Consider the following 144,179-nt stretch of genomic DNA (forward strand, 5'->3'; position numbering starts at 1 on the left):
GTTAGGTACAGCTGGGAATGGAGGGACGATGGCCTCATTGATAATCCTGAGATCGTGTACTAACCTCCACTGTCCATTGGGTTTCTGTACTCCTAAAATTGGAGTATTGCAAGGGCTACTGCATGGTTTTACTAGGCCTTGGGCTTTTAGGTCCTTAACAATCTTTTGGAGTCCTTGTTGGGCCTCGGCTCTAAGGGGGTACTGCCTTTGGTAGGGAAAGGAGGCAGAATCCTTTAGTTTAACTTGAACAGGATGGGCATTCTTTGCTCATCCATATTGTCCTTCTGTTGTCCAGACTTCAGGATTAATTCCTTCCTCAAGCAGGGGACAACAAACAGTTGTTGCTTCTCCTATGTTCAGGTGTATAATGGCCCCTGCTTTTGCTAGAATGTGTCTCCCTAACAAGGGATTGGGGCTTTCAGGCATAATTAGAAAAGCATGTGAAAAGAGTAAAGTTCTGCAGTCACAACTTAGTGGCTGGGAGAAGTATCTAGTGACTGGCTGTCCTAGGATCCCTTGGATAGTGACAGATTGGGAGGACAGTTGTCCGGGACAGGAGAGTAAGACTGAGAAGGCTGAGCCAGTGTCTAGGAGACAGTTAACCTCCTGGTCCTCAATGGTCAAGCATACCTGGGTCTCTGTGAGGGTGATGGCATGGGCTGGCACTTGCACTGGGCACCCTCAGTCCTACTGCTGGATCATCTGGTTAGTGGCTTCTGACTCAGAGGAACTTCATCCCCTGGGGAAGTGGGCCTCCAACTGATTCCCTTGACATAAGGGGCATGGACGAGACGGTGGCTTATTGCTATTCGAACAATCTTTTTTAAAGTGTCCTTGTAGACTGTACTAGAAGCAAGCCCTTAAGCATTCGATTTGCTCAGGCTTTCCATGTTCCAGAGCCTCCAAAGTCTGCTTGCCTGAGGGCCATGACTAAAGCAGTGGCCTTTTTCTTATCTCGTTTGTCCTGTTCCACCTGCTCCTCCTGATCTCTATTATAAAAAACTGAGGTTGCCAAGTTCAATAGGGTTTTTAAGTTTTGCTCCAGGCCTAAGGCGGACTTTTGAAGTTTTTTTAAATGTCTGCAGCTGACTGAGTGATAAACTTATCCTTTAAAATTAGTTGGCCTTCAATAGAGTCAGGTGACAGAGAGGTATGCTTCCTTAATGCCTCCCTTAGCCTGTCCAGAAAGGCAGTGGGATTTTCTTCCTTTCCCTGTGTTATAGTGGACATCATTGAATAACTCAGAGGCTTCTTCCTAGTTTTTGTTAGTCCTTCTAGCACGCAAGTTAGCAAATGTCTGCAGCACCAATCTCCATGTTCTGATTCTGCATTCCAATGAGGGTTTACACTGGGAACTGCCTGCTGGCCTGTGGGGAATTGTTCTCTTTCCTCTGTTGTCATCCTATCATTGACCTGACTGAGATACCAGAGATTGCCAAACTCTCGGGCTGCAGTTATGGTGGCACTTCTCTCATTTGGGGTTAGTGTCTGATCTAGCAGTAACATTATATCTCTCCATGTCAGATTCAAGGATTGTCCTAACTCTTGTAAAACATCAATATAGCCATCAGGGTTGTTTGAGAATTTACCTAGGTCTATTTTAATTTGCTTTAAGTCTGACAGGGAAAAAGGTACATGCACTCTGACTGGGCTGAATTCTCCAGAATACATCTTAGGGGCATTTTTGCCACAGGGAGAATGTTTCCCATCTGAGAAAAAAAAAACATAGGGATGCCAGCACCCCTAGTCATTTTCCAATGAGCATTAGTCCTAGAGCATCCTCTATGGTCCTAATGCTTATTTCTTTCCAGGGTGCATAACCACCCATGGACCTTTGCTTATTGGATTACTTACACTCACTGATGTAGCAGTCCCGCACATGTTTTCCCGCCTTTCTGAACCACAAAGAAAGGGGTCTAGGCTGCTGGATTCTAGTGGTCCTTTACCAGCTTGCCCAACATTGCCTTTGCACTCAGGGGTGAGTTCTAGAGCTGGGCTGTGTTCCTGAGTATTTCATAACAACCCAGCTGCCCTATCAATATGCATTCCCATAAACAACAGTTCTTATGCAAATTTGTTTCAGAGAGGGTGTAGTAAGGATTTTGAGTAAGGATTGAGTAAGGATTGAGATAGAGTTTTTTGATTCTGTAAGTACTTTAAGGCTTGGCTGAGTGCAAACAGCTTGCACATTTGAGCAGACCAATTATTAGGCAATTTTCCTAACTCTGTTTCCACAAGAGTCTCCCTATCAATTACTGAATACTCATTGTGGTTTTTTTTCTCAATCACTGGGAGGAGCCATGTATCTTCCTGTCCTGAAGGGAGTTCCTCTTAGGTCTGGTGGTACCTTTGTATGGTAATTAAGATTTAAATCCCCTGTTAGGAAATCTGCTAGGTTAAGGGATTTTTCAGTGGTTAATGTAAAATCACCTTTTTCTAACAGAATAGCCCCATACTTTAAGATTTTTGAGTTAGTAAGCTACCTTTTTGCTTTTTTGACTTAGAATAATTTTGAACTGGTGAGGTGTGCTCACAATGAGGTTTCCTCTAAAAGTTACTTTTCTACTTTCTTCCTTTAGCAAAGCAGTTGCCACTACAGATTGAATGCATTTGGGCCATCTGCAGGTTCCTGGGTTAAGGATTTTTGATAGGAAGGCTACTGGTTGTCAGTGGTTTCAGTGTTTTCAGGCTATGCCATTGTTTACATGACAAGGTAGTATTGGAGTGTTACAGGGTCATGGAGATGACCTTCAATTATCAATTATAGGTTTTAAATTTACCCTGGCTTTTAAAGGAATAGGGCACACTGTTTTTTCTTTACTACTCTATCTCTTTTTCTCTCTCTCCTTCTCTTTTCTCTCTATGTCTCTCTCTCTCTCTCTCTATCTCTTCTCTCCTTGACTTACTCAATTCACTTTCATCCTGATCTATTATGTTGTCATAGACCCATTTCCAGTTGTTAAAGTACTGGGCCATCAGTTCTAAGGCCCTGGCCAAGGAGCCAAGGCTTGGAGATTGTATTGCTGAGGGGTAAGCTGGGTAGAAATCAGGGGAGGAGAGCATCTTACACAATGGGAGAGCAATCCTCCTAGCCATTTACAAACTTGGGGCCCTGGCAAGGGTGGTGGGGAACAGGTCTCATATAACTGCCCATGTCGAGAGCTGCATGCCTAAATTGGGAGAGACACCAGGGACAAGATTCCCTGGGTTCATAGCCTAGATGCCTAGGGACAGAGCATAGAGCTTCTTTAGATCCCTTTGGAGATACAACTTGCTCTAATACTTAGGAGAGGAAATGAAAGTCTGAACCATTAGTACCTAGGAGGCAGGGATCAGAGGAAGTAGATTCAGAGGTAAGGAGAATTTTGGGGCTACACTTTCAAAAAAGTCATGGTTGGGGCCCAGGAGGTATGGGTCAGAAGGAAAGGGGTGCATGCATGGGCGACTGTTGAGTAGAGACTTCTGGCTGCGCCATGATCTCAACCAGCTAATGGGAGGAGTTCGGGATGACAGCTTTCTGCCTCTAGTCGGCCCTCAGCTTCCCCAGGAAAATTGAAAGTGGAAGCTGGTTCCAGGCAGACCAACGCTCCCAACCCAGAAGGGTTGGGGGTTGTTAGAAAGCCCTTTCCCAGAGAGCCTCACACCTGGGTCTTAAGTCTGGTGGCCACACTAATTGTTTTTAACTAGCTGACAGGTGCCTGTATTTTCCTCCAATTCTGAGGAAGGATAGGACAGAATAGCAAATGAAAGTGGTCCCGTATTACCCATCACTTTGGAAGTCCCTTCGTGGTCATCAAAATGTTACCAGGGGGGTGGTCCTTGTTCTTAGAGCTCCCAAGATGGTGGTGGGCCACTTCCAAGATGGCGGCAAGCCTCTTGTTCTCTGACCTGGAGTTCTTGGCCTCATGGATTCCAAGGAATGGAATTTTGGGCCATGCGGTGAGTGTTATAGCTCTATTAGAAGCCGTGGGTCACAGAAGAGATCCATGGAACATAGTGACTAGTATTCAGCTCGATTAGGATGAACTGATTAGGATGAACCAGGGCACTTAGCCATGCAGGAACAATGATGAACCTTTAGCCTGAATGGGAGTGGCAATGGGTGCCTCACTGGATCAGGAGCACAGCGGACACCCTGCCACATCTGGAGGGTGGAAGTCAGTGGTGGGTCTGCAACAGCGGCAAACAGCAGTGGTGGATGGTGAGCAAAAGCTTGAGCTGTAACAAACACAGGCCAGAAGAGTGTGCAGTTGCAAGGTTTAATAGAGTGAAAACAGAGCTCCCATAAAATGGGAGGGGACCCAAAGTGGGTTGCCTGACATTTCTAAAAGTTCTTGTTCCAACACAATAGGTGGCAAACTGCAGCTGCCTGTTTCTGTAAATTTGTTTTATTGGAACAGAGCCACACCCATATGTTGATATTGTCAGTAGTGACTTTCATGCTACCCTGGCAATTTAGTAGTTGTGACTATACTGTCTGGAAAGCCAAAGATAGTTACTGTCTGGACCTTTAAGAAAAATTTTTCTGATCCCTATTGGAAGTACTCAGACTTCACCTATGTTTACTTACCTGGACTCTTCTAAAAATAAGTAATCTCACACTTGAATTTTTCAGAGCTAATGTTACTTTAATAACTTTCCTTGTAATCATATATTAAAATAGTTTAAAGTATTTTGAATAAGGAAACTAGGAATAAAATACACACAGTTTATTGATTTCCTCTTCCCACAAATTTGCTACTATATGCCTCCAAATAATAATTGTCTTTCACATAAGCTCATCTGGTCCCAATTTTAAACATAAAATTTTCGAAGAGGGTATAGTGTACAAAAATGTGATACCTGGCAACATGGAATGAGATGAAATTTAGTCTGTGGGTTTCAATTAATATTCTATAAATCCTTCATATCCTTTGCCTCTTTGTCCCAGTATACAGTTTTTTTTGTTTGTTTGTTTTGTTTATTTTTTTGAGGCAGGATCTCAGTCTGTCACCCAAGCTGAAGTGCAGTGATGCCATCACAGCTCACTGCAGCTTTGACTTCCCTGGGCTCAGGTGATCCTCCTGCCTCAGTCTCCTGAGTAGCTGGGACTACTGGCATGCACCATCATGTCCCACTAATTTTTGTAGTTTTTTTTTTGTTTCACCATGTTGCTCAGTCTTGTCTCGTACTTCTGGGCTCAAGCAATCCATCTGCCTCAGCCTCCAAAAGTGATGGGATTACAGGCGTTAGCCATCATGTCCAACTATATAGAGTCTTAAGATGTTAAATATTCTCTGTATTTACCCCATTATATTTCGGTTTTACCAATTTTCTGAATTTAACACTCCTATCACTATTATTTGCAAATGGTGACAAAGGAAAATCCTGCTGTGGAAACGATTGAGGATTTTAATAAGCTCAAGTTTTGACTCCTTGATGCTTGAGTAACAGACAATTCCTAGAGTAATGTGAAAGACAATGAACTCCATCAAGTCTTTTAGATTTCTTGGTAGTAGAAGTCAGTGGAAATCAACATATTTGGTACATATAAACAAAGGAAACTTAGGGTTGTTTTCTAACAGAAACCATATTTAAACATTTAAAATTATGTTTTAAATTCCTCATGTCTACCTTTATTTTTTTAAGCCACAGAATGATATGATTGCTAAAAGGGCACTTTACAAAGCTGGAGAAATTTCTTGTCTAGTAATATCAGTATTAATATAATAAGAACATCATAGAGCGGTTCAGAAATCTGTTTTAAGATGAAACCTCATATGGCAGAAGGAAAGAAACCACAATCTGGAGAATTTAATTGGAACAAGTATCTAGTTTTAATTACAGTTTTGCAAATGTGCAGCTATAATAACTACATTTCCTTGATGTATATTTTCATAAGGAATCCATAAAATAAATTCAAAGGCAAGCAGATTGCTATCACTAATAACATCATTTCTCCTTAGAAACAGAATACAATTTCTAAATATTGTTTTGTGAAAAACAGATTAATGGCCCCATCTGAAGGCACCATACAACATTTAAGTATTTTCTACATTTCTTGTTTGAAATGTCTTTCCTTATGGCTTTTATCAAAGGGTTAGAAAAAAGTAATCCCATAAAGATACTTGATTAGCTTGGTTAATTTCAGTATCTCTAGTCTTCTCTAGATGGCAGTCATGCTACAGGGATTTAAAAACTGTTCTTGTTGAAATCCACATTAAGAATGCTCCAGAATTTCTGTATCTGGGTTTTTTTTTTGTTTGTTTGTCACAGTCCTCAAATAATGCTGATGAGAATGTTAAGCCTAGGAAAATGACAGAACTGTGATAAAATAGAATGGATATAGTGAATGATGCACATCTTAGGGCTTTACATTGGGACATGAAAACAAGGGGCATAAAGAGTACGTAGAGAATGAGGGAAAATAAAATCCACAGACTAAAATTTGATCCTATTCTATGTTGCCAGCTATCACATATTTTGTACATTGTTTCCTCTTTGAAGACTTCAAACTTAAAAAATGAAGCCAGTTGTTATTATGTGAAGGAGAATGACTATTTGGAAGTGCATGAATTTGAATTTGGGGCAAGAGAAAATCCAATCACATTTTATATATCTTCTGCATTCCATTCTTAGTCTTCTATATCCAGAGGACTTCCAGTCACTAAAAAACACAATTAAAAGCAAAGTGTCATTAATGCAACGTTAGTTTTTGAGAAGCTCTAGTGCAATGTGAGGATTGAGTCCAGGTAAACTTAGATGAAATTGGTGCTCCTTAAGATTAAAAGTTATTGTTTTTAAAAGCTGGAGGTATCATGCTACCTGACTCCAAACTATACTGCAGGGCTCCAGTAACCAAAACAGCATGGTACTGGTACAAGAACAGACACATAGACCAAAGGAACAGGATAGAGGACTCAGAAATAAGACTGCACACATGCAACTATCCGATCTTTGACAAACATGACAAAAAAAAAAAAAAAGCAATGGGGAAAGGATTCCCTATTCAATAAATGGTGCTGGGATAACTGGCTAGTGATACGCAGATTGAGACTGAATCCCTTGTTTATGCCATATACAAAAATTAACACAGGATGGATTAAAGACCCAAATGTAAAGCCCCAAATTATAAAAACCCTGGAAGACAACCTAGGCAATACCATTCAGGACATAGGCATGGCAAAGATTTCATGACAAAGATGCCAAAAGCAATTGCAACAAAAACAAAAATTGACAAATGGGATTGAATAAACTTAAGAACTTCTATAAAGAGCAATTATCAACAGAGTAAACAGACAACCTATAGAATAGGAGAATATTTTTGCAAACCATGCATCCAACAAAGGTCTAATATCCAGCATCTATAAGAAGCTTAAACAAATTTACAAGAAAAAAAAAACAAACAATTTTATACAAGAGTGAGCAAGGGACGTGAACATTTTTCAAAAGAAGATATGCATACAGCCAACAATCATATGAACAAAAGTTCAACATCACTGATTATTAGAGAAATGCAAATCAAAACCACAATGAGATACCATCTAACACCAGTCAGAATGGCTACTATTAAAAAGTCAAAAAATAACAGATGCTGGTGAGGTTTTGGAGAAAAAGGAATGTTTATACACTCTTAATGAGATTGTAAATTAGTTCAGCCATTTTAGTAGACAGTGTGGTGATTCCTCAAAGACCTAAACCCAGAAATACCATTTGACCCAACAATCCCATTACTGGGTATGTACCCAAAGAAATAGAAATCATTCTATTACAAAGACACATGCCGTGTATGTTCATTGCAGTACTATTCAAAGTAGCAAAGACATGGAATCAACATAAATGTCCATCAATGATAGACTGGATAAAGAAAATGTGGTACATAGACACCATGGAATACTATGCAACCCTAAAGAAGAGTGAGATCATGTCCTTTGTGGGGACATGAATGGAGCTGGAGGCCATTATTCTTAGTAAACTAACACAAGAAGAGAAAGCCAAATACCACATGTTTTCATTTGTAAGTCAGAGCTAAATGATGAGAAGACAAGACATGGACACATAGAGGAGAACAACACACACTGGGTTTTTTTTCGGAGGGCTGAGGGTGTGAGGAGGGAGAGAATCAGGAAAAACAATAATGGGTACTAGCCTGGCTTAATATCTATGTGATGAAATAATCTATACAAAAAACCCCATGACACAAGTTTATCTATGTAACAAACCTTCACTTGTATCCCTGAACTTAAAAGTTAAAAAAAGTTATTGTTTTATGATAATAATCTTTAACTTGCCGATTTTAAGTGACTTTTTGAATGTGAACCTTGAGGAAAATTTATCACGTAGCATACATTCAACATATAACAAGTATTTTTTGACTGCTTATTATGTAGCAAACGCTGTGCCTAGAAACTTAGCCCAATAGCCTGATGAATGTATGCTCTGCCAGAACAGATAAACTCGAAGTCAAATAGGACTCTTTTTTTGTTGTTTTGTGGTTACAGTAATAAATGGAGAGGAATTGAGTAGATCTAATTAGATTTTTCCACCATGGTGTCTATCTAGGACTGGGATTTAATAAAATAATGATAATATCAACAAAACCACATTAAATAATTTATTGTATATGTAAATGGGCTACATGATTCAAATATATTATCTATGCTTATTATATGAATTCAGAAAGGTGAATACTAATATCATTATAGATAATGAAACTTACAGTAAAATGGCTTTCCCAGGAACACAAAACAGAAAACCAGTTTCAGTTGGAATTTTTATAACTATAAGGCTTATGTTCTCACCACACCATGTTGCTTCCTATTCAGAGCTACCTTATTGTGTGCATTAAAAAAATCTGAGAACATCAGATTGATTCTTTCATGCAGAGGTGTTGGGATAATACGTATGTCCTTTCGCAGGTTGATTTGTATTTAAGAAGATTGGGAAGATCAATGATTAACTTAATAGGCTTTCTTTCTGATGATGAACTGTTTCAGAATAGTAAGAGAGATGTATTGCCATGAAAAATATTTTCCTTATTACTTATGTGAAGTATGCCAGTGACTCTTACCTCACTGGTTCTGATGTAACTTAAAATGTAGCACAAAGGAAAAATAAAAAATTACCCATTGCTGAAGAAGTAAATTCCAGTGCCATGCCAGCCCCTGCAGTCCCAGGAACCAGGCTTGCACCTGTGAACTGTGATTCCAGGCCAGAGCTTGTGGAACAAGAACCCATGCCCACCCTTGCAGACTCACGCTTCAAGATAGCCCAGTGTTAGGCCAGTCCCTACAGTCTTAAGCTTCAGGTTGGCCCACACAGCCCCAAGCACTAACTTGGCACCTGTGAACCCAGAACCCAGGTCCACATCCATGAACTGAGACTCTAAAGTCCACCCACATGGATCCAAGCACCAGCCCAGCCTGCCCAAGGACTCTAGCAGCAAGCTAGCCAGTGGACCTCAATGGCCAGCCCACCTAGAATGCTTGGATACACTGATTGGTAAATAGCTTTTCCTGCCAAAGCTAATGGATAAAGACTGAAAGAAGGGTCTACTTTCTCAAATGTATAGACACCAATGCAAGGCCTCAAAGATTATGAATAAGCAAGGAAACCATGACACCACCAAAAGAACAAAACAAAGAATCACAAACTGACCCTATAGAAATGGAGAGCTATTAACTGTGAGGTAAAGAATTCAAAACAGGTATTATTAAAAACTCAATGAGCTATAACAGAATGCAGATAGACAAGAAAATGAAGTCAAGGAAACAATATGTGAATAAAATGAGAAGTTTTATAAAGTGAGAAACCATAAAAAAGAACCAAATAGAAATTTGGAGCTAAAAAACACAAGGATTCAGTTGAAACATTTCATGAACAGCTTCAACAGTGACTTGATCAAGTAGAAGAAACAATCACCAAAGCTCAGAGACAGGTCATTTGATATTATCCAGTGATATGGTTTGGCTCTGTGTCCCCACCCAAATCTCATGTTCAATTGTAATCCCCAGTGTTGGGGGAGGAACCTGGTGGGAGGTGATTGATTGCATCATGGGAGTGGATTTCCTCCTTGCTGTTTTCATGATAGTGAGTGAATTTGCACAAGATCTGGTTGTTTAAAAGTGTATGGCACTTCCCTTTTCTCTCTCTTTCTTCTGCTTTGGCCGTGTGATCATATGCCTTGCTTCCTCTTTGCCCTCCGCCATTATTGTAAATTTTCTGAGGCCTCCCCGGCCATGTGGAACTGTGAGTCAATTAAAGCTTTCTTCTTCTTATGTTACCCAGTCTCATGTACTTCTTTATAGTGTGTGAAAGTGGAATAATACACCCAGCTGGAGAGAAAGAAAAAGGAATAAAGAAGAGTCAAGAAAAGCTATGGGACTTACTGAGACAACATCAAGTGAACTGATGTGCACATCAGGAAATCCCGGATGGAGCAAAGAAAGAGAAGAGGCAGAAAGCTTATTCAAAATAATGACAGAAAACTTACCTAAAGCTTATTCAAAGTAATAAAGACAGAAAACTTCCCCAAAGTGTAGATGGAAATGAACATTGAGATCCTTGAGAACTTCAAGTGCACTAAACATAAAGAGATCTTCACCAAGATACATTATAATCAAACACTCAAAAATGAAAAAGATAACTTTGAAAGTAGCCAGAGAAAAATGCCTCATTATATACAAGGGAACATGATACACTACATTAACAGAATAAAGAACAGCAGTCATATAATTATCTCAATAGATGCAGAAAAAGCATCTGCCAAAATTCGAGACTATTTTATGATAAAAATTCTCAAAAAATTTAGTATAGAAGAAATGTAAATTAGTACAATGAAGGCCATATATGAGAAATTCACAGCTAACACCATTCTTTTTTCCCCTTTTTTTTACTTTAAGTTCTGGGATACATGTGCAGAATGTGCAGGTTTGTTGCATAGGTACACATGTGTCATGGTGGTTTGCTGCACCTATCAACCCATCATCTAGGTTTTAAGCCCCGCATGCATGAAGTATTTGTCCTAATGCTCTCCTTCCCCTTTCCCACCACTGCCTGACAGGTCCTAGTGTGTCAATATCCTATTGCCTGTGTCCATGTCTTATCATTGTTCAACTCTCACTTATGAGTGAGAACAGGTGGTGTTTGGTTTTCTGTTCCTGTGTTAGTTTGCTGGGAATGATGGCTTCCAGTTTCATCCATGTCTCTGCAAAGGACATGAACTCATTATTTTTTATGGCTGCATAGTATTCCATGGTGTATATGTGTCACATTTTCTTTATCCAGCCTGTCACTGATGGGCATTTGGGTTGGTTCCAAGTCTTTGCTGTAGATAACATTCTTAATGGTTTAAAGTTGAAAGTTTTTCTTCTAAGATCAGGAGCAAGATCAAAATTCCTGTTGTCACCACTTATATTTAATGTAAGACTGGAAGTCTTAGCCAGATCAATTAATAAGAAAATGAAATAAAAGGCATCCAAATAAAAAAAGTTAACTTCTCTGTTTCCAGATGACATGATCTTAAACATAGTAAACCCTGAAGACTTCACCAAAAACTGTTAGAACTAATAAACAAATCTAGCACAGTTGTAGGATACAAAATCAACATACAAAAATCAGTTATGTTTCTAGAAACTAACCACAAATTATCTGAAAAGGAAACTAAGGAACAATATTATTTACAACAGCATGAAAAATACTTAGGAATAAGACTGAGTGCAGTGGCTTATGCCTGTACTCCTGGTACTTTGAGATGCTGAGGTTGGAGAATTGTTTGAGCCCAGGAGTTTGAGACCAGCCTGAGCAACATGGCAAGACCCAATCACTACAAAAAATAAAAAAAATTAGCCAAGTGTGGTGGAGTGCACCTGTGGTTTCAGTTACTTGGGAGTGCTGAGGTGGGAGGATCACTTGAGATCAGGAGATTGAGGCTGAAGTGAGCTGTGTTTGTGCCACTGTACTCCAGCCTGGGTGACAGAGTGAGACCCTGTCTCAAAACAAACAAGCAAATCAAAACTTAGAAATGAACTTTACTAAGGATGTTAAAGATCTGTACACTGAAAACCACCAAACAATGATGGAAAAAATTGAAGAAGAAACCAGCAAATGGAAAAATTTCCTGAGTTTGTGGATTGAAAGAATTAATACTGTTAAATGTCCATACTATGCAAAGTTATCTATAGATTCATGCACACCTCATCAAAATATCAACGACACTTTTTATAGAAACAGAAAAAGAATCCTACATATATATGGAACCAAAAAGACCTCAAATAGCGAAAGCAATCTTGAGCAAAAAGAGCAAAGTTGGAGGCGTCACACTGCCTAAATTCAAAGTAGACTAGAAAGCTATAGCATACAAACAATATGGCTCTGGCATAAAAACAGACACACAGATCAGTGGAACTGCAGAAAAATTTCACGAATAAATCCACACATTTATGGTCAATTGACTTGTGACAAAGGTGCCAAGAACACACTGTGGGGGAAAGGAGAGTCTCTTCCATTAATGTTGTTGAGAAAACTGGATATTTGCATGTGGAAGAATGAAATTGCACCATTATATCACATTGTATAAAAAAATCAACTTGAGGCCAGAAGTGATGGCTCATGCCTGTAATCCCAGCACTTTGGGAAGCCAACATGGGTGGATCACTGGAGGTCAGGAGTTTGAGACCAGCCTGGCCAACATGGTGAAAACCCATCTTTACTAAAAATACAATAATTAGCTGGGCATAGTGGCAGATGCCTGTAATCCCAGCTACTTGCGAGGCTGAGGCAGGAGAATCACTTGGACACAGGAGGCGGAGGTTGCAGGAGCCAAGATCACACCATTGCACTCCAGCCTGGGTGACAATAATGAAACTCCATAAAAAAATCAACTCCAAAGAAATTAAAGACTTAAATGTAAGACCTGACATTGTGAAACTATTAGAAGAAAACAGGAAAAAGTCTTCTTGACATAGGTCTAGGCAATGATGTTTTGAGTATGACTTCCAAAGCACAGGCAACAAAAGTAAACAAGTGGGACTACATCAAATTAAACAGCTTCTTCCCAGCAAGGAAACAATCAACTCAGCGAAGAGTCAACCTATGGAATAGAAGAAAGCATTTGCAAATCACTTATTTAATAAAAAGTTGATATTTAAAATGTAAAAAGAACTCAACTCAATAGCCAGAAAACAATCTGAGTTTAAAAAAAGGGGAAATGATATAGATACATATTTCTTAGAAGAAGAAATAGACTGTCCAAAAGGTATATGAGAAGTATTTGAACATGAATAATCACTGGGAAAATACAAGTTAGAAACCAACCATATATTTGGCATGGATTATATCCAAAATATATAAGAAACTCATTCAGCTTTATCAAAGGAAAATAAATAACTCCAATTTAAAAATGAGAAAAGGACCTGAATAGAACTTTCTGCAAAGAAGACACACAAATTGCCAACACATATATGAAAATGTGTTCAATATCACTAATCATCAAGAAAATGCAAACCAAAATCACAATGAGATATCATCTCACACTTGTTAGAATGGCTAGTATGTAAATGACAACGTATAACAAATGTTGGCAAGGACATGGAGAAAAGAGAACCCTAATACACTGTTGGTAGAAAGGTAAATTGGTGCAGTCATTATGGAAAATAGTATGAGGGTTCCTCAAAAATTAAAAACAGAAATACCACATTATCCAGCAATCCCACTTCTGGGTATACATACAAAAAAAATCAGTATGTTGAACGGATATCTACACTCCCATGTTCATTGCAGCATTTTTCACAATAGGCAAGATATGGAAACAGCCAAAGTGTTCACTGATAGATGAAAGGAAAAAGAAAATGTGGTATACATATAAGGCAGGATCAGAAAAACAAATACTGCATCATCTCACTATGGAATCCAAAAAGTTGAACTAATAGAAGCAGAGAGTAGAGAGGGGAGTTCCAGGTTTTGTATGGGGTGTGGGAGAATGGGGAGGTTTGGTCAAAGGATAGACAGTTTCAGTTAGACAGGATGAATAAGTTCTGGAAATCCATTGTGCAGCATGGTGACTACAGTTAATGGTATTGTATTGTATACTTGAAAATTGCTAAGAGAGTAGATCTTAAATGTTTTCACCACACACACACACACACACACACACACACAACTATGTGAGATGATAGATGCATTAATTAGCTTCATAGTGGTAGTCATTTCTCTCTCTATATATATATATCAAAATATCACATTGTACATTTTAATATATATAATTTTTATTTGTCAGTTATATGTCAGTGAAACTGGGAAAACAAAGAAACAAAAATTTTCCTTTGTACTTCTAGGTTTGTGAAATTTGGTGAATGAGCGTGCAGTTATGGAGACAATATTGAAGACATTAAGTAGTATTTCTGCAACTTCTCTTGCTATAAAACATCACAGGAGGAGGTTCCAAGATGGCCGAATAGGAATAGCTCCGGTCTACAGCTCCCAGCATGAGCGACGCAGAAGATGGGTGATTTCTGTCTTTCCAACTGAGGTACAAGGTTCATCTCACTGGGGCTTGTTGGACAGTGGATGCAGCCCATGAAGGGTGAGGCAAAGTAGGGCGGGTCATCGCCTCACCTGGGAAGCACAAGGAGTCAGGGAATTCCCTTTCCTAGCCAATGGAAGCCATGACAGACGGTACCTGGAAAATCGGGACACTCCCACCCTAATACTGCGCTTTTCCAGTGGTCTTAGCAAATGGCACACCAGGAGACTATATCCCACGTCTGGTTCAGAGGGTCCCACACCCATGGAGCCTCACTTACTGCTAGCAGAGCAGTCTGAGATCGAACTGCAAGGTGGCAGTGAGGCTGGGGGAATGGGTCTGCCATTGCTGAGGCTTGAGTAGGTAAACAAAGCGGCAAGGAAGCTTGAACTGGGTGGAGCCCACTGCAGCTCAAGGAGGCCTGCCTGCCTCTGTAGACTCCACCTCTGGGAGCAGGGTATAGCCAAATAAAAGGCAGCAGAATCTTCTGGAGATTTAAACGTCCCTGTCCGACAGCTTTGAAGAGAGCAGTGGTTCTCCCAGAATGGAGTTTGAGATTGGAGAACAGACAGACTGCCTCCTCAAGTGGGTCCCTGACCCCTGAGTAGCTTAACTGGGAGACATCTCCCAGTAGGGGCTGACTGACACCTCATACAGCCAGGTGCCCCTCTGAAACGAAGTTTCCAGAGGAAGAATCAGGCAGCAACATTTGCTGTTCTGCAATATTTGCTGCTCTGCAGCCTCCGCTGGTGATACCCAGGCAAGCAGGATCTGGAGTGGCCCTCCAGCAAACTCCAACAGATTTGCAGCTGAGGTTCCTGACTGTTAGAAGGAAAACTAACAAAAAAGGAAGGACATCCACACCAAAACCCCATCTGTACATCACTATCATCAAAGACCAAAAGTAGATAAAGCACAAAGATGGGGAGAAACCAGAGCAGAAAAGTTGAAAATTCCAAAAATCAGAGCTCCTCTTCTCCTCCAAAGGAATGCAGCTCCTCACCAGCAATGGAACAAAGCTGGATGGAGAATGACTTTGATGAGTTGAGAGAAGAAGGCTTCATATGATTGGTAATAACAAACTCCTCCAACCTAAAGGAGGATTTTGAACCTATCACAAAGAAGCTAAAAACCTTGAAAAAAGATTAGACAAATGGCTAACTAGAATAAATAGTGTAAAGAAGACCTTAAATGACCTTAAATGGAGCTGAAAACCATGGCATGAGAGCTAGGTGACACATGCACAAGCTTCAGTAGCCAATTTGATCAAGTGGAAGAAAGGGTATCAGTGATTGAAGATCAAATGAATGAAATGAAGTGAGAAGAGAAGTTTAGAGAAAAAAAAAGAGTAAAAGGAAATGAACAAAGCCTCCAAAATATATGGGACTATGTGAAAAGACCAAATCTATGTCTGATCGGTGTACCTGAAAGTGATGGGGAGAGTGGAACCAAGTTGGAAAACACGGTTCAGGATGTTATCCAGGAGAACTTCCTCAACCTATCAAAGCAGGCCAACATTCAAATTCAGGAAATACAGAGAACACCACAAAGATACTCCTTGAGAAGAGCAACTCCAAGACACATAATTGTCAGATTCACCAAAGTTGAAATGAAGGAAAAAATGTTAAGGGCAGCCAGAGAGAAAGGTCAGGTTACCCACAAAGGGAAGCCCATCATACGAACAGTGGATCTCTCAGCAGAAACTCTACAAGCCAGAAGAGAGTGGGGGCCAATATTCAACATTCTTAAAGAAAAGAATTTTCAAACCAGAATTTCATATCCAGCCAAACTAAGCTTCATAAGTGAAGGAGAAATAAAATCCTTTACAGACAAACAAATGCTGAGAGATTTTGTCACCACCAGGCCAACCTTACAAGAGCTCCTGAAGGAAGCACTAAACATGGAAAGGAACAACCGGTACCAGCCACTGCAAAAACATGCCAAATTGTAAAGACCATCAAGGCTAGGAAGAAACTGCATCAACTAATGAGCAAAATAACCAGCTAACATCATAATGAAGGGATCACATTCACACATAACAATATTAACCTTAAATGTAAATGGGCTAAATGCTCCAATTAAAAGACACAGACTGGCAAATTGGATAAAGAGTCAAGACCCATCAGTGTGCTGTGTGCTGTATTCAGGAGACCCATCTCACGCAGAGACAGACAGAGGCTCAGAATAAAGGGTTGGAGGAAGACAAAAACAAAACAAAACAAAACAAAAAACCAAAAAAAAAAACAAAACAAAACAAAGCAGGGGTTGCAATCCTAGTCTCTGATAAAACAGACTTTAAAGCAACAAAGATCAAAAGAGACAAAGAAGGATATTACATAATGGTAAAAGGATAAATTCAATAAGAAGAGCTAACTATCCTAAATATATATGCTCCCAATATAGGAGCACCCAAATTCAGAAAGCAAGTCCTTAGAGACCTACAAAGAGACTTAGACTCCCACACAATAATAATGGGAGACTTTAACACCCCACTGTCAATATTAGACAGATCAACGAGATAGAATATTAACAAGGATATACAGGACTTGAACTCAGCTCTGCAACAAGCAGACCTAATAGACATCTGCAGAACTCTCCACCCCAAATCAACAGAATATACATTCTTCTCAGCAACACATCGCACTTATTCCAAAATTGACCACATGGTTGGAAGTAAAGCACTCCTCAGCAAATGTAAAAGAATAGAAATTATAACAAACTGTCTCTCAGACCACAGTGCAATCAAACTAGAACTCAGGATTAAGAAACTCACTCAAAACCACTCAACTACATGGAAACTGAACAACCTGCTCCTGAATGAGTACTGGGTACATAATGAAATGAAGGCAGAAATAAAGATGTTCTTTGAAACCAATGAGAACAAAGACACAACATACCAGAATCTCTGGGACATATTTAAAGCAGTGTGTAGAGGGACATTTACAGCACTAAATGCCCACAAGAGAAAGCAGGAAAGATCTAAAATTGACACCCTAACATCACAATTAAAAGAACTAGAGAAGCAAGAGAAAACACATTCAAAAGATAGCAGAAGGTGAGAAATAACTAAGATCAGAGCAGAACTGAAGGAGATAGAGGCACAAAAAACCCTTCAAAAGATCAATGAATCCAGGAGCTTGTTTTTTGAAATGATCAACAAAATTGATAGACCGCTAGCAAGACTAATAAAGAAGAAAAGAGAGAAGAATCAAATAGATGCAATAAAAATGATAAAGGGGATATCACCACCGATCCCACAGAAATGCAAACTACCATCAGAGAATACTATAAACACCTCTACACAAATAAACTAGAAAATCTAGAAGAAATGGATAAATTCCTGGACACATACACCCTCCCAAGACTAAACCAGGAAGAAGTTGAATCCCTGAATAGACCAATAAGAGGCTCTGAAATTGAGGCAATAATTAATAGCCTACTAACCAAAAAAAGTCCAGGACCAGATAGATTCACAGCTGAATTCTACCAGAGGTACAAGGAGAAGCTGGTACCATTCCTTCTGAAACTATTCCAATCAATAGAAAAAGAAGGAATCCTCCATAACTCATTTCATGTGGCCAGCATCATCCTGATACCAAAGGCTGGCAGAAGCACAACATAAAAAGAGAATTTTAGACCAATATCCCTGATGAGCATCGATGCAAAAATCCTCAATAAAATACTGGCAAACCGAATCCAGCAGCACATCAAAAAGCTTATCCACCACAATCAAGTTGGCTTCATCCCTGGGATGCAAGCCTGGTTCAACATAAACAAATCAATAAATGTAATCCATCATATAAACAGAACCAAAGACAAAAACCACATGATTATCTCAATAGATGCAGAAAAGGCCTTTGACAAAATTCAACAGCCCTTCATGCTAAAAACTCTCAATAAACTAGGTATTGAGGGGACATATCTCAAAATAATAAGAGCTATTTACGACAAACCCACAGCTAATGTTATACTGAATGGGCAAAAACTGGGAGCATTTGCTTTGAAAACTGGCACAAAACAGGGATGCCCTCTCTCACCACTCCTATTCAACATAGTGTTGGAAGTTCTGGCCAGGGCAATCAGGCAGGAGAAAGAAATAAAGTGTATTCGATTAGGAAAAGAGGAAGTCAAATTGTCCCTGTTTGCAGATGACATGATTGTATTTTTAGAAGACCCCATTGTCTCAGCCCAAAATCTCCTTAAGCTGATAAGCAACTTCAGCAAAGTCTCAGGATACAAAATCAATGTGCAAAAATCACAAGCATTCCTATACATCAATAACAAACAGAGAGCCAAATCATGAGTGAACTCCCATTCACAATTGATTCAAAGAGAGTCAAATACCTATGCATCCAACTTTTAAGGGATGTGAAGGACCTCTTCAGGGAGAACTAAAAACCACTGCTCAATGAAATAAAAGAGGACACAAACAAATGGAAGAACCTTCCATGCTCATGGATAGGAAGAATCAGTATCGTGAAAATGGCCATACTGCCCAAGGTAATTTATAGATTCAATGCCATCCCCATCAAGCTACCAATGACTTTCTTCCCAGAATTGGAAAAATACTACTTTAAAGTTCATATGGAACCAAAAAAGAGCCTGCATTGCTGAGACAATCCTAAGCCAAAAGAACAAAGCTGGAGGCATCATGCTACCTGACTTCAAACTATACTACAAGGCTACAGTAACCAAAACAGCATGGTTCTGGTACCAAAACAGAGATATAGACCAATGGAACAGAACAGAGCCCTCAGAAATAATACCACACATCTAAACCATCTGATCTTTGACAAACAAACCTGACAAAAACAAGAAATGGGGAAAGGATTCCCTATTTAATAAATGGTGCTGGGAAAACTAGCTAGCCATATGTAGAAAGCTGAAACTGGATCCCTTCCTTACACCTTATACAAAAATTAATTCAAGATGGATTAAAGACTTAAATGTTAGACCTAAAACCATAAAAACCCTAGAAAAAACCTGGGGAATACCATTCAGGACATAGGCATGGACAAGTACTTCATGTCTAAAACACCAAAAGCAATGGCAACAAAAGCCAAAATTGACAAATGGGATCTAATTAAACTAAAGAGCTTCTGCACAGCAAAAGAAACTACCATCAGAGTGAACAGGCAACCTACAGAATGGGAGAAAATTTTTAAAATCTACCCATTTGACAAAGGGCTAATATCCAGAATCTAGAAAGAACTTAAACAAATTTACAAGAATAAAACAACCCCATCAAAAAGTGGGCAAAGGATATGAACAGACACTTCTCAAAAGAAGACATTTATGCAGCCAACAGACACAGGAAAAAATGCTCATCATCACTGGCCATCAGAGAAATGCAAATCAAAACCACAATGAGATACCATCTCACACAAGCTAGAATGGCAATTATTAAAAAGTCAGGAAACAACAGGTGCTGGAGAGAATGTGGAGAAATAGGAACACTTTTACACTTTTGGTGGGACTGTAAACTAGTGCAACCATTGTGGAAGACAGTGTCGCCATTCCTCAAGGATCTAGAACTAGAAATGCCATTTGACCCAGCCATCCCGTTACTGGGTATGTACCCAAAGGATTATAAATCATGCTGCTATAAAGATACATGCACACAGGTGTTTATTGTGGCACTATTCACAATAGCAAAGACTTGGAACCAACCCAAATGTCCATCAATGATAGACTGGATTAAGAAAATGTGGCACATATACACCATAGAATATTATGCAGCCATAAAAAAGGATGAGTTTATGTCCTTTGTCGGGACATGAATGAAGATGGAAACCATCATTCTGAGTAAACTATTGCAAGGACAGAAAACCAAACACCACATCTTCTCACTCATAGGTGGGAATTGAACAATGAGAACACTTGGACACAGGGTGGGGAATATCACACACTGGGGCCTGTCATGGGGTGGGGGAAAGGGGGAGGGATAGCATTAGGAGATATACCTAATGTAAATGTTGAGTTAATGGGTGCAGCACACCAACATGGCACATGTATACATATGTAACAAACCTGCTGATTGTGCCCATGTACCCTAGAACTTTAAGTAGAATTTTAAAAATATTTAGAAACAAACAAACAAACAGAAATCATAGTATTCTACTCAGAAGCAGTTCCTTAGTAGGTTTTGTGATTTTGTCCCCCAGAACTCAGTATGGATGATGTGGTAAGAATTGATATTTTCTGAGGGTGTTTTTATTAGTTTCTTAGGGCTACCATAACAAAGTGCCACAAACTGAGTGGCTTAAAACAACAGAAATTTTAGTATCTCACACTTCTGGGGGCTACAAGTCTGGAATTAAGTGATTGGTAGATTCAATCTCCCTCTGGAACCTGTAGGGTAGACCTTCTTTCTTCTTCCTAGCTTCTGCTGTTTTGCTTCAATCTTTAGTGTATTTTGGTTTACAGGTGATTAACTCCAATTTGTGCCTCCATCTTCACATGGTGTTCTCCCTTTATATCTTCATGCCTTTACATTGCTGTCTTCTTATAAAGATAACAGCCATAGTGGATTAGGGGCCCAACCTACTCCAGTATGACCTCATCTTAATGAATTGCATCTGCAATGATCCTCTTGCCAAATAAGTTCGCCTTCTTAGGTACTGGAGAGCTGGGACTTCAACGTATCTTTTCAGTGCAAACTTTCATTTATAACTGTGAGTCATTAAGCAAAGAACAGATTCTAGTACCAACTCATCATTAGCTGTGTAATTAGCATTAACACCAGATACGGTTTGGCCCTGTTTCCCCACCCAAATCTCTTCTTGTAGCTCTCATAATTCCCATGTGTGGTGCGAGGGACCTGGTGGGAGATGATTGAATCATGGGGGTGGGTCTTTCCCATGCTGTTCTTGTCATAGTGAATGGGTCTCATGAAATCTGATGGTTTTCAAAAATGGGAGTTTCCATATAAAAGCTCTCTTTGCTGGCTGCCATCCATGTAAGATGTGACTTGCTCCTCCTTGCCTTCTGCCATGATTGTGAGGCCTCTCCAGCCATGTGGAACTGTAAGTCCAGTGAAACCTCTTTTTTTTTTTTTTTTCTGTAAATTGACCAGTCTCTGGTATGTCTTTATCAGCAGCCTGAAAACGGACTAATACAGTAAATTGGTACCAGGAGTGAGGTGCTGCTGGAAAGATACCTGAAAATGTGGAAGAGACTTTGCAACTGGGTAACAGGCAGAGGCTGAAACAGTTTGGAGGACTCAGAAGAAGGCAGGAAAATGTGGGTACGTTTGAAACTTCCTAGAGACTTGTTTAATGGCCTTGCTCAAAATGTTGATGGTGATATGGACAATAAAGTCCAGGCTGATGTGGTCTCAGATGGAAATGAGGAACTTATTGGGAACTGGAGCAAAAGTGACTCTTGTTATGTTTTAGTAAAGAGACTGGTGGCATTTTGCCCCTGCCTTAGATATTTGTGGAACTTTGAACTGGAAAGAGATGATTTAGGGCATCTGGCAGAAGAAATTTCTAAGCAGCAAAGCATTTAAGATGTGACTTGGGTGCTGTTAAAGGCATTCAGTTTTATAAGGGAAGCAGAACATAAAAGTTTGAAAAATTTGCAGCCTGACAATGTGATAGAAAAGAAAATCCCATTTTCTGAGCACAAATTCAAGCTGGCTGTGGAAATTTGCATAAGTAAGACAAGACAATGCAGAAATACCCAAGGCAATGCAGAAATATAATATAAATATAGGTATAAATAATATAATATATATTTAAATAGTATAAATATATAAAAATAAATAAATATGTATGTATAAAATATATAAATAATATAAATCCCCAAGACAACAGAGAAAATGTCTCCAGGGCATGTCAGAGGTCTTCATGGCAGCCCCTTCCATCATAGGCCTGGAGGGCTAGGAGAAAAATTTGGTTTTGTGGGCCAGACTCAGGGTCCCTGTGCTGTGTGCAGCCTTGGGACTTGGTGCCCTGCGTCCCAGCCACTCCAGCCATGGCTGGAAGGGGCCAATGTAGAACTTATACTGTGGCTTCAGAGGGTGAAAGCCTCAAGTCTTGGTAGCTTCAACATGATGTTGAGCCTGCAAGTGCACAGAAGTCAAGAATTGAAGTTTGGAAACCTTGGCCTAGATTTCAGAGAATGTACGGAAATGCCTGGATCTCCAGGCAGAAGTTTGCTGCAAGGGCAGGGCTCTCATAGAGAACTTATGCTAGGGCAGTGCAGAAGGGAAATGTGGGGTCAGAGCCCCCACAGAGTCCCTACTGGGGCACTGCCTAGTGGAGCTGTGAGAAGAGGGCCACCATCCTCCAGAGACAGAATGGTAGATCCACTGATAGCTTGCGCTATGCACCTGGAGAAGCCACAGATATTCAGTGCCAGCCCATGAAAGCAGCTGGGAGGGAGGTTGTATCCTGCAAAGGCACAGAGGCAGAGCTGTCCAAGACCATGGGAACCCATCTGTTGCATCAGTGTGACCTGGATGTGAGACATGGAGTCAAAGGAGATCATTTTGGAACGTTAAAGTTGAACTGACCCACTGGATTTTGGACTTGCATGGGGCCTGTAGCCCCTTTGTTTTGGCCAATTTCTCCCATTTGGAATGGCTGTATTTACCCAATGCCTGTAATCCCATGGTATTTATAGGAAGTAACTAACTTGCTTTTGATTTTACAGGCTCATAGGTGAAAGGGACTTGCCTTGCCTTGGATGAGACTTTGGACTGTGGACTTTTGAGTTAATGCTGAAATGAGTTGGGACTTTCAGGGACTGTTGGGAAAGCATGATTGGTTTTGAATTATGAAGATACAAGATTTGGGAGGGGCCAGGTTGGAATGATATGGTTTGGTTCTGTGTCCCCACACAAATCTCATCTTTTAGCTGCCATAATTCCCACATGTTGTGGGAGAGACGTGGTGGGGATGATTGAATCATGGGGGCAGGTCTTTTCTGTGCTGTTCTCATGATAATGAATGGGTCTCATGAGATCTGATGGTTTTTAAAAATGGGAATTTTCATACACAAGCTCTCTTTGCCTGCTGCCATCCATGTAAAACCTGACTTGCTCCTCCTTGCCTCTTGCCATGATTTTGAGACATCCCCAGTCATGTGGAACTATAAGTCTAATTAAATCTCTTTCTTTTGTAAGTTGCCCAGTCTTGGATGTATCTTTATCAGCAGCATTAAAATGGACTAATATACACCTCTCCTGACTTTAGTTTCCTCATCTATAAAATGTGGGGGTTGGAAAATTTACTTCTAAGGGCCTCTTCTCATAACTTGAGAATGATAACCATGACCTCTTGTCACATACCTGGGGCCCATGAACATTTCTGTTAGGACAGGGTATGGCTCATGAGGATAGAAATGATGAAACACCTTTCTTTCTCCCAAGTCCCAATCTCCTTCTTTAGTTAGTTGCTAGGTTTTGAGAATCCTCAGGATCTGCAATTTTATTTATTGCAGAGTGCCATGATGCAACAAAGAAAAAGGCATAAGAATGGAAGATCTGATACATAAACAAGACACAACAGATGTAAAGAAAAAAACCAACAAAAGTGACTGAAGCTCCAATAGGTTAACAGTGATTGACTTTACTACTGGAAGAAAAACTTCCTGGGCTGGCAAGAATTGAGACAAGCCGCAAGCACTGAGAGAAACTGTCATTTTAGACTACCACCCTCTCCCCTAAGCCAGCATAATGTCATTCACAAAGAATTTCCCTAGACATACAGTTTCTGAGGTGAGAAGAGGGAATTGGAGGTTAACGTTCAGTCTCCATACCAGTCTTAGAATCTTGTGAGAAATCCCATTCTGGTCCTATCTCACAGGAACCCTGGAAGGTGCCAGGAGAGACTAAAAACTTGGGGTGAATTGAGGATAAAGAGCAGAGTGCTGATCACAGCTATTGGCACAGGAATTTTAATAGCTACTCAGTACTTTGATCAGTGAGGATGCCATATAGAAGAGACTAGCTGGTGTCATAGCACTTCAGGTAGCACAATTCATGGGAAAGTCCAAATCCCTGGCCATATTTTTCAGAAAGCTTTTCCACAAAGCACTCCCAGGTGCTTGTGTGGAGCCTTCTTTTGACTTGGAAAGAACTAAATGGTCAGGCTGTGCACAGTGGCTCACGCCTGTAACCCCAACACTTTGGGAGGCTGAGGTAAACTGATAATTTGAGGTCAGGAGTTCAAGATCACCCTGGCCAACATGGTGAAACACCATCTCTACTGAAAATACAAAAATTAGCTAGAGATCCTGCACACCTGTAATCTCAGTCACTTGGGAGGCTGAGGCAGGAGTATCGCTTGAACCCAGGAGACAGAAGTTTCAGTGAGCCAAGATTGTGCCTCTGTACTCCAGTTTGGGTGAAAGAGTGAGACTCTGTCTGAAAAAGAAAAAAAAAGGAACTAAAGGGTCAGGATTAAGTTTTGGTGCTCACTTAAGTTTTTCCAAACCAGAGAACAATGCAGGGTAGCTATATAGGTCTGAGGCAATGGGTGAGATTTCAGGGCTCACTATAAGTCTTTCCCAGACCAGAAAGCAATGGCAGGGCAGAGATTTAGTTCCAGAGTAGTGTTTAAGTTCAGGTGTTTACTACAAGTTATCCCCAGAATAGGAAGCACTAACAAGCTGGTGTTTAAGTTTTGATACTGAGGAGTAAAGGTCTAACACTACCAAAGAACATCTGCAAATAATGGAAGAGGTGGCCCAAATGTGTGAGCGTCAATGTAAAGATAAAAATAATTGTAAAAACTCAGAGAAATATGATACCGCCAAAAGAAATCAACAAAGCTCCAGCAATAGATCAAGAATAATTGAAGATCTAGAAAATATTTCAAAAAGAATGAATAACAATTCCCTTAAAGAAGTTCAGGGAATCACAAGAAAATAGAAATAGGAAATTAATACAATTTGGAAAATAACCCAGGAACAAAGTGATACATATATATTTTTTGAGATGGAGTCTCGCTCTGTGCCCAGGCTGGAGTGCAGTGGTGCAATCTCAGCTCACTGCAAGCTCCGCCTCCTGGGTTCACACCATTTTCCTGTCTCAGCCTCCTGCGTAGCTGGGACTACAGCACCCGCCACCACACCTGGCTAATTTTTTGTATTATTAGTAGAGACGAGGTTTCACCATGTTAGCTAGTATGGTCTTGATCTCCTGACATTGTAATCCACCCACCTTGGCCTCCCAAAGTGCTGGGATTACAGGTGTGAGCCACTGCGCCTGGCTACAAAGTGAGAAATTTTAAAAATCAAAACAAAACAATTAAAAAAATAGAAATCCTAGAAGTAAAGAGCACAATAACTGAACTGAAAAACTAATTGGAAAGCTTCAACAGGAGAACTGAATAAACAGAGGGAAGACTTAGAAATCTTGAAGGCAGAACATATGAAATTACACAGAGGAGTAAAATAAAAAAGTAATAAAAAGTGATGAAGGCCTATGAAAATTATGGGACACCAACAAGCAATCAAATCTTCATATAATATAATTTCCTGAAAGAGATGAGAAGGAAAAGTCCATGAAAGCATGTTAAACTATTGTCTGAAACTTTCCTAAATCTGGAGAAAGATGACAGTTTTCAGGTACTGGAAGCTCAAAGGTCATCAATAAAATTCAACCCAAAGAGGAATTCCCCAATGCCTATTATAATCAAATTAGAAAAAAATCAAGGACAAAGAAAAAAATACTTAAAGCAGCAAGAGAAAAAAATATTACACTCAATGGAGCCCCAATATATGTATTAGTAATTTTTTCAGCAGGAGCCTTCCTGGGCAGGAGAGAGTGAGATGCTATATTCAAAGTGCTGAAAGAAAAAATCTGCCAAGTAAGAATACTGTACACAGCAAAACAACTCTTCAAACATAAAGGAGAAATAAAGACTTTCCAAGACAAACAAATGCTGAGGGAATTCATCAGAATTTCAGATCAGATTTATCTTGTAAGAAATGCTAAAAGGATGTCTTCAACTGGAAAGAACTAGATGCTAATGTGTAACCAGAAAAATGTCCACAAGTAGAAAACTCACTGATTGAAGAAAACAGACAAATCAGTAAAATCAATAAAATACTGTCATTGGGGTAAGTAAACCACTTATATCTTCATTGTGAAGACTACAAGATGAAACTATTAAAAACAATAACTATGACAATTGATTAATAGACCCACAATATAAAAAGTTTTAAATGAAAACATTAAAAAGTCAAAATGTGGGAGGAGAATGGTGTTACAGTGTTGTTTGTTTTTGTTACTTTTCTTTTTTTTGTGATCAAAGTGAAGTTGTTATCAGTTTATAATAACCTGCTATAACTATAAAACTGTAAGATGGGCCAGGTACAGTGGCTCACACCTGTAATCTCAGCACTTTGGGAGGCCAAGGCAGTTGGATCACCTGAGGTCGGGAATTTGAGACCAGCCTGACCAACATGGAGAAACCCCATTTCTACTAAAAATGCAAAATTAGCTGGGCATGTTGGTGCCTCCCTGTAATATCAGCTACTCGGGAGGCTGAAGCAGGAGAATCGCTTGAACCCAGGAAGTGGAGGTTGTGGTGAGCTGAGATCCTGCCATTGCACTCTAGCCTGAGCAATAAGAGCAAAACTCCATCTCAAAAACAAACAAACAAACAAAAAAACCCACAAAAAACTGTAAGATGTATTCTGTAACCACAAAACAAAAATTTATAATTGACAAACTAACAATAAATGGCATGGAATCAAAACATATTACTAACGGAAATCACTTAATCACAAAGGAAGATAGTAAGAGAGGAAAAAAGAAGAAAGAATCTACAAAACAACCAGAAAACAGGTAACACAATGGGAATAATATTCTCTTATCTATCAGTAAGAATCCTGAATGTAAATGAATTTAATTCCCCAATTAAAAAGCAGAGTGACTAAATGTATAAAAAAGGCAATGACACAAATATATATAGTGTCTAAAATAAACTCACTTCACCTATAAAGACTCTTACAGACTGAAAGGGAAGGGATGGAAAAAGATATTCCATGCAAATGGAAACCAAAAAAGAGAAGGAGTAGCTATACTGTATAAGATAGAGTACACTTTAAGTCAGAATGGTAAATAAAAGACAAAGAAGGTCATTATATCATGATAAAGGAGTCAAAACAGCAAGAGAATATAAAAATTGTGAATATATATGTACCCAACACTGGAGCACCCAAATATATAACAAATATTAAGACTGCAATACAATAATAGCAGGAGGCTTCAACACCTTATTTTTGCAATGGACAGCCCATCCAGATAGAAAATTAAGAAAGGAACATCAGAGTTAAACTGCACTCTAGACCAAGTGGACCTAACAGACATTTACAGAATATTCCATTCAATTCTTAATAGCACATGGAGCTTTCTCCAGAATAGTCTATATGTTAGGTCAAAAACAAGTCTTAATAAACTGACAAAAAGTAGAAATCATATCAAGTATTTCTGACCATAATAGAATGAAACTAAAAATCAGTAACAGAAAGAATATTGGAAAGTATTCAAATATATGTAAATAAAACAACAGACTTCTGAATAACAAATTGGCCAATGAAGAAATTGAAAAGGAAGTTAAAAAATTTCTTGGGACAAATGAAAATGGAAACACAACATAGCAGAATCTATGAGATACAACAAAAGCAATGCTAAGAGGGAAGTTTATAGCATTAAACACCTATGTCAAAAAAGTTGAAAGACTTCAAATAAACGATGTAATGACTCACATCAAGGAACTAGAAGCACAAGAAATAGTCCAACCCAAAATTAGTGGAAAGAAAGAAATAATAAAGATAAGAGAAGAAATAAAGAAAATGGAGATTTAAAAAAGTACAAAAGATCAACCAAACAAAAAATTGTTTTCTTGAAAAGATAAACAAAATCGACAAACTTTTAGGTAGACTAACAAGAAAAGAGAAAATCCAAATAAATAAAATCAGAGATAAAAAAAGAGTCATTACAACTGATATCACAGGAATTCAAAGAATCATTAGAGACTATTGTGAATACCAACAAATTGGAAAACCTAGAAGAAATAGATATATTCATGAACCCATGAAACCTATCAAGATTGAACCATGAAGAAACAGAAGAGGTGAAAAACAAGTAACAAGACTGAGTCTGTAATAAGTCTCCAATTAAAAAAAAAAAGACCCAGTCTTGATGGCTTAACTGCTGAATTCTACCAAACACTTAAAGAAGAACAAGTACCAAGTCTTCTTAAATTATTCCAGAAAAATTGAAGAGAAGGTAATACTTATGCTATAGTATGGGTATTTGTGCCTTCAAACTCATGTTGAAATTTGATCCCCAACGTTAAAGATGGGGCCTAAGGGAAAGTAGTTGGGTCTTGGAGTTAGATCCCTTATGAATTGCTTGGTGCTGTCCTTGGGGTAATGAGTGAATTCTTGGTTTATTAGTTCCCATGAGAGTTCCTCCAACAGTTGATCCTTAAAAGGGGCCTGTAACCTTCCTTCCCTTCTTGCTTTCTCTCTCTTGCCATTGATCTCTGCACATGCTCCCTGTGCTTGCCTTCCACCATGTGTGGAGGCAGCCTGAAGCCCTCACCAGAAGTAGATGCTGGTACCACGCTCCTTGTACGGTCTGCAGAACCATCAGCCAAATGAACTTCTTTTTCTGTATAAATTACCTAGCCTCAGGTTTTCCTTTATAACAGCACAAAAATGAACTAAGATGACTTCCAAACTTATTCTAAGAGGGCAGCATTACCCTAATACCCAAACCAGGACAGAACACAACAACAAAACCCTACAGACTAATATCTCTGAAGAACATATTATTGTTAAAATGTCCATACTACCCAAAGCTACCTACAGATTCAATGCAATCTCTATCAAAACACCAATGACATTCTTTATGGAAATGGAAAAAAAAGTCTCAACATTTGTATTGAATCACAGAAGACCCTGAATAGCCATAGCAGTCCTGAGCAAAGAGAACAAAGCTGGAGGAATCACAGTACCTCACTTCGAATATACTACAGAACTACAGTAATCAAAACAGCATGCTACTGGTATAAAAACTGACATATGGACCAATGAAATCAAAATAAATTCACACATCTACAGTGAACTTATTTTTAACAAAGGTTACAATAACCCACACTGGGGAAAGGATAGTCTTTTCAATAAATTGTGACGAGAAAACTGGATATCCACATGCGGAAGAATGAAACTAGATCTCTACCATTCACCATATACAGAAATTAAATAAAACGGATTAAAGACTAAAATATAAGACCTAAAACTATGAATCTGCTAGAAAAAACCTGGGGAAATACTTCGGGATATTGGTCTGGGCAAAGATTTTTTTTTTGTTTTAAAAACAAGACCTAAAAAGCACAGGCAACAAAAGGAAAATTTGACAAATGGGATGTCATCAATCTGAAAAGCTTCAGCACAGCAAAGTGAGAAGTTAACAGAATGTAGACAACCTACAAAATGGGAGAAAATATTTGCAAACTATTCATCTGACAAAGGACTAATAATCAGAATACATAAGGAACACAAATGACTCAATAGGAAAAATAAACAAATAATCCAATTAAAAAATAGGCAAATGATCTGAACAGACATTTCCCAAAAGAAGATATACAAATGACTAACAGGTGTGTGTGTGTGTGTGTGTGTGTGTGTGTGTGTGTGTGTGTGTGTGTGTGTATTTGAGTCAGAGTTTCACTCTGTCACCCAGGCTGGAGTAGTGCCATCCTGGATCACTGCAGTCTCAAGCTCCCGGGCCCAAGTGATTCTCCCACCTCAACCTTCTAAGTAGCTGGCACCATGGGTGCATACCACCATGCTTGGCTAATTTTTAAATATTCTGTAGAGACTGGGACTCACTATGTTGCCTAGGCTGGTCTCAAACTGCTGGGCTCAAGTGATCTTCCCATTTTGGCTTCCCAAAGTGCTGGAATTACAGGAGTGAGCCGATGTGGCCAACCCCAAAAGGTGTATGGAAAAATACTCAACATCACTAATCATCAGTTAGATGCAAGTTAAAACCACAATGAGATATCATCTCACCCCAACGAAAATGGCTTGTGTCAAAAAGAAAGGCAATAACAGATGCTGGTGAGGATATAGAGAAAGGAGAACTCTTGTACACTGTTGGTCTGAATGTAAATTAGTACAGCCACTATGGAAAATGGTGTACTGGCTCCTTAGAAAACTAAAAACAGATCTACAAATATGATCCCGTAATCCCACTGTTGGGTATATATACCCAAAACAAAGGAAATCAGTATATCAAAGAGCTATCTGCACTCTCATGTTTATTGCAGCACTGTTTACGATAGTCAAAATATGGAATCAACGTATGTGAACATCAATGGATGAATGAATAAAGATAATGTGGTATATATGCACAATTAAATATTATTCAGCCATAAAAAATAATAAAATGCTGTCATTTGTAGCAACATGAATGAAACTGGAGGACATTATGTCAAGTGAAATAAGCCAAGTTCAGGAAGATAAATATTGAATGTTCTCATTCATATGTGGAAGCTAAAAACATTGATTCCATGGAGGTAGAGAGTAGAATGAGGGTTACCAGAATGGTAAGGTGGGGAGGAGATGGTGAGAGGTTGGTTAATGCATACAAAAATACAATTATATAAAAGGAATAAGTTTTGGTGTCTGATAGCACTGCAGGTGACTACAGTTAATAATAAGTCATTGTAAATTTAAAAATAGAAGAAAAGATTTGAATGTTGCTAACACAGAAAATGATAAATGTTTGAGGTGATAGGAATCCCTGTTACCCTGATTTGAGTATTATGCACTGTATGAGTGTACCAAAATATTATGTGCACCCCATAAACATGTACAATTATTATGTATCAATAAAAGTCAGTAGAATTTTATCATATTAATAATGAGTATACTTTTATTTTCCCCAAGTAATTATGCATATTAAAACATGATTCTACAAACAAATTTTAAAAGAACATTTAAAAAAGCAACCACCTATCATCTTTTTAAAGTGGCTTTATTGAGATATATTTCACAAACCATAAAATTCACCCATTTAAAGTGTACAGTTCAATAGGTTTAGTATATTCACAATAGATCACATTCATAGTTACAGTAGATAACAGTGTATTCACATTATTTAACAATCACTATAATCTAATTTTAGAAAATTTTATCAACTACAAAAGAAACTATGTAGCCACTAGCAGTAGTTTCTATTTCTTCTAATTCCTATAGCCCTTGGCAATCATGAATCTACTTTCTAACTCTATATTTTTGCATATTCTAGACATTACATATAAATGAAATCATGTACATACATGAATTATTGAGGTTGAGAAGTCCCATGATTTGTCACCTGCAAACTGGAGATCCAAGACAGCTGGTGGTGTAATTTTGGCCTGAGTCTGAAGGCCTTAGAACTGATGGTATAACTCCAAGTCCAAAGGCATGAGAAGACCAATGTCACAGCACAACCTGGTAGGTAGTAAGGGAAAGAATTCTTAATTTCCCTGCATTTTGTTCTATTCAGGCTCTCAATAGACTGAAAAATGACCACCCACATTGTGGAGTTAACTTTACTTTACTGAGTTAATCAGTTCAAATACTAATCTTATCTGAAAACACTGTTATAGACCAAAACAGAAAAATGTGTAATCTGGGCACCCAATAGCCCAGTCAAATTCACACTCAGAAGGAACAATTACATGAGTGATCACCACCTTTTGACTTGTATGCATGGGGCATGATAATCAAAGAAGTAGTTTCTATATTTTCAGAATTTAGTGGTGAAAAGATGTCAAATTAAATTAAGAAATGAGATATAAAGAGACTCAAATCCTGGCATTTGAAAAAGAGCTATTTCTTATTTAAAATTTTCTTGTAAATTTCTTTATAAAGAAGAGTAATAACAAGTTCAAAGAAGAAATTAAATGATAATGTGTTTTCCATTGAGGATTGTTATAGCTTGGGTTAGAAAAATCTGTGAGGAACAAAAAAGGAAAACAAGAAATTCCACACTGCTAATATAGGTTTGATGTTTCAGGTACTAAAAATAAATCACCTTTTCTGATACTGAGAAGAGAAATACCAAATGACTGCAAATGATCATAATATTTACTTTTATTTCTATAATTTAAAAAACAAAGATTGAGTAAGAAAGATAGAACATAGTTTTGATACTCGTGTCCCTCAGGTGCTATCACTAGGAACTAACAAGACAGATGATTTTTTCCAGAATTTTCTCTCTAGAGCTGGTAGTAGGATCTGTGTGTAAGGCACTGGTTCCAGGAAAGGTGAGATTAGCAGATATCTTTCATTATAACTATACCTTTATGTCAAAGCCAGCTAAAAAAAACTATACACTAAAGTTAAAAGTTTAAAAATACTATGATTATGATTGAAGGACCATTTATAACCACCTTTAAAGAATAGTTTTGTGGCTGGGTACAGTGGCTCATGCCTGTCATCCTAGCACTTTGAGAGGCTGAGGCAAGAGGATTGCTTGAACCCAGGAGTATGGACAATGTAGTGAGACCCTGCCTCTATGAAAAAAAATGTAAATAAATAAAGAATAATTTTGAGTTGATATTAACTCTGGGGACTCACAACACTGCTTAATACAGATTAGAAAATATTATTAGGCAACATTTTATAACAGTAAGTATTATTGCAGAGAAAACATTTTGGGAAATGTGAACACCAGTGAGAAAGAAAAAGGTAGTTGGGTTATATGAGCACAAGTCTATAGATTCTGGAACAGAATTATGCTGTATTATTATCTAATTACGTATCCAAATCATCGTGGTCAAGTAAAAGAAGAAATTCAGCTATAGGGAGAGGAGGTGGCAATATGGGGTTTTAAACAAAATCTCTATCTCTACTCTTATCTATCTTATGCTAATGAGAGGTGCAGGGTCGAGTTATCCTAGATCTTAACTTAATGAGAGTCCTGGAGGGGAAATGGGAACCCAGTGGAAGGAGCTAGAGGTGAAATCTTGGATTTTAGGGCCCTGCAGACACACAAACCAGAAGAGAGTGAATGATCCTTATTAAGGGGTCTGCAGAAATGAAGGAATTTCTTAAGAACCCCTACATGTACCAGGTGCCAGAAATAATAAGTTCCTCTTCTAAGCTTCCTTGGTTTTTCTTCCTCTGTGCACAGCCCTTCCTGCTTAATCTGTAATGAGCACTTGTTTCTCTGCTTAATCTGTAACTAGCAAACCTCTTACTCTGTAAACAAGCCTTCCCACCTAGTTGGTAAGGGACAGCCTCTGCCTTCTCCCCTAATTGGCCTTACTCAATTTCAAACACTAGCCAATCGGGTCAGCTTAGACTGTGTGGTCTGACTCCAGCCAATGGGGAAAAGACACAGAACAGGAACTGTGTTAGGGATAAAAACCCCTGCCCTACCTGGCTAGGTGTGCTCTTGTGATTGTGACTGACACAGGCAGCACCCTTTTGCAGAAGTAGATGTGCGTTGCTGAGAAGTTTTCTCCCTAAGTTCTGGTTTTCTTTGCAGCACCCAGCGTTTGTTTCTAACACAGGGAAAGAGTGAGCTGTAAAAACCTCTCAAATTCAAGAAAGCGTAAAGCAAATTGAACAATACGGGTGAGGTAAGAACTTGACTTCCCTAAGTTTTTCCCCTCTACCACCCTCTTCCTAAAATAATTACAGGATGTAGAAGCTAAGATGAGTAGGCTAAGGAAAAAATTGGTAGGAAAGAAAGAAGATGCCAGAAGATGTCAAAGGTTTTTACTTCCAGCAGACTCTTAACTAAATAAATGTTAAATTAATGTAAAAATAAATATGGGCTTTTGATTATTATATGGAACAAGATCATTTAATTTTTTAACTGTTTGGAGTTTAAAATTGCAGTTACTTAAGATTGACCCCTAAGTTTTGAGACTTCCCAAGTCTTTATTCCAGGTAAGTGGGAAGATAGAACATTTTAGAGAATATCTTCACTTTAATCAGGTTGAACCTTATATAGCTAACATTTTCTTTTGTCTCAAAATTATGAGAAAGGAAAATGTCATATGAACTCAGAAAAGTAATAGGATCTAAACTTGAACAAGTAAAAAAATCATGATTTTTCAATTCTCTTGTGTATATAAATTACTTAGACCAATCTTTAGCAAAAATAAAATGAAAACTGTTTTATAAACAGTAAAGCGTCTACAGATTATTCAAGAAAGAAACCTTATCTGTGAGTCCTTTGAGAACAAAAGCATTTTATGACAGCTGTGAACTAATTAATGTCATTAGGTATTAAAAGACAAGAACAACAAAAAACAGTGAGCAGAACATATAAAGAAGTTAGAGGACTGGAAAGAAATTAGGCATGATGTAAAGTTTAAGAACAGTAAAAACTAAATATCATTTGCATTGAAGAAAAGGTGTTTGAAAATGATGAGTTCTGTTTTTTGTTTGCTTGTTTATATTTTTCTTTTGGTAACTTTTCTTCCCCCTCCCCAAAAACTGTTAAGTGCTTCATTAGTAAACAACATGATGGACAGAAAGGAGGAACACATTATGAATAGTTTTGGCTTAGAATTATGTGTTAATTTATAATAGCATGTCTAAAAGTTTTGAGTTGTATGTAAAATGCTTAAGAATTTTTAATACAAAATCCCAGTGTGTTGTGATATCTCTTGATCTAAAATAGCTAACACCTGAATTTTATGATTTCATGCAACAATTTTATTTCATTCATGATTTTGTGGGTCAGGAATTCTGGAAGGGCCAGGCTGGGTGATTCATCTTTGCTCAGGTTGGCAGCAGTAGAAGCTGTGGGATACACTCAAGATGGCTTCTCCACCCCCATATCTGGTGCCATGGTGCTCCCTGGCCTCTCTTTCTTTCCATACAGCATTTCCAGGGCTTCTCCAATGTGGCCTGGGCTTCTCACATACAATGGTTTCAGGATAAGTAGCTCAGGGCTCTGGAAGATCAAGAAAGAGACACTAGTTCTCCTACAGGCTGAGTCTGGAACTGGAGTGGAATAATCTCTGATGCTCTCTATTGTCAAAGCATAGTCCCCCAGTTTAGATTCAAGAGAGAGAAATAGATTCCACCTCTGCATGGAAGGAGGGTCAGAAGTTTTTCAGCTTTCTTAACCCTCCACACTATAGTTTATCAACCTTTAAGTTTATAGAGCCTTCTGAGAATCTGATGAAAAATATGGGAAAATGCACTTTCATCACATTTGTATGCAATTTTGGTGGAAACACTTACCCTGAAGATTTAATGTCTAAAATAAGTTGCTTGATGAATGGAATTATAGAAACAGTATATAATCCTTACCTTGATGTCAGATCCATTGGTCTGTTCACTAAATCCCTATCTTCTTTGTCCTCTTCATTCTTCTTTAAGCACTCTTGATTTTCGTCTCCTCCAACCTTAACCTTCTCTTCCTTTCCTCTTGAGGTCTGTCTTTGAAAGGATCTTGGTTGTAGTTCAGCAGTTATAATTTCACAAGGTTCGTTTCTCTCAGGGTAGTAATAAACTTTTAAAGTATGACTAGGTCAATATTTCTCTAAATGAGCTCCTTTGTCCATAATTTATACCCAGTAGCAAACACTCTGTGACTAGAAAGACAGAAAGGAAATAATACCTTGGGACAATATTTTAATAGCCAGATGTCATTGCCACTAACCAACGTTTAGGCTGTATACAAGTATAACCTTGCTGACTGATTTCCAACTCTTACCCAAACTGTCTACCTGGATTTTGTTTCTTGTCAGCCACCACAAATACAAAGGTTGTTTCTCAATTTTGTTCTGTAAACATATGATTGCTGCATCCTCCAGGAATTGAAATTAAGCATCCCAGCTTTGGGAATATTTTTCAGAAGCAATAAAAGGCTTCTTTGGCTTTGTCTTTTTATGAGGATGCTTTGCATCCTGCTCACATGCCTTGTAATGTAATCTCAAGACACAGCTGTTGTTTCAGAGAGTTCATTCATGTCAGCAGCAATTAAAAAGTCCTTTGTTTTCCAAGCATGCTTCCCAGCTTGTCTTGAGGAGCTTTGCAAACAATGACTCCTACAGCTTGAGGAAAGGAATCCTTATTGTGTGTGGCAGAAAGGGTGTGTCATGCTCATTTTCAGTCTCGTTCCATGATTTACCACAGGTACACCTGTGCATCTTCTTGACAGTGACGTTTTAAATATAGAAAATTCTCAGTCATCACTTTGCCACCTTGAGATATGACCCCTTGTAGCAATGTGTTAGAGCATACTTATAAGATGGGATGAAAATCAAACCACTCCTTTGATATCACTGTGTTACCCTGCTTATATTTTCATTTTATATATCGAAATGGATGTATCCTGGAGACTTGAGCTTCAGTAGCTTGATATTGCTTTGCTTTTAGGTGAGATGTGTACTATAGGACAGTATCTCAAGGGCTCTCTGTGCATACTTGGTGTTTCAGGTTATGGGCACCTGGAGAATGACGAATTGAAAGAGAGACATGTGCTATGATTTCAGAGCCTCAAAAAGGCAGGTTCTTTCCCTATTGGTCCTGTTTTCCTTTCTCAAAAGTGAATGAGTACATTCCTTGTAGAAGATTAGAGAAAGTATACATGGCCTTGTCTTATCTAGCCTTTTCACCTGTAGAGTCGGGTCTCATGTGTATTAAGATAAATCACTGCTATGAGCATTTACAAATATTAGTATCATGAATACATTTGTATACCTTTCAGATTGCTACACATAGACTATGTCTTATTGTAATGATTTGTGTGTGTTTGTGCGTGGTGGTGGTAGGAGTAGGGGTAACTAAACCGGTACTCAAATAACACATCCTTTCTGTTTTTGGTCAGTTTCTAGACTTCTTTTTGCTTTGGAACAAGAGGATGGGATGAAGGTGGGAGCAGGGAACTAAGGAAACTGCTAACTTATAATGAGCTGAAACACACGGCCGGGGTACATGTTTTGCCTTCACCTTTTAAATAATCAGAATGAGCATGTGACATCTCAAATGAAATATTCATTTATCTAATTGACAATGGGTTTTATATTTTAGCAAATATACAAAAAAGTATAGAATCTGCACTCTAGGGAATACATAAAGATATTATAGAACAGGACAAATATTTCAAACTCAAGTTCCATAAGTCTATAGACTCTTTAAAGTCTGCTGACATTAAGATAAGGAGTAATCAGGTATATATTAAAGTAGATTTTAAAAACGTGAAGCTTTTGAGTATTTTGCAAGCTTGTTGGTGAACACACATGTGGACTCTGAGCCATGTGATTAACGTGAGCTCAAGCTTTTCTCAGCTGGAAAGCTGCCCTTAGCAATAGCATATCCTTCACTCACAATGTCTGAAAATTCGAGTAAAAGGCAGGCAAAGTAATATGTAATTAAAAAGTGTTTTTCTTATTCTGCCTTTATGAAAGTGTTGTAACCAAGCGAGTTACAGAGAAACGCCACACTGTGAGACGAATTCAGGATTCCTTTATTAGCCGGCGACCAAGAGATGGCTAGCGCTCAAAATTCTCTTGGCCCCAAAGAAAAGGGCTAGATTTTCTTTTATACTTCGGTTTAGAAACAGGAGTGGGGGAGTCTAGTTAAAACAATCTTACAGAAGTAAAGCAGGCAAAAAGTTAAAAGGATAAATGGTTATAGGAAAGCAAACAGTTCCAGGTGCAGGGGCTTTAGATCTATCACAAGGTGATAGACGTGGGGCTTTGGGTATTATCAACCAGATACAAACATGGGGGCTCTGGGTGCTATTAACTGGGTGAATTCCTGGGAACTGTGGATATAGCTTGCCACAGTAACTTATCAGTTTAATTGCATCCTTGGATGTGCTGGGAGTCAGCTTGCACAAGTTAAGTCCTTGAGGAAGGAGGGTGGGTAAGGGGCTGCAAGTGAAGGAGCCAAGATGGAGTTTGTCTGGCTCTTTTAGCTAAGGGAGAGTCAATTCAGGTTAAAACAAGGTAGGGTATCACAAAAGAAGAGATCCAAATAATCCTAGTTCATAGAGTTAGAACTGATCTTAAATCAGCTAGTGGAAACCTTGCTTTGTGTAAAAGGAGGAAGCAGTTACAGTAACAGCAGAGAGATAAGTGATTGCCTACACACTGCTCAGTCAGCCAGGATCTGAATTTAGGTCTTTTGACTAAGCCAATCCTGAATATCAAATTAGAAAGCCTGAGAGAAGTGTACTAGGTACTTTGTTTTTACATCTTTATTGAGATAATTCACCCATTTAGTATGTACAGAACTGGGCTGTTTTTTAGTGTTGCTGTTGTTTGGATTTGTATCCCCACCCAAATCTCATGTCAAATTGTAGTCCTCAGTGTTGGAGGAGGGGCCTGGTGGGAGGTGATTGGATCATGGGGGCTGATTCCCCCTTGCTGCTCTCCTGATAGCGAGTGAGTTCTCACGAAATCTGGTTGTTTAAAAGTGTGTAACACTTCCCCCTTTGGTCTGTTCCTCCTGCTCCAGTCATGTAGGATGTGCTTGCTTCCCCTTTGCCTTCCACCATGATTGTAAGTTTCTTGAGGCCTCCTCAGCCATGCTTCCTGCACAGCCTGTGGAACTGTGAGACAATTAAACCTATTTTCTTTATAAATTACCCAGTCTCAGGTACTTCATTATAGCAATGCGAGAACGAACTAGTACAAACCTATTCACAGAGTTTTGGAGTTATCACCACATTTTAGAATGTGTCAAAACTCCCAAAAGAAAACCTTTCTCCTCTAGCAGTCACTTCCTATTCACACCTAAAGGCCCGCCTCCACCCTCGTCCTAGGCAAGCACTGGTCTACTGTCTGTCCTGATGGATTTTCCTATTCTGGACATTTCATACAAATGGAATCATTTGATATGTGGTCTTTTGTGAGTAGCTTCTTTCACTTGGCATAATGTTGTAATACTTCCATGTTAAAATGATAATCCGTATTTCATTTTTTTATTGCCAAATAGTATTTTATTGTACAAACACTCCACATTTTGTTAATCTGTTAATGAGTTGAAAAATCATATAGGCTGTTTTCATTTTTTGGCTATTATGAATAGTGCTGTTATAAATATTGTGTGAAAGTTTTTGTGTGCACTGCACATATATTTTAATTTCTCATGGGTATATATTTGGAAGTGAAATTGTTGGGTCATACGGTAAACCTATGTTCAATATTTTGAAGAACTGCCAAACTATTTTTTCCTAGTTTGTTTTTAAAACAATGTCACAATATTATACTAACAACTACCATGAATCAGGGCGATGTTCAGCGATTTTCAAAGTATATAACCATCCATATGGAAAAGTTGGTGTATATTAATACATAGTTAAAAATCATGAAGAGGCACAAGAAAGTCCTCATCATTAAAATAAGACTATGAAAAGCAATAATCATGCTTTCTACATTGTGAATAATTTGCATAGTCTACATTTAAACCAGCCAGTATATAACAGGCTTTTCGTTGGCAGCAATAAGGATTTGGCCAAGTTAATGCTAATATACTCTTTCACTTTGCCTTTCTAGATATAGAAAATGGCAACAGGTTTTTGATAAAGATGTTAAGATATTGAAAAAATAAAACTAAAAATATCAGCAGGAGGGAAGAACAGCACCATTAAAGGAAGGGACTGGTCTTAGTACTAAAGTTCTCTGAATACCAACTGCATCGGGGGTTTGGCAGCAGTATCCTGCACACACTGAAGAAAGCTTTTTTGCTGTCTTTTGAAGCTGCCTTTTGTAGGTCTTACGTATAAACAAACCAGATTGAGGCTATTCAATTTTTTATCTGTATTTCTCTTAAGACATTTTGACAGCAATTTTTTTTAACCGTATACCCAGTAAAATAGCTGGAATGTCTAAATTTACATCCAAGACCCATTTTTTCTCTGAGCTCCCCCACAATCCATGGGACATTACTTTGTATCCTGGAACCCCACCTTCACCTGTGGAACAGGAATAATTATCCACCTGTGCACCTAAGGAGATGGGGATATGTGATAAAAAATGAGCTGTGTAGCACACAGTACTCTGTGAACTATTTATTTGTTTATGTATTTTGAGACAGAGTCTTGCTCTGTTACCCAGGCTGGAGTGCAGTGGCACAGTCTCGGCTCACTGCAATCTCTGCCGCCCGGGTTCAAGAGATTCTCCTGCCTCAGCCTCCTGAGTAGCTGGGATTACAGGTGCGTGCCACCACACCCGGCTAATTTTTGTATTTGTAGTAGAGACAGGGTTTCAGCATCTTGGCCAGGCTGGTCTTGAACTCCTGACCTTGTGATCCACCCAGCTCGGCTTCCCGAAGTGCTAGGATTACAGGTGTGAGCCACCACACCTGGCCCTGTACTCTAAACTATCAAGCCCTAAAAGGTAAGGCATTTCTATGGGCCAAGTATAACTGTGCTTCTTATAAATGTTTGAAGGGATATTTTAAATGTTCAGAGCACTTATACTTATTTTTTTCACACCTACCTATAATTAATGATCAGCACTATTTAAAGCATTTAAAGGCACATTTCTAAACTAATAGGCACAAATAAAAATATAAAATTCGGAAGAATTGAAACATTTGCATAGCTACCACATCCAACATGAAACATTCACTCCAAAAGGCTTTCTTGGAAGATATTGGAAGGAGCATGGAGCACATACATTACAGAGAAACTGAATTTGTATTTTGCGTAATTTCAGGTTGCAGATTGCTCAGTTCTTTCCTTATTTCCCACAAACACTTGAAGCTCACCCCATTCTTAACTCCATCTCTTGGAGCTGATTTTATATTTTTGCAGGCAAAAATAAGAGGTAAAGGGATAGGTGAACTGTGGCTATTTAAAGTAAAATATATATAACACATTTCCTTTGCTCTCTTCTTGTGATACCAATCCAAAAAACACCATTTTCTTATTATACTTTAAGTTTTAGGGTACATGTGCACAACATGCAGGTTTGTTACGTATAAAGAGTTTTTCAAGTTCCATTTAAAAAAGAAGGAAAAACAAAATAAAGAGCTATTACTAAAATTCACATCAATTGGCAAGTTAAAAGCAATGCTGGGAATATGACCCTGAAGAGCCATTTCTTTTTTGCTTCTACTCACTTATCAATATAATTATAGTTTCATTAAATGCATTTGGGATTGAAAGTGTTTGTAAAGTAAACATTTACTTTAAAACAATGTATTAAAAGCTTAGAAAGATGGGAGTATATATATCTGTACACATAAAAGTACATCTCTATATATATACTTATATATTTTATTATATATAATTTATATGTAATTATATATACTTGTATATATATTATTAGTATATATATTTATATATGCAAACAGTATATACATGCTATAAAGTATACATATATAAAGTTTATATATAAAAAAGTATATATATACTTTATGTATAAAAAGTACATATACTTTATAAAAAGTATATATTAAAAAGTATATATATATGTTTTCATGATGAAAGATTGCAAATATAAAATAAGACAAAGAATAGGAAATTTTAGTAAGAATATATCAACAGAAAATATAATTAGCAGCATGTCGAGAACATTAAATTTTGCTACTGTCGAATTTTATGAGAGTAGCAGCTGCTCTGCCACTTACTACCTAAGCATCAATATCTTAAGACAACACAGAGCCTTATTTTTTATTATTTTTTTTCTACCTGAAAAAAAACCAGACAGGGAATTCAGCAGGTGCTATTTCTGGAGAAAAATGACTAGCATTATGAACATCTTCAGTTATTTGCCTCGCTTCATGTAACTTCCTCTTTCGTCCCTCCAAGTTCTCATTATTCAAAAATCATTTACTACTAAATTATAGAAACAATAGTTTCTCCTAAAGCAGAAGTGAAGTGAAGCTGGGTATGAGTCAATAAAAAATTACGAGGCTCTCAAATCATCAAAAAGATGCCACCTATGACATGTGACCTATGCTGGTCTTGGCACCCGTTTATGAAGAGACTAGAAGGGGTAATATTTTTTCTTCTGTGGAACTGATGGTCCCTGTCATCTCAACTTGAGGGAAGGTTTGTCTTTGAACCAAAACATATTCGTTTTTGGAGGATATACACATGAGCATCTTTTCCTAAGAAAATATGTCCGAAACGCTCATCATTATCTCGGCAAACAGAGCCTGAGATCAGTGGCTTGCAAGCCTCAGTAGCCTGGCTCATTGTTTTCTTCTAGGTATGGTAGAATCAGTGAGTGCATGGCTCAGAGGGAGGCTGCAGAGCTAGGCAAGCCTCAGTTCGGACTTGGCTGCTCAGGAACAGTGTGACCTTGGCAAATTATGGGGTTTCTTAAAGCCTGTTTCTTCATTTATAAGTTTAAGTATATGCGTCATTTTTTAAAAAAAGGTTTAAAAGTATGTATATAATACTTTGCACATGTTATGCACAGCAGAAGCTGCTGGGTTTCCTTACTCTTTCCTTGCCCATAGAATCCTGAGGATATTTGAGTCACAGAGTACCCAGGGCCAGGGGATTAGTCCTGACTGTTTTTGTACTATGTGGCAATCTCATTTTCCATTGCCATGACTGATTTTCAAATATGACATTCAGTTATGGCCAATGATATGTAGCGGGGAGACCTCTGGGGCTTCTAGGAGAGGTTTTTCACCTTGAAAAGACAGAGGGGTTGGAGGAAAAGTTCTGTTTGGTGTTGGACTTTTGTTATGTGAGAACTTAAGGCCTGGTGCTGCAGTAGCCAACTGACTGAGACAAAACTGAGTATGAAAAGCTGAGCTTGAGTTTGAATGTGGGTCCCCAGGTCATTATGGAGCAACCATGAGACAGCCTCTTCCAGCCTTTTGTTAAACACAATAAATATCCTGTGTTTAAAGCACTCTGGGTAGTATTTCCCATTATTTGTAACCAAAAGCATCCAACGCAAAAAGTAGACTGTTAATAATATGTGTTAATCTGTATATTTTGAAAGGGCAAATTGGTATTTATTAAAATCTACATCCTTGAATTAATAGAAAATAATCCCCAATGAATTCCAGCTGCAATTCTATAATACTTTTTCTTTTTAGAATTTTGGAATTTAAAAATCTTAAAAAAGCATTTTTTTTCTATTTCAAGGAAGATCTAATAAAATTTACTTGAATTCAATCACTTATGTTTATTTTAAAGGCAAAGCAGAATGCCATAGACTTATACTTTGGAAGGGAATTTAATAATAATTATTTATATCTAAAATTTAAATTAACTTCCTGCCTCTAATTAAAGAGCACTTAAAAACCATCTCAAGAGACAGAACTGGGGTTTTTAAATGAATTTTTAAAAATCAACCTATTAAACAGCAGCATTTCAGGTTAGGTTTATGTAGTACACAGGTTCATGTTAGAATCCATAATTATGGATCACATCCAGTTTGGGTGATCCATGAAAAATAGCTGTTCCTTCATGCCCATAATTTACATAAAAGAAGGTATTTCTTGTTCCTTCTTTTAATTACATGGGTAATACTCACTGCAGAGGAGAATCCTAATTTCTGTTGTATTTTTATTCCTCTATTGGAGATCTTTCTCTTCCCTTTCTTCTGCTTATCTCTGACAGCCTGCAAAGCTAAAGGAAATTAAGAATGTATAAACATACCAATCCCGGAAATTTGAAATCTTTTTGGATTTTATTAGACCCTGTGATACCAACCAGAAATTTGAAACTTCTTTTGTCTTGGAAGCTGCAGACAGGCTGTCATATTCTTTGAAAAAAATGAATGAGAAATGGTACATACAGATCAGGTAAGGACCTAGATCTAGATCTGATTTTTTTTAAAGTACCAGCAATTGGCCAGGCTCAGTGGCTCACGCCTGTAATCCCAGCACTTTGGGAGGCTGAGGCGGGCAGATCACGAGGTCAGGAGATTGAGACCATCCTGACTAACACGGTGAAATCCTGTCTCTACTAAAAATACAAAAAATTAGCCGGGTGGTGGCACGTGCCTGTAGTCCCAGCTAATTGGGAGGCTGAGGCAGGAGAATTGCTTGAACCTGGGAGGCGGAGGTTGCAGTGAGCCGAGATAGAGCCACTGCACTCCAGACTCCAACTCAGAAAAAAAACAAAGAAGTACCAGTAACCCAGTAACTATAACAGTAGGTTGTTTGAGCCAGTTCAATAGAGAGTACAGGTTGTTGTATATTAAAGTAAAATGTGTAAATGTCTTCTTTGATGTAAAAGGTTACACATTCATCATTTGTCATTAAAAAATAATTATTGCATCTCTACTATGTTCCAGGCCATTCTACATTCAAACTTATAAAACCCCTGGAGGCCCTGGGCCCTGCTGCGTAGTAAAAATGCCTCAGAAGCTCCTGTAATTCCCTTGGCCATACTATTGATATTCCAAATTATATTACTATGTGAGCATAAGTGTGTGGCTAGAAAAAAGCAGTCAAGAATGATGGACTGCATGCAGGCAGGAGTGTGCCTTGTACTCACCTCAGGGTCGGTGAGCTGGACTTGTGGATTATGAACTTGTTGCAGGTGGTCGACAGGAACTGTCTGTGGTTTGGGTTGTCAGGGGGCATCAAACAATGTAACTGGGCCATGTGGGTGTGCACGTTGTGCACATGTACCCTAAAACTTAATGTATAATAATAATAAAATTAAAAAAAACAAAAACAAACAACAACAAAAAAAATGTAACTGCCCCCTCATCAGCATGTCAAATTGTATTAATTCTCATCTCATGTAAATTCTCTGATGAACATTCTTATTTCCTGCAAGATTATTTGAGATAAAACTGAGAGTTAAAATATAAGTAATTTGAAATGGATTTCCATGATTATGAACAAGAAATCCTTGGGAGCCCATTTCTTTGTCCATGGACCACCAAGGGGAGTGCGGAGAGAACTGCAGTTCCGTGCAATCAATTTCCTCTGTAATTATGCATTTTACACTAATAAATTTTAAAACATGATTTTTGAGGACTCAGACTTCCACAAACTGCCTGAAAGGTCTATGAGCCATTGTGGAAGTCAGTATGGCAATTCCTCAGGGATCTAGAACTAGAAATACCATTTGACCCAGCCATCCCATTACTGGGTATATACCCAAAGGACTATAAATCATGCTGCTATAAAGACACTTGCACACGTATGTTTATTGCGGCGCTATTCACAATAGCAAAGACTTGGAACCAACCCAAATGTCCAACAATGATAGACTAGATTAAGAAAATGAGGCACATATACACCATGGAATACTATGCAGCCATAAAAAATGATGAGTTCATGTCCTTTGTAGGGACATGGATGAAATTGGAAATCATCATTCTCAGTAAACTATCGCAAGAACAAAAAACCAAACACCGCATATTCTCACTCATAGGTGGGAATTGAACAATGAGAACACATGGACACAGGAAGGGGAACATCACACTCTGGGGACTGTTGTAGGGTGGGGGAGGGGGGAGGGATAGCATTGGGAGATATACCTAACGCTAGATGACGAGTTAGTGGGTGCAGCGCACCAGCATGGCACATGTATACATATGTAACTAACCTGCACATTGTGCACATGTACCCTAAAACTTAAAGTATAATAATGAAAAAAAAAAGAATTAAAAAAACTAGAAGGGGGGGAAAAAAGAAAGTTTAAGAGTAACGTGGAAAGTAAATATAAGCATTTGTGCAACAGTGGTGAAAGGAATATGGAAATTAGATAATAGAAACAAGATCACTAATAAAGTTTATCACTAATAAAGTTTAGGTCAGTTTTATCTTCCTCTAGCACATGAAATTGGGGCTGGAGCTGGCATCACAACATCACTGAAGTCTCTGCATGGTTGGGAACCTTCACACCTCCTCATGAGGAAGGGAATAAGCACAGCAGTGTGTGATTCTGTGGACAATCATCTTGGAGCTGTTGGATTTAGCAGTGGCTAAAATGGCCATATGTTTTGAAAAGGAAGTAAGTCCTAGAGTTTGTTAGGTTGAAACTGGCAAGCAATCACAACTTTTTTGTCTGACTACATTTTACTTTCATTGCTTAGTAAAAATATACCCCAAACATCGGTAATGTCTAAGTACTTTCATTAAATGGTTTTATTTAAAAAGTGAGTAAGACATTTCCTCATATCACCATATCCTGTGATATGTTTTTAAGTTTGCAAATTGGAAAGCAGGCCCAGAGACTGGTATGTCTTGGGTGGCCTTTCATGGCCCAAACTAGTTGTAATTGCCTATTTCCAATTTTCTCGTCTCTTTCTTTCTCCATTGCAGGATTAATGAAGACTCAGGTATATGGTCATATTTTCAGAACCATGTTAACCATAGTCAAAGGAACTTGTAAATGTATACAGACTGTTTTTTTAAAGTTATGTCACACATTTGCTTTTTATTATTTATTTACTTTTTGTAATTTCAGCCTGTATTTTAGATTCAGGGGGTACATGTGCAGGTTTGTTACTTGGGTATATTGCATGAGGCTGAGGTTTGGTGTACGATTGATCCTGTCACCCAGGTAGTAAGCAGAGTATGCAACAGTTAGTTTCTCAACACCTGCCCTCCCTCTCCTTCCCACCTCTAGTAGTCCCCAGTGTCTATTATTCTTACTTTTATGTCTATAAGTACTCAATGTTTAGCTCTTACTTATGAGCGAGAACATGTGATATTTGGTTTTCTATTCCTCTATTAATTTGCTTAGGATGATGGCTTCCAGCTGCATCTATGTTGCTGCAAAGGATATGATTCATTCTTTTATATGACTGCATAGTATTCCATATACCAGACTATTTTAAAATAAAGGCAGTTTTTCTCTTAATGAGAGAAGTGCAAATAATGAAAATGTATTCAAAAGTTATTTAAAATCAAAACAAGCTAAGGGTCTTTGTCCATTTTGTGCTGCTATAACTGAATATCCAAGACTGAGATATTTATAAAGAAGAGAGACTTATTTCTTAGAGCTGGGAAGTCCAAAGTTGAGGGAGTGGCATCTGGTGAGGGCTTTCTTGCTGCATCATCCCATGGTGGAAGGTGGAAGGGCAACAGAGCATGCACAACAGAGAGGGCTGAACTCATCCTTTTATCAGGAACCTACTCCTTCAATAACAGCATGAATCCAGTCATAAGGGCTCTACCCTCATGAGTTAATTACCTCTAAAGCGCCCAACTTCCCAACACTGTTGCACTGGGGATTAAGTCTCCAACACATAAACTTTGGTGAACACACTTAAACCATAGCACTAAGTTAGTTATACTGAATGAGAACGTGCTCGAAGTGTTACTATTTGCAGTTCAAATTCTATTAAAAACTGTTGAGGCATAACTTTTAGCAGGCTCAAAATGCCTTTCTTTTTATGTTTCAGGTTAAGAATGGAGAAGGAAACAGGCTTAATGTGGCCAAAAACCTTGCATATTCTAATGTGGCCACTCAAACATTTTTTCTGTCTCTCTCTGGAGTTTAAAGGCAGGGTAAAAATATCTCTGATTTGGAAATCAGAATTGATTTCCATTTTTACAGATGTGCAGCTGAAAACCTTGGAATATTCCTTGGACCTTCTTTTTCTCTTGCACCTCACATACGGTTTGTCAGCAAATGTTGTCACCTTTACCTTCAGAATATATTCATACTCCATCACTTCTCACTACCTTCTCTGTGAGCATCCATGTCATGGCCACCATCTCTCTCCTGGATGACTCTACTGGTCTTCAAACTGGTCTTCCTGTTTCCCTCCTTGCTCCTGTTAGATTCTTTTTTTAACACCTTAGACAGAGGTCTGTTAAAATGTTAAGTCAGATCATGTTACCCCTCCACTCGAAACCCTGTGATCATTTTCCATCTTACTCAGGGTTCCAGTCATGGCCCTTCCAGTGGCCAACCAGGCCTTACATTCTGTTCATGTTAGCTCTCTTGTCTCATTTCCTCATTTTCCCTGCTCACTCTACTTCAGCCACACTGACCCATTGCTTTCCCTTATCTTCAAACCCTGGAATAGTGGCTGTCACATAGTAGGTACTCAATAAATTTTGGATAGATGAATGGAAACCCAAGTATCTTCTGTGCTTATACTGTGATCAGAAATTCAAAGAAAAATGGACTAAGTCCCCCATTTTGTATTTAGCTCCTAATGTCCCTTGTAAGTTCCTGGGGGACCTTAAATATCTTTTTATTTTTCTTTCTCTATTATTATTATTTTTTTGAGATGGAATCTCACCCTGTCGCCAGGCTGGAGTGCAGTGGTGTAATCTCGGCTCACTGCAACCTCCGCCTCCCGGGTTCAAGCGATTCTTCTGCCTCAGCCTCCTGAGTAGCTGGGACTACAGGCGCCCGCTGCCACTCCCAGCTAATTTTTGTATTTTTGGTAGAGACGGGGTTTCACCATGTTGGACAGGATGGTCTCCATCTCTCGACCTTGTGATCCACCAGCCTTTATCTCCCAAAGTGTTGGGATTATAGGCGTGAACCACCATGCATGGCCTTCTTTTTAGTTTTCAAAAGCCCTAAATCCTGATTTCCTCTGAAGTTTTTGTTTGCATTCTGCATTCTGCCTTCCGTGTGTGCTGTCCTTTTTCTGCATCATGTTGCTCTGTTGTGCATGCTTGAATCCTTCACTCCCCACAGCTCTGTGTATAGCAGGCTTGGTTAAGATTTGGAATAATTAATGTTTAGGTCCTTGCTTTCTTAAAAGCCATTACTTTCTGCACTGAGAACTTTTGATGGATTCATCTACTCAAACTCCAGCCTCCTTCTATTTCCTTGGTTTTGCTTTTTCTCTTTCCCAAAGTACTGCATTCCTTCTTAGGACATCTGATTATCAGAGCATTCTTTCATTTCTGAGCCAGACTATCTCATATGGTTTCTACGCATTAGCAGATAAAATTCATTTTCCTAATTCTGTAACGCTCATTTAGAACAAATAACATCCCTTTTTCAGTGCTTCTCAGTCTTCTGGGGCTCTACGAAAGTATTATAAGCCTGGATAATTTGACTAAACATAGTTTTCTTAAAACGAAAACCATTCCTCCATCTGGAAAGTTCTATTTATTTTGGAAAAAAATATGCTTTATAGTGATTAGGCCTCAGATATAAGCTCATTAGCCACATTACAGCCTGCATTTATTAATACATATTGGCCTTTTCAAAAAACTTTCTTAATGGATCTCTTGATATAGTAAAAACTGTGAATGGTTTTAATTGTCTAATGTATATTTTATGACAGATAAAAATATTATATCTGAATTCATGCTCTATTGCTAAAACTTAAGAATGTTATAAATAAACTACTTGAAATGTCCCATTTTTTTGGGGAAAAAAAAACTTTTTATGAAGCTTAATGTGCAGTTAATTCAGAGCCTACACAAGAATGGCCTCCTCTTAAAAGACTAACTATTCATTATGTGGCATTTTGTAGAGAAATTTAACTAAAGCAATGTAGGCAGCTTCACTCCAGTTCTTGGCAATAAGCAACACTGATGATTAATGACCTACACTGGTAATTGGCTCTTGGTTACAGATGCCATGGACATTTAAGAAATGAGACTATAATGAATGGAAATATCTCAGTAGTTCAACTAGTGCTTACTCACTGAGGGATTAAGGTGACCTGACATGCTAGTGCAAGCCTGGTTATGTAAAACTGCATATGCTGTTTTTAGGTTTTCCTTGCATGGCAGTAATTTTTTTTTCACTTAAAAAGATCTTAGAGTTAGGAAAGCCTGCCAAACAGAGAACATTATGAAACAAATGCTACCAAAAACATTTGAAACCAACCTGCTAGTCAACCTAAGAGAAGTAGTTTCTTATTTTCTAAGCAAGTGACATTTCCTAATGATCACCTGCTATGAATGGGTTGTATTGTTACATTCTGTCAGACTTTAGCTTTATAAAGGTCTGTGCCTACAGGCGAACCCATGGGAACTGGGTCCTGGATTCTGCAAAGAAGAACCAAATCAAGAATCACTGTCCATGACCATTTTAAAGACCTGGTATAGGAAGCAAGCCTTTCTTCTTGTTTAAATTTGCCAGCTTTGCACTTGGATTTGCCCTTTGAGATTTTGGTGTGTCTGCACACTGAGATTTGTCAGTTAGTGATAAACTTTGCCAATAACTGACCATACCATGTCTACCCACATTTTTTTTTTTTTAAACTGGTTTTCTACAAGTCTTTACTTTTTTGGCTTCCAATTGGAGATTTTAGACTTGGGCAGTTTGGGGAATGGCTGTAACTAAGAAAGCAATTCTCAGCATGAGAGCCAGTGAAAGGCTTGGAAATATGAACATCTAGGTTGTTTCTGGAAGAACAGGCTGTATTTCAGCATGGCATGGGGCCTGTGGATGCATACGGTGCAGTAGACTCTAATGTTAAGCTCCACCTGATCGTAAGGGGCTCAAATGCCACTCATAACAGCTTGGCAATATCTTGTAGACTTGAAGTTTTCAAACAGGATAATGAGACATGACCATCTTTTCTTATGTTTTTGGAAGATAGCTGTCTTAGGGTGAAGGACTTATGGAGCAAGAGGAAAACTGGAACAAGAACTGAATATTTTTGTTAGCTCATCACCAAGATAATGAGGACTTAAATTAGGGAAGGGGCTGTAAGAGGGATAAGAAGAGCAACTTCTGTAGTAGGTAAGGCAAGACTTGGCATGTCACAGAGGTAAGAGAGAAAACAGGAAGAGCTGAAGCTAACTCAGAGTTTTCTAGCCTGTGGGGGCAGAAATGATGGCTTTGTTATGCGAGGTATGCAGCACATGAGGAAATAGGTTTTGTTGAGAAAATGTTGAGGTTTGAATATGTGGAGGTTGAAGGACTGATGAGACATTTTTCTGTTAATTAAGTTCCAGCTAGTCGGCAGAATTTAGGATTGAGGTCAGGGATGAAAGACATAGAATTGTCAGTCATCTACTTGTAGGAAATGTTTTCTCAGTGTAAGCACAGTCAGTCCTTGGAGGGCAGGTCTAGGTTTTGTTCACTTCTGTGTTTCCAACCTTTAGTGGCTGGCACAGACATTACACTGAATACTGAATGAAATAATGTGTCATTTACTCCCCACCCCATTTCTTCTTTCCATTTTTCTACCAATTACTCCAAAGAAAAGAAATGTTAACCTTAAATAGTTGTAATATTATGATTTTCTTTCTAATTTAGAAGATAAATTTGCAGACTGAGAGGAGATTGGATTTTCAACACAATGGCTATGTGTTCCTGATCTCTTATTTTCAATCTCCCTAATGCTAGCTTTTTAAAAATACTGTGATTAACAACTTCTGCAAGACGTTCAGACTTTATCACAGGTCTTGAACAAAGTTAATTTTACTGTTTTGTTGAATGCTATAGCAATATATTAAAATTAAAAAGAAATATTCAGTTATGCAATATTAGGAATAAGGTTGGTTTCAACAAAACAGGTAGCCTTTCTAAAACAGAGAATGTGATGAAAATAACAATGTTAAATTACAAATTAAACCAGTTCTTTGTCAGTGAGTAAAAACATGTTCTTGGAATTATGATTTTTTTTTTTAATAAAGCTATTTGGGAGAAAGGTTCGGCTTTATCATGGTTTTCAGTCTAATCACATTGTAGCCCAAATTCACTAGTCTGAAGGTTTTCAGTGGTGGTAATGAGACAGGTATAGCAAAGGTTTAATAACTTGTGCTGTGTTTTGGCTACCTTATGTTATTTGTATATTATCTCTTTGTGTTTTAGAAATTGCCAATGTTCCTTTTTTCTGAAAAAGAATTTTTATGTCTAAAATGAGCTTTTAAGGGATTTGACTGAAAAATAACTTTGGAAATGATAACCGATTTTATATGACTCTGATTAATCGTCAGCCACTTGTAAGCTCCTTGAAGAAAGGAACTGGATCTTTGTGTGTGTGTTCATGTGTATGTATGTGTTAGGAAGTTTACGTCCAACAGAGGAAATTTATGTAATTTATACATGCTGAATATGGATGAGGAAATGAGTGGTCATTGAATAGTGATCATCTACAAGATATTTTCAGAGACAAAAACTACATTAAACTGGTTTCAGGAAACATCATAATTCCTTAGTATAGCTTTTGAACCAATGACTTTCAGAGCTGTTCAGAAGGACGCCATTGTTAAACTGATGTGCTATCTTTTCAGTCTGTGAACAGCACGTGGCATATCCAAACTGGCAGACAAAAGGTACGAACACCTATTGATTGCCCTTTGTTGTGTCTGGTGGGTGAATCAAACATTGAGAAGACTCTCAGTGACTTCTCCTTTTGCATTTTCTTTTCTATTCCAAGTCAAATATCACGTAACATAGTAGGGAAGCCTGAAAACTGACAGTCTCTCTCATTGAGTATAAACCCTGTTCAGTATTTTTCTTTCCGGAATATTAGCCAGGGCTGTCACATTCTCTTCTATCTATGACCACCTCAGAATACACCTCTGCATGAGTAGGGAAGGTGCCGTGCTTGTGGGAGCCATATTCAGTGAAGCCCAGTTTGCATTCTAAACATTTCAGCGCCCTGGGATGGCAGATGCCAGCAGAACGCTGTCCCTTGTCGGTCTTTGTCATTTCTCTTCATCCCCATGGCTGCCTCTAAGAAAAGTATAAAACCTCCTAGACTATGTCTAATTATGTAATCCCAGGTGGGCAAAAACTGCTCCCTCTCTTCAACTAATGATAAGTTTATGATCTAGGGAGGAAGAATTGATAGTCCTGGTTATTTTTATGCTAACTGGTGCCAAGACAGATGCTGTTTTGTTCTTGGAGGTATCTAGAGAGGTCTCTCCCTAAGGCGCATCATGGAAACAGAGTTGGACTGTTTTCTGAGTACCAATATGGGAATTTTTTCTTTCTTCTCCAGGCCTTAGGGTATAGCAGCAAGATTATCTGTTGGGTCTTTTAAAAGGGAAGTATCCACTCCCTTCCCCTGTCTCCTTTTATTTAGAGACAGTGTGTCGCTCTCTTGCCCAGGCTGGAATGCAGTGGCCTGATCATGGCTCACTCCGGGGTTCAAGCAATCCTCCTGCCTTGACCTCCCACAGCACTGGGATTACAGGCATGAGCCACCATGCCCGGCTGGAAATATCCTCTTTTGAAGAGCATAAACTCTGCTTCTGCATACTTCAGTTTAGTACTCCTCCTGTACCGTCTGTGACTGCTGTGTCTCTGGGCTGCTGCTGAGCTTGTGGCTGTGTCCCTGCCCCTGTCCACACCCCCTGCCTGGCTCAGGCCTCAGAATGCTACTCTGATCTCCAGCATGGACTCGATGTATTTCTCATGAAAACTAATTGAATTTCGATTCTGAATGCCTGAATTCTCCATCAGTCATTTGATTATAGCTCAGCTTCCCCATAGGCCCATAAAGGAGAAGAAGTGCTGAGAGGATACTCTGGCTAAGGACTCTTCCTCATGACAAGGCAGAGTTTTGGAGAAATACCTCTCGTGCCCTGGCAAGTGAACCTTGCATGACTGGGAGGGCCCCTCTTGCCTTCTCATTGAAGTCTCAACTACTGATGGGGACAGGGCCTCTAAACGTGAGGCTGCATGGTCATATCACTCTGCAGATGAAAAAGGGCATGGAAAGATAAACTCATGAAAAGTCCTGTTAGGTATTGCCAGCCACGGGCTCCTTCCCCACAAAAAACAGCCCTGGCTTCTGTCCCTGCACCGGCCACACACAGGCCATTCAAAGCTATATGGAGGGGCCAAAGAGGCCACAAGACTACTCACTCAGAGCTTCCTATTTGCTTTTTATTGTGAGGTTATCCATCACCTTTTATAATGCCCTAATTGTGTCTTTAAAGTCCCTCTGTTTTTGTTCACTTTGACTACTAGTGAGCCTTCTCTTCTTCCTTGGAGGTAAAGGAGGTGAGCAGCAGGGGGAGAAAAAGGCACTGACTTCCTTCTGGAAGTCAGTCATTTCAGCCAGTACCATGTATTTCAATGCTTTCCCATTTTGTTGCCAACAATAGCTTTTGACATAGGCCTGTCTTCTCCTGGGCATCTCCTTCTGCTGGAGTTTCATGACTTTGGTGGATAAGACCTCCAGCCTTTCCCTAGGCTCTTGGCTCAGGGTGGGTTCTGTGTCTCAGAGCTCCCTGAGAGTGGCTGAGGGCTCAGGGAGGGACATGCCTGCCTTCTGCTCCTACATGGGGGTTGAAAGCCCTGGATCTCCAGGGGCCGGAAGTGGCTACCACTTTCTTTCCTTTCTCACAGCCTAGTTTCTGCGTGGCAATCCACAGCACATCTAGCTTGTTCTTGCCTTTGAACCCTCACTCGCGCAGTTCCTGTTTTCTGGAGTCCTTTTCCTTATGACATTTCAAATTTGACTTGTCCTTCAAGGCTTTTGTCATCTTAACTCTTAAGCACTTAGGGTCTCTTCTGCAAATGTAGAGATTTATTCCATACTGTCTTATACTTGTGTTCAGTGAGACAATTCCATTTCTCTATTTTTTTCTCTTGGCTCACACTTGCCAAAATTATTCTGAGTTATTCGCAGACTTCTACCTAGAATCTAAGTGTCTTTTGGGGCCTAGCTACTTCCTAGGGATCTGATTAAACTTGATCAAACCTTGCTTCCCCAGCTAGTGACAGGCCAGAATTCTCCCTCCAGTTGCTGAATGTCTGGGGTCACTTTCTCATCACTGAGATAAACGCTGCTTTGTTTGTTCTGTCTTTCACTCTGCTCTAGAGCAGGGGTTGGCAAATTATGATCATTTCCTGCTGGCCAAATCTGGCCTATTGCCTGTCTTTGTATGACCTGTGAACTAAGAATGAGTTTCACAGAAGCTTTACTGATAACACAGTCAATTAACTCATATTTTGTATGTGATATGTATTATATACTGTAATCTTACAATCAGATAAGTTAGACAAAAGAAAATGTTATTAAGAAAACGTAAGGAAGAGAAAATATATTAACTATTCATTAAGTGGAAGTGGATAATTGGAAAGGTCTTCATCTTTATTGTTTTTATATTGAGTACGGAGGAGAAGGGGCTGGCCTTGCTTTCTCAGGGATAGTAGAGGCAGAAGAGGTGGAAGACATGGAAGGGGAGGCAGGAGAGGCAGGCACACTCGGTGTAACTTTTTTTTGAAAAAAATCCATGCATAAGTTGACTCATGCAGTTCAAAGCTGTGCTGTTCATGGGTCAGCTACACACGACTTGCAGAGTGCTCACACTGGAGTTATTGCTCTTTGGTTCTTTTCTGACTCTACACATCATTCTTTTTTTACCACTTTCTACCCAATCCTCTCCCTCCCTGCAATGTCTGGCAAATTTATTTTCTTATCTACTACAGCTTAGTTTCACCTAAAACAATGTCTCCTGGCACGTTTACCTCCAATGAGGAAATCTGGGGCCAGCTGTTAATATAATTGCACTTCCCATCTTTCTCTACATTTTTAATGCACCTTAAACAAAAGCATTGTCTCCTTGATAATCTCTCAGCTTCTTTACTCTGACTTTTACGATTTATTAAAATATTTGAGAAACAATATGCCTGATAATTAGAATCAACAATAAAATATATATATGTCGTGGTTTCCAAGAACCCTGGAGCATGGTGTGGGGTGGGAGGTGGGGGATGGCAGGGACCTAGAAAGGTCATTGAGGCAGTGAGGTAGTGATTCACTTAAGTCCCACAACTGGTTAGTATCGTTAGTCATTCACTCAAGACCAGGACTCAGGTTTCCTGACTCAAATCAAACCACACTAGCTCCTCGAATGTCCTTTAAATTTTCTCCTAGTAAGGAATGATACAAGCAAACAAATCAACAAACTTATATAATTTCACATATTTAACTGGTGGAGCAAGATGATCCAAAGTAATAATCATGATATGATGTCAACTGTGGAAAGCTATCAGGAGGGAATTACCAATGAAGTGCCTGAGATGGTGATAGCATGCATGTGCACACAGGCAGGTAGATGAAGTGCCCTTCCAAGCTTCCTTCTTAAATAGCACAGCACCAAAGACAATTATCTCTACTGAATTGCAAAAGCAATAATTATTGTATCTCCTAGAATACTCCACTTTTTCCTATTTTCTCACCTCACCGCTAATTTAAGATAACTCGATGGCATTTCAGTAGGAGAAAAGAATTTGTATGTAAATGAGGGAACAGACAAAAACAGGTTATTAAAGTCCATTGGATTCTAGAAAGCTTCACATTTGATTAAAAAACTATGATTCTACAAAAGTGTTTAAGAACATCTGGAGATTTTTTTTCCACTAAATTATTTTGAGAATAGTAATGTGATTTTTATTCTAGAGTAAAATGAATTCTGCAGCAGCTTTGTAATAAAAGTGCAGCAAAGTGAAAATTATCTGAAAACTTTGCCTGCCTCAACCATAGCATTATCACCACATATATTGGGAAGCAGAGGCATTTCTGCCAGTTCATTCTCTCCTTTTAGATGTGACTTTTTGATAGGACATGTATATATCTGTGTCTATATACGTATAGGTACATACATACATAGCAGTAAGTTTTTTATTATAATTATTAAAATGCAAAATTATAAACAACTTCACATAAATAGAATATTTTACGATTTAAAAATTATGTCAACAGATTACATGGTTAACATTATTTATGTTAATGTTAAGTATTTGAAAGTAGTCACCACTAATCTTCAATAGGATGTGAGGCTTCTTACAGTTTTAAACACATTGTAGAATCAGGCAACAGAGACCATCAGTTCAATGTTAAAGAAACAGAAAGCATTGTTTGATGCCATCAACTCAGGCAGGATTTCAGAGGATCAATGACATCCTATTTTTTTTTCCTTAGGTAGGTAGAAGAGACTAGGTGTGTGGTAAGAAACTGAGAAATAGCTTAAATTGATCAGATAGTTATAAGCCCTTGATACTGTAGTTGCACATTTTGTTTTAGGTTCCTAAACATCTAAGAATATAAAATAAATTTATCAATATTTATTTGGCAAAGGAGAGAGAGAGTGGGAGAATCTGTATGTGAGATGACCATCACATAAATCTTCCAACATGGCATGGCAAATGGAGAGAAATGGGAATAAAACGTAACTTCTAGAACTACTTTTTATCAATCAGCTTTGACCTCTATTTCAGGACAGATTGTTTAAGTATTTTCTTATTGGTGGAAAAAAAAGACTTCTCGATTTGTTCACGGAAGCTCTTAGACTGATTCCTCTAAGGGATATAAGAGGGACGCTTTCCTTGAAATCATTTTGCTTTATTCAATACATTGTACCAACTTAGTACACATTTTGGATTTCTCAACTTCTTAGACTTGTGTATATGATAGTTTTCTATTGAGTTTTTGACTTCCTATGTTACAGATTTTGTGATTACAATGTTACCCTATTCTCTAGAGATTCATGGTTGTGAATCTCAAGAGTAGTTATTAGCTAAATAAGATTTATAACAAAATTAAAGAGTTATGGAAGATGCTATTGATAATTTTGTAATATCAGAAAAGTGGTAGCAAATTGAACAGAAGTTCTGTGTGTGTGTGTGCGCGCGCGTGCGAGCTGTGGACACTGTGACAGGCAACATAATAGCTTCCGAAAGATGTCCATGTGCTGATTTCTGGAATTTGTAAATCTGCTACCTTACATGCAAAGGGAATTTTGTAGACATGATTAAGAGCATCTTGATTATCCAGATGGGCCTAGTTTAATTACACGTTTCCTTCAAAGTGAAAGAGGGAAGCTGGAGGGTGAGAGAGGGAGATATGATGATGGAAATGGGGATCAGAGTGATGTGACTGCTGACTGGTAGATATGAACCAAGAAATGTGGTCATCCTCTAGAAGCTGGAAGAGACAAGGAAACAGTTTCTCCCCCACAGCCTCCAGAAGGTGTGCAGCCTGCCTATACCTTGATTTTAGCCTTGTGATACCCACTTTGGGCTTCTGACGCCTCCAGATCTGTAAGATAAATTTGTGTGGTTTTAAACCACTATGTTTATGGTAAATTTTTACAGCAGCAATAGGAACCTGATATGGATAGATACCGTCTGAAAGTCTGGTGAGACCTATGAGTCTCTTTGCAGGATAATATTTTAAAATGCAGAAAATAAAATAGAGATAACACATATCTCTATGTATAAAATAAAATACAGAGATACTGAAAAGGAAATCAAGTAGATTAAAAACTTTTACCATAACATTAAACAAATTTGTGATATAGTAATATATGTACTTTGTGTTAATATCTTAAATGACAAGGTAAATCATTTAAAATATAGACAAGTTAAATGTGATCTTGTAAATATTTGTCGGTGTGAAGGCTAACCATTTGTTGACTCTGCCCAATTCATGTTTAACAAGTTGTACAGTCCTATAGAGGATTAAGAATTGAAATTTGAACAGTAGAGATTTGTAAAACTTTAACATTTGAGTTTTCATCTTTTTCCAAGTTTGGTCAAGGAACAATTGTACGTGGGGAACACTGGAAAACAAAGTCATTGTCTGGGTCACCAATAAGAAAGTCCATGATGTCACTGTTAACTGAATAACTGAGAGGGAGAACTACCCAGTAGTTGGCCAGCTATCTTGCATAAGCATTGTTAGAAAAATTCCACGCAGTCTCCAAAGGGGTTTAATAACTACCATGATTTCAAATTAGAGATGAGTATAAATATTATTTTGATATACCTGTGAAAACCATATTGTGGTATGAAAATATCTATGCTATTTGTGACAAAATGACAGATACCACTAGTACTTTTTTCCTATATTTATAATTTAATGAAATGCTAAATTTTCACTAGAGATTAAAAACAAAAGATGGATTCTTTTTCAATTCACTTTCATGGGCCCTGTAAATTCTATCCATAGGTCCCAGGTTGAAAACAACTAGAATGGAAGCAGGACAACGAGTGGTTTTGTAAAATGGAGCTATTCTTCTTCCTCTTTTTCATTCTAATTTTGAGAAGAAGGGTTGTCTTGCTTATGAACATAAATCACATTAAAATACACAAAACACACAGAGACATGATGGATCTGTCTTGCCAGCCCCTGATGGTGGAGCTTTGATTGGTTGTGGCTAAGGGATCAATTTCCTTTCTCTCGATGTGTCTTCTTTTTCTTCCTTAATCAAAGTGTTTCTTTTCATAGGGAGGCAAGTAATTTTAAAAAATTATTTGATAATGAGAAAATTATATTCTATGCCATAAGAAAATAATTAAGTGGGAGGTCAAGAATGGAGGTTAAGCAGATATTTAGATCAGATCATTTGTGAGATTATTTGTAAATATGCTGTATGTACTGAATGTTTGTGTTCTAAGTTCATTGGTTGAAATCCTAACCCCCAATGTGATGGTATTAGGAGGTGGGGCTGCTGGGAGGTGATTAGGTCATGAGGGCAAACCCTTATGATGAGATTAGTGCCCTTATCAAAGAGATCCCAAAGGGCTCCCTTGCTCTTTCCATCCTGTGAGATCACAGTGAGAAGATGGTCATCTGTGATTCAGGAAGTGGTCCCACCCCAGGTACCAAATCTGCTGGCACCTTAATTTTGGACTTTTAAGCCTTCAGAACTGTGATAAATAAATGCCTATTGTTTAAGCTTCCCAGTCAATATCATTTTGTTATAAAACCGGAATGGACTTTATAATATGTGTCATATGAAAATTAAGGGAAATGATATTATGATGTCTGTATTGTCATTTTTCAAGGAAAGTTACAGAATTGATTTGAGCATGAATATCCTGATAGTGCAAACCAATCAGACATGTTACTTAAAGAAATCTTGTCCTGTGAGGGAGTAGATCTACAACTTCAATTGTACAACCCAACTTGGAGAGTAGCGTGGGTGTTCTTCAAACACTTAGGTATTCCCTGATATCAAGAGTGAAGTGCCCATTGTTTATAATTCACAGAAACAATGGACCTGTTTCCCTCAATCCTTTTAAAATTTAACATTACTCATTTTTTATTGAAAAAACCTTTTTTTCTATATAAAATACGGCTCTTATTTAACTTGCTGTCATGAAGACAAATTGAGCTAGTCAACTCAGTAGTAAAATAGACCTCTGTTCAAATGTAGTCAGTAAAAAGTCCAGCTAAGTTGGCATTTTGCAGGGTTTGCATTAAAGCATAAGAAATGACAACTTGCTGAAGAGCAAACCAGGCAAAACAGACATCCAAGTTCAAGAGAAAGTTGAAATCTGGAAGGAATACCTGAGCTTTTTGAAAATGACAAGGAAAGCTGCACCTGGATTCTACTGTGACCACCATCGATTCCATTCTATTACTTAGCCATATGGGACAAAGGTAGATCTCATGAGGTTTTTAGAAAGAACCTAAGGTATATTACGACAAGTGAGAATACATAATAAATCAATAGCCAGATGCTGCTGGCTATAATGGAACTTGTTGATCCGTAGCAGAGGCTTTGGATTAATTTTCAGTGTAAAAAATGCATCAGAAACAGCTGACTGAAACTTGTAGAAAACTGAAGTGAAGGATTTCTTATCTGGTTAAAGACTGAGAGGCAGAAGCAATCTTCACTAGAGTGTGAACACTGTATTCACAGTTACTGATTTTTTGCTAGTAATCTTAGATTTCATATATTTTGATATTTCTTCCTTCCCTCCCTGACCAACCACACTCATTTGTAGTTGTGTGTATGCACTGATGTATGTGGGCCATAGAATGTGTGCAAAGAGGTAGATTTGTGCATATGAATTGTAAATTAACCAGAGCTACAGAGTAGACAGATCGGTAAGTTTATCAGGCTTTTATAGTCACCTACTAGAGTCCTTGATGAAGGTTATGGAGCTAAACATGGAGTTAAGAGACATATCTCAGGCAGAATCCTTATTTAAACATGTAAAACTACAAGTCCAAATATCCCTTGATATTTGAAAACACTATTAATGTCTATTATTATAGTGACCCCAATGGTTACAAGGACTTGTGAATTCACCAGTTATGTACAAGCACCCTGGCTATTGCACACTTCACACTGCAAACTACCCTGTTAGGTGTGGGATTTAGACATGATGCCAGTAGATGGAGGCATCATGTAGGACCAGGGGTTGCGAGGTAAAGTATGTGCGATCAGGCACCAGAGAAAGGAGGAGAAAGAGGCTGGGATTTCTGTGGCACACTAATTTGGTGACATGGTTTGGATATTTGTCCCCTCCAAATCTCCTGTTGAAATTTCATTCTCAATGTTGGAGGTGGGGCTTGGTGGGAAGTGTTTGGGTTATGGGGGTGGATCTCTCATAAATGGCTTGCTTCCCTGTAGTGATGAGTGAGTTTTCACTCCGTTAGTTCACCCAAGAGCTGGTTGTTAGAAAGAGTCTGGCACCTTCTGTCCTCCTTACTCCCTCCCTCACCTTTTGACATGCCAGCTCCCGTTGCCTTCTGCTATGAGCAAAAGCTTCCTGAGGCCCCACCAGAAGCAGATGCTGGCTCCATGCTTCTTGTAAGCCTACAGAACCAAGAGCTTTATTTATTTATTTATTTTTTGCAGATGAAGAGAAATATAACTTTTTATTTTTCTCATACAACTACATTTTTTAAAACATATTAAAAGTCTTCTAGAACTTCCACAGTGCACAAATAGGGCATTGAGGGGTTTTGTTGTTGTTGTTTTCTTGAGACGGAGTCTTGCTCTATCTCCTAGGCCTTGAGGTATTTTATTTTTATTTATTTTTAATTTAATTTAATTTTATTTTTATTATACTTTAAGTTTTAGGGTACATGTGCACATTGTGCAGGTTAGTTACATATGTATACATGTGCCATGCTGGTGCGCTGCACCCACTAACTCGTCATCTAGCATTAGGTATATCTTCCAGTGCTATCCCTCCCCCCTCCCCCCACCCCACAACAGTCCCCAGAGTGTGATATTCCCCTTCCTGTGTCCATGTGATCTCATTGTTCAATTCCCACCTATGAGTGAGAATATGCGGTGTTTGGTTTTTTGTTTTTGCGATAGTTTACTGAGAATGATGATTTCCAATTGCATCCATGTCCCTACAAAGGACATGAACTCATCACTTTTTATGGCTGCATAGTATTCCATGGTGTATATGTGCCACATTTTCTTAATCCAATCTATCATTGTTGGACATTTGGGTTGGTTCCAAGTCTTTGCTATTGTGAATAATGCCGCAATAAACATACGTGTGCATGTGTCTTTATAGCAGCATGATTTATAGTTCTTTGGGTATATACCCAGTAATGGGATGGCTGTGTCAAATGGTATTTCCAGTTCTAGATCCCTGAGGAATCGCCACACTGACTTCCACAATGGTTGAACTAGTTTACAGTCCCACCAACAGTGTAAAAGTGTTCCTATTTCTCCACATCCTCTCCAGCACCTGTTGTTTCCTGACTTTTTAATGATTGCCATTCTAACTGGTGTGAGATGGTATCTCATTGTGGTTTTGATTTGCATTTCTCTGATGGCCAGTGATGATGAGCATTTTTTCATGTGTTTTTTGGCTGCATAAATGTCTTCTTTTGAGAAGTGTCTGTTCGTATCCTTCGCCCACTTTTTGATGGGGTTTGTTTTTTTCTTGTAAATTTGTTTGAGTTCATTGTAGATTCTGGATATTAGCCCTTTGTCAGATGAGTAGGTTGCGAAAATGTTCTCCCATTTTGTAGGTTGCCTGTTCACTCTGATGGTAGTTTCTTTTGCTGTGCAGAAGCTCTTTAGTTTAATTAGATCCTGTTTGTCAATTTTGTCTTTTGTTGCCATTGCTTTTGGTGTTTTAGACATGAAGTCCTTGCCCATGCCTATGTCCTGAATGGTAATGCCTAGGTTTTCTTCTAGGGTTTTTATGGTTTTAGGTCTAACGTTTAAGTCTTTAATCCATCTTGAATTGATTTTTGTATAAGGTGTAAAGAAGGGATCCAGTTTCAGCTTTCTACATATGGCTAGCCAGTTTTCCCAGCACCATTTATTAAATAGGGAATCCTTTCCCCATTGCTTGTTTTTCTCAGGTTTGTCAAAGATCAGATAGTTGTAGATATGCGGCGTTATTTCTGAGGGCTCTGTTCTGTTCCATTGATCTATATCTCTGTTTTGGTACCAGTACCATGCTATTTTGGTTACTGTAGCTTTGTAGTATAGTTTGAAGTCAGGTAGTGTGATGCCTCCAGCTTTGTTCTTTTGGCTTAGGATTGACTTGGTGATGCGGGCTCTTTTTTGGTTCCATATGAACTTTAAAGTAGTTTTTTCCAATTCTGTGAAGAAAGTCATTGGTAGCTTGATGGGGATGGCATTGAATCTGTAAATTACCTTGGGCAGTATGGCCATTTTCACGATATTGATTCTTCCTACCCATGAGCATGGAATGTTCTTCCATTTGTTTGTATCCTCTTTTATTTCCTTGAGCAGTGGTTTGTAGTTCTCCTTGAAGAGGTCCTTCACATCCCTTGTAAGTTGGATTCCTAGGTATTTTATTCTCTTTCAAGCAATTGTGAATGGGAGTTCACTCATGATTTGGCTCTCTGTCTGTTGTTGGTGAGGGCAATTAGGCAGGAGAAGGAAATAGAGGGTATTCAATTAGGAAAAGAGGAAGTCAAATTGTCCCTGTTTGCAGACGACATGATTGTATATCTAGAAAACCCCATTGTCTCAGCCCAAAATCTCCTTAAGCTGATAAGCAACTTCAGCAAAGTCTCAGGATACAAAATCAATGTACAAAAATGACAAGCATTCTTATACACCAAGAGCTTTAAATAAGCCTCTTTTCTTTGTAAATTACTCAGCCTCCGGTATTCCTTTGTAGTAAAGCAAACAATCTAATACACTTAGTTAAAGAAAGAGGAAAGCAGTGATTTTCATTTTGATGCAGCACTTTGGCCAGGCAGTGTTAGCATGAGTACATCAGCTGGTTATGTCAAGATGTGTAGCTGGGTTGCTTTTGCTGTTTTCTAGACTTTCCAGTCTTTTTTTCTTTCCTTTTGAATGAGGAACTGAATCTTTAATTCTGTTTTTTTTTTTCAGTCTTGTTGCTTAACCATTTAATACACAGCAGGTCATCTGGCACATGTACTATTCTAAGCTTTATGGATACCATGATGGATACATCAGCATCCTCAAGGAGTCTGAAGTTGAAGTTGGAGATGTAAATAGATCATTCCTTCTTGCTTAATACGAGACTGGCTGGAGGCCTTCATTTTAAAGAAAGAAACTAACATTTGCTGAATTTTGACTGTGTCCAAGCACTATGCTAGGGGCCTTAACATTCATTATATACCACATAATCCTTGAAAAAATTCAGTGGTGTGGAAGAGTCCCACAGCATATCTACCAGTAGCCACCAACTCTCAATAGATTTTTAGGCAACTTAAGGCTGAATTCACTGCTTTCTAAATGGATCTTGGTCAAGCTACTTAACTTTCCTGAAAATCAGTGTCCCCAAAAGATTAAATTGGTTGTAATTAATAATATCTACTTCCAGGATGAGAATCAAATGAAATAAAATAATTTAAAATACTAAAATACTGAGCATACTATCATAATTCAATGAATGTTTCCTCTTCTACATTCTTTCCATTTTACATTAAAATGAAAGGAATTGTCATTCTTTCACACATGGCTTCTCAGGGATAGAGCTCCTATAACATATGTATCATTGGCAACACTGGAAAGAATCCAGTGGAAATAAAAGCTGATGATCAATGGCCGGGTCTTGTCTTCAACCCTATCAGTGCTAGCTCCAGGGACATACAACTCCTGCTATATTGGGCATGAAATGTTTAACTGTTATGTTCTGGGCTGCTGTTAGCAGAGGGATGTTGAATGGTCTTACATGGGTAGTGTCATGGCTTTGTGGAAACAGAGAGTTCCTTTTCAGCTACTTTCTTTAAAAAATTTAATTTTCCTCATCCCTTCCATTTTTGACAGCAGAAGAATGCTGCAGCCATGTCAAAGCATTCTAGACCTAAAGGGAAAATAATCTCCCAGAATGTTCAGAGGAGGTTTCTGATTGGCTCAGAACCAACCCCTTAGACCTTCAAGGAGGAAGAATCACTATCAGGCCACATGAAGTATTAGAATTTATTGCCTATCAGTATGGGTAGTAAAATTTATTTTGAAAAGGATATATAAACACTTTTAGAAAATAGTACATATCTATGGTTAAAAAATTGTGCTACAGATTTAACTTGCTTAAGACTGTTGCTGCCCTTGCCAAATGCACTTTTATTTGTTACTTTTGATCTTTAAAATGACCTTGGTAGCTGTAAATGATATGCTTTATATTGTTTCAACACAAATTGATTTCAACTTTCAAGTTGAAATGGCATCCTTTAATGCTCATGTTGTAAGCGGGAATATTATCTCTCTCATCCTTCTTTGTACCTCTTTTCTATCTCCTCTGTCTCATGGTTCTGTCATCAGTACCTTTGCTTTTCATTGTTAAGTTCAGCCTTGAATGTAAAAAGGGAGAATGTGAGGCCATCTGGCAAATAAGTCAGGAACAAAGGTTTAAAGAAAAGTGAGGTTAAACAGTGTAATTCCTCTGGTGTTTACTTCTCTGATTATCTACCTCAGGATTCTGAAATTTGGTTGTGCAAGAGGATTACCTGGAGTGTTTCTTCAATAGGTAGTTTCTTGCATCCAAGCCCTAGAAAGTCTCATTCTGTCTGTTTGAGGTGGGCATAGAGTGCTTAATATCGACTAAGCACTGCAGACGGTGGTGATGCAGATGGTCCTCAGAGCATGCTGCAGGAAATATTTAATCTCGTTTCCCTTGGTGATGGAGAATAACACTCCTTTTGGCCCCAAATGGCAGAAGATGCCATTTCAAATGTGAGCTGTGTGCCTCCTAAGTCTAGTGAAATGGCCAGCTTATCCTGAGAACTCTGGAGTTGGTGGAAAGAATTGGAATCCAATAGCTGGTATCTAGAAGATAAATTTGTAGTATTGGATACATTTACCCATCATGCACAAGTTTATATCTTGGATTAATAGGATGCACCGAGTCATCAGGCACCCTGGAGGAGATCTTTCAGTGAAAACCAGCCGCTTTTGGAAGGGTTTCAGTTAGTCTTTGTAGAGGTAACTGGAGCTACTTCCCAGGAAGACCCCTATCCTGATAGATTTACTGAACTCTGCAAAATACATCAAGGATATTTTCCCTTGACCAGAAGAGATAATGGAGCTAGCACATGGCATTCCAATTATGTACTTCAAATACGTCAGAAGAGATGCCACTGGAACTGTCCCTTACTATTGATGCCATGGCTGAAAGCTTAGATGCCCATCGATCTTTATTTTTGTATAGTTAAGGGACACATTATAGGGAACCTCACTTAAAAAATTATTTCAGGTTTAGGGGTACATGTGAAGGTTTGTTACAAGGTTAAACTTGTGTCACGGGGGTTTGTTGTGCAGATTATTACATCACCCAGATATTAAGCTCAGTACCTAATGCTATCTTTTCTGTTCCTCTCCCTCCCCCAACCCTCACCCCTCAAGTAGGTCTGTTGTTTCCTTCTTTGTGGAACCTAAGTTCTTTTCCAGTTAGCCTCAGGGACAAGTTACAGGATCTAACAGATTTATTCCTGCAGCGCCACCTACAGGAGAATGTATCAGTGAGGGTTCGATCAGGAAAACAGAGTCGCTATGAATGCTGTGAATGAAGGCGTCTTACCTGATTGCGAAGATGTTGGGTAAGTGAAGGCCCAGTAGAGGGCGCTGGAGGATCAGAGAACGAGCACCAAGAAGCCTTCCTGAAGCACTGAGATGGGGGATAAGTCAGCTTTCAGGGAAATCAGAGAAGCTAGGTATACATCTGAGGACTCCAAAGGCAGGAGGCCCTGGCTCTGATGCTTCTAAGGCAGATGAATTGGGTGCCAGTGGTGGGGGCGAGCATGCATTGGAGTGTTCCTTGTGGGCCATAGGTGAGCCCCAAAGGAGAGAGCTGTTCTGGGGCCATTCAAATTCTGTCCAAGAGGTCTCTGCAAGAGAGCTGGAAGGACCACACATGAGCAGCCTGTCTGAGAAAAATCTGTTGCTGCTGTCTAGATAAGCCTCCTTGGTTGTTCTCTGGCGAGACTGAAGCACCCACACAAGCCATCCAAGGAAAGGAGTCGGTTTTGGTCATCCCTCCCAGCGAGAGGTGGCTGGAGACATCTGCAAATGCCAGGAAAAACCCGCTCCAGATTGTACTGGGTCTGACCTTGACTTTTTTTCCTTTATCTTCTCCACGCCTGGAGGGACCCATGGCAGAGCTAGAAAATCATCTGGGAGAAGAGGCAGTGAGGTGGGGAAACAGAAGAGAAGCTGAAATATACCCTATTACAACCTTCTGAGCTTGTCTAACCTAGGAGAGGCGAGGTGCTTTCACGTTAGGTAAAATTCACGCTTTGAAAAACATTGGACTAAGTTGTATGTATTTGTTACTATTCTTACGATTGAAGGTAAACAGAGGTTTTTGAGTATTGAGTAGTGATTGAAGAAGTTATGGACTTTATCAGAGAATTCATGCAGTGGCAGGGAAAGAACTGGCGCACAGAGTGAGTTTAAAGAGCAGTGGGACAAAGAATAAAGTTAGTTTCTGATTAAGTCACATGGTCATGAATGTTCAGTTTAGCAGTGACTTGCCATGGTAAAAATGTCAGGCAACCCATAGTAGTTTCATCCAGCTTATTTTGACTCCAGTTTATTTATTTACTTGAAAGACAAGTAGAAGAAAAGAGTTTCTGAATATTTGGAAGATTTTGCCGAAGTAAGTAAATGCAGTTGCATGTAGTTGAAGTGCATCAGATAAGACAAAACTGAGCCTTGTTGCAGAAGAAAATCTTGCTCAGTGGCACTGGAGCTGCTGCCACGTCTTCACTGACTTATCCCTAGTTTTTAGAAGCTGCTGTTAACTTCCTTTGATGGTCTTTGATTGGTCAGTAGCTAAGCCTATAATATGAGCCTTTAGCTGCTTGGGAATTTCAGTCTTATTTTGCTATCTTCATCCTTTTACAACTTGTAAAATCTATGCAATTGAGTTGAAATTTTTGATTTCTACTCAAGAATGCAGAAGATGAAATGAAGAGGTAATGTCATATATCTAAATTATCTAAATTCCAATCTCCTTTTGCCTGAATTTGTAAACTCTTATATGCTTGTGAACCCCTTAGTATAGAGGTGGAAATTATATGGCTTATTCATAACAGGATAAAAATCTTAGACATAAAATTAGAAATAAAATAAACTGAAATATGACCTTGAAATAGTCCTAATCTCTATCCTTTTTCCCTTGGAAAAACCCTAATTCTTTTTTTCTAAACTTAACCCTAACCATAATCCTCTAAATAATATAGGAACAATTTGATTATTGATTTTGTGACTATAAACATTTTTATTAAGCTTGACGTTTTCGAATATAAAGAAATTGTGAAAATGAAGCATTTTGCTGAACCAAAATTGCATTGTTAGTTCTTGCAAGCCTGGGTTTCTATTCTTGTACTAAGTAAAATTTCTTAAAGTGTAAATCAAAAGCTAGTACCTAAAGAAAATTCTGGCTTTCCTGCTGGTTCACCCTTGCTTAATGTCTTATGCAGGGATGGGATGGGTACCCTCAGGGCAAAAGTACTGGTTAAGCTTCTTATGGTATCTACAGCATGCAGGTCTGCCCTTGAGCCCAATGGAGAAATTTACTAGGATGCCATCTGAGAGTGTGAACCCAAATTGCCCTATTTCAGACCTTTTAAAATGCCCCTTCGAAAGAAGTGTCTATTAGAAAAAGCCACCTTGGGACAGTAATTGACATCTCATCCTCAGTATGCTTTCAGTGTTGTCCTTGAGTCAGATTTGATGGCTGAAAAGCAATGTACCTGGTTATTAGCTTTGTCCTTTGTAGCTACCCTCCCTGAGCTGCAGCATAATGGGATGTTCCCAGTTTTTATGGAGGTCGCAACAAGAAAGAGGCATATGAAATTTGCTCCTTCATTTACTCTGACACCCTCTATTACATTATTTAATGTACTTTGTATAAATCCTCACATGAGCCATTCTTTTAGAATTTGGTTACAGGTAAAAAACTTGTCTCTCCTAAGGAATTTGTTGCTAAGCTTCTTTCTCTCAGGTTATAAGAACTCAGTATTATTTACACACTTACATTTTATTTCTATGGTTCTGAAATACTATTGCAATTTATAAACCTTTTTAAGCCATAGTTTACATGTTGTTCCAAATTATTTTTGGGAAGGGGTAAAAATTAATTAAACAAACCAATAATATTCTGTGATTGTCCTAGTTTAGTAGCCTTAAAATATTACTTTTAGAAAAACTACCTTTAAAAAATGTTCTAACTGCCAAGTTATTTAAAAGTATAACATAAAAATATCCTTATTTTAACATGGGAAATAACATTATGTATTTTATGGCACTATTGTGGTGATCACCTCCTCACCTAAAAAGAATGGTTGAATATTCTTCAATGTATTTACCATTCATGCAGTACATAACAATATGTCTCACTCAAAGGGTGTGTTTATTTTCCCTATTTATTGCACTTTTGTTGTTATCATATATAATTGTATCAAAAGTCAAGCCTTCATTATACAATAAGTACATGTATACATGTATTCACAGTAAAAATCAAGTGATGGATTTACTGATTTTTAAAAGCATATCCCCAATTCATTCATTTTTTAGACTCTTTTTGCCCATTTCAAAGAAGCAATAAACAGTATCTAGTCTTTGTTGTTTTTCTGATATAATATTTTCTTCTTTTCATAATCAGCTGCACTTTTGTAACCTTTTAGAAAGCAATTATTACTTTGATCTGTCCTTTTATTGCTGTAATACTCTACTTTTCTCTTAAAAAATTTCAAAGAGCATAGAAATCAGTTCTGTAAATGAGTGAAACACATGTAAACACCTTAGATACCATAGTATCTATGGCAACTGTTTTTTGGATAAGGTAATTTAAGTAACAATATGTTTGTGAAATATTAGAATGAAAACTTCCATAAATTTGTCTTTTATAAAAATAATAATTGTTATTTTTCATATCTGTTGATGAAATACATACTTTCAGGGAAAATTTATTGAAAGGTTAATTTCATTATTAAAAAACTTGGAACCATTTGGGTTTAATATCTGCTTCATGGAAGTACCTGGACTGGTATATTAGTGAATTTCTTTTTTAAATTTGAATTTTTTTTTATTATACTTTAAGTTTTAGGGTACATGTGCACAATGTGCAGGTTTGTTACATATGTATACATGTGCCATGTTGGTGTGCTGCACCCATTAACTCGTCGTTTAACATTAGGTATATCTCCTAATGCTATCCCTCCCCACTGCCCCCAACCCACAACAGGCCCCGCCGGTGTGTGATGTTCCCCTTCCTGTGACCATGTGTTCTCATTGTTCAATTCCCACCTTTGAGTGAGAACATGTGGTGTTTTTTTTTGTCCTTGCAATAGTTTGCTGAGAATGATGGTTTCCGGCTTCATCCATGTCCCTATAAAGGACATAAACTCATCCTTTTTTATGGCTGCATAGTATTCCATGGTGTATATGTGCCATATTTTCTTAATCCAGTCTATCACTGATGGATATTTGGGTTGGTTCCAAGTCTTTGCTATTGTGAATAGTGCCACAATAAACATACATGTGCATGTGTCTTTATAGCAGCATGATTTATAATCCTTTGGGTATATACCCAGTAATGGGATGGCTGGGTCAAATGGTATTTCCAGTTCTAGATCCCTGAGGAATCGCCACACTGACTTCCACAATGGTTGAACTAGTTTACGGCCCCACCAACACTGTAAAAGTGTTCCTATTTCTCCACATCCTCTCCAGCACCTGTTGTTTCCTGACTTTTTAATGATTGCCATTCTAACTGGTGTGAGATGGTATCTCATTGTGGTTTTGGTTTGCATTTCTCTGATGGCCAATGATGATGAGCATTTTTTCATCTGTCTTTTGGTTGCATAAACATCTTCTTTTGAGAAGTGTCTGTTCATATCCTTTACCTGCTTTTTGATGGGGTTGTTTGTTTTTTTCTTGTAAATTTGTTTGAGTTCATTGTAGATTCTGGATATTAGCCCTTTGTCAGATGAGTAGATTGCAAAAATTTTCTCCCATTCTGTAGGTTGCCTGTTCACTCTGATGGTAGTTTCTTTTGCTGTGCAGAAGCTCTTTAGTTTAATTAGATCCCATTTGTCAATTTTGGCTTTCGTTGCCATTGCTTTTGGTGTTTTAGACATGAAGTCCTTGCCCATGTCTATGTCCTGAATGGTATTGCCTAGGTTTTCTTCTAGGGTTTTTATGGTTTTAGGTCTACCATTTAAGTCTTTAATCCATCTTGAATTAATTTTTGTATAAGGTGTAAGGAAGGGATCCAGTTTCAGCTTTCTACATATGGCTAGCCAGTTTTCCCACATCATTTATTAAATAGGGAATCCTTTCCCCATTGCTTGTTTTTGTCAGGTTTATCAAAGATCAGATAGTTGTAGATATGTGGCATTATTTCTGAGGGCTCTGTTCTGTTCCATTGATCTATATCTCTGTTTTGGTACCAGTACCATGCTATTTTGGTTACTGTAACCTTGTAGTATAGTTTGAAGTCAGGTAGCGAGATCCCTCCAGCTTTGTTCTTTTGGCTTAGGATTGACTTGGAAATGCGGGGTGTTTTTTGGTTGCATATGAATTTTAAAGTAGTTTTTTCCAATTCTGTGAAGAAAGTCATTGGTAGCTTGATGGAGATGGCATTGAATCTATAAATTACCTTGGGCAGTATGGCCATTTTCATGATACTGATTCTTCCTACCCGTGAGCATGGAATGTTCTTCCATTTGTTTGTATTCTCTTTTATTTCCTTGAGCAGTGGTTTGTAGTTCTCCTTGAAGAGGTCCTTCACATCCCTTGTAAGTTGGATTCCTAGGTATTTTATTCTCTTTGAATCAGTTGTGAATGGCAATTCACTCATGATTTGGCTCTCTGTTTGTCTGTTATTTGTGTATAAGAATGCTTGTGATTTTTGCACATTGATTTTATGTCCTGAGACTTTACTGAGGTTGCTTATCAGCTTGAGGAGATTTTGGGCTGAGACGATGGGGTTTTCTAGATATCCAATCATGTCATCTGCAAACAGGGACAATTTGACTTCCTCATTTCCTAATTGAATACTCTTTATTTCCTTCTCCTCCCTGATTGCCCTGGCCAGAAGTTTCAACACTATGTTGAATAGGAGTGGTGAGATAGGGCATCTCTGTCTTGTGCCAGCTTTCAAAGGGAATGCTCCCAGTTTTTACCCATTCAATATGATATTGGCTGTGGATTTGTCATAAATAGCTCTTATTATTTTGAGATATGTCCCACCAATACCTAATTTATTGAGAGTTTTTAGCATGAAGGGTTGTTGAATTTTGTCAAAGGCCTTTTCTGCATGTATTGAGATAATCATGTGGTTTTTGTCTTTGGTTCTGTTTCTATGCTGGATTATGTTTATTGATTTGCATATGTTGAACCAGCCTTGCATCTCAGGGATGAAGCCCACTTGATCGTGGTGGATAAGCTTTTTGATGTGCTGCTGGATTCGGTTTGCTAGTATTTTATTGAGGATTTTTGCATTGATGTTCATCAGGGATATTGGTCTAAAATTCTCTTTTTTTGTTGTGCCTCTGCCAGGCTTTGGTATCAGGATGATGCTGGCCTCATAAAGTGAGTTAGGGAGGATTCCCTCTTTTTCTATTGATTGGAATAGTTTCAGAAGGAATGGTACCAGCTCCTCCTTGTACCTCTGATAGAATTTGGCTGTGAATCCATCTGGTCTGGACTTTTTTTGATTGGTAAGCTATTAATTATTGCCTCAATTTCAGAGCCTGTTATTGGTCTATTCAGAGATTCAACTTCTTCCTGGTTTAGTCTTGGGAGGGTGTATGTGTCGAGGAATTTATCCATTTCTTCTATATTTTCTAGTTTATTTGTGTAGAGGTGTTTGTAGTATTCTCTGATGGTAGTTTGTATTTCTGTGGGATTGGTGGTGATATCCCCTTTATCATTTTTTATTGTGTCTATTTAATTCTTCTCTCTTTTCTTCTTTATTAGTTTTGCTAGCGGTCTACCAATTTTGTTGATCTTTTCAAAAAACCAGCTCCTGGATTCATTGATTTTTTTGAAGGTTTTTTTGTGTCTCTATTTCCTTCAGTTCTGCTCTGATCTCAGTTATTTCTTGCCTTCTGCTACCTTTTGATTGTGTTTGCTCTTGTTTCTCTAGTTCTTTTAATTGTGATGTTAGGGTGTCAATTTTAGATCTTTCCTGCTTTCTCTTGTGGGCATTTAGTGCTATAAATTTCCCTCTACTGCTATAAATTTCCCTCTACACACTGCTTTGAATGTGTCCCAGAGTTTCTGGTATGTTGTGTCTTTGTTCTCGTTGGTTTCAAAGAAAATCTTTATTTCTGCCTTCATTTCGTTATGTACCCAGTAGTCATTCAGGAGCAGGTTATTCAGTTTCCATGTAGTTGAGCAGTTTTGAGTGAGTGTCTTAATCCTGAGTTCTAGTTTGATTGCACTGTGATCTGAGAGACAGTTTGTTATAATTTCTGTTCTTTTACATTTGCTGAGGAGTGCTTTACTTCCAACTATGTGGTCAATTTTTTAATAGGTATGTTGTGGTGCTGAAAAGAATGTACATTCTGTTGACTTGGGGTGGAGAGTTCTGTAGATGTCTATTAGGTCTGCTTGGTGCAGAGCTGAGTTCAATTCCTGCATATCCTTGTTAACTTTCAGTCTTGTTGATCTGTCTAATGTTGACAGTGGGGTGTTAAAGTCTCCCATTATTATTGTGTGGGAGTCTAAGTCTCTTTGTAGGTCTCTAAGGACTTGCTTTATGAATCTGGGTGCTCCTGTATTGGGTGCATATATATTTTGGATAGTTAGCTCTTCTTGTTGAATTGATCCCTTTACCATTATGTAATGGCCTTCTTTGTCTTTTTTGATCTTTGTTGGTTTAAAGTCTGTTTTATCAGAGACTGGGATTGCAACCCCTGCCTTTTTTTGTTTTCCATTTGCTTGGTAGGTCTTCCTCCATCCCTTTATTTTGAGCCTATGTGTGTCTCTGCACGTGAGATGGATTTCCTGAATACAGCACACTGATGGGTCTTGACTCTTTATCCAATTTGCCAGTCTGTGTCTTTTAATTGGAGCATTTAGCCCATTTACATTTAAGGTTAATATTGTTATATGTGAATTTGATCCTGTCATTATGATGTTAGCTGGTTATTTTGCTCGTTAGTTGATGTAGTTTCTTCCTAGCCTCGATGGTCTTTACAATTTGGCATGTTTTTCCAGTGGCTGGTACCGGTTGTTCCTTTCCATGTTTAGTGCTTCCTTCAGGAGCTCTTTTAGGGCAGGCCTGATGGTGACAAAAATTTCTCAGCATTTGCTTGTCTGTAAAGGATTTTATTTCTCCTTCAGTTATGAAGCTTAGTTTGGCTGGATATGAAATTCTGGGTTGAAAATTCTTTTCTTTACGAATGTTGAATATTGGCCCCCACTCTCTTCTGGCTTGTAGAGTTTCTGCCTAGAGATCATCTGTTAGTCTGATGGGCTTCCCTTTGTGGGTAACCCTCTCTGGCTGCCCTAAATATTTTTTCCTTCATTTCAACTTTGGTGAATTTGACAATTATGTGTCTTGGAGTTGATCTTCTCGAGGAGTATCTTTGTGGCATTGTCTGTATTTCCTGAATTTGAATGTTGGCCTGCCTTGCTAGATTGGGGAAGTTCTCCTGGATAATATCCTGCAGAGTGTTTTCCAACTTGGTTCCATTCTCCCTGTCACTTTCAGGTACACCAATCAGACATAGATTTGGTCTTTTCACATAGCGCCATATTTCTTGGAGGCTTTGTTCATTTGTTTTTATTCTTTTTTCTCTAAGCTTCTCTTCTCACTTCATTTCATTCATTTGATCTTCCATCACTGATACCCTTTCTTCCAAGCTGATTCCAGTTGATTGAATCAGCTACTGAGGCTTGTGCGTTTGTCACGTAGTTCTCGTGCCATGGTTTTCAGCTCCATCAGGTCTTTTAAGGACTTCTCTGCATTGGTTATTCTAGTTAGCCATTCGTCTAATCTTTTTTCGAGGTTTTTAACTTCTTTGCCATGGGTTCGAACTTCCTCCTTTAGCTTGGAGTAGTTTGATTGTCTGAAGCCTTCTTCTCTCAACTCATCAAAGTCATTCTCTGTCCAGCTTTTTTCCGTTGCTGGTGAGGAGCTGTGTTCCTTTGGAGGAGGAGAGGCACTCTGAATTTTAGAATTTTCAGTTTTTCTGCTCTGTTTTTTCCCCATCTTTGTGGTTTTATCTACCTTTGGTCTTTGATGATGGTGACGTACAGATGGGATTTTGGTGTGGATGTCCTTTCTGTTTGTTAGTTTTCCTTCTAACAGTCAGGACCCTCAGCTGCAGGTCTGTTGGAGTTTGCTGGAGGTCCACCCCAGACCCTGTTTGCCTGGGTCTCAGTAGCGGAGGCTGCAGAACAGTGGATATTGGTGAACAGCAAATGTTGCTGCCTGATCGTTCCTCTGGAAGTTTTGTCTCAGAGGAGTACCTGGCCGTGTGAGGTGTCAGTCTGCCCCTACTTGGGGGTGCCTCCCAGTTATGGTACTTGGGGGTCAGGGACCCACTTGAGGAGACAGTCTCTCTGTTCTCAGGTCTTAAGCTGTGTGCTGGGAGAACCACTACTCTCTTCAAAGCTGTCAGACAGGGACATTTAAGTCTGCAGAGGTTTCTGCTGCCTTTTGTTTGGCTATGCCTTGCCCACAGAGGTGGAGTCTACAGTTGCAGGCAGGCCTCCTTGACCTGCAGTGGGCTCCACCCAGTTCAAGCTTCCCAGCCGCTTTGTTTACCTATTCAAGCCTGGGTAATGGCGGGCGCCCCTCCCCTAGCCTCGCTGCCACCTTGCAGTTTGATCTCAGACTGCTGTGCTAGCAATGAGCGAGGCTCCGTGGGCATAGGACCCTCCAAGTCATGTGCAGGATATAATCTCCTGGTGTGCCGTTTGCTAAGACCATTGGAAAAGCACAGTATTAGGGTGGGAGTGACCCAATTTTCCAGGTGCCATCTGTCACCCCTTTCCTTGGCTAGGAAAGGGAATTCCCTGACCCCTTGCACTTCCTGGGTGAGGCGATGCTTCACCCTGCTTCGGCTCAAGCTTGGTGCACTGCACCCACTGTCCTGCACCCAGTGTCCCTCAATCCCCAGTGTGATGAACCCAGTACCTCAGTTGGAAATGCAGAAATCACCTGTCTTCTGTGTCGCTCACGCTGGGAGCTGCAGACTGGAGCTGTTCCTATTCGGCCATCTTATATTAGTGAATTTTTAAACTCATACTTCCGTAAGTTAAAATTGCTTCAGTCTTCTGCTTTCTCATGAATTTTTTGGAGTTCCTAGAAGCTTAATGACTCCATGTATCAATGAGTCAAAACAAGTTATATTGATTATTATACCTACTGTGTGTAGGACCCAACCACCAGGCTCATGCAATATTCAGGCTATCACCACATACAATCATTGGTCATAGCAATCATGAAAACATTGAGAAAACAGTGAATAGTTTCCTTCCTGCCTCTCTTTCAATCTTTCTTCCCTCCTTTCCTGCAAAATGAAAGCCTCTGAATGAGTTTGTTATTTTTGGTACCTCACATATATACAGAGTAAATGGGAATCTTTCAGTCTCCATGTCCAGCTAAGTTACTGTTTACTTTTTCTATTTCTAGCTCTCCTAGGAAATGTGTGTCAAGATTCATACAATTAACCCAGAAGGAAGCAATTTATTTCTGTGAATTATTATTTAGCTGTATGATCTTTTCTTATCCCTCTACCATGGCCAAGTTGAAATTTAAATTCTATATTCCTAAAATAATTAATAATCCAGAAAGGAGCTGTTTTTTTTTTCTATTTAAACACCAACTCTAGCAAACCAGAATAAAGTGTCCTGCAATTTAGATACAGTTTGGAAATATTTGCAGTGCTGAGACTTGATTACAGAGTTGGTAGCAGGGATGGTTAAAGATTGACCATCTTGCGTTCTGCTTTGGGCAAATCTTAGGAAAGGACCAAAGTGCTTAAATTCAGAGTACAAATTTATTCACTAAACTAATATTTATTTTGCTCTACTAAGTGCTAGGCTTTTATTTTTTTCAAATTTTGCTACTGAGGATAGATAATAAATTCTTGTCCCATGGATGTAACAACAACAACAACAAAAAAAATCTAGATTTGTTATTATTATTGAAGCCATCAGCTACAATATATATTTGATTATTTTAACACGCAGATATCAAATTGCCAAACAACCCTTTATCTAATGGCTTGGATGAACCCTAATTTTTAAGAAGAAATAAAACATATTTATTTTTTTGACTTTCAATTAGGTGGGTAGAAAAATAAATTAGTATAATTGTTTTTTACTTATTTAGGTTCTATGATAAATGGCTATTTTTTACATAGTTGATATGTATCTTTATATATAATGTATAATTTAAAAAGAAGTTTCATTATATTCACTTTATTCTACTCTATAGAGCTAAAAGTAAGCAAAGGGGATCTACTTAAAAATGTTATGTTAAATATAGTGAACTCCAAGTTTCTCTTCAAAGAATCAGTATGTCAGTATATTCAGCTCTCTTATTCTCTGTTCTCTATTTTAAAGTTTAACTTCCTGGTTCTCTTCACCCTCTTGCTTCTAGTTTCAGTAAACAACCCCCTCCTAGCCTCTATCACCTGCTCCATCCTGAGTCGCCCCTGGTCACTTGCTCTGACTTCAGTCATCCTGAGTCACCTGTTCTGTAACTATTGTTCCCACCAAACTACTCACCCCGCCACTCTGACTTGTACCCATGCTCTCTTTAAAATAGCCAGTCGGAATTAGCTTAGACTGTGTGGTCCAACCCTAGCCAATAGGGGAACAACACAGCAGTAGGGGCTACCTGCTTTAGGGATAAGAACCCCTTCCCCTCCCTTGTTCAGGTGCGCTTTCACCATTTCTCCATTCACGAGTTGTACCCTTCTATAGAAGTAAAAATTGCCTTGTTGAGAAAATTAAATTTATGTTCGAGTGCTGTTTCTTTGTGGCACCGAAAATTTATTTATAACAGTTATTAGCTTTTTCAATATTTTTTAGAGGTTGTGAGAATTGAGGAGGAGGAGTCTTAGAGCATTCCAATATTTGTAAAACAAGCAAAAAGAACTAAACCCACCTCCCCATCTCGCACACCCCTAACCTGTGAAATTACATTTGTAAGCAAGGCATTTCATAGTAGATGGCTCCGTTTCCTAGAGAGAAAGTTTCCTATCCGTCTAGAGCAGTTTTATTGTCCTTATTTCATGTTTCCATAAATCACACTACTCTTTGTTCCTTCTTTGTCACAATTTTCCCCAAAATGGTAAAAGTTAAGAAAGATGAAACTTTTTAGGCTGCTTGCCATGCTTTTGCATGATTAATTCACACATGAAGAAAACAAAATACCTTTAATTTTTAATTAAAGAATTTACAAAAGGAGAAAAGTGTTTATTGAGTGATAAATAATAATGATTGATTAAAGGAATGTGTAACCAGCTCTATGAGCTATTGAAATATCCTGCCAAAGAGAAAATGGGAAGAATTCTGTTTTGTCAGAATTCCATTTAAAGTAATAGATATTGGGAAGGGGAACCGGGAGATTTCCAGGTAATAGTAAGGCTTTTAGGTGAGTGAGGTCAGTGGCTGAGGGAGCCCTCATTTAGAATGGGCAGAATTATTCAAGTTTCATGATGCCCAAGAGTGGATGTGGGCAGCCAGAGAGCTGATCTGTGGTTTTTTGAAACAGAGTTCCCAGGGCCGTGTTATCTTTCTGTGGTCTTGTTAAACATTTTCATCTCAATTCCCCAGGAATGTGTTTTCTTACGGGAAACATATTCTGACTTTAAAATGTAATTCATTTTTGATACTAGAATTCAATTCATTCAAATTTAGAGTCACCTTTGTTGAAAAAATCTTAACAAAATTTTATTTAAATTACCTTTATTACACAAAGCCACGTAAAGTGTATTTGGTTTCATGTATGAGTGTGTTTATGAAATGAGGTGTTGGACATAAGTCAATTTCAGAGACTTGAATCGATACAGCCTTTAGTACACTTTTGTGTAGTTCGTTTTAGTTTCTCGCATATTTTCTCATACTTAAAAATTTTCATTAGTTTAAAGGAATGTTGGTACTATTCAGGCTACTAAAGCTTGGCTCATGAATCTCAGGAAGTGTTCAATACTTTATAGTCAGGAAAAATAGATTTTGTATCTTGACCTTTACATTAAGCTTTTCTTTTCAGAACTATATTACCTTGCAAAGTACACAGGGAACTGGAGCCAGCTTGTGACCTTTTGTTAACATGTAGTTTTGAGAAATGGGAAAAAGGCATTTTTATTATCAGGAATTTTATTACCTAAAAGAGTTAGGAGTCAGTTGAAAGACCTGCCTTTCTTAAAAAGACAGCTAGCCATATAACTTTGGGACAGATACTCTCTTTTGGAGAATGCTGCAATGCCTGCAGTGCCATCCCAAGGCCATTATGTGAAGTGGGAAGCAAATAGATTATGGAAGGTGAAGATGCTAAGAGAGGCAAGGAAATACTTGTCATGTTGCTGTCAGGAACATACATGAACTTGTTTTTATTAGTTAAAATCAGCTTAATTAATATATAGGGGACTCTAGTGTTAATTGAAAATTCCCCTAGTGGATTAGAAGGGTAAGGGTGATTGGGTAGGGAGGTTAACTTGTTCATTTGTGTATTTTCTGTTTCTTTCCCTGGAATATATATACAGGGCTTTGTTTGTTTGTTTTTTTCAGTGTTGTTTCCTTAGCACATTGCAGAAAGTAGGTAATCAGTATCTGGATAAATAAATGAATGCTAAAACTAGCCAACTAATTTCATTTTAAATTAAGACTTTTCAGGAATCACTATGTTTACTTATTACTCGCTAAGAGCTTGAAAGACTGTTCTAGGAAGGTAGATTTTATAGACTCAGGGAGTGGGTTGGGACTCAGGAACAATTAAATCAGCAGACTGTGAACTGTTAGCATGCTTTCTACAGTCACGAGGAAGAAGCAAGAGCCTTGCAAGGAATGATGGGATAGCGCCTTTACTGTGGGACAAACTAATTGCTTAATGAATAGCCAATAACATTTCCTCATACTCTGGTTTCTCTTTGGATCTTATAAACCCTTTGTCTTTTACCAAAAAAAAAAAAAAAAGTCAAAACCAAAACCAAAAAACAAAAACATTTCCTTATGTAAAGGGACATGACTTTTAAAAAATATGAATATTTCCACTTTTCTTGTGGTTCTCCCTCCTGTCCTTCTGTCTTTTCAACCAATTGTCAATCCTTGCCTCAGAAGAGTTTATGATTCTACAGAACAGCAAAGAAAAGCTTTTGGGTTTCAAAGGTATTGACTTTTATGTTGTAAAAATCTCAGGTCCAAAGGGAAAGTTGATGATATAAGAGTAAGGTTCCTGTTTGCATCCTTTTCTCCCACTGCAGGGTTGGGGAAAAGAAGTCCTCTGCACACCAGAATTACTCAGAGACATGGAACACTTAGCACTGCATCATATGTTGGCCTTACAGAGGTCCTCCGTATTCCAATGTGGGGAAGGAAGTGGTGGTACATTTGCAGAAGGCACTAAATTAAGTGACTCTAATGAACCAGATAGAAGGGACCACTGCAACAGGATTTAGTTTCCTCCTTGAACCATGAAAGAGACCAGGAGAGAACAGGCCTTCCTCTTTGGCAGCCAACATGGAAACAGGATGAACAAGACCAGGAAGAGGTTTTCCTCTGTTTCACAGGTATTCCATAGTCACTGGAAACTCATATGCATCCTGGAAAGCAGTAATATTGACTTTCCACCACAAAGTCAAAGTTTGCAACAGAAGCTAAGTTGTTGTAAAAGAAAATAATTGCTTTAATATATGGACTGAAATTTGCACCCAATGCATTTAGATAAACCAATCATCTGTAACCTGAGTGACCCCACATCATTCAACTTTCTTGAGTCCTCTTTCCTTTAGTATCTGATGGAATGGTTAAGCCTCTACCCTTTGCATTGTAGAAAATTTGGTGATTCTTATTATCTCCCAGTATTGCTGGGAGTTTCCATTTTCATGGCATTGTTTGCTGATCTCCGCTTCTAATGTATTCTCTGAGTTTCCTATCTGCAAACTGTTTGATATGGTTTTGATTTGTGCTCCCACCCAAATCTCATGTCGAATTGTAATCCCCAGTGTTGGAAGTGGAGCCTAGTGGGAGGTAATTAGATTATGGGGGTGGTTTCTAATGGTTTAGCACCATTGCCCTAGTGCTATCTTGTGATGGAGTTCTCACAAGATCTGGTTGCTTGAAAGTGTGTAGCACCTCCTCTTCGCAAGTGCGTGCTCCCTCTCTCTGTCTATCTCTCTCCTGCTGGCCATCTGAAGATGTATTTTCTTCCTCTGCGCTTCCACTATAATTGTAAGTTTCCTGAGGCCTTCCCAGTCATGCTTCCTGTACAGCCTGCAGAACCATTAGCCAATTAAGTGTCTCTTCTTTACAAATTACCCAGCCTCAAGTAGTTCTTTATAGCAATGCAAGAATGAGCTAATACAGAAAAGTGGAACCAGAGAAGTGAGGCATTGTTATAAAATACCTGAAAATGTGGAAGCAACTTTGAAACTGGGTAATGGACAGAGGTTGGAACAGTTTGGAGGGCTCAGAAGAAGAAAGGAAGATGTGGAAAAGTTTGGAACTTCATAGAGACTTGCTAAATGATTGTGACCAAAATGCTGATAGTGATATGGACAATGATGTCTGGGCTGAGGTGGTCTCAGATGGAGATGAGGAACTTATTGGGAACTGGAGTAAAGGTCACTCTTGCCATGTTTTAGCAAAGAGACTGGCAGCATTGTCTTCCTGCTCTAAGATCTGTGGAACTTTGAACTTGAGAGAGATGATTTAGGGTATTTGGAAGAAGAGATTTCTAAGCAGCAAAGTGCTCAAGAAGTGTCCTGGCTGCTTCTAACAGCATATGATTATATTCGTGAGCAAAGAGATTATGTGAAACTGGAACTTATATTTAAAAGGAAAGCAGAGCATATAAATTTGGAAAATTTGCAGCCTGGCCATATTGTAGGAAAGAAAAACCCATTTTCTGGGGAGAAATTTAAGAAAGCTGCAGAAATTTGCATAAACAAAGAGGAGCTGAAGTTTAATAGCCAAGACAATGGGGAATATGTCTCCAAGACATTTTAGAGACTTTCATGGTAGCCCCTCTCATCACAAGCCTGGAAACCTATGAGGGAAAAATGGTTTCATGGGCCAGGCCCAGGGCCCTGCTGCTGTGTTCAGCCTTGGGACATGGTATCCTGCTTCCCAGCTGCTCCCACTCCAGCCAGGGCTAAAAGGGGTCAAGGTACAGCTCTGGCCATTGCTTCAGAGGGTGCAAGCCTTAAGCCTTAGTGGCTTCCACATGGTGTTAAGCCTGCACATGCACAGAGGGAAAGAGTTAAGGTTTGGGAGCATCCACCTAGATTTCAGAGGATATATGGAAATGCCTGGATGTCCAGTTAGAAGTTTGCTGCAGTGGGGAAGAACCCTTATGGAGAACCTCTACTAGGCCAGTGCAAAGGGAAAATGTGGGGTTGGACTCCCACACAGAGATTCTACTGGGGCACTGCCTAGTGGAGCTGTGAGAAGAGGACCATTGTCCTCCAGACCCCAGAATGGTAGATCCACAGACAGCTTGCACTGTGAGCCTGGAAAAGCCACAGGCACTCAATGCCAGCCCATGAAAGCAGCCACAGGGGCTGTAACCTGCAGAGTCACAGGGGTGGAGCTGTCCAAGGCCTTGAGAGCCCACTTGTTGGATCAGTGCTGCCTGGAAGTAAGACATGGAGTCAAAGGAGATTATTTTGGAGCTTTGAGATTTAATGGTTGCCCTGCCGGGTTTTGGACTTTCATGGGGCCTGTAACCCCTTCATTTTGGCCAATTTCCCCCTTTTGGAATGGAACCATTTACCTAGTGTCTGTACCCCCATTGTATCTTGGAAGTAATGAACTTGTTTTTTATTTTAGAGGCTCATAGGTGAAAGTGACTTGCCTTGTCTCAGATGAGACTTTGGACTTGGACTTCTGAGTTCATGCTGGAATGAGTTAAGACTTTGGGGAATTATTGGGAAGGCATGAATGTGTTTTGAAATATGAGAAGGACGTGAGATTTGGGACAATATGGGGGTAGAATGATATGGCTTGGATTTGTGTCCCCACCCAAATCGCATGTTGAATTGTAATCCCCAGTATTGAAAGTGAAACCTGGTGGAAGGTAATTGGATCATGGGGGTGGTTTCTGATGGTTTAGCACCTAGTGCTATCTTGTGATGGAATTCTCATGATATCTGGTGATTAGAAAGTCTGTTATCCCTTTGCTATGCAATAAAGACCAATTTCTTACTTCCTTTATTTCTCTAGTGCATCACTAACTGAAACTGATGATAATAGAAGATTTTTAAAGAAGGTTTGAGGTAATGGAAAGGAATAACAGCAAAAATTACTGCAAGCAACTATTGGAAATAGAACACTAGATATTAGAGTCCTAATCATTTCTTCTTTAGGCATCTTCTTGGACATATTTTCTGTTCTATGAAAATCCCTCTGAGTCAGAAGTCCATAGTGAATTTCTCTGGAGTGGTATTTTGAAGTTCTTTGTGGTCTTCAAAGGTGTACATAAGCAGCAAACAAAACTTATCTTGAGGTATAATCTGAGGTGTAAATAATGAAGAGTTAGAAAGGTGGTCACTGTGCTTAAACAGTGTGGCAAGGTGGGCTGTTTGCTAATCAATAACCTTGTCATCTTCTTCAGCTCCTCTGTACTATGTATGCCCTGTTCTATAGTTTGCTTCAATGCATTCTATCACTCTGTTTGCAGCTCATGCAGAAATACCAGTCATTCACTGTAGCACTTTTCCTGTGTCAGTTCCTAGGTGTGCATCATACCACCAGCATTCTTCAAAATGCTACTTTCAATGGAATACTCTTCATGATATACAGAACTCTTACCCTGAAAAGGTCTACATTGCTCTGCATGATCAGCTTGTTCCACCTAAGCTTTGGTACTACTGAAATTTATTAAGAGGATCCGCTTCAGAGTATTACATAGAAACAACATCCATTCCTAACAAGAACTTTAAAAAAGTCTATTGAACTTTCACAAAGGTGAGGGCAGAGGCATACCAACCTCACTTCTCTGTCATTTAACTGCATTGAAATTCAAAGAGAGCAACTCCGCAAGCATCACGACCTGGTGCTGTTGAGTTGTCTAATCAATGTAACTGTTCAGCCTTGAATAAATTAACATGAAGCAATGTCAGCTCACTGAATCCCAGGAAATGGCATCTTATGGAAGAATGATTAACTTGCTGAAACTGTGAGAGTATGAGATGCCAAGATTTGTTTAGAAAGATTTTCAGCCCTATCGGAGATCACACTAAAAGCAAGCAGTGTGCATACTGACAGATTTCTCTTTGGAAAATGAGTTGGAAGTTGTAGGCAGATCCAACCAGTGCTCCTAAGTTAGGTCAGAGGGATATTAAAGGGAAAGACATGGAGGATGCCCCAGATGCACAGTTCAGAAAGGAAGATGAGCCTCCTGAGTTAGTGTTCCATGCTTTTATGGCCTTTCTCTGAGTGATCATGTGTGCCATAAATGCTCATCACCTAAGTCTGTGTTTATTGGCTTTTTTAGTCTGCATATGCCACTTGACCTCTACAAGGGCTGGTGCAAAATCATGCTAACCTTTGTGTCTTGAGTGGCTGACACACTACTTTGTGTATAGTGGATTTGCAATGTATGTCTCATGAGGAATGGCATTTATAGCTTAGCCCCTGGACAGAGAACTGGAGCGTAGTGACTGACTCATATCAGCAGTTCAGGACAGCAGAATATGTATAAATAGAATAATGAGAAGAGTAAAGACAAGTCAAATTAGAGTAATGATATCTATTGCTATCATTAGCTCAATTATGCTCATCCTTGTGCTCTCCTGCCACATTCCAAACACACTGGTCATCTTTAAAAATAAGCCCCTCTCTTCTGCCCGGGATCTTGGTACACACTCTTTCTTCTCCTTAGAACTCTCTCTTGCTTTGAACATGGCCAATGTCTTCTCATCTAATATTATTTTTGTCAGAATGGTGTTTTCTGACCATGCAAACTATTTTTCTCATCTCCCTATTGACTGCAATCACGATCATGGCAGCACTTATAATATCTAATTGATTCATTTATTTGTTTACTTCTTTTATTAGTCTGTATTTCCTATCAGAATACAAGCTCCATAAGGACAAGGACTTTTCTTTTTTACTTATTCTTTCCCCAGTGCCTAGTACGGTGTTTAGGCAAAAGTAGTCTCTCAACAGGTATTTGTTGGCACCTAACTGGTAAATGTTCTCTAATCATTATTACATGTTTTGAGACAAATAATGGAAAAATATTTTTAAAGCATAAGATTTGAGGTCATTGTTAGAAGTGTGATGTCAAAGGTAATCTCAGATTCGATTTTCAGGGATAGGATATTCCGTCTGAGTTGAAGATGCCATGTAGAAAACATTTCATCTTAATCAAATATATGGACAACATCATTTTGAACAAGGACTTTCTAATAGCTGTTATCATATAAATAGTTTGGTCTAAGTCTATTATGCAAACTCAATAAAATGGACAGTTGTTTGAAAATGATACTTTCATTAATAATATTACAACTTTTAGTCTAGAAATGTTGTGGATCAGTGGTGCATAAAATCTATCTTAGTAAAGAGTCACCGTCAATATAATATTAAAGCCTCAAAACCATATGTCTTCAGCATGAGGTTGGGACTGGACAGTACGGTAAACAAATTCAATTTACACCACTGTAGCCTTTCTCATTTTTGGGGACATGGTTGAGAGCGGAGGAAAGTCCTGGGCTCTAAACTTTAGTACTGTCCCTAACTTGCTGAGTGATTGTGTGCAAAGCACTGTATTTTGCTCTGATATATCTGTAAAATGGGCTGATAGGAATATCTACTTCACAATTTGCTGACTGGATTGAAGTGACATGATATAAAGCAATTAAAACAGGGATTGATACATAGCAAGAGCATAATCTTAGGGCATTGTTATTGATATATATGATTATTTTTATTGACATTTTGCCTCAACTAAGTCATTAGGAGATACAGCACATCCTCTCTACAGAAGTAAGGAAGAGAACACAGAAACAGACCCATGTGGACTTACGTCTATTTCTCTGCATTATCAATGAATTGAATTTTTTATTGACTTTTGCTGTGTGTGAAACCTGCACAATCCTTACTTCAATTTCACAATGATCCAACTGAATCTTGAAAGTGACCCAAAACACTAGATCATTTATCAGCCTATTGTTACGCACTGCATAAACATGACCTCAGGCAGTACAAATATTTGTCTTATCAATAATTCTCTCTCTTGAAACCACTGTTTTGGGAAAGAAAACTATTATTTTCTTACTGATGACTATCAGGTAAGGGAAGACAATGAGACAACAAATACTGTACTTCTTTAACAGATGGTCCAATGAAACTGGAGATAAATTTTTGGGCAAGAGATACATAGGTTCGTAGTGTGCTAGAAACTATTTTATTAGAGACTTGAAATGCGGGGATGATGCTACTCAAAACAAAAAATTCTCTCGATGGGGGTGGAAAATGAGGTCAGAGTTTTTTGCCTGGTCAATAGTCTGATTATTGACTTCACATTCCTCGAGTGTATGATATTATGTTATATGCTGTGTGTGTGTTTGTCAGACATTTTGTCCTAAGGCTTTACTAATATGAACGTCTCTTTTCTAACGTTGAAGAACAATTAACTTATTTACATTAGACATTTAACTGAATAATGGATACAGGTAGTGTAGTATGATTGCTTTTGAAGTTTTGACCATGCAAATGATAATAGGGCTGTACCATATGTGACCTATTTTATGATTGGCACCAAGATTTGTGAAGGTATCAGCTGCCATGTTCTTAGAAGAGACTGGATGTCCCACCCTCCTAGGATAGGGTTCTTTAACTAACATGGTGATTCTATTTTCCTTGCCAAAGAATGATTTGGGAATAATAATAAAAATGATGATGGTAATGATGATAAAAATATTGGTGAACATTTCCTCTGTGATTCTTAGATGCCTGGCATGAGTCTAAGTGCTTTCCATGTTTTAATTCAGTTAATTCTATGATCCAGAAACCATTATTATACATATTTTACAGATGAGAAAACTGATTCCCAGGGAGAATAAGAAACCTCCACATATTCAAGAAGTGATAGAAGTGGGACCTAGGCAAGCTAGCTCATGTTCTTTGCTCTTAACATTATATTACATTTTATTATAAATAGACAGGAGACCAAATTCTAGCTGGCAAAATGAGGGAGGAAGTCTCTGGAGAGGTGAATTTTCCTTATTCTTAAGGATAAAGAACTTTCCTTTTCTGAATGTGACTGTGGTTTTTGACCATGAAGGCAACTAAAAAAACAACTTAAGAGCTTCGTGAGCAGTTGAATTAACCAATCCTGTGACAACCTTAGCGCCTAACTTTTTGTTAAATGAGATAATAAGTGTCCTTTCTGTTAATGCCACATTCTTTTTGGGTTGTCTGTTAATTGCAGCTGAAAGAATCATAACTGACATGGACTTTGGATTAAGTTATTTCAAACAATATGTCTCTGACCAAAGAACTCACTTTACATCAAAGAAGTAGGGCAAGAGGATAATGCTCGTGGGATTCAAAGGTGATGGCAAGGCCTATTAAGGTGTCTGTAAAGGCCCATTAAGGCCTACAAGTTAGGAGAGAAACCCTTAAGACCTAGTGTTTGCTAGCGTGACAGGATGACTATAGTCAAAAATAATTTAACTGTACATTTAAAAATAACTAAAAGAGTATAATTGGATTGTTCGGAACACAAAGGATCAATAGTTGAGGGGATGGATCCCCCATTTAACATGATGTGATTATTATGCATTGCATGCATCTATCAAAATATCTCATATAATCCATAAATATGTACACCTACTATGTACCCACAAAAATGAAAAGTTAAAAAAAATTTTAAAAAGAAGCTGGACTGTTGCCCTAAAAGATACAAACTGACTTCCCCTCCAAACGCTCCCTATTCTGTCTTCTGACACCATTGATTCGTTTTGCCTGTTTGGAACTGTATGTGAATGGCATCATATTACATACACTTTTCTGTGTCTGGTTTCCTTTGCTTAACATTATGCTTGGGGGACTCATTTGTGCTGGTTGTGGTATAGTGATAGATTTGCTGAATAGTCTCCTATCAGATGAATATATCACAGCTTGTTTTTCTTTTCTCCTGTGGATGAAGTTTGGGTTGTTTTCAGGTTTGTTTATTATAAAATGGTCCTCCTGTGCACAATTCTATATCTTTCTTTTGATGAGCATGTGCGTGCACACACACACACACACACACATATTTCTGTTGGGTATGTGTTAGATTAGAATTGCTGGGTAATGGAATATGCATATGTTCAGCTTAGCTAGCACTAGATACTTCTGACTAGATTTCCAAAAAGATTTTATAAATTTATATTGTCATCAGCAATGGATGAGAGTTCTGGTTGCTTGACATTCACATCAACACTTGATATTATTCGTCTTTTTATTTTTAGCCAGTCTGCTGGGTGTGTAGTGGTATGTTACCATTTTTAAAAAAAATTTGCATTTGCTTCATGCTAATGTGACTGAGTGTTTTTTGTTTATGGGTCATTTGGATATGTGTTTTAGTGAAATGACTATTTAGGTCTTTGGCTCATTTTATTTATTTATTTTCTTTGTTTTTTAAACTTTTATTTTGGGTTCAGTGGTACATATGCAGGTTTGTTACACAGGTAAACTTGTGTAATGGAGGTTTGTTGTACAGATTATTTCATGACCCAGGTTCTAACCCTAGTACCCAATAGTTATTTTTGTTTGGATCCTCTCCCTCCTCCCACCCTCCACCTTAGGTAGGCCCCAGTATGTGTTGTTCTCCTCTATGTGTCCACGTGTTCTCATCATTTAGCTCCCACTTATAAGTGAGGACATGGAGTATTTGGTTTTCTGTTCCTGTGTTAGTTTGCTAAAATTAATGGCCTCCAGCTTCATCCATGTTCCTGCAAAAGACATGATCTCGCTCTTTTTTATGGCTGCATAGTATTCCATGGTGTATATGTACCACAGTTTTTTAATCTCATCTGCCATTGATGAGCATTTAGGTTGATTATATGTCTTTGCTATTGTGAATAGTGCTGCAATGAACATATGTGTGCATGTGTCTTTACAGTAGAACAATTTATATTCCTTTGGGTATATACTCAGTAATGGGATTACTGGGTTGAATTGTAGTTCTATTTTTAGGTTTTCAAGGAATTGCCACACTGATTTCCACAATGGTTGAACTAATTTACCGTCCCACCAGCAGTATATAAGTGTTCCCTTTTCACTGCAATGTTGCCAGCATCTGTGATTTTTTTGACTTTTTAATAATAGCCATTCTGACTGGTGTGAGATCCTTTGTCTATTTTCTATTAGCATGTTTGTCTTTTACTTTTTGATTGTTAGGAATTCATTATATATTTTGCATATGAATCCCTTGTTGAACACATTTGTGGAACAAGGGGTTCATATGCAAAGTATATAATGTGGCTTACTATACTTCTTATACTTTTTATATTCTGTGGCTTAATAATGTCTTTTCATGAACAAAATTCTAAATTTTAAAGTAGTGTATTTTATTGGTCCTTTGCTCTGTGACTAGTAATTTTGGGGTCTCATTTAAATAATATCTGCCTATTCCAGGAACATAAAAATATTCTTCTGCCTTCTAGAAATTTATTGTTTTAGTTCTCAAATTTCAACTTACAATCACCTGGAATCATTTGTTTGTGTGTGTGTGTGTCATGAGGTAGAGATTAAGTTCGTTTTTTCACATATCTGTATCTAGATATAACCTAGAATGATTTATTGAAAGAATCATCCTTTTCCAATTGCTCTGTAGCACCACTTTGGAAACATACTATTAAAAAATGTAAGTAAGGGAAGCTAAAGAAGAATGTATTAGGCAATTTTTAGATTTCACATCTAATAAAGAAGCTGAAAATGCTAGCAATACATTTCCTTATGAATAGGATGTGGGTACATGACTTATGCTTTGGTAATCAATTCACTACACAATGTTTTGAATAAGGGTTTAGTAGCTGGAAGAAGTGGAGACTACAATAGATCTATTCTGACAATGGGTGTCACCGGCAGCAACAAGAAATAGTGTTGCAAGTCTACTAATGTCCAAAGAACAGAGGTTGTACTTGGCAAACTGGTTATACTACAGAGCCATACAGGCATGAAGTTTGCAAAATTCTAGCTGAAGATCATTATTATGGCAAATAGATCTTGGTTTTGAATCTTGGTTTCACCATTTATTATCTGTGTTACCTTAGACTTTTCTAAGTCTGATTTTTACTCATTTTAAAATTTGAGAATGATAATATTACATTTTCAGTAGTTTGGAAATAATCAATAATGAAGATCTAAAACATCAAGCTCATTGACATGTTATGCAGGCAAACCCAAAATTGATGCTCAATGAATGGTAGCCTGTTGGTCCAAACGCTAACAATGGGTTCAATTTCCTTATATTGATAAAAGAATTCTCACTGGATTTTTGCAGAGAAAAATCTGATTCCAATACAAAGAACCATGTGCCTTATTCTTGGTCATCAAAGTAACCAGTACATAACATTACTTACAAGAAGCATGACAATGATTTAAGAAAAACTCAGCCCAAATGTATTATAACTATTGGATGTAGAAGAACCCTTCTAGATGATTAGTAATATTTTTCTTCATGTATTGGTCAGAATATTGACTGAGGACCAACTTAGTTCATTTTAATTTTAAAAATGTAAAGCAGGTACTCTTATTCATATAAAATGAATGTAAGGTCATTATAAAACATTTAAGCAAAGCAGACAGGTTCAAAGTAGAAAGTAGAAAGAAATCCCTAAAACTCAAACTAATTGAAATTTTAACATTAGAAGTCATTTCAGAAATCTTACTAAATATATATACAGGCAGAAAAATGAATCTTTCTCTCTCCATTTGTCTCCTGAATGTATATATATGTATTTCATGCATGAGACAGAAATACTTAATAACATCGGAATCATGTTCTTTTAAAGTAAAATCTGTTCAATTGTACATTAAATAAAAAGAGTTAAAGTGAAATTTCTGGAATTAATAGATTTCAGATGAAGGATAAAGATATAAAGATTTCTTCACCGGAAGTATTAGTCTCTAACACTATTCTAAGTTAATAAAAAGATTAGAAAATTCATGAAGTATGAATCTTTTTTCAATTATACAGCATAGTTAAATTGATAATATAGACTGATACGTTATGAAAGCTAAAGTGATTAACAAAGTGATCCTTGGTCCCATCTCTCTTTCTTGAGCCTCCAGATTTTGATTTAGGTTATTTTTACTATATTAGAAATTTTTAGAACATTTAAACTGTATTTTAGATATGTCATGTTCCAAGCATTCTATTTAATTTCTATATTTTATAGTTAATGTTAATTCTTAATCTTTTTAAGGAAGCTTCTTCATTTTCAAATTGTGTACTTGGATTTTCTCTTGTTCATCAATTTTTCAATTGTTTGTTCAAGAAGACCCAGTGGTTTTACATGCTTGGGAATGTCTGCTCATTACTTTTCTTTTCTCTTTTTCTTTTCTTGAGACAGAGTCTAGCTCTGTTGCCCAGGTTGGTGTGTAGCAGCATGATATCAGTTCACTGCAACCTCCACCTCCCTGGTTCAAGCGATTGTACTGCCTCAGCCTCCAAAGTAGCTGGGATTACAGGCATGTACCACCATGCCCAGTTAATTTTTGTATTTTTAGTAGAGACGGGGTTTCACCACATTGGCCAGGCTGGTCTCGAGCTCCTGACCTCAAGTGATCTGCCCGTCTTGGCCTCCCAAAGTGCTGGGATTACAGATGTGAGCCACCACATCTGTACTTGCCCATTGCTTTTCTATTGGAGTAATTATTGGATCATTATTATAATATAAAGCCATGCTTTTTTCCCGCTGCGATTTTTGTGGATATTTTCCATTACTTTCTGATTTTGAATGTTACTGTTCAAAAAGCCAAGTCTGAAGCCAAATGTTTTTTTCTTTCTCTTTTAATGTTGATTTGCTTTTTCTGCCTGGATGCTTCAACAATTCTAACTTCATCTTTAAAATTTAGTAACTTAATGAGAATATACCTGGCTTGCTTATTCTGCAACAGCTTTCATATTAGAAGATATATTTTAAAATTTTTATTTAGTTTTATTCAAAATTTAAAGAAATACTTTTGTATTCTTTCTCCATATACCTTTTCTTTCCTATTTTTCAATGATTGATAGATGTCATTTATCTGCTATTTATATTCACCAATTTCTTTTCATTAGCTTTAAGCTTTTTGTCTTTTTCTCTCTGCATTTATACATGTTTTAAGACATTTTCCATGCTGTAATTTCAATTTTTAACTTGTTTTCTTCTGTTTCTAATTTATGTATTAGGTCTATAATAATAGAATCTTTTGTTTCTCATTTTTTCCCCTTTAGCACTTCAGTTTCCCTAATTTGTTTTATCATCTTGTCTTTGAGTTCTTTTATTGAATTCATTTTCTTCTAAATTCTTTTATACTGTGAAGTACTTGTGGGAAATAAGTTCTGTTCTTTGGGTTATGTCTTCTTGATGATGGATTCTTCATATGTTATTCACTAGCTAATTTTTTTTTCAACTGTAGTCTGTTGCCATTGTTTCCGTGGCATGCATTTTTATTCGGTTATTGGTTAACAGAGTGCTTTGTCTGGAAGTTTCTGTTATGACATAGTATGGGTAAATTCTCTTTGCTATAGTTCCTTTGTTTTGGAGAGTTGTTTGATTGTTAATTTAGGTGCTACATTTTGACGGCTTGGTTGTCTGTTCTATCGGCTTTTCTGAAGCCTGAGGGTTCAAGGATTAAAGAATTATAACCCTTGTTCTGGACAATTTGGGTTTGGCTTTCTCACTGAAATCCTACAAATGTCTCCTACTAGGGACTACCTATTTCCATTAATATTATCTATTTTCTCCATCTGAAGGTGGTAAGTTCCAGTATCTGTTTTTGTCTTTCTGAGATCCTCCAGGGGTGCGATCCTCCAGGATCCTCCAGATCCTCCAGGACCTCTAGTATCGAATATCTTCCTGTGTCTTTCTACTCAGCTCTCAGTCACCCTCTCTCTAAGCTGGAGGACATTAGCAGCATTCTTAGAATTTCTTCAACCTACTCTTTTTCTTTAGTAAGGTTTTTGGAGAATGAGAATCTGTTGGGTGTCTTGTTGGATTCCATGGTATTTATTTATCATACCTATTGTGAATATTCACAGCACTTGCTATAACATTTTGATGTATTTGATTATGTAGCACCACCCCAAACATGCCAAATATAATGCAAAGTTTATACATATATTTTAAAATACGAACAAATCTGAATTTCTGGCTTATGTTCTGTTTCCATTGCTTGACATTTACAGCATGAAGCTACTTCCCTTCCCTTGTTTGCTTGCTGCTGGTAAATTTGAGGCCATTTACTTTTTCTTTATTTAAAAAAAAAATCTTAACCCGAAAGACTGAGCTATGACTTCATATTAAGCTTTATAGTACAAGGCAAAAAAATGAATTCAAAATAGGGAGTTACGTAAAACCAAGTGTATTCATTCAATAAGAGTTCATTTTTAACTCTCTTGCCATTATTTACTGGGAACATAAATCTATTGTATTTTAACTTAAAAATGTAATTGTGCTCTAGATTCCAATTATCTTTCTTTTCTCAGCATTGTTATCAAACAAGTCTTAAAATGGGAATTTCAGTGCTTTTTGAATGAATTAATGTATTTTAAAATTTTCCTATATTTTACATAAACACCCTTTTGGAATGTGACTTTTGATCAAAATATTCCTCCTCAGTGAAATGAACCATCCCTGCAACTCTTACAGCAAATACATATAGTTATGCTAGTTTTATCTCTTCCCTGATGGGAAAGTACACAATTATCTATAAGATATTTCAGCCTGTAACTGTGTTTTATGCTTATTTGAGGAACCCCCCCTGACACATGTCCGTGTGCACACCCAAAACAGTTTTAATATTACTATAATAGTATAGCAAAATGTTTGACGCTGGGTGCTATAAACTTTAATAAATGCAATGCAGTTTGAGAATCTTAACAAATTTCTAAGTGGGCTCTTAAAAAACAGACTCTCAATACCTAAATCAGGATTACTAAAATGATTGCTGAAATGAAGTGTTTTATATTTCTATTGAGGAAGAAATATAAAGTACAATATTATTATTATATGAGAAGTTTGAAAGAAAATATTCATTATCTCAATGTTTTTGGACCAAAAAAAAATCTTAGTAAAAGTAACATATTGTAAATACAAAAAAGTCTTCATTTTGCTTAACATATAAACATTTTCAAGGAAATTAAACATATCTGGTAGTTTTTAAGAAAATTAAAACTAGAAAATTTGATCCAAATTGCATGTTCTTTTCAGGAGCACGGACTATTCTCTCATGTTGAATGTGGCACTTTTTACATATAAGCAGGAGAGCAACTACACCAAGATTTTGGAAAACATGTTATGTAAGGTAAGATACTACTATTTCTAGTTTAGAAAACTGGATATCATTTTCTATGAAGAAAAAGTAAGACTTTCAGTATTTAAAAAATTGACTAAATTTGGCCAGGCATGGTGGCTAACCCCTGTGATCCCAGCACTTTGGAAGGCCGAGGCAGGTGCATCACTTGAGGCCAGGAGTTCGAGACCAGCCTGGGCAACATGGCAAAACCCTGTCTTACTAAAAATGCAAAAAATTATCCAGATGTGGTAGTGTGTGCCTGTAGTCCCAGCGGCTTGGGAGGCTGAGGCACAAAAATTGCTTGAACCCCGGGGGGGTGGAGGTTGCAGTGAGCCAAGATCATGCCACTGCACTCCAGCCTGGGTGACAGGTGACCAAAAAAAAAAAAATTTGACTGCCTTTAATAACTATGGCAATTACTGAAATTTATTAAAATATTTACTATCATCAAACGTGTGCTACTGTTGTTAATCATATGTATTCTTTTGTTAAATACAGCCATTGTAATAATACCCCAGACAATAGCAAAATGCTAACTATTCTTTACTTGTTTACCTATTCACCTAAATAAGAGCAAATTTACTAGTCTTCTATTTTACTTATGGGAAAAAAACCCATTATTTCCTTAAATGAAGTAAATCATCAATTAAATCAATAAAAGAACTGATAGTCTATAATCTTAGATCCCAGAATTTTTCCCTAGGTACTTTTAGTTCTACTGGGAACTATAGTACAATAATATTTGAATATTATTAAATTATATTACTTATAAAATTATCAGCTTCAAGGTGTAGATTTTTATTGATCTGATTTTTATTAGCTTAGGTAATAGTTTTCTGTCTTGTTTTTAATCTTTCTTAAGCCAAATTTTATCCCTAAATTAGCAATGTCCTAGAAAGGAGTCTTTCATGCTGAACAGCTTTCTACTTTTCAAGAGGACAGCTACCCTTTCTTTACTTTCTGCCCACTTGTGCTAGTATCTGCTCATTGTGGGAGAAACACACAGTCACGCTGTGTTTAAAGTCATGCTCATGGCCAGGCACAGTGGCTCATGCCTGTAATCCCAACATTTTGGGAGGCCAAGGCAAGAGGATCTCTTGAGCCCAGGAGTTTGAGACCAGCCTGGGCAACACAGTGAGAACCCATCTCTAAAAAAAAATTATAAAAATAAAAAAAAAGAAAAAGGAAAAATAAATAAAGTCATGATCACTAATCTCAAGTGGGCCCTTAGTGCTGTTGGCAATTATACTATTTTTCCCTAGTACTTTAATTCTTCTGCTCTGTCCTAGATAACTGTTTCATGCCTTTTCTTTTCTTTCTTTTTTTTTTTGTTTTGTTTTGAGACAGAGCCTTGCTCTGTCACCCAGGCTGGAGAGCAGTGGCATGATCTCAGCTCACTGCAACCTCCGCCTCCCAGGTTTAAGCGATTCTCATGCCTCAGCCTCCCAAGTAGCTGGGATTACAGGCATGTATCACCATGCCCGGCTAATTTCTGTATTTTTTAGTAGAGACAGAGTTTCACTATGTTGCCCAGGCTGGTCTTGAACTCCTGACCTGATGTGATTTGCCCGACTCGGCCTCCCAAAGTGCTGGGATTACAGGCGTGAGCCACCATGCCCGGCCTCATGCATTTTCTATTTTCAAAACTCTAACATGTTCTTTCCCTTTCTCATTTTCAGTTTTTATTTTTAAAATCAGGAGAGAATTTCTGCAACATCCTATGACCACAGATCCCTACCCATCTACATTGGGGCACTTACAGATCACCTTCTCTTCTGAACTTTGTATGAAGTGACCATGTCCCTCCTATCCCTTTCCATGTGCACAAGATCATGTCATCTCTAGCTTATTCAAAGACATTGCCTTAGCAATCTGCCCTTGCCTTCTGTTTCATCAGTTTCTAAGCAACAACTAGAAAGGCCAAAGCCTTACAGGACCAGTCTGGCCAGGGCATAGCTACAGCATCTTTCTCATCTGTCTAGCAGACAGTTTCTATTAGATCATTCCCACAAGTACATACAAGCAGACTTACATTTCTCACCTCACACTTTATAAAAAACAAACAACTCCCCAGGCACCCACTTCTCCTCTCCAGGTACAGCCCCTTTGTTATCCTTTCCTCTACAACTAAACTTCTTAAGAGAAATTTCTATACTAGCTGTTTCCTAGTTCTTCCTCATTTTCTCTTGTGACTTCACTCCAGTCAATCCAAGATAACCATTGACCTTTCTGGTGTCAAATCTAACATTTATTTTTCAGGCCATATCTTATTTCATCTTTCCACAACATCTGATACAGTTGATTCCTCTACTTCACCTTCTTCACTTTGCTTGAAGGACACGACAGAAATAGAACATGGCCAGACTCAGAAGTGCCCCTGGGACCCTCTTCCAATTACTATCATTTTCCTTCTCTCCAAGTGAGCCACTTTCTAGCTTTTTATCATCATTACTTTCTTTCTCTTATAGCTTTTCTATTTCACCATGGATTCCTAAAAATTATACTTGATTTTTGTCTGTTTTTTTTTTGAGCTTTCTCTAAGGGATTATGCAAAAGACATTATTTTTGTGTTAGGCTTCTTTTATTCCACATCATATTTATGAGCTATATCTGCATTGAGAAGAACTATAGGAGTAATTTTCTTCACTTTATACTAGTTCATCAGAGGAAAATATCACAATATATTTATTCTACAGTTGATAGACACATGAATTTGTCTGGGATCCAGTTCCTGGACCATTTCAGACTCGTGTTCTAGCCTGGCTTCCTAGCTGAGGTGTCTTAGGAATGGTGGTACTGTTCCTAGCTGCTGCTACAGATGGGAAGCCTTCTGTGCTATGCTGCCTGGTGAGAAAGATGCTGTAGCTATGCCCCAACCAGATTGGTCCTGTAAGGCTTTGGCCTTTCCAGTTGTTGCTTGGAGAAATTGCTGACTCACCTTGGAAAAAGGAAGAGTTAACAGCTCATGGTGGATTTTGACCAATGGAAGATGGAGAAGAGGAAGAAGCTGAGGATAAATTATTTTCTTTTCCAATCACCAATAAACAGATACATGTGAAATGAGGTACTTAGATGGCCTCTTAGAAAACATCCTGGGAGATCAAGGCATCAGTTGCAATTGCTGTCAAATAAAGGCCAGTTCTGTTCCACTTCCCCTGTGTTTTCTCCTCTTCTTTCCATACCTAATTTGGGATTCCTTTTCGACTCACTCCTGTGTCTCTGGAGTCATACTCCTCAATAAAATGGGAGCACGTACACTTTTGACTAAGGCTCTGTTTTCTAGAAAGCCCAGAAAATCCCTCCCAGGACCAGCTACATAGTTGGTTGGACCAAGTGCAATAAAAATATAGGGGCTTTTGCTCAACAATTATTAAGAATGTTAAGATTATGGCAGTAGAACATTAAGCCAAGTGGAGCCCTTCTAAGCTCTGGGTCCTATGTGACCTCACAGGTTATGTGTCCATGAAGCTGACCTTCATTCCTCCCATTCAGCTCCCCACAACCCCCAGTCCTCCAATTCTCCATACCCCTTCCTCAAGTCCTCCACTATTACTTGTTCATGTGTGCTGCTAGAAAATACCTATCATTTATCTATCCATCTTTCTATCATCTCTATATATGGATAGGTGCTTTTTTTTTTTTTTTTTTTTTTTTTTTTTTGCCAAACACTAGTTTTCAAAGATGAAGTGCTATTTTTAAACGGACTCTATTATCCTGGGGAAAAATGTTTACGTATATTAGTGAGGAGGAATTTTTAATGATTAAGCAAGATTATGTCTGTTACACGTACTACCATTTGATATATGACAGCTTAACTTTTTTTTTTTTTTTGAGACAGAGTCTCGCTCTGTCGCCCAGGCTGGAGTGCAGTGGTGCAATCTCGGCTCACTGCAAGCTCTGCCTCCTGGGTTCACGCCATTCTCCTGCCTCAGCCTCCCGAGTAGCTGGGACTACAGGCACCTGCCACTACGCCTGGCTAATTTTGTATTTTTAGTAGAGACGGGGTTTCACCATGTTAGCCAGGATGGTCTAAATCTCCTGACCTCGTGATCTGCCTGCCTCGGCCTCCCAAAGTGCTGGGATTACAGAGCAAGAACATTGCCATCTTGGACAAGCCCCTCATTCTAAAGTTTACCTTAATAAAAAAAAACGCCTAAATCCAAAGGGCATCAGCCTAATGGTTAAGGGCAGCATGAACATGAACCACAAATAACATCTCCAACCAGAAACATTCCAAGCTCCTCCCCAACCAGAGACATGCTAGCCCTGAGATAACCCCCCTCCAGCCAGGAAGTTGCCAACCTCAAGATAACACTCCTCTGGCTAGAAAGATGTCGTCAGCCCCAAGATAACCTCCCCTCCTCCCAGAGACATTCCAACCCTGCCATAAAACTTCTCCCTCACACAGAAATATTCCAAGCTTGTAATAAACCCCCTCACCCTAAAACCAATATATAGTCTTAGTCTGTAAGAGAAAGTGCTCCTGACTGAAATCGGCCAGAAGCCCCTCTCATGTTTTATCTAAAATAAACCCATCTTTACTGTCAAGCCATGTTTCATGTTTCTTTCCTATTTCTTTAACTCTTACACAATCTTAATTATTTAATATAGTCATATATAGTTCACCCATATTACTGCTTTATTATTTTAAAATGATTTATTTGGGTGTTTATTAAGTCTTGATTAAGCACATTTACACACACATGTGTCACAATTCTTTGACAAGTTTAAGTTCAGTTCTTGGCACAGGTAGGCATCCCATAAATGGTATTATTCCTGCTTCCCTACCATAAGTCAGTAGCTTTTCCCATCTTTTTCTTTTCCTATCATTGCCCCCCTCCTAGAATTGTCAGATTTTGCATAAATAAAAGTTAAAATTTTTTAAAATGTAAAAATTAATAATTTAAGTATTAGTGAAAATACAGAATGCCCAGTTAACTTTGAATTGTCAGATAACATAATTTTTAGTATAAGAATGTTCCAAGCAATATTTGAGATATAGAGGTATATCCAAATACTTCCCAAAAGTTAAAAAGAAAAAACCTATTCATTGTTGACTGGGCACAGTGGCTCACGCCTGTAATCCCAGCATTTTGGGAGGCCAAGGTGGGTGGATCACGAGGTCCAAGAGATCAAGACCATCCTGGCTAGCATGGTGAAACCCCATCTCTACTAAAAATATAAAAAATTAGCCAGGCATGGTGGCACGTGACTGTAATCCCAGCTACTTGGGAGACTGAGGCAGGAGAATTGCTTGAACCTCGGAGGCAGAGGTTGCAGTGAGCCAAGATCACGCCACTGCATTCCAGCCTGGGAGACAGAGCGAGACTCTGTCTCAAAAAAAAAAAACAAAAACAAACAACCTATTCATTGTTTATTTGAAATTCAAATTTAACTGAGTTTCCTGTATTTTCACTGGCAACCCTACCCCTTCCACCACTTTGGATTATAAGGTCTCTGAATACAGGCTTATGCATGCTACACTGTATCTTTACAGTAAAAAGAGCAGTGGTAGCTTCTTAATATGTACTTATAGATTGGAGGAAAAGTCTTTGGGATGAAAAGCATCCCAAACAATCAGATATTTCTTTTTTTGGTATTTTTTTTTTTTTTTTTTTTTAGTAGAAATGGGGTTTCACCATGTTAGCCAGGCTGGTCTCAAACTCCTGACCTCAGGTGATCCACCTGCCTTGGCCTCCCAAAGTGCTGGGATTACAGGCATGAGCCATTGCATCCGGCCTACAGTCAGATATTTTTATATAATTTCCCTTAGGACCTTCTAAGCCTAGATTATTTATTAATAATTTATGATCCTATTTATCACGAGCACTGCCTGGAAGTTTATAAGGAAAGCTGTACTATAAGGGAACAAACATTTACCTTGGCAATTCTATAGCGTGCCAGCCCAGGAAGACAGTCGCATACAAACCTTTGTGTGTCTGCCTTTGTTCCAGAAGATGAATTTATAATGGCCCTTCAGAGACAGAGATACTTTTTGCATTACTCTATAGTTTTCTGCTTTCATCTGGGCAAATAATGTAAACTTAATACAACTTTCTTTGTCTTTTCTCCCAGGTTAATTGTGACCTCTATGATGGGGATATGATAAAGAAGAAAAGTACCTCACAGTGATGATTGGCATGTGATCACTTAGCCAATGAGATAAGAGGCTGTAGAAATGATGTGATAATGACATCTCCTGAGTTGCAGGTCCATATTAGAAGTGGATATGAAGTAAACATTGAGCTTTCCTCAAATTTAATTAACAAGCTTTATTATAGATACAGCTCAAATTAGTTAATTCAGGAAGCTTATTTTGTAGAAATTAAAACATTAATAAACACATACATTTAGAAATAAAGAACTCGGCTGACCCTTTGACTCTTTGAAACAAGTGGCCTTCCACGCTGTGAAAGATTGTAGCCACTCTTTGAGACATTGGAATGGTGTCCATTGCATTTTATCAAGTAACTATAGGTCAGCCTGGGAAATCTGCAGTTTCCTCATCTCCTGTCACTGTGGTTGCTGTGAGATTTTGTGTCATCACTGTGCTGTCTTCCCTCTCCACATGAAGGTGAGCTGTCTGACTTCACTCTAACGTTTGTAATTTCACGCCCGACCTGATTGTTGCCGAGCAATTCCTTTGTTTGGAGAATTCTGTGCTTTGGTTAGAATTTTTTAAAGGTTCTTTTCCTGTGGTCAGATTTCTGTTTGCTACTGTGTCTTATGCCTTGTTCTCCTACAGAGAAGATTCTTTGAAGTTAGTGGAAGCCCAGCTTAAAGGAAGATCTACTGCTCTGTGTGGTGGATGACCATGGGGGAGCGAGAAGGCAGCCTCCGGCTTTTGTTTTTTTTGTGTGTGTGTGTGTGTGATGTCCCTGGAAAAATAACACAATTAGGATTAAAGAGTATGTTTGGCATGTTTAAAATAAATTGTAAACCAAACGTATTTTAAAGAATTTATACAAATTTGTCATTTAGTAAAATGAATGACTATTGAGTATTCATGTCAATTAAACAACCACTTGAATACAACAAAGCATGCGTTGCGCATGTTTCTCCCACTGTTTATCTCCATCTATAACCTCCCTACTCATCAGTTTGAGATTTTTTATATGGAATAAGTGTGGTTCTTGCAAGGAAATTATCTTTAGAATAAGGATAAAGTATTTAAGAATATGTACTTAAAACTTAGCAAACCCACTGGAAAATGATCCAGAAAAATGGTATTCAGAGATAAAAATCAGAATGTGTTTGGGAGAAGAGCACTGATGAAGGTTGGTGTATGTGGCATGTAAATAATACATTGATTTAGATGGACTTTTACTATGGGGGAAAGCTCATCAAGCCTCACGTAATGAGTTAGTGTCTACCCTTTTCTTTGAAAATTTCATTTTCATTACAATGGGTTTCGGGCATTTGTACTTTGTTATCTCTTCAAGTTCATACAATTAAAATGGAACTCATGACTTCTTTTGCTTGGAGATACTAAAAATTCTGTGCAGTGGAAGGAACTGTGACCTTTCTTAAATGGGTCCATCTTCTAGCTCAAAAAAATAATTCTTAGATGGTGCTTTAATGCCTAGTTTTAGTGCAAGACAGATTGTCAGGGTAATAAATTAAAGGCACCTCACTGCAGCTCTGTTGGCCAATGTTCTACCACAGGCCCATATTAATATTTTATTCCCTTTAATATTATTACATGATGCAGGCTTTATTTAAATGGATTTGACGGGTCTCTTGGTTGACTTGACAACCAGAGGGAAAAATTAATGTTCTGCATTTAATCTCAGCTCAAGGCGCTAAATTATTTTGGAGGTCAAAATCGTCATGCATATCATGCTAAATTATTGAATGTAATAACTATTAGCTAGCTGTCTATTTATGGGTTTTAAAAATTGTTTACTTCATGCATCTTGAGCTAATTTTAAAGTAAATCCCTCTTTTAGTTTTTTCCCTCCTATATGCCACTATTATCCTAGCCCTTACAATTGTGGTAATAGAACTAATGGAAGATGCCAGGTGCCCTTCTTGTAAGTGAAATCTAACTGACTAAATGTTAATAAATCGCCGAAAGCATTCCTCCTTTCGTTGGTTCCATCTTCATATGAAGTTCAAGTATGTTAAGAGAAATAGTCATTTTGTTGTAATGGAAGCTATTATCTTATTTAAAAAAATCACATAATGTTTTGCCAAAAAGAAATATTGATTACTAAAAGAATACAGTAAGCCATATTCTAATTATTTTAAGAATAATTGGAGCAACATTAAAAAAGAAATGATGCTGTTGGATTTCTTTTTAAGAAATGATTTAATGGGAGATATGACAAATGAAATATAAAATGATGTATTTATTATTTACAGTGAAAATAACTCACATATCCTTGTCCAAGGTATGATCTTAAGAGGTGAATCAATGTCAACAGTATTATGAAATATTTAGGTTGTATAAGGATACAATTCTGGATTCTTGGACATTTGTGTAATGACTTGTAAGTAAGTGTGGCTTGAGAGTAGGCTTTTGTGTCTTTATATGTAAGAAAGGTGGTAAGGGGAAGTTTGAAGACACCTGTTATCCTGTACAGTTTCTGCCTCCTCTGGATTTTATCTTAACTAGAGCAAGCAATTCCTATGTATGAGGTTTTCTGGGGTTAAGCAGTTTTAGCTGGATTACTTAAAGTAACATCAGTCATGGCCAATGGGCCATGATGAAAAAAGAGCTTCAAATAAGAAGCTGATTTTTATTCCTGGTAATGAATGGTGATGTGCCAAAAGAAACACAAAAACCTGCAGCTCTTTCAACAGCAGGGTAACAGCTTCTGTGCATATGGAGAGTGAGCACTTGACAAGACTGGCTATTGGTGTACAAGCTGGACCTTATTGAAAGGGCTGAAGCAGCACTCTTTATGCCATCTTTCTTTCTGTCTTTCCTATCTTGCTTCTAAATTACTCCATTCATCTAAGTGAAAGCTTTTGGATGACTGTTAGTGTGGAAATGGTGGGTCTGTCTAGTGACTCAAGATAGCTTCTTGGTGGCATCTAGTCAAGCAGAGATAGATGCAGGTGGCATCTAACAAGCAAGGAGTAGGTGAGGACCGCTCAGCCTCTGTCCTCATCAGCCACTGAGGTAAATCAAATGACTGATAACCAGGTAATAGGCAGGCTGAGGGTGCTGAGGTGAGGAAAACAGTTTAACTTCCCCACCAGGTGCCTGACTTCCTGACAATAAACATCTAGGACCTATGCTGTGATAATGTCATTGGGAGGAGATATGTTTCCTTTTCTTTCTCTTCATCCAGTGACTCAATTAATGCAAGAACAAAGCAAAACAAAATAGAAACATTTTCAACTAGTACTTGCTATGCTGGGGAAATGGAATAGAGGGTTGAATAAGACTTTGTTCCCTCCCTTGATGAGTGCATAGGCTACTGCCTTGCTTAATTTGTTGACCTGGTACATGTGGCTCTTTCAGAGGAATCCTTGGAGAAAGCATCAAAGGCAACCAAACTAGGGAAACTAGGAAGGGTGTGTGGAGCAGAACAATGAGCCACTACAGAGATAGGACTTCATAACAGGATAGGAAAGATAGAGGAGATAGGAGGATGTGTATCTCATCTTGGGACAGAGAGAGGCTACATTCAAGGTGTGAGAGGTTTTGAGATTAGGATTAAAGAGGATGTCAGCGCTTGGTGAATTAGAAGTAGATAAGTCTTTTTATTTGTTTGTTTATCTTTTGGGGTTTATGAGTTTCTGAGACCTAAGTATTTTCATAGGTGACATTTTTGAGCTGGATGTTTTGACTTCTTTAAGATCTGTATTTGTATCTGTCAATATAGTTATATAGATATATGTATAAAGATTCTCCTTGCTCTCCATCTCTCTTATTTAAAGCTGGACACATTTTATGCTTAGACAGAGTTTTAGGCTCATAAGAGCTGGGATGGGATAAAGAGACAAAGCAGCATTTTGATACAGGGCCCCACTCTGTCACCCAGGCTGAAGTGCAGTGGTGCGATCATAGCTCATTGTAGCCTCAAACTTCTGGGCTCGAGTAATCCTCTTGCCACAGCCTCCCAAGTAGCCAGGACTACAGTTGCGTGCCACCATGCCTGGCTAATTTTTAAATATTTTTGTAGAGACAGGGTCTTGCTATTTACTCAACTAGTCTTGAACTCCTGGCCTCAAGCAATCCTCCTGCCTCAGCCTTCCAAGACAGCTTTCTTTAAATGTTTCATGCTACTATCCCTTAACATCTGTACTCTCCAGAGGAAGAATAATATTATTACATTTTAGTGTAAAATAAATAATTGGAGAAAAACACATTTAATTCTGTGACTAATGGCATTTGTAAGAAATCACTTTGTAGATTTTTAAAAAGTTCTTCCTTTAAAAATGTACTTTAAAAAGCAACACTCTCTCCTTCTGCAATTAGGAAACATGTCACAACAATTTTTGTGCCAAAGCTTTATAAAAATAAAAAAGCTTTATAAAAATAAAGAAATTGCTGGGCGCAGTGGCTCATGCCTGTAATCCCAGCACTTTGGGAGGCCGAGGCAGGCGGATCACCTGAGGTCAGGAGTTCGAGACCAGCCTGAACATGGAGAAACCCCATCTCTACTAAAAATACAAAAAATTGGCTGGGCTTGGTGATGCATGCCTGTAATCCCAGTTACTTGGGAGGCTGAGGCAGGAGAATTGCTTGAACCTGGGAGGCAGAGGTTTCGGTGAGCCGAGATAGTGCCATTGCACTCCAGTCTGGGCAACAAGAGCGAAACTCCGTCTCAAAAATAAATAAATAAAATAAGTAAATAAATAACTTTGAAAAACTGTTATTATTAAATGATGCCGCCCATAATCCTGCTATCACCCTGAGATGTTTGTACTTCAGTAGATAAAAAAAGTAGAGATGCTAAGCATTTTCTGTTATTTCTAGAAAAGCTCATTAGTAAATATGGAGTGACAATCTCTGGCTAGAAAAATAGAACAACCCCTGTTGTAAAGGATTCTAAATTCTTTTAGTAGTTGCAAAATCATAATTGGCATATTAAATAATTGGGGTCCGTGAACAGACTTCAGAGTTCTAGCAGGTATCTATGAAGAGAAGTAAAAGATTGAACCTCAAATAGGATAAAAGCTGTCACAATTAGTTTAGCCAGGTTTGATAACAGCTAAGGATGAGTGGGAGAAATATCATTTGTTCTTGAACATTTGCAGTGTATATGCTTTACTTATTGGATATCGAATAACTAGGTTAATCGGGTGTACTGAATTTGGTAGAGTACAATTTGGAAACAGGTTTATTTTTCTGCCTCTACTGCTTTTGTGGATGTCTCACTGTTATTTCTGGGTGACATCTTGTATGAAACCCATAGCTTTAAATACCTTTATAAATTTTAAAATGTCCAGTCTAGTCTAAATTAGAACTTTGTTTTCTTAAGCTTCTCTACCCATCTCTCTCACCTAAGCAAAGTAAGATCTAGTCCACTTCCATAAGCTCCTGGTTTTATATCCTCTCTCCTCTGCCCTTTGTCTCTGGCTTCTCCAAGCAGGGTTGAGGAGCAGGGATTGAGGAGGAAAAGATGAGAGAAAATGTGGCAAAGCCCATTTTACTTACCTGGTACTTTGTCTGGTGTTTCTAGCTCTTTCTTAATTTTCAAGTGACTTTTCTCATGGCCAGCCTTCTCTCATGGCTGTAATAGTGGGCCCCTAGGGGGATGCAAAAGAAATTCCCACCCTTCTTAGCTTCCTCACTGTATAAGGGAGGGCAAAGATTAGGCTGCTCTAACAAAGAGAACAAACACACAATAGCTTAAATCATGCATCCTTAATGGTAGTGAAAATTGGTTATTGGCAAAGGGGGAATGAAAAGCATCTTAGCTATTACAATGGTTTGTGGCCTTCTAACATCCAATAAGGTCTAATTTCTTTGGATTTAATCTCTCTTGTTAGAAACATAATCAAATTAAAATAAAAAATTAATAGGATTAACCTTAAGTTTATTTATTTTCTTTTTCATGGAGCAATAATAAAAAAAAATGATGAACATTTGCTTAAATAGGGATTTATTACTCTCTCACTTGATAGTCCAGCTTTGCCTCAAAAGATCATTTAGGGACCTGAGTTCTTTCCATCTCATTCTCCTACCAACCCCTAAGGTGTTAACCTGGTTTGCATGACCAAAAAGCTGTCATGGACATGTCTGTTTTTCAGAGAGAAGAGGAAAGAGGTGAATCCAGGACAAGCAACTTCATTTTAGCAAGTGAGGCAGAAGTTGCACCCATTACTTCTGTTACATTGCAATGATGATAACTTAGTCATGTGGTTTCTTTTCATGGGAGGAGGCTGGGAAATATAATCTGAAGCTTGACAGTCACATGTCCAACAAGAAGGGAAAATAATTTTGTGGGGACAACTAGTCATCTGCCATACTGACCAAGAAAATGCACTCTTTGACCTCTTCTGACTCCCTTTCACTGTTGCCTTTCAGTGATATATCCCACATGGCCCCTTTCTGCTGTGGTCCCTCATCCTGCAGGCAGCTCTCTTGGGCAATATCCTTCGAAGACCATTCTAGCTGATCATGCAAAGTGTCTATACGGCCAAAGGAAGCTCATATAACCTTGCTGCATTATATGGCAGGGGGCACTTTGATCTCATAACTGCATTCTCTTCTCTTTGCTCTGTGCATATGAATAGCTCCAGCTAGCCTGCTATCTTCAGAATTTCCAAATAAGAAGATGGCAAGTGTAAGGAGACATGTTAAGATCTTGTAGAAACTCTTTGGTTTTCTATTCTGTTAGCAGCAGAGGCAGGCCTTAGCATTTCTTTCAGGTAGGGAGAAAGATGCCTGGTGAGATGCAAGGCTCTTCTCTTGCAAACGTCTCCAGGCACTTAGAAGAGTTCTTTTTTTTAAAGCTTCCTCACTTGCCTTGGCAGCTGAAAAGCAACCCTATACTCTCTCCTATAAGAATAGTAAGAGAAATGCCAGAATGTGTTAAATTTTTTTTTTTTTGCTTCAAGGCATTATTCTTTCTGATCAGTTTCAAACATTTCAAATGATTCTTATAAAGGGTAGGAGTGGGGTGGATCTATGTAACAAATGCTTTTTTTTTTTTTTTTGGTCTTAGTTCAGGCTGCTATAGCAGAAGACTGAATGGCTAATAAATAACAGAAATGTATTCTCCACAGTTCTGGAGGCTGGAAAGGCCAAGATAAGGGTGTCAGCATGGCCAGATTCTGGTGAGAGTCCTCTTCCAGTTTGCAAATGATCTGTTTTCTTTCTTATATCCTCACATGGTGCAAAGAGGGCTAGAAAGTTCTCTGGGGTCCCTTAGGGCACCAATACCATTTATGAGGTCTTCATCTTCATGACCCAATTATCTCCCAAAGGCCCCACCTTTTAATACCATCACATTGAGAGTTAGGATTTGAACATGTGAGTTTTTTGGGGACAGAAACATTCAGTCTGTTTCATTTTTGGTACCCTGAATCTGATTCCTTTGCTTCATTTTTTTCCCAAATTCCAGCCATGGCTGTGATGGACAGAATTAAGTATGTGGATATCATTCCACCTCAAGCATCTATTATAGATCTCTCCATTTCTCTGTCTTAGGACCTTCTGTAAATAGCAGGAGTCCCCTTGGCCCCTCGTAGGTTGAGTCCCAAAGTGCAGTGCAGTTAATATTCCAAGCAACCCTCAACCAGTGGACAAACCTGTAGACAAATGCCCCAGACTCCTCTCTTCTGGGTACGCCATCCTGTGGGGCATTCTGTGTTCCTCAGAGGTTCCTGCAGAAGGGAACCCCTGTTGCCCATGGCAGCAGCCTCACTAATGCCCCATGAGTTGGCTTTGCACCTTCCCTGTCTTAATTTTCCTGTTTCTTCACTCTTGTTTTCTGGGACAGACTGCTACATGAACTAGCTGAATACAAATACTTTCCTCAGACTCTCTTTTCTGGGGGAGCCCAAACAAGGGAACTGTTCTGTTACATTTTGGTAAGTCGTACTGCTACAGGTTTGGTAGCTCTCTTTAGAATGTAGAAATACTTATTTTTCTGAGTTTTGGGTCCTCAGCTAAAACTCTGAGTGAACAGACTTTCATATTTATCTTTTCTTTCCTATGATAGTATATTTTCTTAAATTCACTTAGCTTCATATTAGAAATTAGTGTTTAGTTAAACAAAAGGCTTGTTTTCCTTTTTAAAAAAGACATTCTTGAATGAATTATGTGCTAATGGCCTTAGATTTAGTTATCTGACAAAAATATGGCCCATTGGCTAGAGTGCAAAATATCAAGTGGTCTTATTTGGTAGCCTAACTGTAGGCATGGTAAATTGGAATAATTAGCTTATGCAGGAATTGGCTTATCACCTATGGGGCAACATCTACATCACAATATCTTTATGTTTTAAATTTGAAGGCGTGCATTTTTCCTTTTGCAATTTTTGATGTTATGTCCTTTGTCTTGACCATATAAATTGTACTTAGAATATTGTATCTCCACAGTGAATATTTGAAGAGAAAACGAAGAGGTTATTAAATGTGTTTGGGAATATCATAATTATAATAGGTAAGCAATATTCATGTTGTTACTATTGTGTCTTTTCCTTTGTAATTATTAGGAAAGCTAGTGGAAAAAATAAAATAGAAGTATTTGCCTTCTCTATGCCTTTTTGGAATGAAAAATAATTGGCACTTGACATGAAATAGAATACAGAAACCGTATCCTGAAGCACGCAGTCCTCCCTTCTTCCTCTCAACTCTTTTGTAGAAGGTCAACTTGTATCCTACAATTTCCTAAAAAGCTATTATTATTGTGTTGTAGCAGTATTTCTTCAAGAGTTGAAATGATAGCTAGCTTTAGTATAGAAAGCCTGATAAAACTGTTATAAATCACTAGTGGTTTGGGAAAGAAGACTAGATTCTTATCACTTATGATTTCTACAGTTTCTCAGAGAATTGCTTAGGACTTTTGAGTCTCTTTCTGTTAGTATCTCCAGCGACTTAAGTTTGTTGGATTTGATGGAAATTGGTAAGAACGCTTGAAGGTTATTCAGAAAGTTTGCTTCCAACCCTCTTGTAAGAAATAGGTTCACAGTTGACTAGGGAGTAAAGTAAACTTTCTTAGAACATTGTTAAAACAAGCTACTGCATCCCTTGGCTCAATTCTTCCCTACTACACACAAGAAACAGCTTCTAATTTTCACAACTGCACAATCAAAGTTTCTTTTTCCGATGTTGTTTATGACCTAGTTTTAACATTTTGAAGTATTCTTTCACTCCTTTTCTAGTGTGAAAAATGGTGTCCATCCATCATTAATTTATGCTGCTATTATGCAGCCAAAATGTGCTTTGGAATCCTTTTGGGGCCTCCAGAGGAAATCTGAGGGATGGATTTTATGTTCAGCAAAACCATTCTTGAAAAATAAATGTAGATAGATGTATATTTTTAAAAAGAAGGAGAAGACTTTTTAAAAAAAGTTTAAACAGCTTTATTGAGATATAATCATATGTCATACAATTCACTCACTTGAACTCACACAACTCAGTACACACAAAAAAACCCAAATAATCTCATTAAACAATGGATAAAGAACATACATAGACATTTTGCAAAAGAAAACATACATATGGTCAACAAGCATATGAAAAAATGCTAATCATCAGATAAATGCAAATTAAAACTACAATGAGATATCTTACACCAGTCAGAATGAATATTATTAAAAAGACAAAAAAAAAAAAGAACAGATGTTGGTGAGGATGCAGAGAAAATGGAATGCTTTCCTTTGCATCCTCCTACTGGTGGGATTGTAAATTAGAGCTACCTCTATGGAAAATAGTTTGGATATTTATCAAAGAACTAAAAGTACAGCTACTATTTGATTCAGTAATCCCATGACTGGACATATACTCAAAGGAAAAGAAATCATTATATAAAAAAGATACCTGCACTTGTATGTTTATAGCAGCACTATTCACAATACTGAAGATATGAAATCAACCTCTGTCCATCAACAGATGAATGAGTAAAGAAATTATGATATATATATATATCTCACAATATATATTTCACACTGTATATACACACACAACAGAATACTATTCAGCCATAAAAAGAATGAAATCATGTCTTTTGCAGCAACATGGATGGAACTGGAGGCCATCACCTTAAGTGAAACAGCTCAGAATCAGAAAGCCAAATATGTGTTCTCACATAAGTAAGAGCCAAATAATGATCTAGACATAACTTGTGGAACAATAATCATAGGCGACCCAGAAGAGTTGGGGTAGTAGAGGTGGTTGAGGGATGAGAAATTACTTAATGGGTATGGTGTACACTATTTGGGTGATGGTAACACTAAAAGCCTAGACATTGCCACTGTGCAATATATCCATGTAACAAAACTGCACTTGTGCCCCCTAAATTTATACAATTCTTTTTTTAAAAAAAGAAAACATACAACTCAATGCATTTTGAGTGTTTTCACAGCTATGTACAACTATCACCACAGTCAATTTAGATCATTTTTTATTACTACAAACAGTAGCCCTGTACTTTTTAGAGCAATCCTTCTATACTTTTACCCTCCCAGCCTCAAGTAACCACCAGTTGAATTTCATTCTCTATATTTTTACCTATTCTGAACATTTCATGTAAGTATATATATATAATGTGATTATATATATTATGTATATATAACATGTTATGTATATATATTCTGTTTTATATATATATATATATATAATATGTTTTTCTGTGACTAGCTTCTTTTCCTTAGCATAATATTTTCAAAGCTCATCTAGTTGTAGTATCTATCAGTACTTCATTCCCATTCTATGGATATATCACAGTCTATCCGTTCATCCATGAGAAACATTTGGGTAGTTTCCACCTTTTGGCTATTGTGACTAAGGATCCTATGAAAATTCATGTTGAATTTTTTGCCAGAACACCTGTTTTAATTATTTTGTGTATATCTACCTGGGAGTGAAATTGCTGGATCTTATGCTAATTCCATGTTTAATTTATTGAGGAATCACAAAATTGTTTTCCACATTGGCTGTACCATTTTACATTCTCACCAGCAATGTAAAGAAGGGGAAGATTTTAAAAATATCCCCAATTCAAAGAATTCCAGACCTAAACACTTCCTGGCTATGAAATATCTTCATGAATTAGGAGACTACCCTGGTGCTAGCTTTCATCTACTTTATAGTCAGCCGTAAGTTAATTTGATTTTCTTTTGTATTCAAAGGGCTGCTTAATCATTGATTTGAATGCTGTTTCAACTAATTAACATTTTAAAACAATGTAGTAAAATAAAAATATCAGAATTGTCTATATTAAATTGGCTTAGATTTAAACGCTGCCACATGGACTTTTCTCTCTGATGTCTGGTGGTCATTAGCATAGATTAGATACAGGAATTTGCATTTTAGAATAAAACTCTTACAGAAAAGAGGACTGCTTGGGTATAAACCAACACTTCTCAACTTGATGTTTTCTAAGGAATCATTTTGTTACAGGCCATCTTAGAGTCTGAGGTCAAAAATGTAAGAAACAATATGTTGGTCACTTTTTATTTTACCTCCTTGACAGCTTCCTCGTAAGTATCTACTGAAACTATCCCCTTTTCATCATAGTGCCATCAGTACCTTAGTTCAGACCTTTATGGAGTTATGCCTAAAATATTGCAACCGTCTTCCAAATGACTAGTGTATTTTTTAGGCCTGATCTCACATTTTCTTGAGCCACCTTTGTGCTCCAACTATTGTGGCCTCTAGTTGTAAGCATCTGTTGCACCTCAGTTGTATCGCATACCTACCCTAGGTCCTCTCTGCCACTGCTATTTAGGATTTTGTGAGAGCACATTCACCCATTCTGATGAATGTACAAACCTTGAAGTATGAGACCATTAACACTCTCTCTGTAACCATTGACCAATCCACATCGATGTTAACGTAGATATTAACCTCGTCTTGACTTGAGTGGATTGTTCTAAAGCACATTTTACATAGTTTCTCAGAAGGTTCCTATTGTGTCCTTGCTCAATTTATTTGTTGGTCTTTGCAAAAACCAAACAGATGTGACATACGACAATGGCTGACTGTAAATGTAACCTGTTATTAGCCCTAATCCCAAGTGTTGTGCTCATTGTAGAATCTTTACTGTAACAAATCATTATAGACTATAATGATTTGCAGGAGAATTGCTTGAATCCAGGAGGAGGAGGAGGCTGCAGTGAGCCGAGGTTGTGCCACTGTACTCCAGCTTGGGTGACAGAGCGAGACTTCATCTCAAAAAAAAAAAAAAAAGTATCTTGTGTTTACATAGGAAAGACAGCAGTACATATTCACTGTCTTGCCCCCAAATTCCACTGCAATATAATCTTCAGGGATCTTGATCATTAAAAAATTCTGTGAAAGGTCATGGTATTTTGCTATATTAATAATATACAAATTGGACTTGCTGAGCAACAAATAAAAAGTACTGTGGGTACATTAGTTAACACCCATGCATTCTAGAGTCTGGGAGATAAACCTTATAAGAATTTAGGATTCAGTCCAAGGGGTGACTTTTTTAGGTATGTAGATATCTTTGGTGTGCTTGGACATTCTCTCTAAAGTAAAGGAAACTTTGTTGCATCTTGCATTTACTGTCACTAAGAGGAGGCATAATGTTTGATGGGTTTGTTTGAATTCTGAAGGTAGCATATGCTGTGCTTGGGAACAATATTCTTACTCTTTTATTGGATAATTCAGAGTGACACTAGCTTTGAGTGTGGCTCAGAGCAAGAGAGGCTCTGCAGCCCATCTAGGTTAGGTTAAAAGTTGCCCAGCAATCCCAAATGTGTAATCTAACAGAACAAGTAGTGTTAGAAGTGATCATAATGGATAAAGATGTTGTGTGATGAGTCACAACATAGTCCCTTAAGGTTCTGGGGCAAGGCCATACCTTCTACAGCAAAGAATGACTACTTGATATTTAAAAAGCTGCCCTTGACATCCTGCTGGGCCTTAGTAGATTGACTACTTGACCATGGAACATCAAATGAGTATGAAACTGAGTTGCTAATCATGTTGATAGTTCAAACCCACTGCATCATGAGATTCGGCATTCGAGGGACACTTTGTTCAATGCAAATGTTACATTAAAGACTGAATACAAACAGGTTCTGAAGGCATAGGATGTTGCATGACAAGTGGCCTGGACTCCATGTCACCTATTTCTGTTGTGCCAATTCCTGTCCTACAACTGTCACCTGTGGACTCATGCAGAGTTCCCTATGATCAACCAGTGGTAGAAAAGTCTAGTTTACAGATTGCTTGGATCAATATGTTGGTGGTAGCTAAAAATCTACGAGGGCCAATCTGGCAACACACACAACTAACTTTGAAAGACAGTAGTCAAGTGAAATTCTCCCAAGGAACTGAGCTGCAAGAAGTTCACTTGGTTGTGTGCAGGAAGAAATGGCTGGAGATAGGGATATCACAGATGCCAGAACATTAGCAAATGGTTTGATTGCTTTGTCAAAGATCTTGAAATAACTAAACTGGAGGATAATATTTAAGAAAGTTTAGAGCAGAGGCTGGTGGGTGGACCATGTGAATGGATACAAAGCACATAAATCTTAATTACTAAAATGATGGAATAATCTGTTAAGGGCTTAATTAAGATGCCAGGTCAAAGACAACCCCATATAGTGTTGGAAATGCAATCTTCCATTTTGTTATGTTGCTGATATGTGGTTCTGTGTGCAGAACCTAAGGGGTAATGTGGCTTTTGGCCTTTCAATCATCACTTCCAGTGACACAATTTCAGAATTTATCATCTGTGCTCCTACAATTTTAAACTCTGATGAATTGGAAATTCTGATTACTGTGGTGGTTTCACAGAACCTGAAGCTGCAAATAGTATTTTGTGATGGCAATAAAGGTTTCACTAAACCTGAATTTGTAACTGTCAGCTGAGATAAAGACAGAAGAAATTGATCCTGATTATCATGATGATCTGGAGTTGACTGCCACACAATGAGAGCAAAAAGGATTTTCTTTAGCTACTAGAGGATTCACTGGTGGTTTTTTTTTTTTGTGGCTTCATGCACAGTGATAATTGTATATGGGTAATTGCAGCTGCTCTACTCAAGAATAAAGTCATTGCAGGCTTCAACTCCTTAAAGATAAAGTGCTGGCAGAGACAGAGACACTCCGTTTGTTTGGGAGAAAGTAAGAGAGGAAAACAAGAGTTTCTCCCTGGTAATCCAGAGAATTCTTTTATATTTTATCCAAGACCACCAAGGTGGGGCCTCTATGAGTCTGCAAGAACCACGGCATTACTGGGGTTGGGGTGCATCCTAATGTAGATACAACTTAGATCACAACACCCAAGTCCAAATGCAGATACAACTTACATCACAAGACCCATGTCCTTTGGAAAGTCTTCTAAAGAAGGACAGGTACAAACAAGCCCAAACTACTAAGACTAAAATAAATACCTAACTCTTCAATGCCAAAACAGTAAAAAATATTTACAAACCTCAGGACCATCCAGGAAAACATAATTTCACCAAATGAACTAAATAAGTCACCAGGGACCAGTCCTTGAGATACAGAGATGTGTGACTTTGCAGACAGAGAATTCAAAATAGCTATTTTGGGTAAACTCAAAGCAATTCAAGATGACACAGAGAAGGAATTCAAAATTCTATCAGATAAATTTAACAAAGAGATTGAAATAATTAAAAAGAATCAAGTAGAAATTCTGGAGTTGAAAGATGCAATGGACATACTGAAGAATGCATCAGAGTCTCCTAATAGCAGAATGGATCAAGCAGAAGAAAGAATTAGTGAGCTTAAAGACAGATTGTTTGAAAATACACAATCAGAGGAGACAAAAGAAGAAAGAATAAAAAACAATAAAACACACCTTCAAGATCTAAAAAACAGAGGATATAGCTATTTTAAATATATATGCATCCAACATGGGAGCAGTCAGGCATATAAAGCAAATGTTATTAGAGATAAAGAAAAAGACCCCAATACAATAATAGCTGGAAACTTCAACACCCTACTTTCAGGATTAGCCAGATATTCCAGATAGTAAATCAACAAAGAAACATTGGACTTAATCTGCACTATAGACCAAGTAAACCTAATAGATATTTATAGAACATTCTATCCAATGGCTGCAGAATACACATTCTTCTCAAAACATGGATCATTTTCAAGGATAGACAATATACGAGGTCACAAAACAAGTCTTAAAACATTCAAAAAAATTGAAATTATATCAGGCACCTTCTCTGACCATAATGACATGAAACTATAAATCAATAACAAGAGGAATTTTGGAAACTATACAAACACGTAGAACTTTAAAATATGCCCTGAATGACAAGTGGGTCAATGAGATTAAGATAAAACAGAAAAATTTATTAAAACAAATGATAATGGAAACATGACATAACAAAACCTATGGGATACAGCGAAAGCAGTACTAAGACGTTTATAGCTATTAGCACCTATATAAAAAAATAAGAAAAACATCAAATAAATAACATAATTATGCCTCTTACAGAACTAGAAAAGCAAGAGCAAACAAAACCCAAAATTAATAGAAAAAATAATAAAGATCAGAGCAGAGATAAATGAAAATGAAACAAATAATATAAAAGATCAACAAAAATTGTTTTTTTGAAAAGATAAAATTGACAAACCTTTATCCAGACTAAAAAGAGAGAGAAGACCCAAATAAATAAAATTAGAGATGAAAAAAGAGAGACATTACACTAATACCACAGAAATTCAAAGTATGATTAGTGGCTACTATGAGCAACTATATGCAAATAAATTGGAAAATCTAGAGGAAATGGCCAAATTTCTAGATACATACAACCTACCATGAGGGAAGCATGAAGAAATTCAAATTCTGAGCAGACCAAAAGCAAAGTACTAAGATTGAAGTCATAATAAAATGTCTCCTGGCAAATACAAGCCTGGGACCTGATGTCTTCACTCCTGAATTCTACCAAACATTTAAAGAAGAACTAATAACAATCCTACTCAAACTATTAAAAGAAAATAGAGGAGGAGGGACTATTTCCAAATGCATTCTGTGAGGCCAGTTTTACCCTCATACCAAAACCAGACAAAGACACATTGAGAAAAAGGAAAACTATAGGCCAATATCACTGATGAATATTGATACAAAAATCCCAACAAAATATGAGCAAATAAAATTCAACAACACATTGAAAAGATCATTCATCATGATCAAGTAGGATTTATCCCAGGGATGTAAGGATGGTTCAACATATGCAAATCAGTCAATGTGATACATCATATCAACAAAACAAAGGACACAAACCATACGATTATTTCTATTGATGATGATAAAGCATTTGATAAAATTCAACATCCCTGCATGATATAAACCCTCAAGAAACTGGGTATAGAAGGAACATAACTCAACATAATAAAAGCTATTTATGACAGACGCACAGCTATGTATCATTCTAAATGAGGAAAAACTGAAAGCCTTTCCTTTAAGATCTGGAACATGACAAGGATTCCCAGCTTCACCACTGTTATTCAATAGTATTGGAAGTTCTAGCTAGAGCATCAGACAAGAGAAAGAAATAAAGGCACATAAATTGGAAAGGAATAAGTGAAATTATCCTTATTTGCAGATGATATGGTCCTATATTTGGCAAAGCCCACAGACTCCACCAAAAAAACTATTAGAACTGATAAGTTCAATAAAGTTGCAGAATACAAAATTAACATATAAAATCAGTAGCATTTCTATATGCCAACAGCAAAGGATCTGAAAAAGCAATAAAAAAGTATTTCCATTTACAATAGGTACAAATAAAATAAAATACATAGGAAATAATCCAAGAAGTGAAAGATCTCTATAATGAAAACAATAAAACATTCATGGAAGAAATTGAAGAGGACACCAAAAAATGGAAATATACTCCATGTTTATGGATTAGAAACATCAATATTTTTAAAATATCCATACTACCCAAAGCAATCTACAGATTCATTGCGATCCCTATCAAAATATCAATGACATTCTTCACAGAAATAGAAAAAACAATCCTAAATTTTATATGGAACCATAAAAGACCCAGAATAGCCAAAGTTATCTTAAGCAGAAAGAAGAAATCTGGAGGAATTATATTACCTGACTTCAAATTATACTACGGAGCTATAGTAACCAAAATGACATGGTGCTGGCATAAAAACAGACACATAGACCCATGGAACCAAATAGAGAACCCAGATATAAATCTATATGTCTACAGTGAACTCATTTTGACAAAAGAGCTAAGAATATACATTGAGGAAAGGACAATTTCTTCAATAAATGATGCTGGGAAAACTGGATATTCATATGCAAAAGAATAGAACTAGACCCCTATCTCTTGTCATATAAAAAATCAAATCAAATGGATGAAAGACCTAAATATAAGACCTTGAACTATGAAATTACTAAAAGAAAATATTGGGACAACTCCCCAGGACACTGGTGTGGGCAAAGATTTCTTGAGTAATACCTGACAAGCACAGGCAACCAAAGAAAAAATGGACAAATGGGATCGCATCAAGTTAAAAAGCTTCTGCACAGCAAAGGAAACAATCAACAAAGTGAAGATACAACCCACAGAATGGGAAAGAATATTTCCAAACTACCCATCTGACAAGGGATTAATAACCAGAATATATAAGGAGCTCAAACAACTCTATAGGAAAAAATTTAATAATCTAATTTAAAAATGGGCAAAAGGTCTGAATAGACATTTCTCAAGAAAGACCTACAATTGGCAAACAGATATATGAAAAGGTGCTCAACATCATTGGACATCAGAGAAATGTACATCAAAACTACAATGAGATATCATCTCACCCCAGCTAAAATAGCTTTTATTGAAAAGATAGGCAATAACAAATGCTGGTGAGGATATGGAAAAAGGGAAACTTTCCTTCTTGGTAGGAATGTAAGTTAGTACAACCACTATGGAGAACATTTTGGAGGTACCTCAAAAAGCCAAAACTAGAGCTAACATATGATCCAGCAGTCCCACTGCTAGGTATATACCCCCCAAAAAAGAAATCAGTATACCAAAGAGATATCTGCACTATCAGAAATCAGTATACCCAAGAGATATCTGCACTATCATGTTTATTGTAACACTATTCACAATTACTAAGATTTGGAAGCAATCTGTGTCCATCAACAGATGAATGCATAAAGAAAATGTGGTACATATACATAACAGAGTACTGTTTAGCTACAAAAAGAATGAGATCCTATCATTTGCAACAACTTGAATGGAACGGGAGGTCATTATGTTAAGCGAAATAAGCCAGGCACAGAAAGACAATTTGTGCATGTTCTCGTTTATTTGTGGGAGCTAAAAATGAAAACAATTGAACTCATGGATATAGAGAGTGAAAGGATGGTGACCAGGGCCTGGGAAGAGTAGTGGGAGGGGGACATGGAGATGGAGATGGTTAATGGCTACAAAAACAATTAGAAGGAATGAATAAGACCTAGTATTTGCTAGCACAACAGAGTGACTATAGCCAAACGTAATTTAATTATACATTTAAAAATAACTAAAAGAGTGTAACTGGATTGTTAGTAACACAAAGGATAAATGCTTGAATTGATGGATACCTCATTTACCCTGATGTATTATGTATTGCATACCTGTATCAAACTATCTCATGTAACCCGTAAATATATATGCCTACTATGTACCCACAAAAATTAAAAATTAAAAAACATAATGTGCTGGCTGAGGGTGAGAAATGTAAAATGGGTGGCAGGTATGATTCCATCTTGAAGCACCAGGAACTGAACAACTAAGCCTTCTTATTCCTTTTAATATTATTTTTGGTATCTTCTTATCTTTTGTAGAGATTGTGAACATGTCAACTTAATGACTCTGTGATACATAATATTTTTCTTTGATTCTAAGCATATTTTTCATTATGTGCATTAACTGTTTCAGAGAACCCCAATCAATTTCATTCAGTTCACTCATTCATGTATTCAGCAAACATATTGAGAAAAGGAATTACTAATGACTCTTCTTATCTCAGTGATGTCCTATATTTAGGAAGCTTTTTCCTGTCTGGAGGAGGCTGGATTTAGTTAATCTTAGCTCCTTCAGGCTGAGGCTTAATAAGGATCATACACCAATACTGACAGGCAGATAGAAGACTGAGACAAGAAAATGCAGTCAAAAAAGTCTTCCTTGGGTACTTCTAAAGTATTAATGTATGCTCTCCATTATTTCATAAGTGCTGCTTTAGGGTACAAAATTTGCAACCGAGGTACCCAAGTTTAATTATTCATTTCTGCTCCTTATTAGTTATGCAAACTTGAGCAAGTTCCTTAGTTCCTCTAAATCTTATTCTTCTCATTTCTAAAATGAGGATAAAGGAATCCCTACTTCATAGAATTATTTGAGGATTAAATGAGATAATGTGATAAAATACCAATCCCAGTTTTTTTTTTTTTTTGCATGTTACAAGCACTCAGTAAATGATAGTCTCCTTGCCTTCATCATATTCCCATTCACTGTTAGAATGAATTACCAGTTGCTTTATAATATATAGGAAATATGGCTCTTGAGTTTTCTGGACACAGATCTTTAAAGGACTTGAGAACTATTGGTCCTATGTTGACATTTTAACCTGTCCTGGAAGAAGAGTTGGTAGCATGGAAGATATGTAGTAGAAAAAGGAATGAGGAAAGTGGTGGGAAGCCACATAAAGCTACTACTTAAAGTATGAATAATTGTGAAAATGTCTATCATACTAGAAATTGGAAAATATAGGGGAAGGGTAATAGTATCCTATTCTTATATGTATATGTGATGTGGAAAGGGCTGGACTCCTCTTCTACATTTTCCTTTTCGAATGTCACTATCATTGGAGTGAGGGTGAATCTCTGGTTAAAAAAAGATTGGAAATTTTGAGAGACGTGGGACAAGAACATTGTGGGGTGTTGTGGAGAATTTTGGCTAAAGAATTTCCTCTTCTTTACTTTGCCATTTATTTCAAGGACTCTTTTTCATCTTGGGAGATAATCTCTAATGCCACAGAGCTACAAGCAAATATTAGGGCTCAGAGAACAGGAGGTAGGGTGCTGGATCCTTAGAACTTGCTCTAGGACCTAAGAGGTTCATCTCAGGAGATTAGTACAGTTGCACAGATTGGAAGAGGAGGCAGGGCAGAAATTCTGACTAGGAATCAAGGTTATTCATAGAGCAATAACATTTCCTGAGCTGTAGCCCTCCAGGAAGCACGACATTGCCTGATGGTGCAGGACAGTAGTGAGGAAATCCAGTGCAAACAACTGAGTCAATAACAGACAAACGAAAAGCCTTATTTTTCACTTTACCTAATGGCAAAATAAATGGGTTGTGACATGAAGGGATAAATGACAAGTGGCATTTTTTTTTCTTGTGGAGGGGGTTGTCTAGTCAGCCAAGTCTTCTTTCCACAGAAGTGGAATAAGTATGTGAGATAGGTTCCTATCCCAGGACATATCTGTGTGATAATATGATTTATGTCCCTGTACTCTGGCTTTGGGACTACTGATAAATATGGGGAGAAGGGAGTTAGTTGATCATTTTTCGCTTTTCCTCAGCTTACAGCTATTAACTGGGCCTGAGGATTTCTTTAAGCCAGTGAAATTAATGACAAAGAATCTTCAGCTTTTACCACCATTAATTGCATTTGATCAGCCTCTCTTACTGAAATTTCAATTTTGTTGGCTGGCGAAATCAGAAGTGGAAAAGTTGTAAAGGTAAGGGTGAGTGTAGTCATCTGAAAATGGTCAGCCTTTCTCAGAATACAGTACTATTAGTGGACAGAAGTACTGATGGGAGGAAGGATGCAATTTGTCTTTATGAGAGTGTTTTAAAAGATGAGTGACTAGTCATGATTGTCATGCCTGTGATTGTGAATATGATTTTAATGGTCTGGACACGAAATAAGTCTAAAAATGGTCACAGGCTTTGATAAGTTGAGAGATGAGTCTGATGGGTCTATTTCAGATTCAGTAGCTGAACAACGATAAACTTAAAAACTGTAAAAAGCCTCTTTGCTGGAGATTGAAACAATGGCTCGTAATGATCTCTACAGATTCTTGAAAAGTATTCACTTTAATTCAAGGTTATCCCTGAACTCTTGGTCCAATACTTCTGGACTTGATATGAAACTGATTAAAATATTCATAGACTGTGTCTCAAATAATTTTATACTTGACATTCCAAGATTTATCTTTTTTTGTTAACTGGCTCAAATCTACAATTTTAGATCTGGAAGAAACATTTTGGATCATTTAATTTAAACTACTTCTCTTAAAGATGTAGAAACATGGTATTCTGAGAAAGTGTAAAGTTATATGGTTATTAAAGTACCGATTGTTTATATAAACTTGAGACTTGTTTTTACAACCTTAAGACTTGCTTTTACACATTTGATAACATAGTAATTCTTTGAAAACTGTTAAGAAAAAATCTTTATAAAGAAATGCTACTTAGTTTGTATCTCTGGTTTGAAATGCTCTTGGTTTGTATCAACAAAAGTAACGGGGGAGGCAAACTACCCTGTATTAACTCTCATGTGGATTCCTGCAGTAAACTATTGACCAGACTTCATGCTTTCATTCTTGCCTCTCTATAATCTATTTTCTACAAAGTAGCCAGAATCTTCCTTAAAAAATGCAAATCAGATAATTTGGCTTCCTTGCATTTAGAATACAATCCACGTTCCTTACTGTGGTCTACAAGTCAACATACCATGTTGTCATGGGCTGAATTGTGTCTCCCCCAAAATAAAAAAGTCCTAATCCATAGTACCTCAGGATGTGCATGTAATTGAAGATGTAGTCTTTAAAAAGGTAATTACGTTAAAAATTAGGTCATTAGGGTGGATCTTCATCCAATACCACTGGTATCTTTAAAAAAGGAAGAAATTAGGACACACACACACACACAAACATGGAGGGGAGACCATGTAAAGTTAGTGAAAAGATAGCCATCTAGAAGTCAAGGAGATCGACCTCAGAAAACTCCAACCCTGCCAATACCTTGATCTTGGACTTCTGGCCTCCAGAATTGTGAGAAAATAAATTTCTGTTGTTTAAATCACTCAGTGTGTGGTACTTTGCTATGGCAGCCCTAGCAAAGTAATACACAGGCCTATACCTCTCACTTCTCCTTATAACCCTCTTCTCCTTAACCCTTGCTCCCGATTTTTATTGTTTTTCATCCTCTGCATTCAGCCCAGTAAACATAAACATAATAAACATAGTAAATGTGAACAAAGGGTCATGGCATTTATTATTCTCTATGCCTAGAATCATTTGCATCCTAATCTTTGATTGACTGGCTCCTTCTTGTCCCTTAAAAAAATGTCACTCAGGGACAAATGTTGTCTCCACTGAGAGGCCTTCCCTGACCTCCCCATTCAAAGTAATCTTTCAATCAGCCTTGGTCACCCTCATGTTATCTTGTTCTTTTTATTATAGTGCTCAGTATTAGAAATCATGTTCATTAGTTTATTTGATTGTGGTCTGTTTCCTTCTCCTGCCCATCCCAAACTAGAGTGTCAGCTCCAAAAAAGCAAAAACTTGTCTCTAATTCTGTGGCATATGGTATTTTCCAAAGATGCATGCAATCCATCCCATAGGCTCTTCTAGATCCTTGCCACTATCCCATCCAGAGAGAATCGAAATCCTGCATTCTTGAATCTGGATGTGGTGACTGTCTTGTACCAATAGAATGGGACAAAGTTGTCCCTGCATGACTTCTAAGGCCAGGTCATAAAAGGTGATGCAGCTTTTACTTTTTTCCTGGAATATTTACTCTAGAACTCTTTACCTACCATGTAACTGTCATTTCTGAGGCTTCCATGCTATGAGGAAATCCAAGTTAGTTCACATGGTAGGGCCACACGCGGAGGCTTAAGACTATATGAAGAGAGAGAGGTGCCCAGCTGGTCCGCAGCTACTCCAGCCTTACCTCTACTCTGTTTCACCTCATTCGATGTTAGAACCATTCAGTCTGATATTTCCAAATTCCTAACCCATGGAAACCATAAAATATAATAAAACAACTGTTGTTTTAAGTCACTAAGTTTTGAGTGTTTTTTAAACAGTTCAGAAATCTTTAATTTCATGATTTTATTTCTCACTGCCTATTGTGCTCTCAATTCACAGGGCTTAAGTTTCAGTAGCTCAGGCTCTTTTCCGTTTGTTCTCACAAAGCGTGCTTCCCTGGGTGGAGCAGGCTGGCACTCACTTGAATCCAGGATGCTTTCTCTTTGGTGTCCTTCTTTTTCTGGTCATTTTCCTTCACACTTTTCAGGAAGCTATCTCAAGTTTTAGAGTGCTTAATATTCTTAATATGCACACCCACAGCAATTCTGTAGGCAAGAATATTTTCCTTAACTTGTTTGCTTATAACATAGCCAACAGCATGCTGGGTGACATTAGAGACTCTTCCAGGTTTGCCATGGTAACATTTGTGGGGCATTCTCTTTTGAACAGTGCCCATTCTCTTGGTGTTTATGATATTACCTTTCTTGTAGATTACCATATAGGTGGCCAAAGGAACAATTCCATGTTTTCTAAAAAGCTTAGAGAACATATAATGGGTGCTTCCTCTCTTTCCCTTTTTGTTTGTCATTTTGGCAGATTACTAAAGAGATGGCAGTTCCAGCTGAAAGGTTGGCGTGCTTTGTTTTCAACAGTACATACTGGCATAGATCACAGTAAAAGGCACAAAACAATATGTATATTATTGATGTTATGCTCATCTGTTCCATAAGAAACCCCGCTCCCTCAGTTTCCTCCCTTGAGTTCTTAGAGTCCCTTTATGAATTATATAGCATTGTACTCCCAAGCAAGCCTATCATTTGTCCTCTGGTGCCTGAAATTTTTGTTCTTATTCTGACTATAGGGATGGTTGGAGTCAAGGTAACTGACAGACCCCTCACAGAGGTGCTCATGCTTGTCCATGTTATCCTATCTCTTCCCTCCATCCTAGAGGGAAGATATCTGGAGTATAGTCCACCCAGTAGTTTCCAGGCTGCAACAGTGTCCCCCACCCATACTGGATTATAATTATTTAAAAGAGGCTAAAGAGAAATTTGTCCATATGCTTTTAGTGTTTCACAGATATTTTGAATATTGGGTTCTGCTACTTTATTATGGTTCCCTCTTTCTAGGGAGTAGAAGTGAATCCAGGGAAATTGAACAGGAAAATAGTCTGAATGATAATGACAATTGCCGCTCCTTTATAATAACAACTCATTGTTCTCGGAACAAACTTGCTAAGTTTTATTTCCTTGTCTGTAGGTCCATAACAATATTTGCCCAAGGGATTGCTTGAGGATTAAATATGGTGATGTATATCAAGTTTCTAAGAAACAGCCTGTTGTGTATTATGACTCAGTAGCAGTTAGCTGCCCTTATTGTTGCTAAATGTTAAGCCCTGAGATAAATTGTAACTAAACCTCTTTGACACAAATGTATACCTGAATGCATTCTGTACTTACTTTCTTAAAATGTGACTTAAGCGCAGATATCTGAGTACCTATTTGTATTTCTCAATATTCAAGTGCTGTTGTTGCTATTTTTAGCCTCTTCATATTAGTAATTTTAAAAACTCTTCCTTTGAAAATAATGACAGAAAATTGACAAAAGGCTACTCTGTATTCTTAAGGGAAGTAATTATAATTATGCCGAGCAGAAGGTAAAATTATAATTTGTTAGCTATTTTATTGTGCTTTACCAAAAATTTATCACAGTTTTAGTGAAAGAGCCATAAACTTTAGTAGACTTCTAAGATATAGCAATGAATGCACTGCTATTGAGGAAATAGAGTCATTATAATGCAAGAAAATGCCTGAGTTTCATTAGATCCTAAGGGAAATAGAGCTAGGTTAGACTTGTGGGAATCAATAGAACTTGTTTTTCAACTTACATGAACAAGTGATGCTGAAATGACTCAGATTTATATACATCATAAATAGCATTACTGGACTTTGGCTGCTTTTTTTTTCTCTTGGAGTTAAACTTCTCATGTAAGAATTTATGAGATAGAAAAAACTCAGTGAAGGGGAATCAACTGAGGCCAACTGCTGTGTGGGGAAAATCAAGAGTTCATATGTTTAGACTTGCCATCCTCACATATCTTGATAAATATTAGAGGGGTGATATTAGCAAGTGTTTACAATGACAATTCATTTTCCTGGTTTTGGCTCATTGACTGAGGCAAAGAAATTAATAGCTTTATTTTATTTTATAGCATGAGCAGCACTTTGTGTGTGATATGAAAGCTGCTTATGTGATTGATGTGTTCATTGCATCTTATGGCTTATGATAATAAATGCATATATCACACAACAAGAACTAAAACAGATATGTTCTATAATGCGCTCATCTCATTCTATTTTCATTATGATTTTTTATCCACAAACACTGCACAAGATGTACATACTTGAGTACTTGTCTGCATTCTTGTACATTTCCAACTGCAAATATCGTTGTTTTGAAAGTCTTCTGGGATGGGCTTTCTACTTCACACTCCTTGAAATTGATCTGGTAGGAAGAGCATAATATTTCAAACCACCTCATTGCAATATAAGCATTAGAAGCTTACTAAAAGCCTTTTTATGTTGACGATAGCCTAGTTATACAGACTTGCTCAATAACAGTAATTATCTTGGCTTGTTTCAGAACTCCAGTGGCCACACATTTTTTAGAAATGTAAATGGCATTCTTTACTAAGTTAGAAGCTCAAGTGGATTCGGAAATGGTATTGTTTGTATATATGGTATTTGTTTAGAACTTTCTAAAATTATTCTACTTTCCTGAAATACCTGGTGATAAGCTTGAAACACATTTTTAAAAATTCAGCATCCAAAGGTAGGAGACCTATCTCTGTTTCCATAGGAGGGCAGTATAATATTGGAAAGAAACATAAGAACTTAGAGGTAGTTTTTTGTGCCTTATAATTAAACCATTTCCTGCAAGGGGAGTGGATGGTATTTCAAATCACACTAATAAATCTATGGGTTAATAACATGTGAGTTAGAACAGCCATGCACCATAATCACTGCTGCGGATTCATTTGTCTCTTTTTACACAGTATATTGATTTTTCCCCTTAAGAATGTAACAAAGAAAGAACTTTATAAAATTCTTTTGTCTTTAAACTCTGCTTGTTAATATATTCCTGTTGCCACTCATCTACTAGTAATTTCCTGACAGGTAACTATTGCTGTTATAATTGGAAATAGTCTTGAAAAAGTAGTTGCTGTGTTTCTGGAGAAACTTCTTATTACTGGTGATTGCCTGCATAATGAATTGCAAGAACTAGATGACTTCAGCCGAGATCAAAAGTGACCATTAACTCACCTATCTGCAAACTGAAGATTTCTGGGACTTGTATCTTATGGCAATTTCATTTCTTTCTCACTTTTTAAAAGATTCAGCTTTCTTCTGTCAAGTTCATAAGTATCAGCTCACACACATATAATACTTACCTTGTCTTGTGAAACATTTCCAGCAGATGAAAAACCATCTTTATTAATTCAGAAATATGGGAGTAGAGGGAATTGTTTGTGCATCTTGATTAAAAAATAAACAAGCAGGCAATTAAATTGCATATAGGATATTTTACAGACTGACAGCTTCTCATTAAAATTTATTTCAGGATAATTTCATATACTGACATGAAGTCTATCGGGTTGTAGTTTTGGTTTTTTAGCTCAGACAACCCAACACTTTCTTCACTCTTGTAAAAGGACATAGATTACAAGTTGGTGTTTTTAATAACCAATAATTTTTTCCTTTGCTCATCTCTCTTCACCTTTTTGTTTCCTCTGTGAAAGCAGGGATAGAATTTGAAAAGTGATGGGAATGAGAATCCTCGAGCACGAGGAGTTTGGTTTCTTGAGGCTCCTTAAGGAGGTTCGGGGGAGACTGAGAAACAAGGCAATGTGGAAAATGGTTCAAAGACAAGAACAAGAGGTAATAGATTCTCTCCTTGAGGAAACTCTAGTCAGACTCTAAATTTTCTTCTCAACTAGACCATGACTTTTGGGCTTCTGTGTTTGTCTCTGCATTGCTCAATTTTAGCGAGAAGCTTTCCAAGTCAGTTTAGCCAGAGTCCTCCACTCACGATACTTAGTTAGGTTCCTCATTCTCCACAATCCCCTTGTGATGTCTGATCACTGTAGCATGCCTTTAGCAACAGACCTAGTCAGTTAGCTCAGCCTAAATGTCCCCTAATTCTTGATGTTTTTCTTAGTGATTTTTTATCCAATGACCCTCACCCTGCTCCTTGTCTATGAATTTCCACTCTTCTCATTGTATTTGCAGTTGAGCTCAATCTCTCTCTCCAACTGCAATGCCTCATTGCAGTGGTCTCTATACCTATATCTATAGTCCCCGTGGATAAGGTCTTCCTTTCTTTCTTTAACAAATAAATGAATAATCTTGTTCTATAACAGTTATGATTCTGTGACTCAAGATTGGATTCATTATTAGGCTCTTGAATCTTTTTGAAGAGAGGTCAAAAACCCCTCTTCTTGACTTCCTGCTTCTCATCTAAGTGAGAAGGCTTTGAAGACTTTGTCTTCACTCCTGACTGATTGTTGGGGATCCATTGGTGAGACAGACTCCAGAACCATTGCTCTGGACAAATATCTGCTGAAGCTGGTAAGGACAGATTTTGATTCTTGAGATTCTGATATACTCTCTAAAGCTGGGTTAGAGTCCCAGGCTTCTTCTTCTTTTTTCTTCTTCTTTTTTTTGAGATGGAGTTTTGCTCTTGTTGCCCAGGCAGGAGTGCAATGGCACGATCTCGGCTCACTGCAACCTCTGCCTCTGAGGTTCAAGCGATTCTTCTGCTTAAGATTCCCAAGTAGCTGGGATTACAGGCATGCGTCACCACACCCAGCTAATTTTGTATTTTTAGTAGATAATGGTGTTTCACCATGTTGGTCAGGCTGGTCTTGAACTCCTAACCTCAGGTGATTCGGCTGCCCAAATCCCAAAGTGCTGAGATCACAGGTGTGAGCCACCATGCCTGGGCTGGCTTGTTTTTAAAGGTATCTCCTGAATTGAAAGGTCTTCCTCTGTTTTGAGTGGGAATTATTACTTGACTCCCTGGGCTGGAAGTTTTTCTTTCTGGTTCTCTGTTTTGAGCGGCGATTACTCTCTGACTACTGGGCTGGAAATTTTCTCCTGGCTGTTTGTGAGGCCTTCTTGTTCTCTGTATTTAACCCTGGTTTTTCTATGAGAACTTCTCAGCTGACCAAAACCCCTCTTCATGACCTCCTGCTGTTACAATGCTACACCAGCTCTGTCACATGCTTGTTGTTGGCATGATTTTGTTGAGGATGATTTGGAACTTCCCTCTTTAGGAAACATAAGGTCTCCCCAGACTAGCTCCTCTAAGACCTCTCTCTTTTCATTACCTTCGCTCCTCCTTCTTTTGGTCTCCCCACCAGCTTCTGCTATCTTCCCTCCAGCTCACTTGCATTCTTTGATGTGTCTCCCTTCAGCTCCCTACCTCCTCCATCTCTCTGTCTACCCCTACCAGACCTTTTCCTTCTCACTCTGGGGCATCCATCACTTACACTTAAGGTCTCTTGCTCTTATCAGGGGCTTCCAAGGGACTCAGGATCCACTAAATCCAATGTCCTGAGGCTGAAAGGACAAGGCTAATTGGAAATAGATGAAATATTTTATTTACTCAGGTGGGCTTTGGAGACACTCAGAAAACTGCTAGATGTCTCCTCAGTGTAGAAGGTGGTCTACAGCCTCCATAAGATACATATCAGGGGAAAAGAAAATCCTAAAAATCTTCTGATTCATGGTTGTTAACAAGAAATTGTAACAGATTTTTTTTCCCCCTTTAAGTAATCTGCCTGGGAAACTAAGATTTTGTGTCTTATCAGAACATTTTTTTGTGCTTTATGTTGACATTTATTATGTCCTTGATTACTGAAAATAAGGTAAGTAGTGTTTTACAATGATCTGTAATTCCATTTAATCAAGTGTTCAAACTGTCAGAAATTTTTGGCAACCTCCAAACATTAAATTCTGAATGAAATCTTCCTGTTCTTGAGGAGACTTTGAGATTTCCTAGAGGGCCCCTGAAAAATTTTAAAGGATTTGTTCTTTCACCTTGTAAAAAGAGAGATGTTAAACTGATTAGGTTAATTTGACATGTTAAATATGTAAGCAGAATGGGAGAAAGTTATTTGAAGACTATTTATCTGAGGGGGTAAATATCCAAAATGTATAAAAAACTCCTACAACTTAATAGTAAAAAGACAAATGTATTAGGCTGTTCTTGCATTGGTATAAAGAAATACCTGAGACTGGATAATTTATAAAGAAAAGAGGTTTAATTGGCTCATGGTTCTCTAGGATGTACAGGAAGTATAGCAGCTTTGCTCCTGGGGAGGCCTCAGGAAACTTCTGATCATGGCAGAAGGTGAAGGGGGAACAGACATCTCACATGGTGGGAGTAAGAGCAAAATAGAGAGTCAGTGGGGAGGTGCCACACACTTGTAAATGACCAGATCTCACAAGAACTCAATATCGTGAAGATAGCATTAAGCTATCTGCTCCCATGACCCAAACACCTCCCACCCTGACCTACCTCCAGCATTGGGGATTATAATTCAACATGAGATTTGGGTGGAGACAAATATCCAAACTATATTGACAAATAACTGGACAAAGGAATTAAATAGACATTTCTCTAAAGAAGACATAAATGGCCAACAAAGAATGTGAAAAATGCTCAATATCAATAATCATCAGGGAAATGCAAATTAAAGTTACAATGCAATATTATCTCACACATGTTAGGATGGCTACTATAAAAAGCAAAGCAAAACAAAACAAATGATAACAAGTGTTGCAGCAATGTAGAGTAAACAAGCAAAAAACAACCCCATTAAAAAATGGGCAAAAGACATGAACTTCTCCAAAGAAATCATACAAGCAGCCATCAAACATATAAAAAAAACTACACATCACTAATCATCAGAGGAATGCAAACCATGTCCATAAGGAGACACCATCTCACACCAGTCTGAATGACTATTATTAAAAATAAAAAAAAACAGATGCTGGCAAGGCTGCAGAAAAAAAGGGAATGCTTTTGCACTATTGGTGGGAATGTAAATTAGTTCAGCCACTATGGAAAGCAGTTTGAAGATTTCTCAAAGAACTTAAAACTGCCATTCAACCCAACACTCCCATTACTGAGTAATATCGGATAGAGTTTAGATATTTGTCCCCACCCAAATCTCATGTTGAAATATCATCCACAATGTTGGAGGTGAGGCCTGGTGAGAGGTGTTTCGATCATAGGGGTAGATCCCTCATGAATGGCTTGGGCCATCCTCTTGTTGGTAAGTGACCTCTGTCTCTGAGTTCTCACGAGATCCATTTAAAAGTGTGTGACACCTCCCCCAGCCCCTTTCTCTCTTGCTCCTACTTTTGCCACGTGAAGTATCTGCTCCTACTTCACCTTCTGCCACGAGTAAAAGCTTCCTGAGGCCTCCCCAGAAGCAGATGCTGGTGCCATGCTTCCTGTAGAGCCTGCGAAACTGTGAACCAATTAAACCACTTCTCCAATAAATTACTCAGTCTCAGATATTTCTTTATAGCAATGCAGGAATGGCCTATTACAGTATTCGAATGAAAACAAAGTGTTTTACCTAAATGTTCATCTCAGCACTATTCACAATAGCAAAGACAAGGTATCAACTCAGGTGCCCATCAATGGTGTATTGGGTAAAGAAAATATGGTATACAAACACCATGGAATACTATGTAGGCATAAAGAAAAATGGAATCATGTCCTTTCTAGGAACATGGATGCAGCTGGAAGCTATTATCCTAAGTAAATTAACACAAGAACAGAAAAACAAATACCGCATATTTTCACTTAAAACTGGGAGCTAAACATTGAGTGCTCTTGGACATAGAGATGTCAATAATAGACACTGGGGACTATTGTAGCTGGGAATGGGAGGGGGGCAAGGGTTGAAAAACTAACTATTGGGTATGACACTCAGTACCTGGGTGACAAGATCATCCATTTGTACTCCAAACCTCAGCATCACATAATGTACCCAGGTAAAAAAGTCACACATAAACCCACTGACTCTAAAATAAAAGTTGAAAAAATGTGCAGTTTTAGTTGTATATCAATTATACCTCAGTGAAGTTGTTTTAAAAATTTTGTGGAAAGGCTTGTCAAATAAGAGGAGATGTTGCTTTTCTGCAAATAAATAAAAGAAGAGACGCTTTTGCTTTTCCTAGATTATATTTGTATGAGTGAATATTACATAAGTAGGCATTATATTAATTGTAATAAAATCGTATGAAGGTCATAGAAATTTTTCAATATCTTGTTGTGTGGTTATAATTTTTGTTGTATGTCACAGAAATAACCAAATTTTCTTGTCATGTGAACTCTCATCAGATATTTAGAAACAGAAAGGTTTATGAAACTGTGAACCACAAATCAAGCAGATAAGAATTAATTACATGGAACTGAATGAACTGACAAAGAGTGATTGTCGTTTTGTTTGGGATATGGCTGGTAATTTAATGTTTTATTTTCCAGATTTAAGGAATCCTGTTCCTCCTTTCTCTTAAGCTATCCATAACTTACAGCAATTTGGTAAAGTATATCTTTGTGAACGGAGATGAAACATTTATTGTTTTTCCCTATCTGGTCTTTCCAAAATTTGTAAACTATTATTGAGTATTCTTATCGTCCTGGTGATATAATTATTTGCATAAGTTCAGTCAGAATCTGTTCTCCTTGTAACAGAATAGAATTGGAAAAATTATTTGTTTTACTAAGGCTTTGACTGGAATGTCATATCAGAAAATGATGTACATAGAATCTGGCTTTAAGAAACAACAATTGATTTTATGTGGCCAATGCTTACAAAGCCCTCTTGGGAAAACTGGCCTGGTACCTGGCTCATAGCATTCCCAGTTTTACATGTGTGTAAGGAGATCACTTTTTGGCAGACTCAGGAACCTCACGATATCGTGGGAATCTCAAGAAAAGAGGAATTCACTGAAATCTATGGTTACCACAAGAAAAATCTGGTGGTGAGTTCTTGGCTTGGCTTCCTGGGCTCAAAGGGCTTCAAAAAAAATCTAATCTAAAATTCCTTATTAAAGGTCTACGTGGTCAATGGCTCTTGCTGCACTTATGTAAATAATCAGGCTTAATCTGATGAGACTAGATTTATTTTGTAAACGAGGTCCAAAGGAAGGTGATTGTAGAAATTTTGTTTCAGTGGAAAATTATCATGCACCCTTGTGGGTATTAGATTATAATCCTGTTCATCTGAGTGATTTTCTGCCTCTTGGTAACTTCATTTCACTTTCTTCCTTGTTATCCATGTATAAACTGGACTATATCCTGAATTATTCTAGTTTCTTCCTATATCTGGTTACAATTCTCCAAACTAATGTTTCCACTTTTTTTCCCCACTCTCCTAACTTGGCATCACTGATAACTAAAACTGCCCTTTTCCTGAAGTATTGCAAGCTGAGGCTAGATGAGTTGTCATAAACTACCAAAAAATCATAGCAAATCATGTACTGACAACCTCCATGCCTGCTGCTATGTAGGCCACTCAGGCAGTTCACCAAAACACCCAATGCCATCACCAAAGACATCCCAATTGCAAGCCAGAATATTTGTCAGATGACCATTGCTGTCCTCCTTCTACCATCTGAAGAGACTTGGAGCCCAACATCTAGAAATCTTTTTGACTGGCTGCCTTTAGGACTCAAAAGCCGGCATTCCGACCAATAATCTTTGTTTTTATTTTGTTTCCACAGAAATTTTCCTCATTAAATGCCTGAATGTTTACACCATACAGCAAATATCCCATACTGGGCCCCAACAGATGACTCAGTTGGCTGTTAATGAACGATTTGGTCAAAGGTGAGAAAATGGACTTATATTATTTAAAGGAAAGAAGAGTGTCTTTTTTTCCTTGAACAAGTGCAGGGATTGACAAAGATTCTTTCCTTGATGAAACTCTAAGTAGACTCTTTCAAACTCTCTTCTCAATTAAACCTTGAATTTTGGGCTTCTGTGTTCATCTTTGCATCCTTTGTCCAATTTTAGCAAGAATCCTGCTAACTTAGTTTAGCCAGCCTTACCTGTCCATGATACTTGATCACCCTAGACACCTGACAGAGTTCCTCCTCCACCATCCCCCAGGTGATGTCTGATCACCCTGGCCTGTCTTCAGCAAGAAGCCTGTTGGGTTGGTTTAGCCTGAAAACTCCTTACCTATTGTTTCCTCTTAGTGATTTTTCATCCAATGATGCCCACCCTGCTTCTTGTCTATAAATTCCCACTTCTCCTTATTGTATAAGAAGATGAGCTCATTCTCTTTCTCTCACTGCAGTGGTCCCTACTTGTATTGCAATAGTCTCCTCGAACAAAGTCAGCCTTGCAGTTCTTTAGCAAGTGTCATTGAATAATTGTTTCTTTAACAAAGAACATTAACATTTGATTCAATGAGGACTTTAGAAAATGTTAGTGTACTGACATTGTGAAATGCTGGAAAAGGAAATTAATATTAAAATATAAATTGTTTTTAGAAGGGACTTTGCCAACCTTTTGTTTGGCTGATTACATAAGTAGGCATTATATTAATTGTAATAAAATTGTATGAAGGTCATAGAAATTTTTCAATATCTTGTCGTGTGGTTATAATTTTTGTTGTATGTCACAGAAATAACCAAATTTTCTTGTTATAAATGTCACACTTGGTTCAGTTGAGTTCCCTGATGGATTTTGTCATTGCCAAGCATGAGCTTGGAGATGAGTTTGGAAGTAGGGGCTGGTGATATTGAATTAATCTGCATTATACAAAATGAACATAATGGTAATTCCAGAGGAAATCTTAGATAAGAAGGACAGCAAAACGTGGAGAAAACCAGTCCCTCGGAAGTAACTTAATGGATGAAAAACTTCATACCTTAGTTACAATAATGTTACCATTAAGCAGTTGTACGTACCTGTGTACCTAACAAGGCTGTATCTGGGATGATTTCCTGGTTGATTAAAAGCAGTGTTTCTAAAGGTAGTCAAGTTAGGGGAAAAAGAAAAAGCAAAAACTCTCTTAAGAGAAGATATACAACAGTATTGGCCTGAAACAACTTGGATCTAGCCATACCCAGGGGGTTCCTTATCTGCAAAATTAAAATCTGTGTACTCAGTTTTACTTTGAGGGCAAGATTATGAAAATGGATTATTATTACTCTAATGGAGAGTCATGTTTTATAATTCCCCAGTTGAACCATCACTAAATTATGTGGTAAGAATGAGTGGGTAGGGAAGCACAACTGGACAAACCGCTGTCAGGTCTGCCCACTTCTGCACAGAGTTGTAATTTTTTCCACGATTGAAGAGGAAAACAATGTTCTTTTCATTCAGATGTACATTTATTCTACCATTGACCATGATGTGACTTGGCCCATAAAGTTGGTTCCTCCTTTGTCAGTGTAGATTAGATTCGTATCTATTAAGAATTTTATTGTGCTTACAGAACAGAAAAAAAAATCTCATAGAATTCACATTCTCAACTTCCCTTCAAGATATTTGTGCAGTTTACATTGAATAAATTTGTTTTATCTCCTTTGACTGCAAAGCTTTTGATCTTCTCAACTGGATATGCGAAGCACTTTACTATAGGCTTCCTTTTCTATGTAATAAATAAATACTTATTCAGTTGCTGAAATCTACATATGTGGCTTCTTGAATATTCCCATATGTTCTGTCTCTTCAATTTAATATATAATCATTTATTAGGCACCTACTACATGCTGGCCACCATTCTAGTGTCAATGGCACAACAGAATCACTGTGTCCAAGAGATGATGTAGAAGATGGTAAGAGGTGGAGGGCATTTTCAGTTGAATGCTTGTCTTTTTTCTTGCTTTGTGTGGTGTGATATGTCTGCTGGCCAGGCAGAGGGTGTTTAGATATTGTTGGATTACCAAATGATTGTCCATACATTTGCTCTCATTTTAGGAATTGATTCCTTTCTTACCTCTAATTGATTTTTCATCGATTCCCTTTGCCTATAAACCTCTTGAGATGATGAACTACAGAAAAGGCAGAAGGCCTTAATATGCTATTTAATCTAATATTATATAAAACTGGATCCAACTTTCCCATTACTGTTATTACTGTCTTCTTGCAACACAGGACTTTCCTTATTGAACTGCAATTATTTGTGTTTTTTTTTTGTTTTGTTTTATCTTGTCCCAGAATACGATGGACTACTTATTAACCTAGACCTGTGGTTCCTAAACTATGGCATCACAGTGAATTTTATAGGAGCATTTCAGAGTATTTCAAAAGGCTGAGGGAAACACAATAATGTTTGTCAGATACTGTGTAAACTATTAGCTCAAGGTAATTCACAATTTCAATGTTAGATTTCACTACATTCCTTTTGATAATGTCCTATCTTTGTGAAGCTGAGTTTTCCGAACTTGCTGTATAATTTGGAATCTGGATAAATAATTTCTCTATTTTATCTGACGCTTTTTCTATTTTTTAAAAGTGTTTTTCATCTTTCACTGTATTTTCCATTTATTTGCAGATAGAAACAGACTAAATGTGAGTTTGAGGAAGCCCTGAAGCCAGTTTCAAGTATATGGTGACATCTCTCTGGTGGTCAGGTGGACCTGATTTTTTTCTATATAGCATTTCACAGTGAGTATTTTTCTTCCTGTGTCTTAGCCACAATTTTTAAAATGGTTTCTTTTTTTCTGTTTCACAGTCACTTTCAATAGTAAGTCTCTTGCTGCATATGTTATTGTTTGAATACAGTTGACAGCTCTTATAATAAAAAAACCAGAAAGTAATAACAGTTTATACTTCTGTGTGAAGAAAAGTGCTTTGTTCCTTTATACTTGGTTTGCATTTGAAAATATTCATGAGTCCTTTGCTATCAACTTAAAAAACATATTTAAATCAAAGTAATGAAGTGAAGCATAATAAGTTTCCAGATACCAATATGTTTTACTGTGTCTGAATATTTACAAACAAATAATTTTACTTGGCAGTAGAAATGTAAGCAAGACTGAATTTCATAATTTAACAATATTTTTTCTTATTTTGAATATTGATTTCTTCAGTTATATTATATACACATAATGAGGGTTCTATCTAGTAAGTCTTAATTATTATTTTCTTAAAACAATAATTTAAAAAAAAACAACCTCTATCTTTCTTCTTGCTATTTTGGAAAATATAATTGACAACTAAAAGGGTATAATAGACCGAAAAAGCTATGTCCAGTAAAAACAGATTCCCAGAAAACAATAGGTGGAAATATAATTTATGATACTATTTAAAAATATATATCAATCATAGTATAAACTCTGAGCTAACTTAGTTTGAAAATATATAAAAACGTGACCACTGAAATTCATAGGTCATATGAATGCCGAGCAAAATGGTCATAGCCAAGCAAAATGATTTCCCCACAGGCATTACTTTCTTTGTTAAAAAATGCTTACATAAAAGAATTTTAAGATTTGGCAGTTTTCTGGTTAGAAATATAAATTAGGGAAGCTACACAATAAGTTTTCGTTGACTCATAGGTTGAGAAGCAGCTTCCATAAATTATCTAGATATTTTTCCCACCTCTACTTAGGAATGTTCTAAACTGATTTAGACAGATAACTTTCATATAATTGCATTGAGAAAGGTAACCTTACAGTCTATCACCTATCCCAGTGTTCAGAGGTTGATGCTAGGCAAGTTAATGAGATATGCACATTTTCCCAACACATTCTTTCATCTCACCATGTGTGTGTCTCTTTTATAACTCTCACACCTTGCCTTTCAGCTTCCTGGTGGTGCTTGAATGGAGGCAAGGAGTCATACTGGGGAGATAGAGGCAAGGGTTTCAAGTCCTGTCTAAATCTCTTACTGTACAAACTTTGCCATATCTTCTTTACTCTTTGAGCCTCCTTGATCTTCACCATATAATGGTGGTAATAATATGTACCTTTTAGGACTGAGTTAAATGCACACAAAGTCATTTTTCCCTCAGATGGGCCATAGGGTCCATGAAGAGGTTAAAATTATACCTCCTTTCTTAACTTCCTTTCTGCTCACAACCAAAACTGTATTGAAATTGTCAGCCTGGTCCATTCCAAGATGGCCAAACAGGAACAGCTCTGGTCTGCAGCTCCCAGAGTGATCAACGCAGAAGACAGGTGATTTCTGCATTTCCAACTGAGCTTCCTGGTTCATCTCACTGGGACTGGTTGGACAGTGGGTGCAGCCCACGGAGAGTGAGCCAAAGCAGGGTGGGGCATTGCTTCACCCAGGGAACACAAGGGGTCAGGGGATTTCCCTTTCCTAGCCAAGGGAAGCCATGACAGATGGTACCTGGAAAATTGGGACACTGCCGCCCAAATACTGTGCTTTTCCAATGGTCTTAGCAAACAGCACACCAGGAGATTATATCCCACAGCTGGCTTGGCAGATCCCATGCCCACAGAGCCTTGCTCAGGACTCTGAGCAGCAGCCTGCTAGCTAGCGCAGCAGTCCGAGATCAAACAGTGAGATGGCAGCCTGTTAGGGGGAGGGGCATCTGCCATTGCTGAGGCTTGAGTAGGTAAACGAAGTGGCCAGGAAGCTCGAACTGGATGGAGCCCATGGCAGCTCAACAGGGCCTGCTGCCTCTGTAGACTCCACCTCTGGGAGCAGGGCATAGCTGAACAAAAGGCAGCAGAAACTTCTGCAGACTTAAACATCCCTGTCTGACAGCACTGAAGACAGCAGTGGTTCTCCCAGCATGGTGTTTGAGCTCTGAGAATGGACAAACTGCCTCCTCAAGTAGGTCCCTGAACCCCGTATAGCCTAACTGGGAGACACCTCCCAGTAGGGGCCAACTGACACCTCATACAAGCAGATGCCCCTCTGGGATGAAGCTTCCAGAGGAAGGATCGGGCAGCAATATTTGCTGTTCTGCAGCCTCTGCTGGTGATACCTAGGCAAACAGGGTCTGGAGTCGACCTCCAGCAAACTCCAAAAGACCTGCAGCTGAGGGACCTCACTGTTAAAAGAAAACTAACAAACAGAAGGGAATAGCATCAACATCAACAAAAAGGACATCCACACCAAAACCTCATCTGTATGTCACCATCATCAAAGACCAAAGGTAGATAAAACCACAAAGATGGGGAGAAACCAGAGCAGAAAAGCTGAAAATTCTAAAAACCAGAGTGCCTCTTCACCTCCAAAGGATTGCAGCTCCTCGCCAGCAATGGAACAAAGCTGGACAGAGAATGACTTTGACGAGTTGAGAGAAGTAGTCTTCCAAAGGTCAGTAATAACAAATTTCTCTGAGCTAAAGGAGGATGTTTGAACCCATAGCAAGGAAGCTAAAAACCCTGAAAAAAGATTAGATGAATGGCTAACCAGAATAAACAGTGTAGAGAAGACCTTAAGTGACCTGATGCAGCTGCAAACAATGGCACAAGAACGACGTGATGCGTGCACAAGCTTCAGTAGCTGATTCGATCAAGTGGAAGAAGGGTATCAGTGATTGAAGATCAAATGAATGAAATGAAGTGAGAAGAGAAGTTTAGAGAAAAAAAGAGTAAAACGAAATGAACAAAGCCTCCAAGAAATATGGGACTATGTGAAAAGACCAAATCTATGTCTGATTGGTGTACCTGAAAGTGACGGGGAGAATGGAACCAAGTTGGAAAACACTCTTCAGGATATTATCCAGGAGAACTTCCCCAACCTAGCAAGGCAGACCAACATTCAAATTCAGGAAATGCAGAGAACACCACAAAGAAACTCCTCAAGAAGAGCAACCCCAAGACACATAATTGTCAGATTCACCAAGGTTGAAATAAAGGAAAAACTGTTAAGGGTAGCGAGAAAGAAAGGTCAGGTTACCCACAAAGGGAAGCCCATCAGACTAACAGCTGATCTCTCAGCGGAAACTCTACAAGCCAGAAGAGAGTGGGGGCCAATATTCAACATTCTTAAAGAAAAGAATTTTCAAAGCAGAATTTCATATCCAGCCAAACTAAGCTTCATAAGTGAAGGAGAAATAAAATACTTTACAGACAAGCAAATGCTGAGAGATTTTGTCACCACCAGGCCTACCTTACAAGAGCTCCTGAAGGAAGCACTAAACATGGAAAAGAACAACTGGTACCAGCCACTGCAAAAACATGCCAAATTGTAAAGACCACTGATGCTAGGAAGAAACTGCATCAACTAATGGGCAAAATAACCAGCTAACATCACAATGACGGGATCAAATTCACACATAACAATATCAACCTTAAATATAAATGGGCTAAATGCCCCAAGTAAAAGACACAGACTGGCAAATTGGATAAAGAATCAAGACCCATCAGTGTGCTGTGTTCAGGAGACCCATCTCACATGCAGAGACACACATAGGCTCAAAATAAAGGGATGGAGGAAGACCTACCAAGCAAATGGAAATAAAAAAAAAGCAGGGGTTGCAATCCTAGTCTCTGATAAAACAGACTTTAAACCAACAAAGATCAAAAGAGACAAAGAAGGCCATTACATAATGGTAAAGGGATCAATTCAACAAGAAGAGCTAACTATCCTAAATATATATGCACCCAATACAGGAGCAACCAGATTCATAAAGCAAGTCCTTAGAGACCTACAAAGAGGCTTAGACTCCCACACAATAATAATGGGATACTTTAACACCCCACTGTCAACATTAGACAGTTCAACAGGACAGAAAGTTAACAAAGATATCCAGGAATTGAACTCAGCTTTGCACCAAGCGGACCTAATAGACATTTACAGACTCTCCACTACAAATCAACAGAATATACATTCTTCTCAGCACCACATTGCACTTATTCCGAAATTGACCACATAATTGGAAGTAAAGCACTCCTCAGCAATTGTAAAAGAACAGAAATTATAACAAACTGTCTCTCATGCCACAGTGCAATCAAACTAGAACTCAGGATTAAGAAACTCACTCAAAAGTGCTCAACTACATGGAAACTGAACAACCTTCTCCTGAATGACTGCTGGGTAAATAATGAAATGAAGGCAAGTAAAGATGTTCTTTGAAACCAATGAGAACAAAGACATAATGTACCAGAATCTCTGGGACACATTTAAAGCAGTGTGTTGAGGGAAATTTATAGCATTAAATGCCCACAAGAGAAAGCAGGAAAGATACAAAATTGACATCCTAACATCACAATTAAAAGAACTAGAGAAGCAAGAGCAAACAAATTGAAAAGCTAGCAGAAGGCAAGAAATAACTAAGATCAGAGCAGAACTGAAGGAGATAGAGACACAAAAAAACCCTTCAAAAAATCAATGAATCCAGGAGCTGGTTTTTTGAAAGGATCAATGAAATTGATAGACTGCTAGCAAGACTAATAAAGAAGAAAAGACAGAAGAATCAAATAGATGCAATAAAAATGATAAAGGGGATATCACCACCAATCTCACAGAGATACAAACTACCATCAGAGAATACTATAAACACCTCTATGCAAATATACTAGAAAATCTAGAAGAAATGGATGAATTCCTGTACACATATGCCCTCCCAAGACTAAACCAGGAAGAAGTCCAATCTCTGAATAGAACAATAACAGACTCTGAAATTGAGGCAATAATTAATAGCCTGCCAACCAAAAAAAGTCCAGGACCTGATGGATTCACAGCTGAAATCTACCAAAGGTACAAAGAGGAGCTGGTACCATTCCTTCTGAAACTATTCCAATCAATAGAAAATGAAGGAATCCTCCCTAACTCATTTAATGAGGCCAGCATCATCCTGATACCAAAGCCTGTCAGAGACACAACAAAAAAAGAGAATTTTAGACCAGTATCCCTGATGAACATCAATGCAAAAATTGTAAATAAAATACTGGCAAACCGAATCCAGCAGCACATCAAAAAGCTTATCCACCACGATCAAGTCAGCTTCATCCCTGGGATGCAAGGCTGGTTCAACATATGCAAATCAATAAATGTAATCCGTCACATATACAAAACCAATGACAAAAACCACATGATTACCTCAATAGATGCTGAAAAGGCCTTCTACAAATTTCATCAGCCCTTCATGCTAAAAACTCTCAATAAACTGGGTATTGATAAGATGTATCTCAAAATAATAAGAGCTATTTATGACAAACCCACAGCCAATATCATACTGAATGGGCAAAAACTGGAAGCATTCCCTTTGAAAACTGGCACAAGACAGGGATGCCCTCTCTCACCACTCCTATTCAACATAGTGTTGGAAGTTCTGGCCAGGGCAATCAGGCAGAAGAAAGAAATAAAGAGTATTCAATTAGGAAAAGAGGAAGTCAAATTGTCCCTATATGCAGATGACATGATTGTATATTTAGAAAACCGCATGGTCTCAGCCCAAAATCTCCTTAAGCTGATAAGCAACTTCAGCTAAGTCTCAGGATACAAAATCAATGTGGAAAAATCACAAGCATTCCTATACACTAATAATAAACAAACAGAGAGCCAAATCATGAGTGAACTCCCATTCATAATTGCTTCAAAGAGAATAAAATACCTAGGAATCCAACTTACAAGGGATGTGAAGGACATCTTCAAAAAGAACTACAAACCACTGCTCAACAAAATAATAGAAGACACAAACAAATGGAAGAACATTCCATGCTCATGGAAGGGAAGAATCAATATCGTGAAAATGGACATACTTCCCAAAGAAATTTATAGATTCAATGCCATCCCCATCAAGCTACCAGTGACTTTCTTCACAGAATTGGAAAAAATTACTTTAACGTTCATATGGAATGAAAAAAGAGCCTGCATTGCCAAGACAATTCTAAGCAAAAAGAACAAAGCTGGAGGCATCACACTACCTGACTTCAAACTATACTATAAGACTACAGTAACTAAAACAGCATGGTACTGGTACTAAAACAGAGATATAGACCAATGGAACAGAACAGAAGCCTCAGAAATAACACCACACATGTACAGCCACCTGATCTTTGACAAACCTGACAAAAACAAGAAATGGGGAAAGGATTCCCTATTTAATAAATGGTGCTGGGAAAACTGGCTAGCCATATGTAGAAAGCTGAAACTGGATCCCTTCCTTACACGTTATACAAAAGTTAATTCAAGATGGATTAAAGACTTAAATGTTAGACCTAAAACCATAGAAACCCTAGAAGAAAACCTAGGCAATACCATTCAGGACATAGGCATGGGCAAGGACTTAATGACTAAATCACCAAATAGCAATGGCAACAAAAGCCAAAATTGACAGGATCTAATTAAACTGAAGAACTTCTTCACAGCAAAAGAAACTACCAACAGGCAACCTACAGAATGGGAGAACATTTTTGCAATCTACCCGTCTGACAAAGGGCTAATATCCAGAATCTACAAAGAACTCAAACAAATTTACAAGAAAAAACAAACGACCCCATCAGAAAGTGAACAAAGGATATGAACAGAGACTTCTCAAAAGAAGACATTTATTTAGCCAACAGACACATGAAAAATGCTCATCGTCACTGGCCATCAGAGAAATGCAAATCAAAACCACAGTGAGATACCATCTCACACCAGTTAGAATGACAATCATTAAAAAGTCAGGAAACAACAGATGCTGGAGAGGATGTGGAGAAATAGGAACACTTTTACACTGTTGGTGGGAGTGTAAACTAGTTCAACCGTTGTGGAAGACAGTGTGGCGATTCCTCAAGGAGCTAGAACTAGAAATACCATTTGACCCAGCCATCCCATTACTGGGTATATACTCAAACGATTATAAATCATGCCGCTATAAAGACACATGCACATATATGTTTATTGCAGCACTACTCACAATAGCAAAGACTTGGAACCAACCCAAATGTCCATCAGTGATAGACTGGATTAAGAAAATGTGGC

General features: G+C 37.9%; 1 long non-coding RNA gene and 1 pseudogene across 1 annotated transcript; one reads left to right on the forward strand and one right to left on the reverse strand.

The window, feature by feature from the left end:
• Window positions 1-1,047: 1,047 nt before the first annotated feature.
• On the reverse strand, window positions 1,048-1,767 carry LOC129397708 (uncharacterized; annotated as a pseudogene).
• A 32,147-nt stretch (window positions 1,768-33,914) lies between these two features.
• Window positions 33,915-102,155, forward strand: LOC100995660 (uncharacterized). The gene is made up of 3 exons (XR_612381.6): window positions 33,915-34,107; window positions 95,032-95,125; window positions 101,192-102,155. It is a non-coding gene; the product is annotated as an uncharacterized LOC100995660 (long non-coding RNA).
• Window positions 102,156-144,179: the final 42,024 nt, after the last annotated feature.

The sequence above is a fragment of the Pan paniscus genome, chromosome 3, assembly GCF_029289425.2.
Source record: "Pan paniscus chromosome 3, NHGRI_mPanPan1-v2.0_pri, whole genome shotgun sequence".
NCBI lineage: Eukaryota > Metazoa > Chordata > Mammalia > Primates > Hominidae > Pan > Pan paniscus.